The 144,179-nt window shown below is 45.6% G+C and overlaps 3 protein-coding genes and 1 long non-coding RNA gene across 8 annotated transcripts; 3 read left to right on the top strand and 1 right to left on the bottom strand.

The window, feature by feature from the left end:
• The first annotated feature begins 2,939 nt into the window (after positions 1–2,939).
• Positions 2,940–3,914, top strand: LOC137438330 (type-1 angiotensin II receptor A-like). Its single transcript, XM_068133449.2, has one exon. It carries the CDS (start codon positions 2,940–2,942, stop codon positions 3,912–3,914), a length of 975 nt encoding a protein of 324 aa, XP_067989550.2.
• Positions 3,915–16,768: 12,854 nt separating this feature from the next.
• On the bottom strand, positions 16,769–19,421 carry LOC137438449 (uncharacterized). Its single transcript, XR_010986706.2, has 2 exons — positions 19,212–19,421; positions 16,769–18,088 (listed from the first exon to the last, which is right to left on the bottom strand). It is a non-coding gene; the product is annotated as an uncharacterized LOC137438449 (long non-coding RNA).
• A 671-nt stretch (positions 19,422–20,092) lies between these two features.
• On the top strand, positions 20,093–69,936 carry TRMT10B (tRNA methyltransferase 10B). Of its 4 annotated transcripts, none has more exons than XM_068134165.2 (10): positions 20,093–20,538; positions 20,728–20,864; positions 21,048–21,287; positions 24,796–24,898; positions 27,140–27,255; positions 55,282–55,434; positions 55,572–55,650; positions 56,077–56,144; positions 56,739–56,862; positions 68,928–69,844. In XM_068134165.2, exons 3-10 carry the CDS (start codon positions 21,081–21,083, stop codon positions 68,945–68,947), a joined length of 870 nt encoding a protein of 289 aa, XP_067990266.2. In that variant the 5' UTR covers positions 20,093–20,538; positions 20,728–20,864; positions 21,048–21,080; the 3' UTR covers positions 68,948–69,844. The 4 variants fall into 4 exon arrangements, with proteins under 4 accessions (XP_067990266.2, XP_067990264.2, XP_067990263.2 ...); XM_068134163.2 differs by having other exon boundaries at positions 20,099–20,538; positions 68,900–69,936; XM_068134162.2 differs by having other exon boundaries at positions 20,104–20,538; positions 56,721–56,862; positions 68,900–69,936.
• A 29,579-nt stretch (positions 69,937–99,515) lies between these two features.
• LOC137438797 (tubulin beta-4B chain) lies at positions 99,516–112,695 on the top strand. Of its 2 annotated transcripts, XM_078767265.1 has the most exons (4): positions 99,516–99,701; positions 102,026–102,134; positions 104,479–104,589; positions 111,536–112,695. In XM_078767265.1, exons 1-4 carry the CDS (start codon positions 99,645–99,647, stop codon positions 112,594–112,596), a joined length of 1,338 nt encoding a protein of 445 aa, XP_078623391.1. In that variant the 5' UTR covers positions 99,516–99,644; the 3' UTR covers positions 112,597–112,695. The 2 variants fall into 2 exon arrangements, with proteins under 2 accessions (XP_078623391.1, XP_078623392.1); XM_078767266.1 differs by lacking the exons at positions 99,516–99,701; positions 102,026–102,134; positions 104,479–104,589 and adding an exon at positions 105,109–105,210.
• Positions 112,696–144,179: the final 31,484 nt, after the last annotated feature.

Below are 144,179 nucleotides of genomic sequence, written 5' to 3' on the forward strand. Positions count from 1 at the left end.
CAGCTGTATGAGCCTCGTACTACAGTTGTGGATGTGGGCAAGCTGAGGTGGAGACTGTTTACCAAGAAACAGCTAGAGGCACAGAAGCTGCCACCAACACGGGGAGCTTTACATGAAGCCATTGCTCGTGCACATTTCCAGGCCATGGTGTGGCATCAGGCTGATGTACCGGACCCCCAGCTTCCACAACCAACAGAACATGGATGGAGAGCAGAAGGAGATCAGCTGGTGCCCATCACAACCAAGGACCCTCCAGTCCCAGCTGCCATCACACATCTAATCAAATGTAACTGCAAGAAGACCCAATGCATGTCTCACTGCTCATGCAGGTCTCAGCATCTCAACTGTTCTGAGATGTGTATGTGTGGGGCAGATGAAGAGGTGTGTGGTAACATGGGTCAGGAGCGCCCCATGGGAATCGATAACACTGATGATGAGGAGGATGGAGATCCTTCAATGTAACAATGAACACTGCCAACTAAAAATATTGCACAAAGACATTATAAGTGTACATTTGAACACTAAAGTCCAGCCTTTATGTGATTTAGAAGTGAAAATGATGGAAAAATATATATATATGTGTTGGCATAAGTGCGTGAAAATCCAAGATGGCTGCCATAAGAACCCTTTTGATCATATGTAGGTGTATAAATGTGTGTTTATTGGATTAAGTATCCGCAAATATGTACATTTGGACACCAAAATTAACACTCTAGGTCATTTAGAAGCCAAGATAATGACAATTTCGGTTTTCAACAAACGCCATTTTGATAATCCAAAATGGCCGCTATAAAGAACTTGAAAAAAATGGAGACATATTTTTTCTACAACTTCTATCATCCCTAAAGACAACCCAACCAGTGTCCACAAATTAACATTTGAATTCAACGGGAAAACATTGGCCCCCCCACTATAGAGTTAATATGCATTGCATGCACCGTATCCAGCTCGTCTTCCGACTCATCGCTCAAAGTTATAACATGATGGGTTTGTTTCAAAAGACGTTTTGCATTTTGCTGTTTATTCAAACACACCTTAACCAAATGGCCCTCACGTCGGCAGTATCCGCAGATGGTACGAGCATGTTTGCATGCATCAGCCAGATGTTCCGTAGAGCCACATTTGTAGCAACGCTTTTCCTTTGGAGATGGTAGGGTCGTTTTTTCCGTCCGATCCTTGAAACGAGAACCACGATGCGAATAGTTTTGTTTTTTTATACTCGTAAAGTCCACAGAGCCCGACACCCCTGGCTCTCCAGTTGTAGTGTCCGTAGATTCAGTAAACAGGAACGAGAATCGAGAGGTTTTTCTTTATTCAGCATTCTCTCCCTCCTGCGCATGCGCACCCTTCCTCCATTAACCCCCCCCCCCCCCCCCACCATCACGTGGTTCCCCGAACCAACAGACACAGCAAAGAGTAATGGTTATGTAAAAATGTATCTTGTTTTTTTGGTTATAATGATAAGGGAATTCTATTCCGTCATTCCTTCAGTCCCTCATTCCCTCATTCTGTCATTCAGTCAGTCCGTCATTCCTTCATTCTGTCATTCAGTCAGGCCATCATTCCTTCAGTCTGTCATTCCTTCAGTCTGTAAATCCATCATTCTTTCAGTATGTAATTCCGTCAATCCATCATTCTGTAGTTCTGTCAGTCTGTCATTCCTTCAGTCTGTCATTCTTTCAGTATGTAATTCCATCAGTCGTTATTCCTTCAGTCTGTAAATCCGTCATTCTGTCATTCTTTCAGTCTGTAGTTCCATCAGTCCATCATTCTTTCAGTCTCTAATTCCATCATTCTGTCATTCCTTCAGTCTGTCAGTCCGTCATTCTTTCAGTGTGTAATTCCGTCTGTCCGTCAGCCGGCATTCCTTAATTCCTTCCGTCTGTTAGTCCGTCATTCTTTCAGTCTGTAGTTCCGTCATTCTTTCAGTCTGTAATTCTGTCCGTCAGTCCATCAATCCGTAAACCCTTGCAATTTCTCCGAAACAAATGATATTTCTTGTGTTGTAACTCAAGTTTGTTCATTGCATGAAAAAAAAAATCGGGGTCTACGGGGGGTGGGGGGGGGGGTCAAAGTGGATCCAGGTTTGACCCCCAAAAATAGGAATTTGCTTTTCCTCTGAAACTACACACACGATTTCGATGAAATTTGACCAAAACCTTCATCACCCGTGATGTACCAAAGTTAGTTCACGACATTTAAAAAAAATTGAGGTCTAGGGGGGGGGGCGTCGCCCCCCAAGTATGTATTTGCTCTCTCCTCTGTAGTGGGGTGTTGGTGTGGAGGGTGTGTGGGGGTGGAGGGTGGGGTGGTGAGGGAGGGGAACTCCTTCCTGATGGGGGCATCTTGCTCATCTACTGAATCTGCCGTACATCTGAATACTACCGTATTCATTTGACTACCTGAAATTAGTCGAGCATGAGAAACAAAAGTGAGAAACATTTACAAAAGTCCAGACGTCTCAAATGTAAATGAAGTACAGCCATCCGACAACAAATTGGAGCTCGTTTTGATTTCGTTCCAATGTGGAACATCTTCATACGTTCGAGGCTTCGAATATAAATGTCTCAAACTTTTTTCTTTTTCCATCTGACCAATTGATTCCTCGAATATTTCTGGCAATTTCTTTCTCAAGCATGACGTCCTGCTCGGCCCAAACAAGTTTATGCCCTGGGGTACATTTGTGTACACGCCAATATCCTATTCCTGGAGGTCCAGCCAGCGCTCCAATGGTCCAGGTGAGTTAATTAAATTCTCCAGGGTTTGGACTCCATTTGATTGTACTAAATACATTTTTCCTGAGCGTTTCACGGTTTTGCATGAGCAAGACCTTGCCCTCAGCAACCGGCCACACCAGACCCACCCCAAAGAGTCGAAACATCTGCACTTCAGATTTTGTAGATCCTGTATGTGATACTCTATAGGATTGTACAGCCATAATGAACGGTACAAACTCCTCGGTGCTGGAACCAGAGTGGCCTCCTGTGCACGTGTGGTTGATGCAAGTTCTACCTGTGCTGTACATATTAATCTTCACAATCGGAGTCCTGGCCAATTCCATGGTCATATTCATCGCCGCCCTGAAGATCAAGGAAAGCCGTTCGACCACGTTCATGTACATCCTCAACTTGTCTCTGGCCGACATGCTGGTGATCGTACCTCTCCCCATGTGGGCGATGTACGTGCGCGACCGTTACATCTGGCGACTTCATCCCTCGGGATGCTACGCCGGTTCGTTCGTCATGTGCTCGAGCGTCTTCATCAGCGTCCTCACGGTCACCTGGATCAGTCTGGACCGCTGCATGGCCGTGATGATTCCGTTCCGAACGGTTCACCTGCGCACGACTCGCGTCGCGGTCTTTGTCATCTCGGTCATATGGGTCGTGGCCCTGCTTCTCGGGGTCATCACCAATATCGGTGTAGGTACGTCGAACCACGACAACCTGATGCTTTGTGGCTACACGGTGTCCAAGAGGTTCTTTCTGGTGTGGAACATGGGCAACGAACCGCTGAACGGGCTGCTCTTCAACATGGTGGGGTTCATTGTCCCATTTGTGGTGGTGTTCACGTGCTACACCCTTATGTTCTACACGATATCCCAGCTCCACGGATCTGAGCAGAATAAGTTTCGCACGGATAAAGTTCTCCGCATCCTGCTTTGTTTAATCGGCATTTTCTTCACCATCTGGTCGCCCTACACGCTCTTCAATCTGTACAGCAACAACGTGCCCACGCAAACCTACAGTGACCTGGTCAACTTCAACACCATCGGCGAGTTGCTCATGGCTTTGGGAATGTTGAACAGCTGCGTTAACCCCGTGCTTTATTGCCTCTGGACCATGATACCTTGGGACGAGGTGCGCCGGTGCTTTGGCCAGCGCGTTGCTCCTCAAAAATCCAAAGGCACCGAGTAATGGCCGTTTGGTGGTTGTGCTGCGTCGGTCACTTCCTACAACATCACTTTGGAAAAAAATTGCCGTATTCATTTTTATTTTTTCTTGCTACGCTGTCTTCTTACCTCCGCCACCAAAGGTGCATCGAGGTTATGTTTTCACCCCTGTCTGTTTGTTACTTGCCGGAAAAAATTCCGGCAAGTATGTTGGTTGGTTTGTCTGTCTGTCTATCTGTTTGTGAGCAGTACTACGTCTACATCGTTGCACATAACATCACCATACTTTACACACATATTTGCTTTGCCCTGGAATAGACTGTGCCCAATTTTTAACTTTCTAGGCCCAAGGTCAAGCTCAAGGTCACCCAAAACGTGAAATCAGGGGGGTCGAGTTTTCATTACTCCCACCAGGGAGTAATGCATTCGATCGTGTCCGTCCGGCGTCCATGTGTGTGTTCGTGTGTTCGTGAACAAGATATCTGGAAAAGTTCTGAACGGATTTGGATGAAAGTTGGTGGGATGATTGCCCTTGGGATAAGGAAGAATTGATTAGTTTTTGGTGAAGCTCAGGATATTATTCCGGATCCAGGAATGATTTTTGGGAATTTCTTTTTCTGTTTTACTGCATTAAAGCTTTTATTCTTATTCTTAAATGATGTTTTTCTCCTCTAATTACGAGATATATCAAAATAAATTATCTGACAGTTAGGGCCTACTTTCTTTTTCATTTATTGTTTTGGGGAGAGGGGATGTTAAACAAAACGTATTATTCCAACTTGACCCACGGCGGAGTGTGCGCTCTACTGAGTGCCGTTCTAGTTTAAAATATATTTCAAACCACTATAACTCTAAAAGTCCAAGAGATATGCATACACTTACTGTTACTGACATATAGGAAGTCACATACGACATTTCATTTGGCACCATGACCTTTGACCTTGAGTGACCTTGAAAGGTCAAACTCAAGGTCAATAAAAAAAGTACATTCCGGCAAGTCCTCGGTCTCTGACCGATTTCTAGTCTGTCTGTCCGTTTGTGAACAAAATATCTCAAAAGGTTGTGGACGGATTCGGACGAAACTTGATGGACCGGGTTGGTGTCTGACAAGGATGATTCGATTCGATTTTGGTAAAGATCTGAATATGGATTCGGAAATGAGAGTTATTTAATTTTTAAGCGATTCTTCATCATTGGGCGATAGAGCCAAAAACGATACATAGCACGATATCTCAAAAAGTTGTGGACGGGTTTGGATGAGACTTGGCGGACCGGTTTGTTGTCTGACAAGGACGATTCGATTCGATTTTGGTAAAGATCTGAATATGGATTCGGAAATGAGAGTTATTTAATTTCAAGTGATTCTTCACCATTGGGAGAAGGGGCCAAAAACGATACATAGCAGGGTAACTCAAAAAGTTGTAGACGGATTTGGACGAAACTTGTAGGACAGGTTGTGTGTGTGACACGGAAGAATCGATTCAATTTTAGTGAAGATCTGGATCCGGATCCAACCAGAAGAATTTTTAAGTGATTCTTCACCATTGAGTGATATGGCCAACCAGGTGGAGGTAAGAGTCTGGCCAACGTGGATAGTTGATATGGCCAACTCTCTACTGAGTGCCGTTCTCGTTTTAAACTAGCAAAAGTACCCATCATAAGTGACAGCAAAATTAAGCAAAAATATCCATCCTTAGTCATGGGAGAAGTTGAAGTTAATCAATCAATTTAAATTATTTTATGGATTTAAAAAGGTTAATTGTGTTGCACTCAAAATATCCGGCCTTTTCAATTGAGACAAATTGGTCATTTTGTTTGCCAAAAATTGCTATATTGGTCAATTTAGCATCAATCTGCAGCCTCAAAACGGCCACACATCCCATGTTACCTCCCACACAAAGTTGTATCTGTACCGTGAGTATGGAGTATGTAACTTTAAAGATGTGGCCGTGCATAAGAAACAGACCCACAGAGAGAGAGGCAATATATATATATATATATATACAGTATACATGCCAAGCTAATTCAGCCAATCAGCTTCGTGATCTAATCAGATTAATCAGATTGAAATAATGTCAGGAGGAATAGATATCTTTAATATGAATGCTAAAAGTTCAACGGTTTTTGAAATATCGCGTGGAGAAGTCAAGTTGCTGAGATGGTTGCCATGGCAACATAATTCAGCCAATTACAGCCGTGACCTAATTAGGTTGAGTTTATTTCTTGAGGAATAGATATCTGCGATGTGAAAGGTAAATGTTTAATGTTTTTAAAATTATTATCGTGCACACAAAAGTATATGAACAGATGATCTGTCGGTACGTCTGACGGAGCTCATGTTAATGTTCCCATCTCTGATGTTGTCGGAGGAGCGGGGACAACTAGGTCTACTCTGCTAATTTAGTAAGAAACAAGCAAGAGCATATCCGTTCTCATGGGGCCGTTTTACCCGCTTTGTAGCGAGCTTCATCAGGCCAATAGACCCATTGAATTTATTTTAAAAATAATTAGTAATATGAAATGGACCGACGCACCATGTTCTCTGTATAGAGCATGGTGCATCATAATAATATTCATCATAAATATAACATACTTTTTTGGTGTCAAGGAATATTGTGAGTATCTCTTTCGTATAATCTTTGAAACATCCCTGTATACCAAAAAAAGGTAAAATCGGGCAGGGGAGAATTAAGATGTGTCTAGATGTGTGAAGAAACCATCTGCAACCTCTAGAGTTTAAAGAAATGGTTCAAATCTGCTCCTAATAGAAACTAGAGCGAAGTCGGTGGCGCGCCATTGCAAATCCACACGCTTCCCACCTAAAGCAAAGTTGAAAGATGGCATAAAGTTCCACCAGGATTGACCCAATATGAAATTTTGAGTCAAAATTATTTTCCCGTTTTGACCCCTGTGACCCATTGTCCCCACCCCAGGGGCATGAAAGTTGCATATTCCATGCATCACCAATGTTGATTGCAGATACAAAGTTTCATTAAAAATGTTTAAAATTGTGCCTGTAATTGTATTTTTTGGCATTTCACGTTTTGACCCCACCCCAGGGTTCGGGGCCAAAAATGCAAGTGCTCTTCCACCTTCATGCCATGCGGTGATCATAACTACCAAGTTTGGTGAATTTCTGCTAAACCGTTTAGGAGGATATAGCATGGCAGACGGACAGACAGTCAGTCAGTCAGACAGACAAAGAGACAGATGGAGCCGATTACAATATTCCCCCATTTTTAGGTGGTGAAGCCGCTTCAATATATTTGCTTTGTCCTTCCTTCCATCCATCCCTCAAAAAAATTAAGAAGAGGAACCTGTCTCACCCACTGTGTTTAATTCTAAATGGTTCTAAGGTGTAATTCTAGAGGGTTTGGAAGGGTAATTATAAAGGGTTCTAAAGGTTAATTCTAACGGGTAATTCTAAAGGATAGTTCTAAAGGATAGTTCTAAAGGGTAATTCTAAAAGGTTCTAAGCGGTTCTTAAGGGTAATTCTAAAGGGGTCTGAAGAGCAATTCTGATGGGTAATTCTAATGGGTTCTAAAGGGTGATTCTAAAAGATTCTGAAGGGTAATTCTAAAGGGGTTTGAAGAGTAATTCTGATGGGTAATTCTAATGGGTTCTAAAGGGTAATTCTAAAGGATTCTGAAGGGTAATTCTAAAGGGTTCTGAAAAGTAATTCTATAGGGTTCTAAAGGGTAATTCTAAAAGGTTTCGTTAGCTTTTGGCTTTGCCTATTTCATATAAAAAATGCCAAGCTGAACCGCTTCCTTCGGACACGGATGCCATTTTTTTCCCAAAAAGAATGGGGATAATTATGCAGGTTGGCCTAATTGCTAAGGTTCTCCCTCCTGCGACTTCACGTCACCATTCAGTAGCTATACACAAGCAAAAGTGGTAGTGACAGATAGTCTGTAGTATTTTTTTTTTTTTGTATACTGAATCGAGGCTCATGAAAGAGATAACATTTATTTCACAAACAAATCAACCGGACAAACAAAATATATAAAAAGAGGGAGCGGAAGACAAGATGGGGAGAGAAGGCGAAGCACACAAACACAACATTTGGGAGCAGGGAGATGTGTGGGAGGGAGAGGGCTTGGGGGGAGGAGGCGTGGCAAGGGGGGGGGGGGGGTGGGGGGTGGGAGAAGTATAAAACACAAGGACACCAAGGACTTCCAGGACAGAAGTTGGTATTTCAAAAAAGTGCATTTGGGGTGAAATTAGCGGGGGTAGAAAAGATCATTGCCATTGCCAAAGTATTGCCATTTCCCAAAAAAATCTGTATCTAATAATGCATCATCTCAATAAAATGTGTCTTTATGCAAGATCGAGGCTCATAGAAGAGGGAGGTGATAGGGGGGTTAAAAAGGCGAGTAATGGAGTTGGGCAGTCGGTCTACATTTAGATACAACAAGGCCATGAACAAACAAGAAAGGAGAGAGATGAGGGAAGAAAATAGTTTCCTGCAAATGGGTTGGTCTAGGTAAGGTTAATGGGGTAGAAAAAAATTGTGGGTACGGATGGGGTTGACGTGGTTGACGATACTTTCGGGAGGTAGAGGGTAATGGAAGAGCGAGAGATAAAAAGGCAAGGAACTAGCATGGTCGCTGAAAAATAAATGGAAATGAAAACAAAATGGAAAATGAATGGTAGAAAATGGCAAGGTAGGTATGCATGTTTGATGTTTAATGCAGGATTAGACTAGAACGGCACTCAGTAGAGAGCATACCTCCGCCAGGTGAACAGTTTACGTTTTGTATCCCAGAGTAGACTAGAAAATCACAATACAGAATGACATTTAATCCAAATCATCCGTCCAGTAGTTTTTGAGATATCCTGCTATATATCGTTTTTGGCCCTATCTCCCAATGGTGAAGAATCACTTAAAAATTCTACTAGCCGGATCCGGATCTTCACAAAAATTGAACCCATTCTTCCTTGTCACACACCCAACCGGTCCACCAAGTTTCGCCCAAATCTGTTCACAACGTTTTGAGATATCCTGCTATATGTTGGTTTTAGCCTTATCCTCCAATGGTGAAGAATCACTTAAAAAAAAAAAAAATCTCATATCCGAATCCATATCCAGATCTTCACCAAAATCGAATCGAATCGTCCTTGTCAGACACCCAACCAGTACACCGAGTTTCGTCCAAATCCGTCCTCAAGAAATGTCATCTTGATGGGATGAAGTTTTGTACTTGTCAAATTATGACGTCATAATGGAGGCACCTATGACATCATCACTAACATATTTTATTCACCATGGAGAGTTCTTACAATGAGCCATGTCTCAATTTTTTATATTCAGTGCTTTCGGAGATATAGAGGTGCAAAGCTTTTCGATTTTTCCTAGATGGCGGCCGAACCACGTGACATATGACGTCAATTATCATATAAATTTTCTACAGGTGGAGTTGCACCTATGGTGAAAATTTCCTGTCAATCGGACCAACGGTTGCCAAGAAAATGAATTTTTAACAACTCGGGTTAGGGTTGACCCTAACCCTAAGTCCCCAACCCCAACCCGAGAAAATTATCTGCAGACAAACAAACAAACAAGAAGATGTCATGCGGAGCACGATACTTGCAGAATCCGCCCCCCGACCCCCAAGAAAAAAAATTCCATTCATACAGCAAATTGTCCATTTCATCAAGATTAAAATTGACAATCTTGATCAAAGCTCGGGTCAACAGGAAGAAAAGTGACGATTTTTCAGATGAAAAATGATGATTTTGTAAGGTTGACCTTGAGTTGACCTTTGACCTTTTGACCTCAAAAATAGTTAGTTTCCCTATTTAGTCACTCGATGTGCAAATGCTTTTCAAGTCAATCGGATGAAAATTGAGTTTTAGAAATTTGGCAAAGTTGGTGACCTTTGATCTATGTTGACCTTTTGACCCCAAAAACAATAGGCATCTCAATTGGGACGACCTATACAACTTGGTGAAGTTTCGTGACGATCGGTTTAGAATTGTGACCTGTAGGCCGGTGACAGACAAACAAACAGACAAACAGACTCAAATTCAATACCCTCTCCTCTGGCGAGGGTAATAAAGTAGGGAGCATATGAAAATGCAAAGCCCGTGCGCATCCGCTTTGTATTCAGACCACAGAGTACTATAAATAAACAAGAGTGCGCAGTTCCTATACCGCTAACGTCACGATTGTGTGTGTACATGAGGGCACGTCCGCCATTACCAAAAAGGGCAAAAATGGCTCGGACACAAGACAAAACCAGACTAAACAAGACTAAACCTCGTACATAATCATCCTTCAAGAAGTGCTCACTGCAGACTCTGTGGTTGACAGTTGGTGTGAAGCTACTTCGACTAATGTTGGTCTTCCACTTCTGCAATAGGATTGGATCTTCAAGGGGGAATCTGAAAATAAAACGACAAATTATATTTACCATAAGCATAAGGAATACAAAGAGTGCGTGTCTTCACCGTCACTTTTCGGCAGCAAACAATAAAATTGTGAATATTAAAAAAAAATTAGTAAAAAAATAAATAGTGAGGCCTAACACATAATTATATATATATATATATATATATATATATATATATATATATATATATATATATATATATATATATATATATATATATATATTTTTTTTTTTTGTATACTGAATCGAGGCTCGTGAAAGAGCTAACATTTATTTCACAAACAAATCAACCAGACAAATAAAATATACAAAAAGAGGGAGCGGCAGACAAGATGGGGAGAGAAGGGGAAGCACACAACCACAACATTTGAGAGCAGGGAGAAGTGTGGCAGGGAGAGGGCTTGGGGGGAGGAGGCGTGGGAAGGGGGGGGGGGGGGAGGTATAAAACATAAGGGGACCGAAATTAGCGGGGGTAGAAAAGATCAAGGTTTTGGATGGGGGAGGATAAGAGATGGTGGTGAATAGCTGTTTTAAAGACCTGGAGGGTGGAGTGGGATTGAAGAGAGTGAGGGAGTTTGTTCCAGAGGCGGGAGAAAAGAGGAATGAAGGAGTGAAGGTGAGCAGAAAGTCTTGATTTTGGCAGTTTAACCATAAGAGGGTTACAGGCAGATCTTGTGCGACCTGTAGGAATATTTGGGGGACAGAGCCCAGAGAGAGCTGGGGGGGCAAGGCCAGAGAGGAGTCGGTAGAAGACGGAAAGACCACCAACCTGCCTGCGGTGAGTGAGTGAAAGGCCCTTGGAGTTAGCTTCATTCAAAGGCCCTTGGAGATTCCAATGATTCTGAACGCTTTGGTTTCAACAGCGTGAAGACGAGCTAGGTGTGAGGCAGGAGCACCAGACCAGAGGGGAGAGCAGTATTCCATTGAGCTGCGGATGAAAGCCTTGTATGTGGTGAGGAGCTCAGGTGTGCCAAGGAAGGACTTCGCACGACGGAGGATGCCCAGTCGGCGACTGGCTTTGGAGGCCAGATTTGAAATGTGGTTTTCCCAGGAAAGATCATGGCGAATAGTGAGACCCAAAAGCTTGAGTGACAGAACTTCTTGGAGAGGATTATTCAGAAAGTAGATGGGAGGGTTGTCCAGTCGGTCTTTTCGGAGAGACATCGTAAGAGTGTGAGATTTGTCAGGATTGAAAGACATGTTCCATTTGTTTGCCCAGTCTGTGATTTTGTCCAGGTCTTCAGAGAGTGAGGAGGCTGCAGACTGCCGATCTGAGGGATGAGGAATGGAGCGACAGAGAGTAGAGTCATCAGCAAAGAGATACAGAGGATTTTCAAGAGAGTCAGAGGCTTTTCAAGAGAGTCAGATTTATAACATCATTTTAGACATAGACTATTTGTAAATACAATATCTGATCTAGGCCTAAGGCTTAATCTTCTTCAATTAAACTTCACTTCATGCCTAGTAGGCCTAGGCCTATAGAGTTTTAGTAGTCTAGTCACAATTGAAGGCATCAAAATTCAGACATTTTGCTTAATAAGCTGTCGGTAGTGTAGTCTCGGTTCCAAGGCATACGTATCAATCTTGGCCCTAAAAACATATGATATGTCATGGTAGTAGTACTATCACTACTTATTAGTACTGGTATCATCAGGCCTAGCTAGGGGCTAGGCCCTATCGCAGTTTATTTTTTCCCACTAGATTTTCATGCTGTTGAAAAACTTCACCTAAACCTCACAATTATGCCTACACGATCCACTCGCTCTCCTTCCACTGTAGGCCTTGCTTCCGTGGTACATTTGGCACAAATGTGAGAGTCTAAGGGCTTAATCATGTAATAATAGCCTTATATTTGGTCTAGGGCTAGGCCTATAATATTTTGTAATCTCTACCAATCTACCTCCAGGCATGCTGTGATAGATAAATTAGATTTCTTGCATGCATGGACTAAAGTTGGGGATGAAGGAGCTGGGGCTCCCACGTCGATCGGAAGAATGGACGCGACAAAAAGCTGGAATTCATCCGAGTTGCTTTAATCAAACCAAACACTCAGGCACTCTGAAAAGCCCGTTTATCGGGCAGCAATACATATACATATTATCCCGGAGCGTTTGCCCAGGAAAGGCGAAAGGGGGCGTGGCCCAGCGTCCTGGCTGCGGCCTGGCAAGTTGAGGGCGAGCCTGCCCGGGCGTCCTGGACGAGCCCGGCATGGTGATCGCTCCGCGTCCTTGATAGGTGCAAGGCGATTGTGAAAACCCAGCGGTAGCCGCTACACACGTCCCCCCAGAATCGACTTGCACCGGCAGGGTCAATTTGAGGGGGGTCCTGATGACCCGGCCGAAGCGACCCCTGGCGGGTCGTGGGAGGGGGTCCGGTGTGGTGGTGGGCGGTCGAGTGGGGGGCACCGTGGACGGGGGGCGGCCTCGCCGTGGCGGAAGGGCCACCCGTGGTGGGTGGTCGACGTCCACGTGCGCCGGCTTGAGGCGGTCCACCGCAATCCGGTCCGACCTGCCGCCGATGTCGATGACGAACGACTTGTCGTCCCGTCGCAGCACCCGGAAGGGCCCGTCGTACGGCGGCCGGAGTGGCCCCCGATGTGCGTCGTGACGCACAAAAACATACTCCGCTGTGCGAAGTGCTGGGGGGACGTAGGACTGGGGGTCACCGTGGTGGGATGTTGGCACGGGGGCAAACCGTCGGGCGGCCTCCTGGAGGTCCGAGCGCTGGTGAGCTGCGGACCAGGGACTGGTAGCGTCGGGCACGAATTCGCCCGGGACGCGTAGCGCCTGGCCATAGACAAGCTCGGCGGTGGATGCCTGGAGGTCCTCCTTGGGGGCCGTGCGGAGGCCCAAAAGGACCCACGGCAGCCGGTCGGCCCAACCGCCGTCTTGAAGGCCGGCCATGAGCGCGGCCTTCATGGAGCGGTGGAATCGCTCGCACAACCCGTTTGCTTGGGGGTGGTAGGCCGTAGTACGGTGGAGCTTGACCCCCAGGTTGCGGGCGACCGCGCCCCACAGCTCGGAGGTGAACTGTGGTCCGCGGTCTGACGAGATGTCCGCCGGTGCGCCGAAGCGGGCGACCCAGGTGGCGATGAAAGCCTGCGCCACGTCAGCGGTGGTGGTGGAGACGAGGGGAAAGGCCTCCGGCCACCTGGTGGTCCTGTCCACCATGGTGAGCAGGTGTGTGAACCGCCGTGACGGGGGGAGGGGGCCCACCAGATCCACGTTGACGTGGTCGAAACGTCGTTCGGGCACGGTGAAAGGTGCCAGCGGGGCCTGGGTGTGTCGGTGGACCTTGGCCCGTTGGCAGGCCGTGCAGGTGCTGGTCCAATCGCGGACGTCCCGACGAAGGCCGTGCCAGACGAATCGCGCCGACACCAGCTTCTGGGAAGCTTTCCGGCCCGGGTGGGAAAGGCCGTGGAGGGAGGCGAAGATGCGGCGTTGCCAGGTGACGGGCACGATGGGGCGAGGCTGGCCTTGGGAGACGTCGCAGAGCAGGACAGTGTCCGCGAAGGGGATGTCGGCCAGGCGGAGGCCCGTGTCCGCCGCCCGGAGGGCTTGCACCGTGGTGTCGGTGGTTTGGTCCGCCGCCATAAGAGCAAAGTCCACGCCCAGGTGGACCGCGTTCGCGCTGGCCCGGGAAAGACAGTCGGCCACGGCGTTGTTTTTGCCGGCGACGTACCGGATGTCCGTGGTAAACTCCGACACGGCGGAGAGGTGGCGCTGTTGGCGGGCCGACCACGGCTCCGTGACCTTGGCCATGGCGTAAACCAACGGCTTGTGGTCGACGAACGCCGTGAAAGGTCGGCCCTCCAGGAGGTGGCGGAAATGGCGGACGGCCAGGTGTAGACCGAGGAGCTCCCGGTCAAACGTGCTGTATTTGAGCTCGTTCGGCCGGAGCTGCCGGCTGAAAAAAGCGAGTGGCTGCCAAACCCCGTTCACCCATTGCTCATGTACGGTGCCCACCGCGTAGTCGGAGGCATCCGTGGTGAGGGCGATGGGAGCGTTGAGCACCGGGTGAGCGAGCAGTGTTGCGTCGGCGAGGGCCCGCTTTGAGCTTTGGAAGGCCGCATCCATTGCTGCGGACCAGGCGATGTCGTGCTTGGCCGGCTTGCCCCGGAGGGCTTCGTAGAGGGGCCGCATGAGTTGAGCAGCGCGGGGCACGAAGCGGTGATAAAAATTCACCATTCCCAGGAATTCCTGCAGGGCCTTTATGGTGCGGGGACGCGGGAACGTGGTGATGGCCTCGACCTTGGTTGGCAGCGGCACGGCCCCGTTCTTGGTGATGTGGTGGCCCAAAAAATCAACGGCCGTCGTGCCGAAGTGGCATTTGGCCGGGTTGACGATGAGGCCGTGCTCGCTGAGGCGCCCGAACAGTGTTCGGAGGTGGAGGAGGTGCTCGGCCCGGGACGTGCTGGCGACGAGGATGTCGTCCAGGTAAACGAAAAGGAACGGCAGGTCACGCAGCACGCCGTCCATCAAGCGCTGGAACGCCTGAGCCGCGTTCTTGAGACCAAACGGCATCCGCAAGAATTCGAATAAGCCGAACGGCGTGATGACTGCCGTTTTAGGGACGTCGGCCGCCCTGACAGGTACCTGGTGATATCCCCGTATGAGATCAATTTTCGAAAAAATGACCCGTCCCGCCAGACGGGCGGAGAAGTCTTGGATATGCGGGATCGGGTACCTGTCGGGGGTGGTAGCGTCATTGAGACGGCGGTAGTCGCCACACGGGCGCCATCCACCCCCCGGCTTTGGCACGATGTGCAGTGGCGAGGCCCACGCGCTATCGGAGCGCCGCACGATGCCGAGGTGCTCCAACGCGTCGAATTCGGCCTTCGCCACGGCGAGCTTGGCTGGGTCGAGGTGGCAGGCCCTGGCGTAGACCGGCGGGCCCGTGGTTGGTATGTGGTGCTCGATCCCATGCCGTACTGCGACGGCCGAAAACGTCGGCCGCGTGAGGGCCGGGAACTCCGTGAGCAGGCGAGCAAACTCGTTCGCCGCCGGGACGGCGCATGCGAGCTCGGTCGGCGCGGAGCTGCTCAATGTGCATACCAGGGAGCTGAAGGTTTCGGCGTTGATTAAACGACGCCGTTGGACGTCCACCAGCAGTCCGTGTGCGCAGAGGAAGTCGGCGCCTAGCAGAGCCATGGGCACGTTTGCGGTTACAAACGTCCAAGCAAAGCGTTGGCCGCCGAAGCAGAGGGTGACGTTGCGCGGGCCGAAGGTGCGGATGGTCGATCCGTTGGCCGCAACCAAGGAGGGGCCGCAAACCGCGGATTGCCTGTCCTGGTCAGAGGCGGGTATGACGCTCAGTTGGGCGCCGGTGTCGCACAGGAAGCGCCGTCCGGACGCTTTATCCGTGATGAACAGTAAGTTGCCTGTATGGCCGGCGCTCATGGCTGGTAATGAACGCCGGCCCGGCCGTTTCCTGGCCTGCCGAAGGTGCATGGGGGTCGGCATGTCCGGGCCTTCTGTCCGAACCTGGCATGATAGTAACACCACGCTTGGTCAGGTGGAGGCCCCGGTCGTCGTGCTGGAGGTGGTCGGCTCGGTGTAGCGGCCGCCAATTGCGTCGGCAGTTCGGTCGTCGACCGTGCCGGGTGCTCGGGCGCCATGGGTGTTGCGTCGGACGGCGGTGAGTCCCATGTCGCCGCTGCGATGCGCTGTCCTGCGGCGGAGATCTTGTCGGCTTCTCTGGCAAGGGCCCGGGGATCTGTGATCATCGTGCTTGCCAGGGCGAGGCGTACCGGGTTAGGCAGCTGACGGAGGAACAGCTCCCGGAACAGGAATGCCGGAGAGTGCTCGCCGAGCAGTGAGAGCATGTAGTCCATTCGCTCGGAAGGGCGCGTGTCGCCGAGCTCGGGCAGGTCGAGCAGGCGCCGTGCGCGTTCTGCCGATGGGAGGGCGAAAGCGTCAAGGAGAAGCTTCTTAATCGCGCCGTATTTGTCAGCGGCTGGCGGGCTCTCGAGGAGGCTCAGGGCGCGGGCCGCGGTGGCCGAACCGAGCGCTGCTACCACATGGTGGAAGCGGGTGTCGTCGGCCGTGATGCCTCGCAGGGCGAACAGGGAATCCGCCTGTGCGAACCAAACCGCCGCGTGAGCCTCCCAGAAGGTAGGCAGTTTAAGGGCGACTGCCGTGTCCATGTCGGTAGGTCACCAATGAAGGAGCTGGGGCTCCCACGTCGATCGGAAGAATGGATGCGACAAAAAGCTGGAATTCATCCGAGTTGATTTAATCAAACCAAACACTCAGGCACTCTGAAAAGCCCGTTTATCGGGCAGCAATATATATACATATTGTTACAGACGCGGTTTTTAGATGTTATTTTACCGAGCGGTTGGTATTACCGCGTCCGAACAGTTACTCCCCAATTAGAACCCGATTCACCCAGAACTTTGGCCATATCGCACCGCAGCTGCCCAATCTGGGAAAAGACTAAAACGACGAATGCAAAGAGGAAAAGGAATAAAACGAGAGGACGTACAGACGAGTAATGGGATTTATTATTTACACAAGCAAAAAGGAGCAATCAAGGTTTATTTACAACACATAAGACGCAGGTGACACAGTGAAATCTTTAGCTTACCTACACAAGCTTAATTAACCCAGGACAGAACAAACAGAACAAACTCACGTACACAAGAAGGATGGAATGGCAGGAGGTGGATGGCTGGAGGGAGAGGAAGGTCCAAGGGGGGTCCTGCAGCACAACCGGCGCGTTTAGCAGCCGCCGTTCAGGCCCCACGCTGCTGTTGTGGCTGCTGTGGACGTCGCGTGCTTTGCCAGGCCTCGTCTGACGCGTCTGGTCCAAACCCTCAACTCTTTCTTGTGCGTTCGTTCACTCTTTACCACCGACTCCTCCCCGCAACCAACGCAACCAACTGACCACCACCACCGACTCCTCACCGCAACCAACGCAACCAACTGACCACCGACTCCACTGACTGACTCCTCACGACTCTCTTTCTTGACGACCAACTCACGACTCACTTGCGTGCACGCCTTTTATAGCGCCTCCGGCGATTAAGCCGCCGGCCTTTTGGACACGCCCATCGGGGTGCTCACCTCGGCCCTGGTTGGTCGCGCGACCCTCGGGCTCCGCCCTTGATGACGACGGGCGGGCACGCCCCTCTTCCCCTCTATGACGAGGTGGAGACACGCCTTTCTTCCCCGACTCGAGCACATGGTCAATGGTGGTTTTGGAGGGGATGTAATATGGGCAATCGAGGCTCGGCAATGACGAGAGGGGATGTAATATGGGCAATCGAGGCTCGGCAATGACGAGAGGGGATGTGAAGGAAATGGGGATTTTGGGGATGGGAATGAAAGGGGATCTATTCTCTTTCACTGGTGCAATGGAGTACTTCAATTAATGGGAGACACAGCCTTACCCTAAAACACAGAATAAGAGATAACTATCAACAGGGGGATTCTATTACTTGGCTGACGTGTATGCTGGTGGACTAATTATGGGATGCCCTTTCACCTTTACACAGCTCCGGAGGTAGGGGGCGCAGAATAAACAATAATAATAATAATACAGCACACAATCAAAAAAAATACAGTCCTCATCTCCGCAACAATATTATCCCGGAGCGTTTGCCCAGGAAAGGCGAGAGGGGGCGTGGCCCAGCGTCCTGGCTGTGGCCTGGCAAGTTGAGGGCGAGCCTGCCCGGGCATCCCGACCGAGGCCTGGCAAGTTGAGCGCGGGCCTGCCCGGGCGTCCTGGACGAGGCCGGCATGGTGATCGCTCCGCGTCCTTGATAGGTGCAAGGCGATTGTGAAAACCCAGCGGTAGCCGCTACAGGGACATAAATGTAAGTTTAGTTAAAGTCCGAGCTAAACTAACATGAATTCAGTTGTCATGACATGCATTCATTCATTTCTGCATGCATTCATTCATGCATTCATTCATTCAGTCAGTCAATTTTCAGAATCATTGGAATCTCCTGCGATGAAGCTAACTCCGAGGGCCTCTCACCTCTCACCTCACCGCAGGCAGGTAGGTGGTCTTTCTGTCTTCTACGGACTCCTCTCCGGACTTGCTCCCCCAGCTCTCTCTGTGCTCTGTCCCCCAAATATTCCTACAGGTCGCACAAGATCTGCCAGCAACCCTCTTCTGGTTAAACTGCCGAAATCTCGGCTCTCTGCTCACCTTCACTCTTTCATTCCCCTTTTCTTCCGCCTCTGGAACAAACTCCCGCACTCCCTTGAATCCCACTCCTCCCTCCAGGTCTTTAAAACAGCTGTTCACCACCATCTCTTATCTTCCCCCATCCAAAACCTTGATCTTTTCTACCCCCGCTAATTCACCCCATACACTTTTTTTTGGAAATTCCAACTTCTTTCCTGGAAGTCCTTGCAGTGTTCATGTGTTTTATACCTCTCTCACCTCCCCCCAAGCCCTCTCCCTCCCACAGTTCTCTCGATGTCCCTGCTCTCAAATGTTGTGTTTGTGTCCTTCCCCCTCTCTCCCCAACTCGTGTTCCGCTCCCCTTATTTGTGTTTTATGTGTCGGTGGACTTTTTGTGTGATTAATGTTAGCTCTTTCACGAGCCTCGATCTTGTATAGAATAAAAAAAACATCATTCATGCATTCAATCATATTCATTATAATCATTGCCGTTCTTCATGTTCTTGCTAACTATAAATTTATGATTCTAAGCTTGCTCAGAGTAAAGTTTGTCACTTTTCGAGGAAATAACTTGGACAAAAAGATTGTGAAAGGTTTATTTATGTCATCAAACAGTCAAACTAGCTGCCGAGTGTCGGACTGACGTGACTGAAATAGGCCTAAGCTTATGCATCATGATGTGCATTTGACTTACATTGCGCTGCCGACTATGTGCTGAAAAGTCACGAAACGGTCAATTTTCACGAAAAAAATATTCGAAATACTTGTGGCAAGAAATATTTATCCTCACTTTTCTTCTGTTGTAGCAACGCCAAACGGCACAGGAATGTGGCATTTTGGCAGCAATATTCTCGCAGCTTTATTTAGTACATCACATGCGGTAAAAGATCAACAAAACTGAACCGTCGCGGTGTTTTGAATGTCGCGGCCGGCTGACGTAAACAGCGCTGCTTTGCCCTCTTTGGTAATGGCGGCTCACTCTTCTAAACGGCACAGGGTCACGTGATAAGTGCGCACTCTTCTTTATGTATAGAACTCTGTGATTCAGACGTAATCTTCTTCTGCCGCTAGCTAAACGTGACGAAAGCAGTTTTAAAAAACCGCTAAATGAAAATTGATGATTTAATGCAGCCTTGACCTTGAACCTTTTGATCTGGAAACACGATTGCCTAGATTCCATAGAAACCGCCATGTTGTTAAGCAGTGACGAGCACTTCGTTTCGTTGGAGTGGTTGCTTGAGCTTTTCAAATCAAGAAAGCGCTTGGCGGGCGGTAAGAAAGCTGCTTGCTAACGGAACACGCTTCACATAATATTGCAAATATTTGTCCCGTCTGAACGGTTTGTAAATATAAAATAAGAACAAATATGCCTCTCCTCTCTGCAACATTTTAAAAATATCAGACGAAGACCACTTCGTTGTTTTTTATTTGTTTTAGTTCGCCGAAGCCGACAAGGGATTGTACAGTGATTAGGCGCCTAATTGGTGTTGTTGACGCGCTGTCAGGTCTAAATAAACACAAATCCCCTGAGAAAAAAATGGTTGTTTGACTAATTATAGTCACGTGATGCCGAAAGACGGGAACTTACGGTGAAAATACTTTTAAAATGACTATATCAAGGCAGTTAAAGAATCCATCAATGGACTTTACCTCACGGATAATAATAATAATAATATTATTTTATAAAGAAGAAGAAGAAGGATTAGCGGAAGAAGTACATCGAGTAATCTTGCTTTGTATAAAATCCCCGCAATAGTTGAACAAATGTGCCGAGTTGTGGAATTGATGTACGTCTGAAGGCAAAAGGGGTAAACAGCATTGAGGAACCTGAGCCCCGCCCAACGCAGCAGGCGAGACGCTGGGCGGTGTGTGCTTGGAGTCGCGTCTGCCTCGGCCCTCTGACTTTTCCATACACTCAGGTGACGATGCAATTCGATTACTTCAATTGATTAATACGATAACGATGTGATCACGTGGTATCAGAACAGTGACGCCAACCTGGTTGTTTTTTTTTGCTGATTGACGGGGGCTGCTGCATCTGAACCCGTGGGAGTGGAAGAGTGAACCTTTGAAGACCGCAAGGGATCGAGTTCGATCAACACCACACCAGTCACCAGGCAAGGGGGTTGGGGGAGGGTGGGAAGGTCTATAGTACCCGGTCATACTTCAGCCGTAATTCTAACCGTGTACTGATTGAGGACATGCGGTTGCTATCGATTACCCTCAGACCGTACTGTGGGATAAAGGGGGTACTTGTGGTCTCGGTTGGTGATGACAAAGGGTGACATAACTTCCTGGGATTGCAGCTCATGAAGTTGATCTGAGAGTTGGTGGATCATCAATATCACGTGACACTCGCGTCGCGCGAATCCCCCTGGTTCATCACTTGGCACTTGTGGACGTTTGTGGTCAAATAAACAAACTAATCACCAACACCATCCTGGTAAGTATAATTCTAGTAACAGAAACTTTATTTTACTCAAATTATTGTACTATATTGGTGATCTATAATTATTGTACTTTATTGGTGATCTACAATTCCTGTGACGAAAATATTTTGATTAAAAGTTTTATTGATTTATTTAATTCCATGTTAATTTTTGCTATTTTGTGGTGATTTGTATAGGTACGAAGACCCAGGTAACAGACCTGAGTGGTAATGCGGGTGGATCTTCAAACTTTGGGAAAGAACGTGAGAGCGGGTAGCGCTGGAAGGAGGCTTGGCGATGATCCGCACAACGAGGGAGTTTATCGTGGCGCGACCAGCTTGGAGAACAGCTTGCTGGAAGACCTTCGGGCTTTGACCCTGGCACCAACCATAGATGGATCTTCTTGGAACAACCAGATGAATGGCATCTATATGTCTGTAAGAAAATAGATTCTGTGGGTATAATTTTGAGTGCTGCCCTCAGTTTGCTGCCAAAATATAATGTATAAGAACTATGGTCACGTGCTGATGAACCATGAGAACTTTGGTGGACGTTGAAGATGCAATGGTGTCCTTCACCTAGCTTCACAAAGAGTAGGCGAGCTATTGGCTGCTCCCTGAACAAATTCTTGCCCAGACCTGGGAGCTAGGATTGCAATGGCAAACCACCCAGCTTTACCCGTGCCAAGAAACGACTGCTTTGGCAGCCCAAATGCTCTTTAAAGAGTGATACATATTGTAACTTTGTGCTTCAACAACAATAATGCCGCTGGTGGGGACAGGACGAAAATATCTCTGTCCGCCGAGTGAATTTGGCACAAATTGATGTTTTTGAACACCCGACCACGACGAATCTGCCGACAAGATTGGCCGAGAGAGCCTGCCGATGATGCGTTTCAGCACAAGCCCAATCTGCCTGTCAAATGGGTTAATTTTTCCAATTCTCCAAGCCCTATGGAGCCCACTCCCAATGACCGCACAAGGTTTCATCAACAAGAAAGGATTTATTAATGAGTGGGAAGGAGGAGGTGGAAGTGGAGGAGGAGAGGGGTGATTGGGTGGGAGAAGAAGAATACGGTTGCACAGCGGCAACTGCAAACAGTAACAAATGACTATATAAACAAATTCACCTCAGAACCACAACGACCTTGATATCGGAACCACAACGACCTTATCTACTCGCTCATGGAACATGAGACAGAACGAGGAGGCTGCTAAAGTGGTGTGACCGACTGTGGTCCTCGGCACGCCTTGTGTGTTTGCACTTGTGCCTCAGCTGGACCGCGGACCACCACAAGGCAGGCAGGAACCAAGAAGCAGCAGGGACGAGCAACTAACCACCAACGTTGTAATCCGTGGGGTGAATTGGATCATAGTGTTACGCACCCATTGGCCAATGTAGCCTGTCACGTGATGATTTATGGGCTGCTCTGATGGGCTGGTAAGCGGGGGAAATTCCCAACTATGGACAGTCGTCTGATAGGCCTGGGCCCACTAGATGTCCATATATGGTCTTGACCTCTAGCTCACTTTGCTATCACTATTGGGTCGTGCTGAGGGGATGCTTAGAATGGAAAAATACATGAAGACGTACAGTCTCGTGAAAAAGTAAGTACACCCCATGTAAAGTTTTGACTTTTTCAACATATTTCAACATACAGCTATTTGATCTTCATTTCAACAATATTGATAAAGGTGATATAATATAACAAATATCATGAAACATTTACATTTTGTAGTCCATTGTATAATTTAAATAAACATAAATGCAAATTTTGCATGTGGAAAAAGTAAGTACACCCTTGGCTCTAATAGGTGGTGTTGCCCCCTTTGGCAGAAACAACCTCAAGTAGGCGTTTCTTATAACTGTCTACCAGTCTCTGACATCGAATGGGAGAAATTTTTGCTCACTCCTCCATGCAGAATTCTTTCAGCTGTGCGATGTTTGAGGGGTTTCTTGCATGCACAGCTCGTTTCAAATCCCCCCACAACATCTCGATGGGATTTAGATCCGGGCTTTGACTTGGCCATTCCAGAACCCTCCATTTCTTTCTTTTCAGCCATTCCTTGGTGGATGTACTGGTATGTTTAGGGTCATTGTCATGAGCCTCAACCTTCGGTTGAGCTTCAACTTTCCGACAGATGGCCTCACATTATCCTCAAGCACCCTCTGGTACCATGAAGAATTCATAGTGGATTCTATGATGGTGAGCTGCTCAGGCCCTGATGCAGCAAAGCTGCCCCAAACCATAATATTTCCACCACCATGCTTTACAGTTGGTATCAGGTTCTTGTGGTCAAATGCTGTCTTTGGTTTTTGCCAAACATGTCTTCTGGTACTGTGGCCAAATAGCTCTACCTTTGACTCATCTGCCCAGAGCACATTGTTCCAGAAGTGCTGGTCTTTGCCTAGGTGTTCATTGGCAAACTTTAGTCTTGCCCTGATGTTCTTTGTGGACAGCAAAGGTTTCCTCCTGGCACACCTCCCATGTAGATCAAATTTGTGCAGCCTCTTTCCAATGGTAGACTCGTGCACTTTGACATCAACAGTGGCAAGAGCTACCTGTTGGTCCCGTGATGACATTCTGGGGTTCTTAGAGACTTCTTTCAGCATCTTGCGGTCTGCTCTCAGGCTGTGCTTGCTGGGGCGGCTTGACCTGAACAAGTTGGCAGTTGTTTTGGAATCTTCTCCACTTGTAGATGATCTTCTGGACAGTCGAATGATTGATTTCAAATTGTTTGGAGATCTTTTTACATCCCTTCCCAGACTCGTAGGCATCTATAACCTTCTTTCTGAAGGCCTCAGAGAGCTCTTTTGATCTAGGCAAGGTGACGCCACACACTTCAACAACAAAGAGCAAACCAAACGAAATGTCTGAGGTTTAAATAAGACAGGTTCCTCCAAGATCCTTTCTAACGATGTTCTAATCATTTGCACCTGAGGTGGTGCACCTGATTCTAATTTAGGTATTTGAAGTCGTGATAAATGTCGGGGTGTACTTACTTTTTCCACATGCGAAATTTGCATTTATGTTTATTTAAATTATACAATGGACTACAAAATGTAAATGTTTCATATTTGTTATATTATATCACCTTTATCTATCAATATTGTTGAAATGAAGATCAAATAGCTGTATGTTGAAATATGTTAAAGTCAAAACTTTACATGGGGTGTACTTACTTTTTCACGTGACTGTAGGAACAGTGGGGAAAGATTGTAGGGAAGGTGAAAAGGTGGGGTGTAGTTGCAAAGACTGGACGAATGGTCTAGATCTTTCTGAACATGTGCTCGACATATTTCGTTAATTACAGGAATTATATCGCACTTATTCTTACATGTACTATGAAATAACTATTCTTATGTTCCTCTATTTTACCTCCTAGACTAGATATGTAACTCTGCCCCCTCTCTCTGGAAGACTCGTCCCTGTGACTGTGGAAGAGACAGCGTCAGGCTGGCTATTTATCAATACACATCTCCCCTCGTAGTCAAACCCACAATCAGTACACATCAGATCCGTAACGATGTCACCATGAAGTGCTCAGGACACGACATCAACGAAGTCCTTTTGCCTTTTTTCTTCTTCTCCAATTTGTGGAATTTCCTTCCTGAGTATGTTTGATCGCATTCTTCGCCACAGTGCTTCAAGCAGGCGGTGCACCACCATCTCACGTCACCACCCTCCCATCCCTACCCACAGTCTTTCATACTCAAATGAACTCCAGCTAACCGAAATCTCTTCCTTACAGGTTTAATTTGTTTCCTCCCCTAATTTCTCTCTCCTTTTCCTGTTTATTTCCTTGCTTGTTGGGTCCAAAAGTGGTCCGACTGCCACACTGTCGGGGTCTCTCAATTCGTTACTTTTTTACCCCCAGCCTAAATGCGGTCTTGAGATTCATGTCTGTATCCTACCTGAGGATTGGCATTTGTGCACGTGTGCAGAGGAATGTGTTGCGGAAATGGCGTGGTTGGGAGCGGTGCCTCCGTGCCAGGAAAGAACGGCGGCGTGAGGAGCGTGCGAAGCGGAAGCAGCGCCAGGCTGCAGGTTCGTGGATGCCCCATCCATCGTCTGTGAGCCTTTTGGGGTCATTTTGAATGCAGTATCCGAAGTACTTCCTCTAGTCTGTTACTTGTTCATTGTTACATTCTAATTTGTTTGCCTGTAAATTAAATGAAAGAGTCACAAAGATCTTTGTTTTAATTATTTTTTTATTTTTCGGTCGTCTCATCTCAATTCTCCAAGAGATGCACTTATAAAATGGGTCGTGATGTCCAGATGTCTGTCTTCCTGTCTGCCTAGTCATCCGTCCGTTAGCTTTTTGCTACTCCTCCCTTGTCAACTGGCTAATTGTTTCGTAACTTAACACATGAATACAAACATGAGCCCCCACAATCACTCGGGCTTCGATTGTTACTTCTGCCACCAAAGGTGGATGAAGGTTATGTTTTCACCCCTGTCTGTTTGTGAACATGATATCTCGACAAGTTGTGGACGGATTCAGACGAAATTTGGTGGAGGTAATGTATGTGACAAGGACGAAATTATTAGATTTTGGTGAAGATCCAGATTCGGATCCGGCTACTATAATTTTTTAAGTGATTCTTCACCATTGGGAGATAGGGCCAAAACCGACATATAGCACAATATCTCAAAAAGTTATGGACGGATTAAGATGAAACCTGGTGGACAGACCTGAATATGGATTCGGATACGAGAGTTATTTAATTTTTAAGTGATTCTTAACCATTGAGAGATCGGGTGAAAAGCGATAAATAACATGATATTTAAAAAAAGTTATGGATGAGTTATGAATGCACTTGGTGGATGAGTTGGGTGACAAGAACAAGTCAATTAGATTTTGGTTCAGGTCTGAATCCAGATCTGGCCTATTGGTGGGATACAAAACGTAAACTGTTGACAAGGCGGAGGTATGCGCTCTACCGAGTACCGTTCTAGTTCAATGTCGGATCATGGAGGCTCCCAGAGGGGAAGAGGATAATGGGGGGATTACCCCCTAAACTTCGGATCCCTACTCGTCCATTGTTTACCAAACGATTGCTCTAAATCCAGATACAGCCCTTATACTCGATGGTCTGCAGGATCGCTCGGTCTTATATTTTCAATTTTGTATCTGGGGGAGCTTACTGGTAGGTCCCCCCTAAAATCAGCAGAGGTCTGAACTACAACCTCAAGAGATGACCGTCAGCCCCATCTGGGGTGTTTATTTAAGATGTCAGAAAGAGGTTTTTGTTTTTTTCTCGTGTGTAAGGCTCAGGAATAATTGGCTAAGGCACACCTTGAACAAGGATATTTGAAGGTATTGGTGTACTTTGGGGTGGCAGGATAGCTGAGTTGGTATTGTGGTTACCAATGAGCCCTCTAAACTGCATTTGATGGGATCAGACGTGACAAAAACTGCCATTCTGGTACAGTGCCCACATGTGGCGTTGTTTATTGGGGCATGCAACCCTTCCAATAGGGATGTTGACCCAACTGTCCCATATGAATTTAGATTGTGCACCTTAAATCTATGACGACTACTTTAATGGCTTCCAATTAATTATATCTTGCAGAGTCAGCCACACAAGTTTTCCCTGTCCACACCCCTCTATACTGAGCATCCTCTCTCGGGTCCCTTTCCTCTACCTCAGTTTTTGTCTGCCCCTTAACTAGATGCTGACCAGGCAGTGCCTTCTCCCTCACTCCAACTCTGGTTGGTGAGGCCCCACCACCCCTATTGGGAATGGTGCCATTAATATGACTTATTCTTTGGAAGAACTTCTGCCAATGGTTGTTGGTCTGCAAGATGTACTTTTGGGTGGCCATTGTCGACATTGTCGAACTTGAGGAGGTAATTGCCAGACACCAAGGAGTTTTGGATGTCCAGTGGGCAGATGGATTCTGTTAAGCAATGGGCTGCATTGAGAGATCTGTCAGGTTGGAGTGCAGGTCTCGCATGTTGGAGGTCCACACAGGTAAGAGCAGTGGAGGATGTAATGTTGACAAGGTGCAGGAATGTGGAGAGGGGGTGGCTCAAGGGGTAAGCTTAGAAATTGTGAGGTGGGAGGTGTGTCTCTCTGGAGCACCAGGTCAGGTGACTGTGGGGCACTGGGTTTAAGTTGTCAACTCTTCTTTTCATTTTAATTAGGGCAAAAACCTTCTCTCATTACTCTTCATCATGTGACTTATTTTATCCCCGGCTTCATTCGCACTTTTGACATGTGTTGCTTATTGGGTGTCTCAGAGAGCAGCGTGGGATGCAGCGCCATCTGTGTTTATTTGCAGGATTGATGGCTGGACCAGCTGACCGAGCACAGGGTCGTGCACGGTTGACTGCCGCACGGCTTCAGGGTCCTCGTGTTTGCATTGATCTTCAACTTGCTGAGCACATGAGTCCCAAGGTTTTCTTATTGTTCCTTATTTTTACTTGTTGAATCAAACGTTGTATAATCTATATAGCGTGTGCGGCTCCAGCTTCAGCTCCAGCTCCAGCTCCGTATTGTGCTGAGCTTTTAGTTCCCCTTACCTTTATTTATTTATTTTTTTCCACCTTTCCCATCCCCTCCCCCACCCGAGTTTGTGATGTTCTGTTTCCTCCCTTCTCCGTTTCCTTTTCGATAAAGAGTGAGCAACAGAGCTGGCCCTTTGGGTGCAGATTCACCGCTCAGACAATGCTGTGAACATAATATAAACTGGTTTCGTTTACAATGCATTTATTATCCCCGCGTTCCACCATCGGTAATCGGCTGAGCCAGTACCATTTTGGCCCTGCCTCCTGGATTGGTGTCAAAAGATCACAAACTGAAAAATGCAATTACGGGCACATCTTTAAACATTTTAAAATGAAACTGTATATGCAATCGACATTGGAGGACGCGTGAAATATATAACGGTTTTTTGGGAATTGGCCCCCGGTTAATGCCCCAGGCAAGCCTGGTTTTGGCTAAACGGTTAAGTTGGCTGGCTTAAGATCTTAGGGTATCGAGTTTGAGCCCCTGTCATGCCGTTGGTCAACACCAGGTGGTTTGACTCAGTCTGTCATCCTTAAAAGGTCGGCAAAATGAGTACCAGGTTATTGGGAAGAATGAGCCATTTGCGTATCCTGTGTCGGAGTAGTGACCCATCCAGGATTGTGCCCAATAGCCCAGTAAACTGCTTTGGCAGCCCTATGCATCTAAAGATGCAAAAAGGATTGGTCTTAATGCCCCAGGAGGTGGAGACTTGGGGTCTCAGGGGTCAAAACAGACATTATTTTAACTCAAAATTTGATATTTGGTCATTCCTGGTGGAGCTGTTTGCAATCTTTCAACTTTGCTTTAGTTGTGAAGCGTAGGTATTTACGATGGTGAGCCATCGACTTTACTTGAGTTCAGAAATGTTAACATCTCGAGCAAGATGGTCAATTTGTTCGTGGTATCGAGGATTTTTTTGTCTCGACGTTTTGTTATCATTTCATCGCAAATGGTTTGTTAAGACTTAACTTCTCACCTTCCCTATCGAACTGGACCTCACCACCTGGACCTGGACATACCGATTACCCTAGCTGAAATGGACTGGGGGCGGGGGGGGGGGGGGGGTGTCATTAAACCCATGACTTCGAAGTCATGACTTTTGCCAACATTTCATAGCTGTCGGTATTACAAAAGCATGGCACCTCCGGCTTGATTGAGGTTTGGGGTTGAAATCTGTGAAAGAGGTAGCAGACTTGACATGAATATGGTTCAAAAGGGGGATCGAAAGTTTTTTTTTTTTTTTGGAGAATTGCCATGAAGTTTCAGAAGAGCATTGGTGCCCCTTCTTTAACCCTTCTCCCCCCCACACTCCCCTAACCCTCCTCCGTTAACATGGGATTAAAGTTATTACAAAACACTGGCAGTAAAGACTTGTATCGGTCACATATTAAGTTACTGCTTGGGATTTCACCATTGAATGGAGTGACCCAGTGGAAAGGAGTGATGCCTACAAACCCCCTCCGAGCCTGTATGGGAATCGATGTATCATGAGCTAATAAGTAATAGGATCTCCAGCGGTGGTTGGCCCACTGGATGGTTCTGTTTAAATCAATTAGTTATTACTTCTGCCACCCAAAGGTGGGCGGAGTTTTCGGTTTCACCTTTCTGTTTGATGTCTGTGTGTGAACAGTATATTTCAAAAAGTCGTGGATGGATTCAGATGAAACGAGGTGGATGAGTTGGTTAGGTGACAAGAACAAGCCACTGATAGGCTGGATCCGGACCTGAACCGAGGTGTAACGGCTTGTCATTGTCACCAAACAAGGTTGTTTGTGTTAGGTGACGAGAACGAGCCGATTAGATCTCGGTTCAGATCCGGATCCAGATCCGGCATGTCGGTGGGATACAAAATAGTAAACTGTTCAGCTTGGCGGAGGTATGCGCTCAACCGAGTACCGTTCCCGTTTTTCACCTGCATCCACTTGTTGCTCATTTCGGGCATGCACTGAAGACCTGTTTCATGCTTTCATAAAATGTACAAGCTTAGTTCCCTTATTTCATTGGTTCAATTATGTCACATAAACAGAATGTTACCTTCTCGTTTTGGTCTTTTATCTTTGGGTTCACTGCTAGGCGCTAACAGGTGCGTACGCTATTGAGGTTTCTATACACAGCCAAATTTGCAAAATATTTTGTTTTTCCCAGGATATAAAAAAGCATGACGAGTTCATCAACACGTGGTGTTTTGAAGGAATTTGGAAGGTTCGTGAGAACAAATTGGTGATACTTTTGTAGTGTGTATATTTATGGATTAGTAGCAAAAATACCTGTCCCCAGTGATGGGAAAAGTTTGTTATTAATTGATCAATTTAAATTATATCATTGACTTTAAAAAGGTTAATTGTGTGGCACTCTTGGTTTCACTCAGAGCCAAAACTCAGAGCTACTTCTAGTGCCCTCTGCAATATAGTGGTGCAACTGATAAACGCCGTGCGCACTTAAAAAAAAAAATCAAAACCTGAAATATACATTTAACCAATCAGCTCGCAGCATCATAGTCACATGATGCAATACGTCAGCGCCCATGTTCTGATGGCTTTGCCTCATTGAGGACTCCAAAAACACCCCAAATAAGCAATTTACTCTTGAAAAAATGTACAGTCTTAACGATATCGAAGAGCCTGTGTTGCTCTCACCATCGGGATGTAAAAAGAAACGGCTCCCAGGCAATTCTGCTCGCAGATCTTTCTACATCAATGGGTAGCTCTGTTCGACGGAAAAAGTCAAACAGGATGCTATGTTGCTGTCTTGCTTGGATATTTAACAATGTAAACTAAGTAGGCCTAAAGTCGAAGTTGTAAACAGAGCCAAGGAGGTCACGGTGAAGTACTGTACTTCCTTCTGAAGGCAAATAAAGAAAAGATTCCTGTATGGAAGGCTTCATTCCTCGGCATATTGTGCGAGTACAGTCGGGAATGGTCTCAATTTATTTATGTATTGCCAATTGTTTGGCCAAAAAAAGAATGATTGCACTGTGGTCAAAACCTGCGACTATATATGTATGTATATGTATATATGTATGTGTATATATTGTTGCGGTTTTGTGAATAAAGAATGACCCCCCTCGTAGGTAGTTGCACCACAACATGTAGCCACGCTTTAGTTCAGTTATTTCTTCGTAAATGGAAGCATAGTCTCCTTTCCTGTGTTAATTTGCGTTGAGCAGGCCAGCGAGTTAGGTGTTCTTTGGGCTAGAATGCCATGTGCTAGGCCTGGAACGAGTCTGGCAGGTCGAAGGGAGGAGCTGCAGGGGAGTGGCCGGTAAGCGGCGAGCAGCCAATCAGAGCTCAAGGGGAGTGGCTAACAACGGCAGCGAGAGGAGGGGCTTGGAACATTCGGGTAAGGCTGGGGAGGGGCTATATAAAACCCTGCCCCGGTGACCCAAGTTAGAAGTCAGTCGGAGTCAGAGTGTGCCCGAGTCGGAGGATCAGAGAGCGTTGTGAGACAGTCGGGTGGAGTGTGCCCTATAAGTCGTGGTGGTTGAGTCAGTCAGTCGCCCAGCCCTCAGTCTACGAGTACAGAGTGCCCCAGAGAGCGTTGTGAGCCCAGTGAGAAAGAGACGTGTAGCCATGAGTGAAGTCGGTTGCTTGTTATAAGCCCTTTCTGTACACGAACTCTCCCTGTGCCCTGTGCTCTGCGGCTGTGAATAACGCGCTCGTGAGGACGATCCATTCCGGGCCACAGACGCACGGTCTCCCTGCCTGCGCTCCCAGCTCACGTGCCGCGAACATCCGAGGACCACGCCCGGCGAGCTGTCCAGGAGTGAACGGCGCCAGGGCGCGTTTGGAGCGCGTGCTTTTCCTTCCTCCTTTTCCCTGCGTGAGTGAGTGGGCCCTTGTCCGGGGATAAGTTAAGACTGATTAAGCCTGCTCCGTGTCTCTTCGCCTTGTATAGTTGAAAATAAACCTTTTCTTTCTTCCATTTGACCATTCCCGTCATTTCCATATTTTGGCCTGGCATCGCACGAATAAAACCGCTCAATTGGGTTCAATAAAAGTAACGGCACGAGTCACATGATAGGCAAACCGCTCGGGCGTATTCGATTAGCGTATCGAGTACGCCCCCCCCCCCCCCCCGCTTCCTCGCTCCACCCTCCTTCTCTTCTCTCTCCTCCCCGCTCTTCCACCTCCTCGCTCCCCCACCCCTCCTCGCTCCCCTGCCTCCTCTCCCCCTTTCCCCCCCTCCACCCACCCTTCTCTCTCTCCCCTTCCCACTCCACTCCCTTTCCTTCCCCTCCCTTCCCCTACCCTCACCCTTTAACTCCTCCCCTCCCTCTTGCCCGCCTCCCCTTCCCCTTCCCCTCTCTCCTCCTTCCCCCCCTCTTCTCCCCTTTTCCCTTCGCCTCCCCCTCTCCTCACGCCTCCCCCTCTCCTCACGCCTCCCCCTCTCCTCACGCCTCCCCCTCTCCTCATGTCTCCCTCTCTCCTCATGCCACCCCCTCCTCACGCCTCCCCCTCTCCTCATGCCTCCTCCTCTCCTCATGCCTCTCTCTCCCCCCCCCCCTCATTCATATTCCCGTCAGGAAGCGACTCATTGTTACCCAGCACCGCCAGGTACGTTTGCTAATAATATTGTTGCGGATCTCAAACGTCGGCCTTTCCCCCTTACCAAGAGGGGGTTAATCCCCTTGTCTGTTACTGACCGACGTGATCCTGAAGTTACCCCGTTCCTTCCGGTCAATTTGGTCCTGTTACCTAATTACCAACACCGACCGTGAAGCAAGGAGATAACCTCCCACCCGAGCCCCAGCGTTAGTGGATACGCCGAGCGAAGCGAGCCGCGACTCGGGCCGTTAACAATGACTAGACCCGATTATAGTGGTTCCGATCGTGCCACGTTTACCCAATGGAAGAAAAGACGTGCGATCGGATTAGGGGAAACCAAGAAAGAACAAGGCAATTTATTCACAAATATACAGAAAGAAGAGGAAACAAAAGAATGTACAGGACAGGAAGAGGAAGAAGCAGCACACAGGGCAGTCTTAAACAGTATTACTCTTAATACCCCAGACAAACGTACACACTCACACGGGGATTGTAGATGGTTGATTGAAGGTCCAGCGATGGGGTCCAGGCTCCAGTCGACTCCGGTCCAGGTTCCGGCCCAGCGGGGGAAACCCGGCAGGCAGCTCCGCGTGTATTGGAACGCGTCCGGACAGGAACGCGTTTATATAACGGGGGGAAGCTGATGTCCTGCGGCATACGTAATATGTGCACCCCCGTGCCAAACGCACCCTCTCCAATGTTCTTTTTAACAGCGCGCCATATATCTCTTCTTCAAGCCTTTTGATCAGTGCCGTGTGCACGCGAGTCCTTTAAGAGTCCTGTGTAGGCAAGCTCTCTCACGCAGTCCTTTTACAACGCGTGCGCCTCCAACCCGTCCTTGTAACGAGCGCGCCTCCAACAAGTCCTTTCTCAAGAGCGCCGCTGAATAAGTTCTCTGGTAGGGCTTTGCTTTCGCGCTTATATATCTCGACCAGCAAAACGCTCCGCGAGCCAAACTGCCATGCCTGCCAGCGATGTTCCTTCAGCCCTGGTTGGCTGGTGAGGGATTACCGGCCACGCCTTTGACGGCTGGATGACGTGGCCACACCTTCCTCTTGGCGTTCCGCCCCCTTTCTTGGGCCTCACCTCGTGGCTTATGGCGGCTGGGGCGAGCGCTAAGGCAGCGAACGCTGCTAACAAAAGCGCGTAACATATTGGGAGAGACATGAGGCACCGACTGTAGGGGCGCGTAATGGCGTCGCTTGGAGAGGGAGGTCGCAAAATGGATGGAATGGGGCCTACTCCTTATTTGATCGACACAACGCAGATTCAACTATTGGAAACCTGGCCTTATCTAAAACACATATTAATGAAATAACTGAAGTCCTATGGTGGCCTACGTGTTGCTTGTGGCCTAACTAGGGGTGCTACCTTTAGCCATTTAATAGTCATATTTGCAAGTGTGGGTTCTAAAACCGCAACACTGCACCCCCCTTTTTCCAGGCTCGGCCTGAGCTGAAACAAAAGGGCTATCTTTTAAATTAATGTGACACTTAGGTGTGGTTACCCTCTACTTTTAACCTACTACCCTGAGTGCGACAGTTTTAACACTAAATATGTCCCACCTGCTGCGTTACATCCTACCTAACTGACTCACGCCCACAATTAACCGAATTACGTAATGGTCTTCAAACTAAACATAGAGCCGGTGGGGAGCATTATTTACAGACTCTACTAATTATTTACACTGTAACCCAGGACCTGTCTTTTGTGGGAAAAGAGAAGATGTTTTTGAGAAGAGGAAAATGCCATTGCTATGCACTGCACCGATACACCATACCCATATGCACCAATATGCACCATAATAAACAAATGCACCAAAATGCATAAAAAGCACCAAAATGCACAAAAACAAACATTTTAAAATAATAAAAATGATGTCTTCTTCTTGCGCTTGCTCTGCTGGGCTGATGTTTCTGGCTGTCTTCTTGCTTGATGTTATTTCATTTAATAAAAAGGGCACACACCGCGTCAGCTTTTTTATTTGTGGCCAGCAGGGCCAACTCAGGTGGTCCACTGCTGGGCATAGATGCCACTTAAAACAGTGGTCCGCAAACCAGATACCGCCGGCAACAATGGTCGGTTCCAGCAGAGGTGCCAGGCCACAGAACGTGTGGTCCATAAGTGGTGCCAGGCCACAGAACGTGTGGTCCATATGGTGCATTAGTGCAGGCAGGAGGCAGCAAGGGTGCGGGCGCACAACTGCGGACACCTGCACACTCCCCTTGGACACAAAATAACATGGTCCATGAGTGGGGAAGGAAGACAAGCAGAGTTAGCGGGGGGCAAGGGCGCAAGGGTATACATCAAAACAAGGCAATGCACGATGAGGGGCGCGGGAGAGCGAGCCGAGAAAGCTCGTCCCTAGCGTTCGTCACCCCCCATGTCACCTACTCTACCCTTGCCCCTACCCCGTATTTACACAATTTACACCTTTACAAATTTGTCGCTAATGTCTTGTCCTTCCCATCTCTCTCTAATCCAAATTTGTCACCAATCCCTCCTAAGGAGGAAGAGATGGAATAACCAACAATGTCTCACCCACGTCAAGATGCGTCTTTCATTCCAAATGTTTGCAAAACCTGGTGTGGAGTTCTATCACCTTAGTGAGTGGATGCGGATGGTGCGAAGAGACTTTCATCCTAGCTATACTTTTAAATGACATTAACTCGTTAAACTACCCGGGGTCTTGCCCTGCCAATCCATTGGCCATCTTACACTATGTGGTTCTAAAAACCAATTCCCATTGCACATACTGTGGTGCTCACCAATTTGGGGTCTCACTCCCCCGATTTTTCTATGCTGTGCCCTCGCACAATTTCGGGGCTGGGTCGTGTGGCTCCCCTAGCAGGTCCTACTTACCTGCCCAGTGCCCATCTCCGCCACTGAACGTCGCCACCCGAGCTTGCCTAGCTCCTCACCCTAACCTACCTAACTGGGGAAGGCCCTCCTGGCGCTCTCTCCCCCTCCATGCCCACCTTGGCATCGGGCCAACTTGGCTCCACTCTACCCGGGTCCTTCCTCTGGATCCTCGGGCCCCACCGAACTCTACACAACTCTACCTGGCTCCCAGAGCCTACCTGCGGCCTCACCTGACCGACAGACTACCAGTGGCGGAGTGCTCAACCAACCATACGTACTAATTAAGCCACACGCCCAGCCATTCCACACACTAATGCACCCATCCAAGCAGTACTCTGCTACTTTCCGCACCACAGATGTCAATATCCAACTACAATTTACCTACACCCTCTACCTACTTTTAAACTACCCTCCCCGGGTACTCGTGAAGGGGTCCATCCTTCCCCCATTCACTCCTTCGCACCATGCACTCCACTCCACTCATCCCACACTCTACTCACTCCACACCATCTATTCCAGACCTATTATTATTCACACAACTCTTCTCCACTTGCACACCATGCAAGTTAATGACTCAACACACAATGACACACATCCTCAATACTCTGCGCACACACACACACACACACACACACACACACACACACACACACACACACACACACACACACACACACACACACACACACACACACACACACACACACACACACACACACATCTTTCACGAGCATTGCCTCATGCACTCAAATTTTCCCACGCTCAATTCCTCATTTCACCAGCACTACAAGGAATCTCATATGCAATGCCTCATGTAAACTAGACCACAAACACACTGAATAATCTGACTAACTACTACCCCTCTAATCCTTGTGCTTTCCCCTGTCATCCCTTGTACTACGCACATCCCCCGTCGTTATCATCCAACTACTCTGACTATGTCCCCACTACCTGTCCAATGTCACTACTTAAATCTTAAGTCACCTATGGTCATTTTCTAGATTCCTAACATTATCCAAGCCCTCCCTGGCTAGTTCATACCGCCAAACCCCATAAAACTATAGCTCCTCTGCCCCAAAATGTGAGGGATGGTAGAGTCACCATCCCTCTGCATCCGGCATCATTTCCAATCACTACCGCCAATCGTCCATTACACTGAGCCTCTTCGGTGCGTCAATGCATTTTTACTGCTCTGCTTTGCAAAGCCGAGCGATGCATACGGGTGGTCTGTCTCCTGCAGGTTGGGTCCGTCCGGCATTTGGATTCAGGGGAGGAGGTTTTGTCGGGCCAAGGCTCCAGGCACCATCTCAGCGCAACACTTTGCGCTCCCAAGCGCGATGGCCCAGCCTTCCCCGGCCGGAGCGCCGCCACCGCAAGGGGGCGCCGCTCCGAACCCTTCTCCTTCCCCTTGAACCGGGCCGATCGCTTTGCCTAACAAAGCGCGGTACCGACTGTACAGGGCGGGGCCCGGCACGAATCGTGCACGGCACTCCTTGCGAGAGCGCCGCGGCAACGATCCCCGCCGGTTCCTGCTGCACACCAAGCCCGTCACGTACCGAGGGTTCGCGTCGGCTATACGTCGACCTAAACGCTAACCCCCCGGTCTGGGTCGATGCTCGAGTCACATTCTCACATGCACACCTCGCGACCCACTCTTCTCTCGCACATCGATGCGCTCCAGTGCTTCCCATACACTCCACGCACTCTGTTACAGCACGCTCTCGTGCATTCTCTCCTCTTACACACTCAGGTGCACACCACTCAGGCGCACTCATTTCGCTCACAGACTTCGTTACGCACTTGACCACCGCACACCTCCGCGCACACACCTCGGTTACATCCTATGTAACACTCACCACGGGTGTGCACTCCTCTCGGTACACACCCACTCAGCGCACCCTTACCCATGGGTGTGCACTCTGTTACACACCCCATCACGCGCTCTGGTGTGCACTCCCGCACACTCTCTGTGTCGCATTCATCACACATACACTCCGATGTGCACTCGGTATCACACTCTCGCTCCGGCGCACACTTCTCACATGCGCGCCATTTTCTCTCTTACATCTCACTTTTACACAGCGCACAAAGGACCTTCCACGAACGCCCGGGTGCTGTCTGGATCCCAAGCGCGCGAAAAATCCTCTCGCGCCAAATCTTTTCGCGCCATATACAGCCCGACTCACCTTGGCGCTTCCTCTTCTTCGCTCCACCACCTGCAAACTTTCCACTTGGTTATGCAGAACGACATCAGGATTAGCAAGTATGGCATCATGATGCGAACACACACTTTGGACATATTCCATCTTTTCCATCTCCAATAAATGCCTCTATGCCTGCCGTCTCTCCAATTTCAATTTAGACTATAATTTCTTTGATTTATTTTTCCTTGTCAAGCTCGACGACCGCTGGGGCTAATAAAATACAATTCTCTACTTCGGCGGTCGCCGGCTTCCCCATAACCCGGGTCGCGATTTCTATACCCGTCCACATAACTATGCCTTGCTCAGCCTCGCTTAACCCTCGCTCCTCAAGCCGGGCTACCCCGTCGCATACCCTTGTACCTTTTCCGCCCGATCTGCGGTCTCTGTCCTTCCCCAATTCTTTTATCTGGCCACCTATCCTGGTTCCAAACCCCGTTAACCCGTCCTTCATGCCTTTCATTTGATTCTCTTGGGTGGCCATTCTGTTTTCCAACCCCGCTATCCCTTCGTTCATTTGGCTACTCAGGTCCTCCAATTGGGCCCCTAATTTACTTTCTAACCCCCCAATTTTGCTGTCTAATCCCCCAGTTTGACTTCCCACTTGCTCATTATTGGCCCTCATTTCTCCCATCTCCTTACTCAATCCCCCAATTGTTCAATCTAATCCCCCAATTTGGCTTGCCAATTGCTCCCTGTTCTTTTCCATGTCTTCACCCAACTTGACCATAAAGGCCCTCATTTGTACCATAAATAGGCCCCAGTCCGTTGGCACCGCGGGCTCGGCTGCCGCGGCAATGTGCGAGGCGCCGCTATTTTGTGCGCCTGCAACCCCCACTACCGCACCTTCTTCATTTTCCTCCTCCATTTCTCCCACTTTTTCCCTGGGGTCCTGGGTTAATTCGAATTCTTCTTCTACCTCCTCATTTACCCCCACCGGCATCCAATCGCCTTGGTTATCCATGGCACGATTTTAATTTAGATGTTGTATAAAATTTTGGCCGCTCGAAATTTGACCAAATTTTTCAAAAGATAAATTTGGTTCGGGTCCAAATCCCACTCCCAGACACCAATTGTTGCAGATCTCAAACGTCGGCCTTTCCCCCTTACCAAGAGGGGGTTAATCCCCTTGTCTGTTACTGACCGACGTGATCCTGAAGTTACCCCGTTCCTTCCGGTCAATTTGGTCCTGTTACCTAATTACCAACACCGACCGTGAAGCAAGGAGATAACCTCCCACCCGAGCCCCAGCGTTAGTGGATACGCCGAGCGAAGCAAGCCGCGACTCGGGCCGTTAACAATGACTAGACCCGATTATAGTGGTTCCGATCGTGCCACGTTTACCCAATGGAAGAAAAGACTGATGCGATCGGATTAGGGGAAACAAAGAAAGAACAAGGCAATTTATTCACAAATATACAGAAAGAAGAGGAAACAAAAGAATGTACAGGACAGGAAGAGGAAGAAGCAGCACACAGGGCAGTCTTAAACAGTCTTACTCTCAATACCCCAGACAAACGTACACACTCACATGGGGATTGTAGATGGTTGATGGAAGGTCCGGCGATGGGGTCCAGGCTCCAGTCGACTCCGGTCCAGGCTCCGGTCCAGCGGGCGAAACCCGGCAGGCAGCTCTGTGTATATTGGAACGCGTCCGGACAGTTTATATAACGGGGGGGAAGCTGGTGTCCTGCGGCGTACGTAATATGTGCACCCCCGTGCCAAACGCACCCTCTCCAATGTTCTCTTTAACAGCGCGCCGTATATCTCTTCTTCAAGCCCTTTGATCAGTGCTGTGTGCACGCGAGTCCTTTAAGAGTCCTGTGTAGGCGAGCTCTCTCACGCAGTCCTTTTACAACGCGTGCGCCTCCAACCCGTCCTTGCAACGAGCGCGCCCTCCAACAAGTCCTTTCTCAAGAGCGCCGCTGAATAAGTCCTCTGGTAGGGCTTTGCATTCACACTTATATATCTCGACCAGCAACTGCCACGCCTGCCAGCGATGTTCCTTCAGCCCTGGTTGGCTGGTGAGGGCTTACCGGCCACGCCTTTGACAGCTGGATGACGTGGCCACACCTTCTTCTTGGCATTCCGCCCCCTTTCTCGGGCCTCACCTCGTGGCTTATGGCGGCTGGGGCGAGCGCGAAGGCAGCGAACGCTGCTAACAAAAGCGCGTAACAAATTGGGAGAGACATGAGGCACCGACTGTGGGGGCGCGTAATAGCGTCGCTTGGAGAGGGAGGTCGCAAAATGGACGGAATGGGGCCTACTCCTTATTTGATCGACACAACGCAGATTCAACTATTGGAAACACGGCCTTATCTAAAACACATAATAATGAAATAACTGAAGTCCTATGGTGGCCTACGTGTTGCTTGTGGCCTAACTAGGGGTGCTACCTTTAACCATTTAATAATGTCATATTTACAAGTGTGGGTTCTAAAACCGCAACACTGCACCCCCCCCCCCCCCCTTTTTCCAGGCTCGGCCTGAGCCGAAACAAAAGGGCTATCTTTTAAATTAATGTGACACTTAGGTGTGGTTACCATCTACTTTTAACCTACTACCATGAGTGTGACAGGTTTAACACTAAATATGTCCCACCTGCTGCGTTGCATCCTACCTAACTGACTCACGCCCACAATTAACCGAATTACGGAATGGTCTTCAAACTAAACATAGAGCCGGTGGGGAGCATTATTTACAGACTCTACTAATTATTTACACTGTAACGCAGGACCTGTCTTTTGTGGGAAAAGAGAAGATGTTTTTGAGAAGAGGAAAATGCCATTGCTATGCACTGCACCGATACACCATACCCATATGCACCAATATGCACCATAATAAACAAATGCACCAAAATGCACAAAAACAAACATTTTAAAATAATAAAAATGATGTCTTCTTGCGCTTGCTCTGCTGGGCCGATGTTTCTGGCTGTCTTCTTGCTTGATGTTATTTCAATTAATAAAAAGGGCACACACCTCGTCCGCTTTTTTATTTGTGGCCAGCAGGGCCAACTCAGGTGGTCCACTGCTGGGCATAGATGCTACTTAAAACAGTGGTCCGCAAACCAGATACCGCTGGCAACAAGGGTCGGTCCCAGCAGAGGTGCCAGGCCACAGAACGTGTGGTCCATATGGTGCATCAGTCCACGCCTTTGACGGCTGGATGACGTGGCCACACCTTCTTCTTGGCATTCCGCCCCCTTTCTCGGGCCTAACCTCGTGGCTTATGGCGGCTGGTGCGAGCGCTAAGGCAGCGAATGTTGCTAACAAAAGCGCGTAACAAATTGGGAGAGACATGAGGCACCGACTGTAGGGGCGCGTAATGGCGTCGCTTTGAGAGGGAGGTCGCAAAATGGATGGAATGGGGCCTACTCCTTATTTGATCGACACAACGCAGATTCAACTATTGGAAACACGGCCTTATCTAAAACACATATTAATGAAATAACAAGTCCTATGGTGGCCTACGTGTTGCTTGTGGCATAACTAGGGGTGCTACCTTTAACCATTTAATAATGTCATATTTACAAGTGTGGGTTCTAAAACCGCAACAATATATATTTATATTGGGTTTTTTTGCCTCTTTTGTCCACTCAACTCCCTCATCCTTGCTGTTGAAGGTATTATACAATTCATCTCTGATGGTCTTCACGGTTTGGTTCAATATAAATTACGAGTCTGATGGACAGCTGGGTCTGGTTTCAAGCAACTAGTGCACCCATTCCGAACAGGGGTGGCAGGGCAGGAAGGGTAATGTTATTATTCTCTCTCAGGTATACAGAAGACAGTGGATCTAGGCTTTGGCCTCAAGAACTTCAGAGGTGTATTAAATTACCAAGTTTCCGCCCTCCCACTCTTTCTGTGGTAATAAACCTTTTGTTCATAAAAACCTGTACGTGGTCATTCATGGTTAGGGAGCTTAGACCATTTGGACTAACCCCAGAGCCAGTGCAAGGGTAATAAGTACCCGAGGCGAACCTTCAGCTTTGTGCCCCTACAGCCCCTCCACTCCACTTCCACCACAGTTAACTTTCAAAAATGAATATTGTGCATTTGTATGAATACAATTTCTGCATTCGTAGAGTAGAATAACAAGGGGTTAATATAGTTTGGAGGAACCAAGAGTAGGTGAGAGAATAGATAGGGCAGGTGGGGAGATAGATTAGGTGAGGACAGATTAGGGTGAAGCTGGCTGTCTTGCCTGCTTGCCAGCTCCTACCTGCATCACCTACCACCAACCATTTCGGCCTACCGGCTTGCATCACCTCCCTGCCGGTCCCTCTCAAACTTTTGTTATATTCTAAGTGATATTATTTCATGTTGCATTATGAAATACTGTGAATCCTTAATACCAAAAAAAGTTTACGATGGATTTCTCTGCTTTTGCAAAAAATCAGGTTGTGGATTTATCTTCTTTTGATGCAAAACGAATTGCAAAGTATGAAATTATAATGTTTTTCGTAAATTTTCATTTTTGATTGATTTTTGATTTGTGAAATTCTGGCCTTGTTAGTTTTCTTGCATCAATTTCGGACTACCCTTTTTGGAATTGATATGTTATACCAAGAAGACACATTTAAAAATGTTGATTGAACGAAAATTGAAAAATTTCCCCTCTCCTCTTATAAAGATTTATCTGCTTTTGCATCTGAACTCTTCGTATTGTTGCGAATATGGAATTTGGCCTCCATATCCGCTTGTAAATATTCCCCTATTTCCCCAATACTCCCCAACTATCCCCAATCCCCCATTCCCTAGTCCCATTGTCTGTAAACAACACTCTGTAGAACCGACCTTCCCCTTTTTCCCCCATTAAATGTCGTGCCCAGGTCCACCGCATCTCACGTAGACAACTTTCGGACATCTTGCTAGTTATTCTTAGTCTATGTCAGTTAAGGACTCGTTTCCATTAATTATGACTCTTCGTTGCACCAGAATGTGATTATATGGCACCAGTAGTGAGTTTAGGACCTTCCCATACCTCCTCCCATCTTCTTCCCCATAAAACAACAACAACAACAACTACGACTACAACAACAACGGTGCGCGCGGGGAGTGTGCGTCCTGACTCCGGCTCGGTTAGCCGCCATTACCCATGCGCTCCACGGGGTTACCACGAAGGGGCTGGCTGTCAGCTCCTCGTCAAGGGCGGAGCCTGGTAAACCCCCCGCACCCAATAAGAAGGGCGGACCGATTCCATCTGGGGCGGAGCTAACGAGCCGAGGGCGTGTCACTCCCCGCCGGATATACGCGGCCACGTACCGGACGTGACGTGAGATGCGCCCCCAGCTTGGAGAAAGAACGTCGCCTTCCGAGCGCTGTGACCTCCCTGCATCTCTGGACCGGACCGAGTCGATTCTGCCCTGAGCCCAGGTGCACCTGGAGCCATCGATCCTGCCTTTCCTTGCCATCAATCCCCGTGTGAGTCAGCCTTTTGTCCCGTTTATCTGTCGTCTGTTGGGGTTAATATAAGTGTGTCTAAGTGCCTGTCTTTCTATGATGTCCCTCTTGTAGTTGTAATCTAACCTTCCGCCCTAATATAACCTCCTCCGGAGGTCTTGAGAACTGAACCCCTGGTGTCGTGTCATTTTAATCCAGCCGTTGTGTCATTTTCCTTCATTGACCTAGCGTAGCGCGACTCGGCAACGTTCGAGTATAATCGGGTAACTTGTGCAGACGTGGTCATACCAAACCGCTCGGTAAACTAACATCCACCACCGCGTCTGTAACAGTATGTATGTATGTGTGTGTGTGTATATATATATATATATATATATATATATATATATATATATATATATATATATGTATGTATGTATATATATATATATATATATATATATATATATATATATATATATATATATATATATATATATACACGTATATATATATATATATTGTTACAGACGCGGTGGTGGATGTTAGTTTACCGAGCGGTTTGGTATGACCACGTCTGCACAGTTTACCCGATTATGCTCGAACGTTGACTAGTCGCGCTACGCTAGATCAATGAAGGAAAAAGACACAACGGCTGGGATTCAAAGGACACGACACCAGGGATACGGTTCTCAAGACCTCCGGAGGAGGTTATATTCGTTCGGAAGGTTAGATTACAACTACAAGAGGGACAGCATAGTAAGGTGGGCACTTAAACACACTCTTATATTAACCCCAACAGACGACAGATAAACGGGACAAAAGGCTGACTCACACGGGGATTGATGGCAAGGAAAGGCAGGATCGATGGCTCTAGGTGCACCTGGGCTCAGGGCAAAATCGACTCGGTCCGGTCCAGAGATGCAGGGAGGTCACAGCGCTCGGAAGGCGACGTTCTTTCTCCAAGCTGGGGGCGCATCTGACGTCACGTCCGGTACGTGGCCGCGTATATCCGGCGGGGAGTGACACGCCCTCGGCTCGTTAGCTCCGCCCCAGATGGAATCCGCTCGTTGCTTCTCATTGGGTGCGTGCGGGGGGGTTACCGGCTCCACCCTTGACGAGGGGCTGACAGGGAGCCCCTTCGTGGTAACCCCGTGGAGCGCATGGTCATGGCGGCTAACCGAGCCGGTGTGAGGACGCACACTCCCCCCGCGCGCCGTTGTTGTAGTTGTTGTTGTAGCTGTAGTTGTTGTTGTTGCTGTAGTTGTTGTTGTTGTTGTTGTTTGGGGAAGAAGATGGGAGGAGGTAAGGGAAGGTCCTAAACTCACTACTGGTGCCATATAATCACATTCTGGTGCAACGAAGAGTCAGAATTAATGGAAACGAGTCCTTAACTGACATAGACTAAGAATAACTAGCAAGATGTCCGAAAGTTGTCTACGTGAGATGCGGTGGACCTGGGCACGACATTTAATGGGGGAAAAAGGGGAAGGTCGGTTCTACAGAGTGTTGTTTACAGACAATGGGACTAGGGAATGGGGGATTGGGGATAGTTGGGGAGTATTGGGGAAATAGGGGAATATTTACAAGCGGATATGGAGGCCAAATTCCATATTCGCAACATTGCACCCTTCTCTACCCTCGGGGCGTCCCGACCCGATAAATTTTTACCTATTTTAGTGTGGCACTCAGATGTAGTTCCCTCTACTATTAACTCTACCCTGAGTGCGACAGTTTTACAGATATTCACAAATGAGTAAATATGTCCCCCTGCGACGTTGCACCCTTCTCCTCACAGAAACACACCCACAGGATAACCGAATCCGGAAAGAATCCTCAAACTAAACATACAGCCGGTAGGGAGCATTATTTACACAAGACTACACTGCTATTTACACTACGATCCAGGACCTGTTTTTGGAGGAACACATGCAGATGTTATGCATAGAGAGAGCACGCATGCCAGCATCGATACACCAACCCACGAGTGCTCTGTGGCCTACGGCCTTTAATAACGTGCAGAGCACCCTTTTCCAGCACGAAAAGCACCACCCCCCCATGTACAGTCAGCACCATCCGGTGCACCAATAAAGTGTCTATAAATCACCGGTGGTGTCGCAGCCGGCCGATGTTCTGCCGCTGGTCTTGCCTTCATGTGGTGCACTTGGCCTTCTTACTTCTTTAAAAAATCAAGAAAGGCGCCAACCGCGTCCATTTCTGTATTGTGGCCGTCAGGGGCCAACTAAGAGTGGTTCACCTGTTTGGCATAGGTGCCACGTTGACCCATAGGTCCTTCCACGGGTGGTGCTTGGCCGCGAAAGAACTGCGGTCCATTGTGGGTGGCCACAAACATTGCGGTCCATATGGTGTATCGATCCAAGCAGCAAGCAGCGAAAGTGCAGGCCCACAACTGCGAAGCCAGCACCTCTCTCTCCTCTCTCTCTACCCCAAAGCCAGACCCTCGGAGGTGGGAGACAAAAGAAGCAGACAAGCGAGTAAGGTGGTAAGGGCGCAAAAGTGCACGCAATACAAGGTGATGCACACTGGGGGCACATGGGAACCAGGTGAGACAGGTACGTTCCTACCGTACGCCCCCCCCCCACCAGGTAACCTACATGGCCCCTCCCTTACCCCTTACTGTATCCACAAAACACAACACTACCCATAAACATCTACTTTACAAATCAACAAACATCCCTACTGTCTTCCCCGTTCCTCCCATAAACCAAATTCGTCTTCTCTCCCTCCTAACCAATCAAATTTGCCATTTTCAACTTTCATCAAAATTTGCCATCTCCAACTGAACATCAAAATTTGCCATTACCAATTCATCATCAGTCCCTCCTAGGGAGGGAGAGATGGAATCACCCCAATGTCTCATCCACGTCGTGATGCGTCTCACAAATCCACAGCAATCTCATTTCCTGCAACAAACAAAGAAAACACAGGTGTGGAGTCATCATCATCACCACAGGTAAGTGGCTGCGTATGGTGCGACAGGTTCATCAATCCTAACTATCTCCTAAATGACTTTAACAACTTTACACTACCCGGGGTCTTTCTCCGGCCAAACCATTGGCCCTCTTACACTATGGGTTCTAAAAACCAATTCCCATTGGCCAAACTGTGGTGCTTTTCAATTTGGGGTCTCACTCCCCCGATTCATCTCTCGGTGCCCTCGCACAATTTCAGGGCTGCGACGTGTACCTCTCCCAGCGGGTCTACCCACCTGCACACCTACACCACTGCAGTTGCCTCCGAGCTTACCTGCTCCTTACCCTAACCTAACTACCTGGGGAAGGCCCTCTGGCGCTCTCCCCACTCGGTGCCCTCCCTGGCACTGGGCTACCCGATCCACACCCGGGATCCTCAGGCACCCACTCACAACTACCGGCTCCCAGAGCCCACCTGCGGCCTCACCTGGCCGACATCCTCAGTGGTGGAGTGCCCAACCAACTACACACACTAACAGGCTACACGCCCAGCCATTTCCACGACACTAATGCACCCATCCACAACACCATTCTGCAACCGCACCACAAATGCCAATATCCAACCACAATTTACCTATACCCTCTACCTAACACTTACACTACCCGCCCCGGGTACTCGTGAAAGGGGTCCACTCTTCCCCCATCCACACCTTCGCACCATGCACACCACTCCGTACCACTTACTCCAACTCTCTCCACACACCTGTACTTGCACACCTGTGCTCTCACACCTGGTGCCACCTGCACCCTTCTCTCCCCAAGCGCATTCGCGCTGATCCACAACACTCATTACTCACACACTGCTCCACACACCTGTCCAGTTGCACACCTGTGCAATCACACCTGTTCAATTCTCACACACACGGCATCATCTCAGCTAACTACTCCCTTCTGAAACTTGCGCTTCCCAGTCGTCCCTTTAAACTATTGCGCTCCCACGTCATTATCATCCACACTAATCTACCTGCGTCCCCACTACAGGTATCAGTCACTAACTAAACTTAACGTCACCTAATGTCATCTTCTAGGGCCCTATCAATATAACCTAACCCACCCGGGCTAGTTTTCACTGCCATACACCCCATAATCTATAGCTCCTTTGCCCCCACCTTCTGTGAGGGATGGTGGATTTGCCATCCCACCACATCGGGGGTCTCTCACTACCAATTTTGCACATCAAATTTCAACAAATCAAAAATTTGCCAATCACTACCCATCATCTGCCAATCACTACTGCCAATCCCTTGCCAATCATTAAATTTTGTTTTTCTCTAATTTTGGGGCCAAAACACTAACCTCATCACCCAGTCTACTCACTAATGCCTCTCGGTGCGCCAATTCCTGTCCAAAGCCAGGCTTCGTAAAGCCAAGCCATGAATGCGGGTTGTTCTGTGCCAGCGGCTGGATGCGTCCGGCACTCGGTGCAGGGACGGGGGCTTACCCGGGCCGAGATCCCACGCACCATCTCGGCGTGGAGCCATCCAATGTCCCGATCTCGACCTGCCGGACTGCCTCAACAAAAAGTGGTCGCCACGACGACCCTTTCTATCGGGCTGCCCGCTCCGCCTAGTGGAGCACGGACGCAGCCGTTCAAAGCGAGGCCCAGCACGCACCGAGGGCCCGCTTCGGCTAAAAGTCGCTCTAACCTCTAACCCGTTTAACGTCGATGCTTCACCTGCATGCTTACACCCCGCAGCCCGTTCCTTGCTCACACATCCAGCCGTTCCCATGCTCCTCGTACCTTTCCTTACACACCCAGGTACCCTCATTCCACTCACAGCCTTGGTCACACACCTGACCACCGAACACCTTGGCACACATTTGTTGCTCGCACACCTCACCAATACACCGCTTCACGCCCCCTCCTCGGTCACCTCCTCTGTGACAATCACAGGTGTGCCCTCATTCGCACACCCAACCACATGCCTCACCACCAACTCCAGCGTGCATTCCCACTCACGCTCTACCATTCCAGGTGTGCATCCTTCCATCCCAGGTGTACATCCTCGCTCACCTGTCACAACCAACTCACTCTCCTTGTCACTCTCACTACTCTCACCTCCATTCTTGACAACGCACTCACCCTTACTCCCGACAGCGCACTCTTTCCTCATGCACCTGTCCGTCACACACCTTTCTCGCGCACACTCTCCCGTTACACCCTCTGTAACACTCACCACAGGTGTGCATTCTTCCTTGCCTTTGACAGCGCACTCTTTCCCCATGCACCTGTCCGTCACACACCTTTCTCGCGCACACTCTCCCGTCACACCCTCTGTAACACTCACAACACCGCGCTTCCATGTGCCCCCTCGCACACGCGCTACGACCGACTCACTCTCGCCAGCACCCTCACTCCTTGGCACGCACTTTTTCCTCACACACCCCAGAGTCGGACTTTCTCGCACACCTCCTCTTTCGCACACCAGACCTGTCGCACACTTCACCAACGGCCTCTCACGAACACCCGGGTCCATCTCGACCCCCAAGCTTCTTAAATCCCCTGGCGCATCATACGCACGACCATATTGGTCACCACTTACACCGGGTCCTCTTCCTCTTCGCTTCTCCTCCATCACCTGCGAATCCCTCATCCGGTTAATGAGCACATCATCACGATCCGAACACAGACTTTGGACCAATTCTTTTACTTCCTCCTTTATCTCTTTCTTATCCTCTCTCCGTCGCTTCTTAATTTCGCTCACTCCTTCTTCCACTTCTTCTAATTTTTGCTTCATCTCCTTCATCCATCTCATACCTCCACCTCCCCCAACCTTCTACTTTCCTCTGCCCCCCCCCCCCCTCTTCCTCTGCCACCCTTTTTGTGTTTTGTGTGTCGGTTTGACTTTTTGTGTGATTAATGTTAGCTCTTTCACGAGCCTCGATCTTGTATACAAAAAAAAATCTCTTCGTGCGCCCCTTTAAGTTCTTCCTCTAACTCTACTTTATTTTTTTCTATGTGCTCCCGCACCTCCCGCTCTTTAACCTCCATCACCTCTACCACCTTGTCCATTTTCCTCGTCAGGTCCTCATGTACCGTCTGACACTCTTTTTTAATTACCCCTACGTCCTTTTTCATCTCCTTCTGTGTTGATTTTAAACCCTCTATTACCGCTGTGTTCTTCTTTACCTGGTCCTCCAACTCCTTTTGTCCCACTGTCAGTTGTTCTACTCCCAGCGTCAACTCCTCTATACCCCCTTGCAATTTTACAGTCCCCTTTCTCACCTCCTTCTCCATGCGCTCCTTACAGTGCCTCACCTCCTCGCGCACTCCTCCGACCTCCTCACTCACTCCTCTTCTGATCTCCTCTCCCATCACTTGCATCTCCTGCCCAGATGCCACCCTCATCTGCTCCATTTCCTCCCTGTGAGCATCCAGTTTAGTTTCTACCCCCATTCTGACCCCCTCTATCTGCTGCCCCATTTGGTTAACTTCCCTTTCCGCTTGGTCCCTCATGTCCCTCAATTTGCCTTCCATCCTGTTTTCTAACCCCTCTAACCCATTTTTCACTCCCTCTATCTGATTCTCCTGGGCAGACATTCTATTTTCTACCCCCTCTAACCCCTTTTGCATCCCTTCCATTTGATTCTCTTGAGCGGCCATTCTGTTTTCTACCCCCATTAACCCATTTTTTACCTCTTTTATCCCGTTGTCTAACCCCTCAAAATTATTGTCGAACTTCCCAAATTTCTTGTCTAACTCCTCACCGGTACCCCTCGCTTCGTCCCTCATTACCCCCATTTGGTTTCCCATTACCCCCAATTGCTCACTCTGAGCATCCATCCGGTTCCCCATTACCCCCATTTGGCCCTCCAATCGCTCACTATTCTGGGCCATAAGGGCCTTTATTTGTATAAAAAAAAGGTTCAAATCCACCAGGGGCGCTGCCACGGTCGCGGGCGTGGACGCCGTGGCCATCTGCGAGGCGCCATTTTGCGCGCCCGCTGCTTCGTGCGTGACGGCGCTACTTTGCGAACCTGCTACCCTCACTGCTTCGCTCTCCTCGCGTCCCTCAATTTGGTCCTGGACCGACCCTGCCTCACTCTCCACTACCGGACCCCAGCTGTCTTGGTCTGCCATAGCACGACTTTCAAAATTCGGGTTTTTATTTTCGTATAACAAAATCAAATTTCGCCGTTATAATTTCGCGCGGGAAACGCGCTCCGAATCGATTCTACTACAAATTTGGGCCTAATAAATTTAGTCCCGGGTCCGAATCCCACTCCTGACACCAATTGTTACAGACGCGGTGGTGGATGTTAGTTTACCGAGCGGTTTGGTATGACCACGTCTGCACAGTTTACCCGATTATGCTCGAACGTTGACTAGTCGCGCTACGCTAGATCAATGAAGGAAAAAGACACAACGGCTGGGATTCAAAGGACACGACACCAGGGATACGGTTCTCAAGACCTCCGGAGGAGGTTATATTCGTTCGGAAGGTTAGATTACAACTACAAGAGGGACAGCATAGTAAGGTGGGCACTTAAACACACTCTTATATTAACCCCAACAGACGACAGATAAACGGGACAAAAGGCTGACTCACACGGGGATTGATGGCAAGGAAAGGCAGGATCGATGGCTCCAGGTGCACCTGGGCTCAGGGCAGAATCGACTCGGTCCGGTCCAGAGATGCAGGGAGGTCACAGCGCTCGGAAGGCGACGTTCTTTCTCCAAGCTGGGGGCGCATCTGACGTCACGTCCGGTACGTGGCCGCGTATATCCGGCGGGGAGTGACACGCCCTCGGCTCGTTAGCTCCGCCCCAGATGGAATCGGCTCGTTGCTTCTCATTGGGTGCGTGCGGTTACCGGCTCCACCCTTGACGAGGGGCTGACAGGGAGCCCCTTCGTGGTAACCCCGTGGAGCGCATGGTCATGGCGGCTAACCGAGCCGGTGTGAGGACGCACACTCCCCCCGCGCGCCGTTGTTGTAGTTGTTGTTGTAGCTGTAGTTGTTGTTGTTGCTGTAGTTGTTGTTGTTGTTGTTGTTTGGGGAAGAAGATGGGAGGAGGTAAGGGAAGGTCCTAAACTCACTACTGGTGCCATATAATCACATTCTGGTGCAACGAAGAGTCAGAATTAATGGAAACGAGTCCTTAACTGACATAGACTAAGAATAACTAGCAAGATGTCCGAAAGTTGTCTACGTGAGATGCGGTGGACCTGGGCACGACATTTAATGGGGGAAAAAGGGGAAGGTCGGTTCTACAGAGTGTTGTTTACAGACAATGGGACTAGGGAATGGGGGATTGGGGATAGTTGGGGAGTATTGGGGAAATAGGGGAATATTTACAAGCGGATATGGAGGCCAAATTCCATATTCGCAACAATATATATACGTATATATATATATATATATATATATATATATATATATATATATATATATATATATATATATACTGTATATATATATATATATACTGTATATATATATATATATACTGTATATATATATATATATACTGTATATATATATATATATACTGTATATATATATATATATACTGTATATATATATATATATACTGTATATATATATATATATACTGTATATATATATATATATATATACTGTATATATATATATATATACTGTATATATATATATATATATACTGTATATATATATATATATATATATATATATATATGCGGAAATGAGGATTGTGTTTTTTTGATTGTGTTGTATTGTATTGTAAGTTGTTATGAATTATTGTTTAGTCTGAGCCCTCCTTGCTCCAGTGTGTATAAAGGTCAAAGGGCGTTCCGGTAGTTCATTCCATAAAGCATACATTGAAGGACACTATAATATCCCTGTTCAGTAGTTTATTTCCTTATTCTGTGTATAGGTTAAGGCTTTGTCTTCCATTAAAATGACACTCCATTGCACCAAGTGAAATAGATAGATTCCTTTCATTCCCCATTCCCACTCCCAAAACTTCCATTACCAAGCCTCAATTTCCAGCTACATCCCCTCCAAGTCTCCATTGCCAACTGCACTGGGCAGTTTGCCAGTTTGTTACAGCTGTGGGTTGTTTTCGCTCCAAAACCACCATTGAACATGTGCTCGGGTCGGGGAAGAAAGGCGTGCCCGCCCGTCGTCATCAAGGGCGGAGCCAGAGGGTCGCGCGACCAACCAGGGCCGAGGTGAGCACCCCGTTGGGCGTGTCCTGAAGGCCGGCGGCTTAATCGCCGGAGGCGCTATAAAGGCGCGCGCGCAAGAAGTTGGGAAGAGCTGAGTTCTGTGGTTTTGGTCAGAGCGGGGGTTGGTCGTCAGTGGTGGTCAGTGGTTGCGTTGAGTTGTCGGTGGTGAGGAGTGATTGGACCAAGCAAGAGAGAAAGAGTCCTGGAGTTAGTGAGAGAGGGAGAGAGAACCCGTCACGCCAGACCCCCCACCAGCAGCGTTGGCTTGGCTCCACCAAGCAGCTCCGACCCGTTACCCCGCGCACACGACAGGATCGGTGGCATCGGCGGCCGTCGAGGTCCAGCCCGACGTCCCGTGCGGGATCAAGCTCCAGCCAGCTCTGGACCTTCCTCTCCTTCCAGCCATCCACCTCCCGCCAGTCCTGCCTTTCCATCCTTTTGGTGTACGTGAGTTTGTTCTGTCTGTTTTGTCCCTGGGTAATTAATTAAGACTGAATAGATAAGCTAGCGATTTTCACTGTGTCCTTCTGGTCCGTCCCTCTGTCTATATTATTTTCTTATCTTTCCTTCTCCTTGGTTTCTTTGAGCCTGTAAATAGTAATAAATAGTAATCGTATTTCAAACCTTTTTGCCTTCGTCTTCCTCTTCTTCACATCCGTGTCTTTGTCTTTTCCCTCATTGAATAGCTGTGGCGCGATCTGGCCAACGTTCAGGGGATCGGGTGAGTCGGGGAAAAACTGTTCGGCCGCGGTGCCTCCGCTCGGCAAACAACATCTTATCCGCGGACCGTAACAATATATATACAGTGGAACCTTGACTTACGAGTTTAATTCGTTCTGTGACCGAGCTCGTAACTCAATTTGCTCGTTTCTCAAATCAAATTTCCCCATTAAAATGCATTGAAATGCTATTAATCCGTTCCAGCCCGCCAAAAACCACACCAATTTTTTTTTTAATATACAGTATATATAAAAATATCTCGCGCTTTATATTTCACCTGTATGCAGCATACAAGTTGGCAGGATGGCCTGGACTGGAGGTACGCACACTTGACTCTAAACTGTCCAGCCTGGGTTTGAATCCCGACCCAGCTATAACCTGTCATGGGTGAATCACAGGCAGGGTGATTCATCAATGTGTGTACCGCTAAACTGGGCGCCCCGTTTGCGTCCCATTAGTTGTTGGATGTTAAGGATCTCACCGTGTTTTCCACAAAGAGAAGGCGAGCTATCGCCGGCACTCTGAACAAGTTGTGGCCTGGCATGCTCTTCTCCTCTGCCGTTGTATACGTCCTCCTCGGCATCTTTTTCCAGAAGAGCCCTGTCTCGTCACAGTTGAAGATTTGCTGGGGGATGTATCGTTCGGCTTCTATCAGTTCGGCAAAAGTTATAATAAAATCTTCAGCTGCCTTCACATCCGCCTCACCAAGTCGACAACACGCACACCTCGCTCATGTTTTTCGACGATTGCGTGTTTTATATCCAAGCACATCATCCTCTTCTTCTTCTCAGTTATAATAAAATCTTCAGCTGCCTTCACATCCGCCTCACCAAGTCGACAACACGCACACCTCGCTCATGTTTTTCGACGATTGCGTGTTTTATATCCAAGCACATCATCCTCTCTTCCCTTGGCACTGAATTTCTTAGGACCCATGGTTAAAACTAAGAAATTTTCCAAAATAACCAAAATGCGAAAACAAAGCAGCAGCGATATACGGCAGAGATACTTGCACGGCAAGATAACCACGTGACCAGAACCCACTTGGTGGCGGGTGGCGTAAGCTCGTAACTCAGATCTCGGCTCGCATCTCAAAGCAATAAACCGCCCGAGCGACGGCTCGTATCTCGGAAAACTCGTAAGTTGGTGCACTCGTAAGTCAAGGTTCCACTGTATATATATATTTATATATATATATATATATATATATATATATATATATATATATATATATATTATATATATATATATATCACATATATATATATATATCACATATATATATATATATATCACATATATATATATATATATCACATATATATATATATATATATATATCACATATATATATATATATATATATATATATATATATATATATATATATATATATATATATCACATATATATATATATATATATATATCACATATATATATATATATATATATACACAAAGAATTAAGTTAAGCACCCCCCCCGTTTTTTTACAACCTCGCACATTACAAGTTTGTTGTCGTCAAAACAGTGTAATATACCCATGATATTGCTATATTTTCTGGTGAAGTGATATTATGGTCACATAAAAACATAACAATCATGCCGTTTTCATTATTTTATTCTGAATAATTTAAGGTGAAATTTTTTGGGAATTTTAGGCATATTTTCACCTCGATTTAAGTATGGAGCTATAGGTCCATCACGGACAGTGTGGATGACGTATATGTTTTCTAACGTACAGTCATTGTTCTGAGAAGACCTCTAGCGATCTTTGCGTCAATAACGTGTGTAGGACTCACGTGATCGGATCACTACTCAACCCAACTCAACCCTACGAGTGCACTCATCTGCATTTCATCAATGGATAATTGCTAATGTCATACCAATCATTATTTGATCTCACATACCTTAGAATATATGCCAATGTATACATATACACAAAGAATATATATTAGGGGGTGCTTACCTTAATTCGTTGTGTAGGGGTGCTTAACTTAATTATTTGTGTATATATATATATCACATATATATATATATATATATATATATATATATATCACATATATATATATATATATATATATCACATATATATATATATATATATCACATATATATATATATATATCACATATATATATATATATATATATATATATATATATATATATATATATATATATATATATATATATATATATATATATATATACATATCACATATATATATATATATCACATATATATATATATATATATATATATATATATATATATATATATATATATATATATATACATATCACATATATATATATATATATATATATATATATATATATATATATATACATATCACATATATATATATATATATACATATCACATATATATATATATATATATATATATATATAGATATCACATATATATATATATATATATTATATATATATATATATCACATATATATAAACAAGAAAGAGCAATCGGAGATTGCAGACCCTCACCAGGACATGTTTTTAGTGATTTTAAGGCTTTTGTGTTAAAACAAACATGGTGGCCGAACCACGTGACTGATGACGTCATCAATTTTTTTTTCTCCATCAATTTTCCAATAGGTGACGCTCAAGAAATTTCATCTTGATCCGATGATGTTTTGTACTTGTCGAATTATGATGTCATAATGGAAGAATCTATGACATCATCATTAACATACGTTATTCCCCATGGAGAGTTATTTATAATGAGCCATGTCTCAATTTTTTTTATATGCAGTGCTTTCAGGTATATAGAGGTGCAGTTTTTTTTCCAGTTTTCCAAGATGGCGCCCCGTACCACGTGATGCATGACGTCATAATTGTCATTAAAAATTCTGCAGGATGAGGTGCACCTTTGAAAATTACCTGTCAATCGGACCAACGGTTGCAGAGAAAATCATATTTATTCTGTGCGGACAAACAAACGGCCTCAAATGCAATACCCTCTCCTCTGGCGAGGGTAATAACAGGGGCAGGACAATCCCCATGTAATAACAGGACAATCCCCATTTGGCAGGAGTTGGGCCGCTTGGCTGGACAGCTGCGGCGGCTATATGGCTCAAACTTACGAGCTGCGCGGCCTTTTCACATCATGTTGAGTGGTCTGACCAGCAGCAGCCCTGCCTACTGTGAATGTCAACGGCAGAACGATGGCCTCCAGCACTACTTGGTAAGTCAACCAAAATACAGCACAACATATCCTGTATATTAGAAGCCAGTGGAAAGCCATGTGTGCTCGTTTGTCTGCACATTGTTCCCATTGTTTAGCATTATAATTCCCCACCCTTCTCACTTTGACTATTCCAGTTGGAGGTGAGAGAGGAAGAGTACACAGAGATCTTTCCCCCAAACAGTCTTGTTTACCTTACTCCAGACTCTCCACATGGTCAGTATTTGTCGGTGGTATTGTCAGTGTCTTGTTGGTTAGTTTCTGAAAAGTTGAAAGAAAAGCTTTCTCTGTCAATCTCTCTCTCGCTCTCTATCCCCTTCCCTCTTTCTGGCGGTTTGTCTGTTGTCCATATCTCTCTCCCTCTCTCTGTCTATTTCTCTCTTTGTTTGCCTTTCTGTTTATTTTATTTTTATTTTTTTTGTTGGACAAGGTAGGAAAATATTTATAGCAAAGAGTTAGAGAGTGAAGTTTTGTTGGGCAGAGCATGTCTTTGGAGAATATGAAACGTCGAGAGTTGTATGTAAGCAATTGACCATAGGAACACAGAAAAAAAATGGATATAAGTTGAACCACAAGTTGGGATTGGGGTTGAGTTTCAGAGGTCAAGCTACAGAGATAATTCTGCTGCTTATGTGCTGGCAGTGCTGCAGAGTGTCGAGGCTGACAAGGTGTATGTTCTTGGAGGCCTGGTGGATGAATCTGTACGCAAGGTGAGCTCTGCTAGTAAATCGGATACAGCAGGATCATTGTTGTGAGGTTATCCTGGAAATTATTTTTTCCCCAAGCTGCTTGTGTATATGTATATGTATGTGGTGATGCTGCCTTGAGTTAGAAATTTGGTGGGTTTGCTTTAAATTTTCGAGCAATCCTAATAGCTTGGCATAATAAATTATTTATGTGAGACCCATAAGATTTGTTTCTGCAATGACAGCAAGTTGTCATGGGGGTTTCTTCTTTTCCATTGTGAAATGGAAAAAAAAATCATTGGGGGGGGAAAAAAAACCCAATAACACTCATCGCACATGTCATGTGAATGTGCTAATTGATGAAGTAATCAATTATATATTTTTCTCCAAAAATCAAAACTTGACAAAATTCGTTTCCTGTTTGGCTGACGCATTTTATTTCCATCCTGAAATCGCAATGCACAAATATGGTCATCTTGATTACAAAGAGTATACTTTTGAAATGAAATTTGTGGGTGCTGTAGTTTTTACTGAGCAGTCTTGTTGGCAAAACGTTATTATATTGAGACATCTCGGTCGTGCTTTTCATAACGCCATCAGTTGGATGTTTCTGTGCAGGTGACCTATCAAAAGGCCAGAGAGCAAAACGTGAGCACAGCAAGGCTGCCGATCTTGGAATACATGGTGAAAAACCCTCAGGCAACCAATAACCACCATTCCACAATACTCTCAATCAATCAGGGTGAGTCATATCGGCCTTTCACTGCTTTGTTTAAACCCTGGTGTTAAATTGTCCTCCTCGTGATTTACCATCTTTGCCACGTTATTTGCTGTGCTACTCTGTGAAATGCACTGAAGGTCACCATTTGACATCTCCAAAATGTGTTTTGTAAAATTCTTTAATGTGTTATATGGACACCTTTCATGGCAAACTTTTCATATCCAAGGTTTTACCACTAGACTTCTCATAGCTTTCAAATTGCGGTTCTGGTGGTGGGGAGCAGGAAGGGAGAGGGGTGGAGACTCTGAATTCAAGATCCAAAACCAATAAACACGCATTTTATTTTGGAGGCAAGACAGGAAAATAACAACCTGCATTTGCCCACCTCATCCAAAGCATTCCTCATCCAAAAAAAGCAGCTTCTGCACATTTGTGACTCTGAAAACCTTTTAGTTATATGCGAGATATTATGTGACCCCAAACAGTGAGTGGTGAACGTGCCGTGTATATATATATATATATATATATATATATATATATATATATATATATATATATATATATATATATATATATATATATATATATATATATATATATATATATAACAACAAACACGTACAACAACAAACAACAACAGGCGTTTTAAGGCCATTTACCCTGCTAGAGCGGGGGTCAGCCTTGCGGACCCCATGACAATCTTCTCCATTTTGCCCTATTTTCATACACACATATATGTATATACAGTCATCCCTCGCTATATCGCGGTTCACTTTTCGCGGCTTCGGTACATCGCGGGTTTTTCTCCCTAGTATATGTAAAATTATATCGCGGATTTTTCGCTATATCGCGGGATTTTGCGGTATAAATGTATTTTTATATACTATTATTTTAAATATTTTTGTGGTAAAATAAGCATTTTCTAGCCTAAAAAATTAAAAAACGTAAAGAAATAAGAAAAATACAGTAATTAAAACATATTACAAGAAATAAAATACTGTACATAGTGTACAGTAGAAGGGTAGACAAAGAGACAAAGAGTCGTGCGTATGGAAAACGCAGATGCGGCAGCTTCCACTTGCGCTAGTTACCCACGTAATGGGTAACTGTAATGCTCTTTCTGGCTGTGCAGTACATTCATCATCGTCATCACCTTCATCGTCATCGTCATCAGTACTGCACAGCTAATTCATCATCATCTTCATCACGCAAGTTGCAGTATTGAAGAGCCGGGGCTCTTGCTTGATACGGACGAAATGACGGGCAAGACACAAACTCGTCCGAGAAGATATTTATTCTCAAAACCAACTCGGGAACACTGAAAAGCCCGTTTATCGGGCTGCATTATAAAGCACAACCAGAAACCGAAAGCCACGCCACTCAAGCGTGGCGTGCTTCGGTGGTCACGTGATCAACAGGTGTAGCTGATTATACCCGCAAAGCGCGGCACGCTTTAGCGGTCACGTGACCAGCCACTCTCGCGCCGGGGATCCCCGCCGGTGATGTCACCGGCTGGAGCAAGGAGATTCTGATGCTGGTCTTGCTTGGGGGACCCATGGGTAGCTACAGTATCTTCAATGGTGAGTACCCATTAGAATTTTATATGTTGTTAAAATTACGTATGTTTAAGAGTGTAAAAAGTGTTTAAGAGTATAGGAAGTGTTTATAAGAGTATGGGAAAGGTTAATAAGAGTGTGGGGAGGGTCATAAAGCTTTAAAATATATATAAATAATAAAATTAAAATATGGTCGCTACTTCGCGGATTTTCGTCTATCGCGGGGGGTTCTGGAACGTAACCCCCGCGATAAACGAGGGATCACTGTATACATATATATGAAAATTGCATGCTCAGTCAGTGTCACCTCAGATAGCTCAGATGGCAGAGCACTGGTACGGTTCACCAGAGGACCTGGGTTCGATTCCTGGTCTTGGCGTGTAATTTTCCCACACATCAATTAAATATATATATATACTGTATATATATATATATATATATATATAATTATATATACAGACTTTGCATTTAATATGGAATTTTTTTTTTTTTCTTGACTTGGGCTTACTTTCTTAACTCAGTATATCAATCTGGTGAGTTTCTTTTACACTTTGGTGATTTATTTGTTAAAAGAACCATGTCACTGATTGTCTGTCGCAGCAAGAAGTCAACAACAGGATTATATCACAGGTGGCGTGGCAAAATGTACGGACAGGTGCATTTGATGATTGGCTTCACAGTCGGGTATACAAGGGTTGTTGCGTTCTGTATTAGTGGAAAACAACTGCTGCACGTCTCCAAAAGTTATTGCCGCTTCCTCTGGAGATGGTCCGTCAACTCGACAATGCTGTTTGTCATGGAGTAGTGGCTTTACGAAATTACGGCATGAAACAGCGTGCTATTGCTCGGCGGTATGGCATCACTCAAGGTCAGGTGTCAAAGATCCTGAAACGAAATGCTCAGAGGGATGTCCCTACTCCAATACCGAGGCCAGGACATCCCCGCAGAACCACAAGGAGGGATGATCGCCAGCTGCACCGGTTAGTCTGCAATGGCCGTACCAAGTCAGCTAATCGGCTGAGGGCTGAGTGGCAGCAACTGACAAATGTGCCTGTATCCAGAAGGCTAGTCAACCAACGACTGGTTCAAGCAGGCTATAGTGCCAGGTGTCCCCTGAGAAAGCCATGCCTGACCAGACAACACCGCCAGCGCCGATTGCAGTGGGCCAGAGAGCACTGTCAATGGCAGCCAGGACACTGGAATCACGTGATCTTCAGTGACGAGTCGAGATTTCTGGTCTATCGTCAAGATGGCCGCGTCCGAGGGCGCAGACAAGTGCATGAAGCCTACGACAAAGATTGTATAGTGCCAAGAGTCCAAGCTGGAGGTGGTGGGGTGACCGTTTGGGCTGCTTTTCATGCAGGGGGCAAAACTGACCTGGTTGTTCTGAATGGAAACCTGAACCAGTTCAAGTACAGGGCCATTCTGGAAGAAACATTGCTTCCATTTGCTCGTGCAGCCTTTCGAGGAAACTTTGTCTTCCAAGATGACAATGCATGGCCTCATCGTGCTCGCATGATCCAACACTTTCTTGCTGACCGTGGTGGAGAGCATATGGAGTGGCCTGCCATGTCCCCGGATATGAATCCGATAGAGAACTTGTGGGCAGAATTAACGCGTCAAATCGACCACTTGGACCAGCAGCCGACCTCTGTGCGTGAATTGCAGCAGGCTATTGTCGCTGCATGGCAAGCGATTCCTGTCCAAACCTTGGCAAATCTCGTGAACAGCATGTCTCAACGTGTACGTGCTCCTGAATGCTCGTGGGGGTTACACGAAGTACTGAACTGTAATTTTACTGTCCGTAATCCCAGTCGTAATTTAACTTTTGTTTTTGTTAAAAAAATTTTTGGCTAATGTGCAAAATAAAGAGATACTTCTGGAAAACGTACAGAAGTTTAACACAGTACTGTCCATGAATTGAGTTCGATATCAGTTTACATCACTTTCAAGGATCAATTAATTTGTTTCGAAATGTCAAATGTGGTTTTTGTTTCTTTTAAAGGTCACATTAACAAAATCTAGAATAATTTCAACATGATTCCAATGAACTTTTGGTTCTAAGACATCTTGAAAAGTAAGTTCACCCCCACAAAAATAATATTCCATATTAAATGCCAAGTCTGTATAGAGTCGTGGCCAAAAATATTGGCACCCTTGCACTTTTTTCAAACAACTAAATTTTCTCCAAAAACAAGTTGAAATTGACAAAAGTATTTGGTCTCCACAATTCTTTATTTCACTGTTGATATTACAGAACCTTTGTTTTTGATTCAGAACTTAATATCTCCTTTTAAATCAGAAAATAAAAAGAAATGGTATTGACAAAATTATTGACACCCTGGACTTAATATTTGGTAGCACGTCCTTTGGACAAAATAACTGCAGTCAAGCGCTTCCTATAGCCGTGAATGAGCTTCCTACACCTCTCTACTGGCAGTTTGGCCCACTCTTCTTGTGCAAACTGTTCCAGTTCTCCCAGATTTGAAGGGTGCCTTCTCCCAACTGCTGTTTTCAGATCTCCCTACAAGTGTTCAATGGGATTTAGATCTGGACTCATTACTGGCCACTTCAGAACAGTCCAGAGTTTTGTCTTGAACCATTCCTTGTAATTTTTAAGGTGTGTTTGTGGCCATTGTCCTGCTGCAAGACCCATGACCTTCGACAGAGACCCAGCTTTCTGAAACAAGGTTGAACATTGTGCTCCAAGATGCCTTGGTAATCTTCTGATTTAATGATGCCATGCACACATTCAAGGCAGCCAGTGCCAGAGGCAGCACAGCAACCCCAAAACATCACTGAACCTCCTCCATGTTTGACTGCAGGGAAGGTGTTCTTTTCTTTGAAGGCTTCATTTTGTTTTCTGTAAACATGGAGATGATGTGCTTCAGCAAAAAGCTCTAATTTGGTCTCATCTGTCCACAGGACATTCTCCCAGAAAGATTTTGTCTTGTTCAGGTGTGTTTTGGCAAACTCAAGTCGGGCTTTCTCAGCAGTTGGGTCCACCAAGGTCTCCTACCATAGAACCTCTTTTCATTGAGTTGGTGATGGATGGTGCAAGGTGAAACTGTCGTACCTTGTGTCTAAAGCTCAGCTTGAATCTGTTTGGCAGTTGATCGAGGTGCTTTCTCCACCATTTGAACAATCCTTCACTTCAATCTTCAATCAAGTTTTCTCTTGCGGCCATGTCCAGGGAGGTTGGCTACAGTGCCATGGGCCTTAAACTTCCTGATAACATTGTGCAGTGTGGACACAGGAACATCAAGGCCTCTGGAGATGGACTTGTAGCCAAGTCCATGCTTGGCTATAATCTTGTGTTTGACCTCAGACAATTCTCTGGTTTTCTTTCTTTTCCCCATACACATTGTGGTACACACAGTGACACAAAACACCAGAATGACTCCTTTTCTCCATTCGACCTGGTTGAATGAGTGAATTTTATATTACAGGCACCTGCATCTCACCACAGGTGTGTTCGATTCCAGAGTAAAGGAGAATCAACTGCTTGAAATCTAATTATTTCTAACATCTTCTGAAAGGTGCCAATAATATTGTCCGGGCCATTTTAGGATTTCTGTGTGGAATCAGCTGAGATTTAGTAAAAAAAAATTCAGCTTTTTTTGTTTTGTTCCACTGCAAAACAAAGAAATATATATTTGGGGGGTGGAGGGGAGTTGTTCTCGTTGTACGCCTGCACGCAACTGCAGTGCGGTTATCTTCATTCCGATAAAACAGCACTTACAAGGAAGGAAGGAAGGAAGGGTTGTCCTTTAATGCCGAAAGTCCTTTCCATCAAATGTTTATTTATTAATTTATTTATTTATTATTATTTTTTGAATGCTAATAAACGCCGTACTGTGGTTAACGGACATTATTAAAAAGTTATACAGTACATGTATGTTATACATTATTAAACAGTTATACAGTTCAAATAAAAAACTAAACAAGAAAACAAGCATGAAACAGAAATTAAATAAGTATATACTGTATTCACCATTTGTGCAGTGATTGATAGTGGTGACTCGGTATTCTGAGTCGGAGGTAAGAGGGTAGGGGTAATTCGTCTGACAGACAGTGCTCTGACTTGGTTGTCCAAATTAGACTTGGATACCTGAGCTGTAATTTGTCATTTGCAACAATATACTAGAACTAGTGGGGGCATCCATGGGAATCCCACAGGCATGGACATCTGTGACATTTGGACATCTTCATTTACATGCTGCCCCTGCACCTGCACATTCACTTTTACAAAATTGCAACATTTCGTCGTGACGACTGTCATAAAATGGTAAAATTTCCTTGGGGAAAATAGTCTTATGGCGGTGTATACACCCTCTATGGCGGTGTGTGGCTGGACGGCCAAAACCAAGATGTCTATTTTCGTTACTAGTATGGTAGATAGGTGCAGGAATTGTGCCTTTGATGATACAAGCATGGCATTTGGCACAGTCAGAGTATGTCCTAAGAAAGATATTTGGCTATAGGGCCATCGCAGATTTGTCCTTGTTTGAAAAATGGCTGCTATTGTTGTCACAGGACAAATCTGCGATGGCCCGATAGCCAAATATCTTCCTTCGGGCATACTCTAACTGTGTGCCAACTCTTGTGCTTGTATCATCAAAGTCACAATTCTCCCAAATATTTCACCTATCTGCCATACTATACAGCATACATGATACAAAATGACATTTTTAAAATGAAAGATTTCAAATAAACATATTTCAAGTGTGCGTGAACTTCAATTATTTAAGAGCAGGTTGGACAAACATTGGTCCTTCTCTCATCTAATGTTACCCTGATTCCCAACAAACATGCACACCTCACAATAAATTATGTTCAATTTGTGTCAAGTCGTGGGACCTGTACAAACCCCATCGATGGAATGAATGGAAGTTTAAACAGGATTACCTTTATATTACTTCCGTAGAATAATGATGAATGATAACATAAAATAAGAACGAAGAAACATATCTTTCGGCAATTTCTGGTCTGTGTTATTTGGGCGGTGTATGATATACAGTGCCATGAATTTTGAATATATCTTGGCAATTTCCTGTCTGTAAACGAAACTTAGCCCGTCCCCACATTGTTGACCTTTTATTGTGACCATGTCTAAATTGAACATTTCATCGTGACGACTGTCATCAAATGGAAAAGTCCGCTGTGAATTTTTACTATATCTCGGCAATTTCGCCTCTGTTATTTGGGCGGTGTATGATATGCAGTGCTGATCTCGGCAATTTCCTGTCTGTGCGTTAACTTTCATCAAATTTTCTTTGTTTTTTTTTGCAACCGAGTCTAAAACCATGTTAGTGACTGTAAAAAATGAAATGAGATATCGAATTGGAGTCGAGATAACGCCGTGAGAGAGCAAGACACCGCGGCTCGAACAAAAGAGGCCTCAAAGCTATGTGAGGAAAGAAAATGGTGGTGATTTGTTTTTGAAGGCCCTTCCAGAATGGGTGGAGCTACTCCCTCAACGGAGGAGGCCACACCCATGGACAGACTCACAGAAAGAATCACCTACGGAGAATATTATATAGACTAGTGGGGTCACCCATGGGAATCCCACGGGTATGGACGTGTGTGACATTTGGACATCTTGATTTACATGCTGCACATTAAATTTTACAAAATGGTTAAAATGGTGTAATGAACACAATTTATTTATTTCACATAATATGTGACCCCTCACTCCTCTCCACCCTCACGCCTCTCCAATGCCACTCCTCCTCACACTCCTCTCCAATACCTCCTCACACTCCTCTCCAATACCTCCTCACACTCCTCTCCAATACCTCCTCACACTCCTCTCCAATACCTCCTCACACTCCTCTCCAATACCTCCTCACACTCCTCTCCAATACCTCCTCACACTCCTCTCCAATACCTCCTCACACTCCTCTCCAATACCTCCTCACACCCCTCTCCAATACCTCCTCACACTCCTCTCCAATACCTCCTCACACTCCTCTCCAATACCTCCTCACACTCCTCTCCAATACCTCCTCACACTCCTCTCCAATACCTCCTCACACTCCTCTCCAATACCTCCTCACACTCCTCTCCAGTACCTCCTCACACTCCTCTCCAGTACCTCCTCACACTCCTCTCCAATACCTCCTCACACTCCTCTCCAACCCCTCACACTCCTCTCCAACCCCTCACACTCCTCTCCAACCCCTCACACTCCTCTCCAACCCCTCACACTCCTCTCCAACCCCTCACACTCCTCTCCAACCCCTCACACTCCTCTCCAACCCCTCACACTCCTCTCCAACCCCTCACACTCCTCGCCAACTCCTCACACTCCTCGCCAACCCCTCACACTCCTCTCCAACCCCTCACACTCCTCGCCAACTCCTCACACTCCTCGCCAACCCCTCACACTCCTCTCCAACCCCTCACACTCCTCTCCAACCATTCACACTCCTCTCCAACCCCTCACACTCCTCGCCAACTCCTCACACTCCTCGCCAACCCCTCACACTCCTCTCCAACCCCTCACACTCCTCTCCAACCATTCACACTCCTCACCAACCCCTCACACTCCTCTCCAATCCCTCACACTCCTCTCCAATCCCTCACACTCCTCTCCAATCCCTCACACTCCTCTCCAATCCCTCACACTCCTCTCCAGTCCTTCACACTCCTCTCCAATCCCTCACACTCCTCTCAAATCCCTCTCACACCTCTTCAATTCCTCATACTCCCCTCCAATCGTGCCTCACTTGCCTCTCCAATCGCACCTCACACTCCTCTCCAACCCCTCACACTCCTCTCCAATACCTCCTCACACTCCTCTCCAATACCTCCTCACATTCCTCTCCAATACCTCCTCACATTCCTCTCCAATACCGCCTCACACTCCTCTCCAATCGGCCCTCACTCTCCGCTCCAACCGGTCCTCACTCTCCACTCCAATTGGCCCTTCCTCTCCAACTCCTTGCTCCTCACTCTCCAACCCCTATCACCTCGCTCTTCAACCCCTCGCTCCTCGCTCTCCAACCCCTCGCCTCTCACTCTCCAACCCCTCGCACCTCGCTCTCCAACCCCTCGCACCTCGCTCTCCAACCCCTCGCTCCTCTCCAACCCTCCTCATCGTTGTTGCAGCAGCATTCTGTGCGGTTCTCCCGTCTCGTGCGGTCTCTGTGCGGTTCTTGCTACATCCTGTTCAAATCTGCATTGACGTTCGTCGACGGGCTCGTTCGCCCGTCTCATTCGTTTTCTTGCTACATCCTGTTCAAGTCTGCGTTCTTCATCGACCGTCGCATTCAATTTGGAAATGGAAGTTTCCACGCAACGCATGTATTGTCACGATCCTCAAGAGGAAGTGTCTCGTAATCATCAAATGACAAATGGCAAGTAAATTACATTGTGAAAATTAAAGATTTCAAATAAACCTATTTAAAGTGTATGCGCACATAACTAATAAAAAAAAAACGAAGAAATATCTCTCGGTAATTTCCTGAAACATATTTTACTTCCGGATAATAATGTTGAATGAAATAAGAAAGAACGAAGATATATATGTCGTTTTTGTGCCGACTCATAAAAGGTAAAAGTAATATATCTTAACGGAAAAGAAAAAGCGAATTTTTAATATATGTCGACATTTTCCCCGAATGTTATTTTAGGTGCTGTATTTTCGTGTATCATTGTGGCGCGATTTTTAGCCGTGTCGCAGACGCTGCTCATAGAGTGCACGCTGCTGTTGTTGTTGTTACCACCTCTTCTTCTTCTTCTTCTTCTTCTTGTTCTTGCGGAGAAGACAAAACCTCAAAGCTCCACCCATTCTGGGAACCATAGCTCCACCCATTCTGGGAGAGCCTTCATATAAACAAATATCCACCATTTTATTAACTCGCATAGCTTTGAGGCCTGTTTTGTAGGCCCGTGGTGTCTTCCTCTCACACAGTTTTCTTTCAAATCAAATTCGATATATCATTTCATTTTTCACAGTCGCCAACATAGTTTTAGACTCGGTTGAAAAAAAACGGGAAGAAAATCCGATGAAAGTTGCCCTTTATAGAACGAAATGAATTCTCAAAGGCCTGTAACTTCAAGTCCATTGACATTTTTTTTTTTTAAATCGCGGCATGCTCAGTCATACACCGCCCGAAATAAGAGACGGGAAAATGCCGAGATATATATATTTTGTTTAAATCGCGGCATGCTCAGTCATACACCGCCCGAAATAACAGACGGGAAAATGCCGAGATATATTAAAAATTCGTCCATTTGATGACAATCGTCACGATGAAATATTTAATTTATACGTCGTCACAATAATGTGGAGAGAGAAGCATAGCTTCGTTCACGTGTCGCCACATACGGGAAATTGCCGAGATATATATTTTTTTACATCGCGGCATGGTCAGTCATACACCGCCTGAAATAACAGACGGGAAAATGCCGAGATATATTAAAAATTCGTCGCCACACACGGGAAATTGCCGAGATATATTTTCACTTTGCACAAAAATAACATCAAGTAATCGAAATCGAATCAATAGGAATGTCCTGTGCTTATAACATCGACGTTATCGGCACAGCTGCATCTAGGCATTGTGTAACATCGACGCGGCTTTTGTTTTAATTAAAACTTTTTGTACTTGTTATAAATATATCTCGGCAATTTCCCGTGTGTGCGTGAATGTTCTCAATTATTTCTGACACCGAGTCTAAAACCATCGCTAAAAATTAAATCAGATGGTGAATTCGAGATAAAATCGTGAGGGTGACTCTCAATGAATGGGCTTTATTTTACAGGCCTTTGAGAAATCATTTCGTTCTATAAACGGAAACTTTCTTGGGATTCTCTTCCCGTTTTTTTTCAACCGAGTCTAACACTATGTTAGCGACTGTTAAAAATAAAATGATATATCGAATTAGAATTGAAATAAACCTGTGTGAGAGAGAGAAAGACAGCATGGGCCTAACCAAACAGGCCTCAAAGCCATTCGAGGTAATAAAATGGTGGATATTTGTTTACATGAAGCCTCTCCAAGAATGGGTGGAGCTACTCTGCAAACAGACAAAGCCACACCCCCGGACAGACGGACAGAATCACCTTCGCCTATTATAATATAGATTGTCAATTGCAGTTTCTGGGCACATGCACATGTGGGAATCTTGTCTGGTGGCTTGATCTGCTGGGATTTGGACACATCCTTTTTTTTTTTTTCTTCTTTTTTTTTCTTGATTTTTATGCCTCCGCGACAGTCGCCTGAGGCATTATGTTTTCAGGTTGTCCGTACGTCCGTACGGGCTAAACCTCGTTTTTCTCAGCAACCATATGTCCAATTGAGATGAAACTTTCAGGGTAGGAGTGACACCCATGCAGAATGTTTTTATGACAATTGTGATGTCATGGGTCACGTGGTATGGCAGCCATATTAGATTAAAAGCAAATAATTAAAAATTTATTTCTCTGAAACCGCTGAATGGAAAAATTTGAAACTTGGCACATTGTCAAGTACTCCCAATGGGGAACAAAAGCATGATAATGATGACATAGGTGAAGTGGTATATCAGCCAAAAATGTTTTAATCGAATTCCTTATCCTAAAAATCTGAAATTGCATGCACATGATCTATGACCCATTTGTATTGAAATATTAAATTTATGACATCATAGGTCACATGGTTTGGCAGCCATATTGGATTGAAGGAAAATATTAAGTAATTATAGCTCTGAAACTGCTCACCCTACCAATGCAAAATTTTGCAAATATCTAACAGCACTGTTGCATATAGTTTGAAAATGATGTCGTCGGTCACGTGGTTTGGCAGCCATCTTGGATAGAAAAACGAACCTTATCCGATCAACACGAAACAGATCCTTATCCGATCAACACGAAACTTCACAAACCTGATCCCCTACCCATACATATGCAGAGTGATGGCATCTACCCGTTGTGAGACTATGCGGAGGCATATTGGCGACAGTCGCATTGTTCTAGTTTTTTTTTTGCATTACCAACTGACTGTTACTGACACATGTAGGGTGAGTAAATAGTTAAAAATCGATAAAACACGAGTATTTAAATTGGTGAGAGTTCACTGTGTTAGATATTTTTGCGCTGTGTTTCCAAGTTGCAGTTGTATGAAATGTGCCTGCTGGTCCCACCACCTTTTGTGTTACACATCCTCCACAAGCCTTAGATACTGTCATCTTGTGTTCAAAGTTTGTCTCCCCATTGTTTGCAACCCCATTTTTTTTTCTGCAATCAACATTTGGCTAAGATTGAGTCTTTGGAACTTTTAAACCTGACTGTAAATCACAATTGTCTTGGGAGGACATCTTCATCTTCATGCATTTTGTCATTGATATTGGAACATAAACTTTTTTTTTTTCAAGGATGACACCTTTTTGTATGTTTTTTTTTCTTATTGTGGGTGTGGGGAAGAGGGAGGCCTGTGGCACCGTGTTTGGAATGCGGGCAACAACAGTTAAAAGCAATGATGGTTTGCCCACCCCATGCATGTCTTTTTTGGCAGTGTTCGATATCCTCCTGACCTACCGCAGCACAGCGGATTGGCGATTAGCTTTGCAGTCTGGGGTCCCTCCCCGGAAGGGTTATGTGCTCCCGGACTCTCCTGGAACGAAACCACGCAATGATCCGGCGTGGGCTGGTGGTCGGGGGAAGGCAAGCATGGCATGCGTGATGGGCGAGACCGAGGGCAAGGGTATGGTCATGGTTAGGAGGAGGAGGAGGAGAAGTGATGGGCAGCTGCAAGAAGGGTGGGAAAGATTTGCAGGTAGTCATAGAGGGGTCAGGGATGAAGGGGATGGGGCATCAGACTAAAGGATTGACATGCAATTTGTTGGCTCAGGAGGAAGTGAAGGTGCTCAGGTGGAAGTGAAGAACCCAAATTTTGACTGGTCACAAGGGGGATGGGTGAATGAGGGAGTGGGAAATTGTGAATCGGATTGCTATTAACGGGTTGGAATGGGGGGGGGGGGGCAATTATGATATGATTGTGATTATAAAACTGCATGAGTCATGTTGGTGTGAAAACTAGTGCAATCTTGCCATTGTTTCCACTTTTGATTAGGTCCAGCAGGCCATTTGGTAATTTTGTGGACTGTTTTGCAGGTCTCATATTGGGTAAGTTGGGTTTTTATTTTTTGGCTGATAATGTTCTTGGGGGTTTTGTTTATATTGAGATTTTGGCTCCACCTTCACTTCTTTCGTGGTAACACTCAGATAATATCATCCCAGCAATAATGCTGCCCTATCGTGGACACTACATGGACAAGCTGCTGCAAACCTAGGCTACACTGCTTCATAATTCCACGATCGTTTTTCAAATGTTTCTGCGGAGCACCGCTTTACACGATTAGGCACAGAAGGTGCAGAAACGGGCATTTAACACTTACCTGAAATGGTGTCTTTATTTATCCCTCCCTTTTTTATTTTGTAATAAATTGTTTGAGCCATTCGAAGTGGTTATTTAGAAAATACTTCCATCGGTTATATTGGAAAAAACATTGTTGTCTTTCAACATAGAAGAATAAAAATCAAGAACATTGATTGGATGGAAGAAAAAAGAAAAAAAGAAAAAAAACCAGGATGGGAAGGTGTGTTGTAGTTTTTTTGCCAACATTTTAGTACTTGAGTGGAGAACGTGAGCCATGCAAAATGACAAGGTTCAAGTTATCTTCCCCCCCCCCCCCCCCCCCCCAATTAAAATTTGACAGTCTCGTTAAAATTGGAAAAGGTTAACAGGAGTGAAGATTACCGAATGATATGAGCAAACGTCCCCAGAGTTGCTCCAATGTAAACCTGCTGCTCAGCCACCTGTCAGCAGAGGGAGATGTATGTACAGGTGTGAGCTTGGAAGGCAACCGGAATGTTTGGGGCCGCAAGACATTCCCTGCCATTAAAAGCATTATTTATTTTAAAAAACGAACAATAAATATTTTCAATTGTTTTGAAAACCCCAACGCAGGGAACCTGTTGAAAGGAAAACCATAAATATTGAGAACAGTCATGTTGTAAACACTATAATTTTTAAGCTAATGAGATGAATAAAGTGTGGGTATAATAATATTTTGCCAAAAGAAATGAAGCAGGTGGGTCCCGTCACGGCAGGTAAACAAAGAATTTTGTTTTGGGCCTTCCACATTATCCAATGTGTGCGTTTTCATCGTTTCAAACAGTTGTGCCGCACGCAGTGTTTACTCTTATTTAACGAGATACTTTCGTCGTATGAATCGCGTGTCTTGAGGACTGTTTGACTCCTTCGATTGAAATGTATGGGAAACATTGTATTCAACTCTTAAAAATGACTAGTTTTGCTTAAAGTCTTTATTTTTAAACAATTGAGCTTCTGAAGCCCGAGCAAAATACATTGTTCGTTGCGAGACCACAATTGTGATTACCTGATTGTAAAGACTAGTGGGGTCACCCTTGGGAATCCCACGGGCATGGAGGTGTTTCGTTGCGATCGGTGCAGCCTTTTTTGCGGTACCCGGGACAATAACGTTAGGCGGGAGTCCAAACCTGAAATTGGAAAAACAATATAGCCTATTTTACTCCAGGAGGTCCTGGGATTACCCACCCAAAATTTCATTGTGATCGGTTCAGCTGTTTTTTGCGGAACCTGGGGACGGACGGACGGATGGACGGACAGACAGACAGACGGACGGACATTTGGTGAATTGTAGTAAGATGATGCTTTGCAAACGAGTACGAAACAAGATCCCAATTTGCTTCGTGAACGAGTATCGATCTGAAATTGTGGTGTTTGCTTCGTGTTGTGGAAATTACCGCTGGTAGGAGTGCAGACGCTGCAATCATTCGTAAACTCAAGTGGGGATGAATTTTATCACGGCACAATTAAATGTCATTCCCGCGAATGAATGGATTTTTGCGTTCGCTTCCTTCTAACATTATAGCAAAGTGTTCTTATTTCTATTTTGTACAACACGTGATGCTGATTGGTTCAAAAATTGCTGAAACAGCATACTTTTTGAAAGTTACCTCGCTTCTTTTGATTTTGATTCCTTTCTTACCCATCGCTAGATTGGCGAAGAGGGCTGTGAAATCTCAATCCAATTTTTTTTTTTTTTTTTAAATAAAGAAAATATTTTTCTGATAAGTAACTATCTTTTCATCACCATTTCCGCCAAAAAATGTTACCTTGTGAAAACGTCGATCCAACGTACAATTATTTTTCCGTGCTTATGTGATAAAGCTGCGGTTGTGGTTTGTTTGTTTCCATGATGAAAATTAAAGCTCATGACGATGGTGCTGCCACTTGCTGATGTCATTAATGTTTCTTTCATTTATTTATTTATTTTTAAATCGGTGTGCTATGTTGCTTAAATAGCTTCATTGGTATAAAACCACCGTTTAGAGGCCATTTTTCCCCGCAAAGCGGGGCTTCATTGGTATGCTTCATTGGTATGGTGGAATATAATATGAGTTCCATTGCAAGAAACTTCAATGCAGTAGGTCATTCGGCCCATCAATCCTGCACATTGGTTGCCAACCGTTTCTGTGCTCAATTTTTGTGTCAGGCAAGGAAGCAGCATGTGCTATTTTTAGTGTTTGGTGTGACTTAACTGGGTTTGGGTTCGAACCATGAACATTCGAGGCTCAGAGTAGACGCTCAAACCATTACGCCACTGAGGGGCGATTCAAAATGAAACCACAAACACATTTAGACAAAACAAATCATGTTTAAAGCACAATTATCAGACATTCAAAGGTGAAAATCTGCCCTCAAAAAAGCTCCAAGGTCCATCAATAGGAAAAAAATGAGTGGTCTTAACACCTGAAAATTACATTTTTGAATGAAAATGTCTCTTCTTCATTTGGACTTGGAGGTAATGCTGTCGACATTTCTACTCACATGAGGTATGCATGCACTCAGGAACTCCTCACACCTGCAAGGCCATCTCCTACCTTTTTTTTTAAATCTAAGAGAACAAGGTAAATTGCACTTTTCGGTAAACCATGTTGCGAGCAAATTGCTGACAATCACAGGGCAAATGGCGTTTATAATAGCACACCCAACAGCATAACATCTAATTTAAAAACGCAATTTGAAGAAAGTTTGAGTAGAAAAATACCTCAAATTTTCCCTGAAATTTTGCTTTCAATATCACAAGAAGTATCCACTTCCCACAGGAGTGACCAAAGGGAAGTGGGGAGGGGGGAGGCATGTAATTACTATTATTATTATTATTATTATTTTTTTTGTATACTGAATCGAGGCTCATGAAAATATTTTGTTCATATTATTATGTTGTAATAATGATAATATTGTTACGGACGCGACTAGGATGTTGTTTGCCGAGCGGATGGCCGCCGATGCCACCGATCCTGTCGTGTGCACGGGGTAACGGGTCGGAGCTGCTTGGTGGAGCCAACGCTGCTGGTGGGGGGTCTGGCGTGACAGGTTCTCTCTCCCTCTCTCACAAACTCCCAGGACTCTCTTTAGGCTTGTCTGTGATCTGATCCCCTCCCTCCTCGACTCTTCTGGGGACGTCTTCCTCGGGTTATATAAGCCCCACCCTTGACCCTTTTGCGAACTTCCCCCAAACGTTCTCTCTCCGCCCTCTAAAGCCAACCCCTCGTTCTGGGTTGGTCGGCAAGGGCGGGTTCACTCCTCCCCTCTATGACGAGGTGGAGACACGCCCTTCTTCCCCGACCTTACCTCGTGGCCAATGGTGGTTTTGGGGCGATTCGAGCTAGCCCCAGCCAAAGGGCAGCAATGGCGAATGAAGAAAACCGCCCAAATGCAGTTGGCAATTGCAGCAAACCTGGCAAACCTGGCACTTTGAAGATGCCATGTCGGAGGGATCTACTTTATTTAATGCAGTGCAATGGAGTGTCAAATTAATGGAAGACAAATCCTTAGCCTAATACACAGAATAAGGAAATAACTGTCAACAAGGGGGAAATCTATGATTGGCTAACGTGAGTGCTTATGAACTAATTACGGTACGACCTTTGACCTTTATACACAGACTGGAGGCAGGAGGGTCCAGAATAAAGCAATAATAAAAAAAAACACAATAAAAAAACACAATCCTCATATCCACAACACTGCACCCTCCTCCTCTTAGGCATGTCCCGGGCCTCTTACCTTAACTTTTAGTGTGGCACGTAGGTGTAGTTCCCTCTACATTTAACCTGACCCTGAGTGTGACAGTTTTAAAACATAAATAAATATGTCCCGCTGCTCCATTGCACCCTACCTAACAGACTCACGCCCACAGCTAACCGAATTGCGGAATAGTCTTCAAACTAAAACACTTACGGTGAGGCGCATTATTTACAATGACTACTTTATTTACAAAACGCAACCCAGGACCTGTGATCGTTCTTTTGGGGGGGGGGGGGGGGGGGGAGACAGTCTGCCCTGCATCGATGCACCATGAAAGCACCCACAATGCACCAATACACCCTCAAGCACCAATCGGTGCACAGTCACCACAGTTCAATAAAAAATAAAACCAACAAACCCTGCTGGTGGTCTCTTGCTCTTCGGCTCCCTCTGCTGGCTATTGCTATTTTCCTGTGGTTGTCATCTTCTTTGCTGGCGGCCTATTTGCAATAATAAAATGCACGCAACGTGTCCATTTTTATTTATTTATGGCCCACAGGGCCGACTAGTGTGGTTCACCTGTGGGGCATCGGTGCCCTGTGATCAAGGTCCGCCAGCAAGATTTCGGGCCTTCATGGCCGGTTCCAGCAGAGGGGCCATGCCCCAACCCATGGGGTCCATACGTGGTGCTCAGCCACAGATATGTGGTCCATAAGGTGGTGCATTGATGCAGACAGCTGTGGTTGCGAGAGGTTCGGGCGCCCAATGGCGGACTCTCGCACGCTCCCCTCAGCGCCCAGTGGTGCACGGTCCTCATGTGGGAGACAAGGGGGGAAAAGACAGATGAGCGAGGGGTAAGGTCTCAAGGGTACACATCAATACAGGCAATGCAAGGCGAGGTGCGTATGGAGACGGAGCGGAGAAAAGCTCGTCCCTACCGTACGTCACCCCCCCTGTCACCTACACTACCCTTGCCCTTACCCCATATGTACAAAATCTACACATTTACAAATTCGTCACTACTGTCACGTCTTCCCCATTTTTCTGCTATCCCAAATTCGTCACCACAATCCCTCTAACCAAAATTTGCCATCACCCAATTCATCATCAATCCTCATAAGGAGGAAGAGATGGAACATCAACACAATGTCACACCCACGTCATGATGCATCTCACATTCCAAACATTTGCATCAATAAAAATAATAAAAACAACCTGGCATGGTGTGGAGTACCATCGTTACCTCAGGTGAGTGGATGTAGATGGTGCAAGGAGATTTTCATCCTAACTACTTTCTAAATGACATTAACACACTTTACACTACCCGGGGTCTTTCCCTGCCAATCCATTGGCCAACTTACACTATGGGTTCTAAAAAACAATTCCCATTGACCAAACTGTGGTGCTTCTCAATTTGGGGTCTCACTCCCCCGATTCATCTCCCGGTGCCCTTGCACAATTTCCGGGCTGAGTCGTGCAGCTCTCCCAGCAGGTCTACCCACCTGCACACCTCCACCACTGTAGTTGCCACCCGAGCTTACCTAGCTCCTCACCCTAACCTATCTAACTGGGGAAGGCCCCTCCTGGCTCTGTCACCCCTCGGTGCCCTCTGGCACTGGGCTGCCCGGGTCCGTCCTCCGGATCCTCGGGCCCCATCCACAACAACTCTACCGGCTCCTAGAGCCCACCTGCGGCCTCACCTGGCCGACATCCTCACAGTGGTGGAGTGCCCACCAACTACACACACTAACAGGCTACACGCCCAGCCATTTCCACGTCGCTAATGCACCCATCCATTACACTCCTGTGCAACTACCCGCACCACAGATGCCAATATCCAACCACAATTTACCTGTACCCTCTACTTAACACTTACACTACCCTCCCCGGGTATTCGTGATGGGGTCCATCCTCCTTTCCCCCATCCACACCTTCGCACCATCCACTCCACTCCACAGTTTCCACCATACTCACTCCACGACCATCCATTCCAATACTCAATATACTCCAGACCATTTATTCCATACACCTGTTCTCCATTCACCTGTTGTTGCACACCTGTGCAATCACACCTGGTGCCACCTGCACCCTCCTTCCTCCCTGGACCATTTGGTCAGCACAATACACATCACCATCACTCACTCATACACTGCTCCATACACCTGTCCAGTTGCACACCTGTGCAATCTCACCTTTTAACCACACACACGGCATCATCTAATCTACCTGTTGCCCTGCTAACTTAGTGCTCCCCGTCTTCCCTTTAAACTAAGCACATACCACGTCATTATCATCCAAACTAATCTACCTGCATCCCCACTACCGGTATCATTGTCACTACCTAATCTTAACGTTACCTAAGGTCATCTTCTCTAGATCCCTATCATTATCCTAACCCTCCCGGGCTAGTTTTCACTGCCAACCCCATAAGTCTATTGCTCCTTTGCCCCCGCTGTGAGAGATGGCGGAGTTGCCATCCCATCACATCGAGTATCTCTCACTATAAATTTTGCTCGTCCAAATTCAACAAATCAAAAATTTGCCAATCACTCTACCATTACCAATCATCACTCTGCCAATCCTTTGCCAATCATCAAATTTTGTTTTTCTAATTTCGGGGCCAAAACACTATCCTCATCACAGTCTACTCACTAGTGCCTCTCGGTGCGCCAATTCATCTCTAAAGCTCGGCTTCGTAAAGCCGAGCAATGAATGCGGGTGGTTCGTTGCCAGCGGATGGGTCCGTCCGGCATTCGGTGCAGGGAAGGCGGTCTACTCGGCCCGAGATTCCACGCACCATCGGGGCACGGGACTGTCCGATGCCCCAATCTCGGCCGGCCGGAGCGCGGCAACCACAAGGGGTCGCTGTGTCGGCCCTTCCAACCGGACCGCCCGTTCCGCCTGGCGGAGCTCGGACGCGACCGTTCCGAGCGAGGCCCAGCGTGGATCGCGTACGGCGGTTCTTTCGAAACCGCCGTGGTTCGGATCCCCGCTGGTCCTCGCGGCACGCAAGCCCGGCACGTACCGAGGGCCCGATTCGGCTAAACGTCGTTCTAACCGCTAACCCGGTTCGCGTCGATGCTCCATTCGCATGCTTACACCCCGCAGCCCGTTCCTTGCTCATACATCCAGCCGTCTCCATGCTCTTTGTCATTGCACCTTCCCTGACACACCCAGGTACACTCAATTCCGCTTACAGACTTTGTCACACACCTGACCACCGCACACCTTTGCACACACTTGTCGTTCGCACACCTCACCAACACACCTCTTTGCGCCCCCTCCTCGGTCACCTCCTCTGTGACAACCACAGGTGTGCTCTCACTTGCACACCCAACCACGTGCCTCACTACCAACTCCAGCGTGCATTCCCATACGTGCTCTACCATTCCAGGTGTGCATCCTTCCATTCCAGGTGTACATCCTGTCTCACCTGCCACAACCAACTCACGCTCCGTGTCACTCTTACTACTCTCACCTCCACACTCGGTCGCGCACTCACCGTCACTCTCGCCAGCACACTCTTTCCTCATGCACCCGTCCGTTACACACCTTTCTCGCGCATCCTCTTGCGCACACTCCCGTTACACCCTCCGTAACACTCACCACAGGCGTGCATGCTTTCGTTACATCGCTTGTAACACTCCCCACGCCGCGCTTCCATGTGCCCCCCCGCACACGCGCTATGACCAACTCACTCTCGACAGCACACTCACTCCTCGGCGCGCTCTTTTTCCTCACACACCCCAGAGTCGGACATTCTCGCACACCTCCTCCTTTGCACTCCGTACCTGTCGCACACTTCACCAACGGGCTCTCACGAACACCCGGATCCAAAGCAACCCCCAAGCCGACTGAAGCTCCCCTCACATCATATACATTTCCACGTATATCGCCACTCACCTCGGCACCTCGTCTCCGCACCTCCTTCGCCACCTGCAAACTCTTTATTTGGTTAGCGAGCACACCATCACGGTTTGAGCACCGACCTTGTACATATTCCATCACCTCCTCCTTTATCTCCCTCTTAGTTTCCCTCCGTCTCTTCTTAATTTCACTCACCCCCTCTTCCACTTTCTCTGACTTTTGCTTCACCTCTTTTATTTCCCGGTGCGTCTCCTCAATTTCATCCTCTAAGGCTACCTTGACCGTTTCTATGTGCGTCCTCACCTCCCGGTCCTTTGTCTCCATTATTTCTGTCACCTCGTCCAACCTCGTTGTCAGTCCCTCACGTACCATCTGACATTCCCTCTTCGTCGCTATCAAGTCGTTTTTTAGTTCTTTTTGTGTCGCCTTTAACCCTCCTAGTACCGCAGTATTGCTTTGTACCTGCTCCACTAACTCCGTCTGTCCTACCGTCAGCTGTTCCACCTCCTGCGTCAGGTCCTCTATTCCCCCTTGTAACCTAGCCGTTCCATTTCTCACCTCTTTCTCCATACGCTTCTCACCTCGCTTTACCTCCTCGCGTACCCCCGAGACATCCTCGCTTACACCTCATCGTATTTCCTCCCCCATCTCCTCCATCTCTTTTGTAGATGCCGCCCTCATCTGTCCTAATTCATCCCTTTGGGCATCCAATTTGGTTTCTAACCCGATTTTCACCTCCTCTATCTGGTTCCCCATCCGTTTGATTTCCCGGGCGGATTGCTCCCCTATTTCCCGCAATTTGTCGTCCATTGTGTTTTCTAACCCCCTTAACCCATTTTTCACCTCTTTTATCCCGTTGTCTAACCCTTCAAATTTATTGTCCAACCCTTCAAATTTCTTGTCTAAACCCTCAAATGTATTTCCCATTTGGCCCCTCAATCGCTCACTATCAGCCCTCGCTTCGTCCCTTATTCGCTCACCCATTTTGTCCATAAGGGCCCCCATTTGTAGCAAAAAAAGGTTCGAATCCACCGGTGCTGCTACGGTCACGGGCGCCACTAAATTTGGTGCCGCTGCATTCACGTGCGCGAGGGCGCCATTTTGTGCACCTGACACCTCCTCAACCAGATCTTCATTGCTCTCCTCCATTTCCTCCCTGTGGTCCTGGGTTACCCCTAACCCCTCTTCTAATGCCCCCACCTGCATCCGATCGCCTTGATTGTCCATGGCACGATTTTCAAATTTAAGTTTTTATAAAACAAATTTCGGCCCACTCGTAATTTGAGCGCACTAAGCGCTTCAGGTCCGTTCTCGCTCCTGGCACCAATTGTTACGGCCAATTGTACAATTGTGTCCAAAATTTGGGCTAAATAAATTTAGTCCCAGGTTCGAATCCCAACTCCTGACTACCAATTGTTACGGACGCGGCTAGGATGTTGTTTGCCGAGCGGATGGCCGCCGATGCCACCAATCCTGTCGTGTGCGCGGGGTAACGGGTCGGAGCTGCTTGGTGGAGCCAACACTGCTGGTGGGGGGTCTGACGTGACGGGTTCTCTCTCCCTCTCTCACAAACTCCAGGACTCCCTTCAGGCTTGTCTGTGTTCTGATCTCCTCCCTCCTCCACTCTCTCTGGGGGCGTCTTCCTCGGGTTATATAAGCCCCACCCTTGACCCTTTTGCGAACCTCCCCCAAACGTTCTCTCTCCGCCCTCTAAAGCCAACCCCTCGTTCTGGGTTGGTCGGCAAGGGCGGGTTCACTCCTCCCCTCTATGACGAGGTGGAGACACGCCCTTCTTCCCCGACCTTACCTCGTGGCCAATGGTGGTTTTGGGGCGATTCGAGCTAGCCCCAGCCAAAGGGCAGCAATGGCGAATGAAGAAAACCGCCCAAATGCAGTTGGCAATTGCAGCAAACCTGGCAAACCTGGAACTTTGAAGATGCCATGTCAGAGGGATCTACTTTATTTAATGCAGTGCAATGGAGTGTCAAATTAATGGAAGACAAATCCTTAGCCTAATACACAGAATAAGGAAATAACTGTCAACAAGGGGGAAAATCTATGATTGGCTAACGTGAGTGCTTATGAACTAATTACGGTACGACCGTTGACCTTTATACACAGACTGGAGGCAGGAGGGTCCAGAATAAAGCAATAATAAAAAAAACACTAAAAAACACAATCCTCATATCCACAACAATATTATTATGCTATTGTCATTATTGGTATTACTTTTGTTTTGGAAGAGGCTTAGGAATGCCATGATAATGTGGAACGAGGCTCAAGCTGCTATCAATACACCTGAACATCCAAGGTGGAAAAGCTAATAAAATGTGGGAATTCCTCTGGATTTTGTTTGTCGAGTGTAATTATTATTACGACTAGCAGGGTTGCTGGGGGGAGGGGGGGATGTTTGTTCTCCTTCGATCCCTTCCCTCCGTTCAAATGGCCACACAGCTGACACTGCACGTGACAAGGCTGAATGCCTCAACTCTGTGTTTGCTTCAAAATCTTGTGTCCCAAACCCACCGCTCTCTGTACCCACCTTACCCAGTCGTACCCAGCTGCTCCTGGACCCTGTCCTCTCCTGACAAGATGGAGAGGTCTCTGTCGGCATCAGCCCACGGGTACTAAAATCCTGCTCTGCTGCTGTATCTCTCTTCTCTCAGTTCTCTTCACCCTCTCTTTTGCTCAAGGTCATCTGCCATCTGCTTAGAAATCTGCCAACATCACCGCTTTGCACAAAAAAGGTGCAAAAACAGATCCCAGCAACTACAGACCAATCAGTATTCTCCCAATTATCAGCAAAGTCATGGAATCCATCATTGCTTCAGATATGAAATCTTTCCTCTTCTCCAATGGCTTGATCTCGGATCATCAATTTGGATTCAGACCTGGTCACTCTACTCTGGACATGCTGCTTCTGCTGTCTCAACAATGGATGGAGGTCCTCAACGCCAAACAGGAAATCAGAGCTGTCTCCCTTGGCATATCACGTGCCTTCGATACGGTCTGGCACCCCGCTCTGCTCACCAAACTCTCCTCCTATGGTATCCATGGAAACCTCCACGCTTGGGGATTTCCTCTCCTGTCGTAGTCAACGTGTGGCTCTAAATGGAATCCTCTCATCTCATCTTCTTGTTCAGGCTGGAGTTCCTCAAGGCAGTATTCTGGGCCTTGTGCTTCTAATCTTCATCAATGATCTCACCGACTCTCTGGAAAATCCTCTATCTTTCTGCTGATGGCTCCATATCTCAACCCAAAGATTGGCAGGCAGCAGCCTCTCACTCTCTGCAGACATGGACAATATCAGAAACTAGTGGAACATGTCTTTCAATCCTGACAAATCTCACACTCACTTTGTCTCTCCAAAAGACTGTCTGGAAAAACCATCCTATTTACTTTCTCAACAATCCTCTCAAAGAAGTTCTGTCACTCAAGCTTTTGAGTCTCACTATCTGCCATGATCTTTCCTGGGAAAGCCACATTTCCAAGCTGGCCTCCAAAGCCAGTCGCTGACTGGGCATCCTGTGTCGTGTGAAGTCCTTCCTTGGCACACCTGAGCTCCTCACCACATACAAAGCTTTCTTCCACAGCTTGATGGAATACTGCTCTCCCCTCTGGACTGGTGCTCCTGACTCACACCTGGCTCGGCTTCATACTGTAGAAACCAAGGCTTTTAGAATCATTGGAATCTCCCGGGATGAAGCTGATTCTGAGGGCCTTTCTCTCTCCCACCGCAGGCAGATTTGTGGTCTTTGTCTTCTACCAACTCCTCTCCGGCCTGGCTACCTCCCTATTCTGTCTGTGCTCTGTCCCCAAGTGGTCCTGCCAGACACTCAGGATCTGCCAGCAACTCTCTGCTGGGGAAACTGCCAAAATCAAGACTCGCTGCTCACCTTCACTCTTTCATTCCTCTTTTAATCCCACCTCTGGAACAAAATTCCTCTCCAAGTACAAGTGTTTTGTTGTTTCAATCATACATTGCTTGATCAGATTTTCACCGATTGTGAGGTTTCTTGCATTTAGCAGTACGGAGAGCAATGCAATATGAAGCCTGTAGAACAGCTTCATTCTGTCGAGCCAAGTTCCCCATTGAATCAACCTGAGCCTATTTCAGAATTCACTCTTTCCTTTCGAAGAATTCAATATATTTTCCTACAAACCCTGCGTGGCCTCACTCAATGTGATACGTCAATTTGCTGGGCTTCCTGGTTTCAGGACCTTACAGAACATATTGAGGCTTTTCAACAGATTTGTCGATAATACTGGTAAAGCCTCCTCATGCAAACGTTTCTTGCCAGAAGCCATGGTTCACGGATCTGTTCCTACACACCAGTGGGGGAGAAAACAAAATCATATTAGGATTAGTCAATATATCAGACAAGCGTGGCACCTGTGCTACTCATGGGAGGGATGCCAAGATCTCAGAAAAATATCGTTTGCACCAATAAATTCCACACCTTTAGTCAAACGTCAGGCATGGACAGCCGGTTCGTGAAGGACTTGGGCAAAACACTTGCTGCAGCTGAATGTTTCTGCACGCAGTCAATGACGAATGCACGAATGTCACGGGTGAAAGCCCTGACGTAATTTCCTCATTCTCGTTGAAACTAAATCTTTCTATATTGCTATTCAAAACAGCATCTTTCCAATCACAAATTAATACTATGCCATTAATATAACAAAATTCAATGTTTCAAACGCTCGTGATGTAAACGACGGTGGCGGCGAGAAAGGGCAGATATGAAGCACTCCGCACGGATTGAAAATCATAATGGTATTGAGAAATTTATGAAACTTCCCACCCACCAACTTCTATCTTCAACTTCTATCAACAACTTCAAACAACTTCTACAGACTCCTCTCTGGCCTTGCTCCTCCAGCTCTCTCTGGGCTCTGTCCCCCAAATATTCCTACAGGTCGCACAAGATCTGCCTGGAACCCTCTTATGGTTAAACTGCCAAAATCAAGACTCTCTGCTCACCTTCACTCCTTCATTCCTCTTTTCTCCCGCCTCTGGAACAAACTCCCTCACTCTCTTCAATCCCACTCCTCCCTCCAGGTATTTAAAACAGCTGTTCACCACCATCTCTTATCTTTCCCCATCCAAAACCTTGATCTTTTCTACCCCCGCTAATTTCACCCCAAATCCACTTTTTTGAAATACCAACTTCTTTCCTGGAAGTCCTTGGTGTCCTTGTGTTTATTCTTCTCCCCCCCCCCCCCCCCTTCCCACGCCGCCTCCCCCCAAGCCCTCTCCCTCTCACACATTCCCGATGTCCCTGCTCTCAAATGTGGCGTTTATGTGCTTCCCCTTCTCTCCCCATCTTGTCTACCGCTCCCCTTTTTTTGTTTGTTTGATTTGTTTGTGTGATAAATGTTAGCTCTTTCACGAGCCTCGATTATGTATCCAAAAAAACCCCAAAAAAACCTCAGGATGGATAAAAGCGGCGTCGTTCGGGTGGAAACTCAAAATCACGATTCCATTGAGATATTATCAAACCAGTGAATGTTTGTGATTGTGTTTAGTTCCGGATTGGGAGCAGTTTCATTAGATTCGAAATCATAATTTTATTGAGGAATTTATCAAACCTCCCATCTACCTTTGGACACCTGCTGGGACCCCAGCACGTTCCACAGTAGGTTGGGCGGGGCTAACCCCAAAACTGACGGAGTAGTTTGGGGATGGACTGACGGACAGACAGCTAGAAGCTGTGGTTTGGACTAACAGTAACAGACTCGAATGAAAAACATGACAATATAACACTGGTCTTGGAGTTGATAGCGCCTCGCTTTGTTGACAACCAGTAACGATCATGTGGAATCTGTTTCTAAATATGAATATTTCATGAATACAGTAAACTTTGATATGTTCATTGTATTTCTTAAGAGTATCAGCCCACGGGTCCTAAAATCCTGTTCTTCCGCTCTTTCACTCCCTCTCTCTGTTCTCTTCACCCTCTCTTTTGCTCAAGGTCATCTTCCATCTGCTTGGAAATCTGCCAACATCACCGCTTTGCACAAAAAAGGTGCAAAAACAGATCCCAGCAACTACAGACCAATCCGCCTTCTCCCAATTATCAGCAAAGTCATGGAATCCATCATTGCTTCAGATATGAAATCTTTCCTCTTCTCCAATGGCCTCATCTCTGATCATCAATTTGGTTTCAGACCTGGTCACTCTACTCTGGACATGCTGCTTCTGCTTTCTCAACAATGGATGGAGGTCCTCAATGCCAAACAGGAAATTAGAGCAGTCTCCCTTGACATATCACGTGCCTTCGATACGGTCTGGCACCCCGCTCTGCTCACCAAACTCTCCTCTTTTGGTATCCATGGAAATCTCCACGCATGGCTGGTGGACTTCCTCTCTAGTCGTAGTCAACGTGTGGCCCTGAATGGGTTTCTCTCATCTCCTCTTCCTGTTCAGGCTGGAGTTCCCCAAGGCAGTGTTCTGGGCCATGTGCTTTTTCTGGTCTTCATCAATGATCTCTCTGACTCTCTTGAAAATCCTCTCTATCTCTTTGCTGATGACTCTACTCTCTGTCGCTCCATTCTTCATCCCTCAGATCGGCAGTCTGCAGCCTCCTCACTCTCTGCAGACCTGGACAAAATCACAGACTGGGCAAACAAGTGGAACATGTCTTTCAATCCTGACAAATCTCACACTCTTATGATGTCTCTCCGAAAAGACCGACTGGACAACCCTCCCATCCACTTTCTGAATAATCCTCTCCAAGAAGTTCTGTTACTCAAGCTTTTGGGTCTCACTATCTGCCATGATCTTTCCTGGGAAAACCACATTTCAAATCTGGCATCCAAAGCCAGTCGCCGACTGGGCATCCTCCGTCGTGCAAAGTCCTTCCTTGGCACACGTGAGCTCACCACATACAAGGCTTTCATCCGCAGCTCAATGGAATACTGCTCTCCCCTTTGGGCCGGTGCTCCTGCCTCACACCTAGCTCGTCTTCACGCTGTTGAAACCAAAGCATTCAGAATCATTGGAATCTCCCACGATGAAGCTAACTCCAAGGGCCTCTCACTCACCGCAGGCAGGTTGGTGGTCTTTCCGTCTTCTACCGACTCCTCTCTGGCCTTGCCCCCCCCAGCTCTCTCTGGGCTCTGTCCCGCAAATATTCCTACTGGTCGCACAAGATCTGCCTGCAACCCTCTTATGGTTAAACTGCCAAAATCAAGACTCTCTGCTCACCTTCATTCCTCTTTTCTCCCGCCTCTGGAACAAACTCCCTCACTCTCTTCAATCCCACTCCACCCTCCAGGTCTTTAAAACAGCTGTTCACCAACATCTCTTATCTTCCCCCATCCAAAACCTTGATCTTTTCTACCCCTGCTAATTTCACCCCAATTCCACTTTTTTGGAATACCAACTTCTGTCCTGGAAGTCCTTGGTGTCCTTGTGTTTTATACTTCAACCCCCCCCCCCCCCCGTCCCCCCCCTTCCCATGCCTCCTCCCCCCAAGCCCTCTCCCTTCCACACATCTCCCTGCTCTCAAATGTTGTGTTTGTGTGCTTCCCCTTCTCTCCCCATCTTGTCTTCCGCTCCCTCTTTTTATATATTTTGTTTGTCTGGTTGATTTGTTTGTGAAGTAAATGTTCTCTTTCATGAGCCTCGATTCAATATCCAAAAAAAAAAAAAAAAAATCAGCCTATTTTACCAACCTGAATTTACTGAAATACAGCGACCTGAAAACGTGGGAAGAACTCAAGGCCATTGTGTTGTCCCGCCCACAATGAGTGGATGTGTTACTGTGCCACGCCCTCTAAGAGCAGTAGCCATATGCCCGAAGAACCCTGGCCTGAACATGCCCTGCAGGTCTTTCCCGGTAATTGCACATTTGAGTGAGGAATCTTTTTTAATTGTTTTTCCAGAACACCAATGAAATGGGTACCCAAAATGTTGAACATTTTCCCCCAGCCTGTTACCCCCCTGACCCACCCCCCCCCCCCCCAACAACATGTAAAGGGGCACCAATTTGATTCATACAGCTGCATGAAGAAGTAAATGTATTTTATTTGCCAGAGGTCGGATGCCCATTTATATAAACTTTTGTAGAGCATTACTTGGTTCCTCCGAAGAACACAAGGGTAGTCCAGCATGCAGACGAGATTTTTTTGAATGCCCCTTAATTTGTATTGTTTGGCATTTTCTACAAGTTATGGAATGTTCCTTCTTTTCTATACCTTGCCACATGGCACATACCCTCATATAAAGGGGCCTTTTCTATGCCCCTGGCATTTTAACCAATAATGTTATTTTTATGCTCTTAATTTATTGTAAAATAGTTGCTGCTATTGTCTTGTTGTAAAGCCATCTTTACATTCAGTAACCGAGTACAGCATATATGGCTGAATGTGAAGTCGTTGATAAAGATAAATCGATTACTTTTTATCTGTGAATAGCTCCATGAAAATGGACTTTTGGACACACACACACACACACACACACACACACACACACACACACACACACACACACACACACACACACACACACAGAACGACATACATACATACATACACACACACACCGAAACACATACACCAACACACACATACATGCATACACACCGACATACACATATACACACCGACACACACATATACACACACATACACACACATACACATACTGACACACATATAAACCATATACATATACATATACAAAGAACGACATACATACACACACACATATAAACACACACCAACACACACATATACCAACACACATATATATATATATATACACATACACACCGTCACACACATACACATCGACACACACATATACACACACACTCCGACACATATATATATACACACACACTCAGACACACACACACATAACACACCCACACACATATACACACCTACACACATATACACACATATACACACCCACACACATATACACCGACACACATACACACATATACACCGACACATACACACCGACATACATACACACACACACCCACACACATATACACACCGACACACATACACACCAACACACACATACACCGACACACATACACCGACACACATACACCGACACACATACACCGACACACATACACCGACATACATACACACATACACACACCCACACACATATACACACTAACACACATACACACACATACACCGACACACATATACACACCCACACACATATACACACCGACACATATACACCGACACATATACACCGACACACACATATGCACCGACACATATACATTGACACATACACCGACACACACACACATATACACTGACACATACACCAACACACATACACACACACACACACACCGGCACACCCAGGTTTTTCTCCATCGTTATCCTCAACGGGTTACGTTCAGGTTTTCCATATCTGAACATTTTCCCTGTAACGCGGCCGATCCGAGGTTTGAATCCCATTTTTTACTTCCCTGGGCTTACAAACGAACACGGACCTCGTTCCCTGTTAATAAAGCTCCGTGGTGTGTTAACGCATTGCTCCCAGATTCCCAGCGAAATGAAAAAGCTTCCTTACTGACGAACACGATGTAAGTTCGGCAGATTAAGGGGCGAATAAATTACCCGAGGTCGCGTGGGGAAACAGCCTCAGGTACCATGATGTCACCTGTGTAGCTTTGAAGTGAGAACGTGTTCGTACTTATGCTTCAGTCACATTTGGCTCGGCGGCCGTAGGGTCTAGAAAATCTACGGCCACTAGCAATTCTAGGGCGGCCGCAGTATTTCCACGGTCGCACAATGTAGCAGTCACATATGTTTTTATTTTTCGGGTAGCCGCACGGGGTATTTATAAATTGTGGAGACCGAAAACGTGGGGGTGCCGTACGTCTTTGATTTGATGTCGCACGGTGACCTTAGGGCGTCCTGCGGCGGCCATAGAATTTTCAAGGCAGACGCAAGGTAGCCTCAAGGTGCCCGCAAGGCGACCGCAGGGGGGCCCTAAGGCGAACGTGCGGCCAGATGGACGGTAACGAGTGGGTATATATACCAGTTCCTTTTCATATGTATAACAGCACTTACAGTTGTCATGGCTACGGCTTGTCGAATTGCTACGGCCGACCGAGAAATGCAAAAGTTATAACTCAGCGCTATAATTCAACGGCGACCCCTATGGCCTGTAAAAGATAGCCATACGCCCTAGGGCCACCCTGAGGCCACCTCAGAAACTCTGCGGCCGCCGCACGTTTCTGTCAATTTAGGGGGGGGGGGGGTACGGCCGCCGTATCCTAGCCGTAGAGCAAATGTGACTGAGGAGTTATCCATCGTTATTCTGTAATGTTTGTAATGTGTGTGTTTGTTAGCCTAAGACTCGTGAACACAAACAAGTCACCATTAGAGGACATGATTAACAGTCACCTGTATTGGATCACCTTTGCTATGGTCAGGGCCCTTAGGGATATTTTGGGGCCGTTTGGTTCAAATTCTTCCAAAAGCACCAAATTTGGCCCAGATGTTGGCCATGCCATACTCTTTCGATTTTTGACGGGCGCCAAGACGGGCGCCCCCCCTCCCACCCCCGGGGGGCCCCATATTGGCGAAATACTAAATGGCCGCCACCCGGATTAGAGGAAAATCAGTTAAATAACCAAAAGGGTTGGAATCATGTATGATACCACTTTTCAGAGGTTTTCGAGGTCGAGGAATCCAATTATGATGTTATTTTGACGATTCGAGGTCAAGGTCAACCCTCAAGGTCATCTTAAAGGTCATTTTTGAGTCAAACATGTCGGTTTTTGAGTTTTTTGTCAAGATTTATGCGAGGTTCACCATTTTGTGTTTCTGGGTTGGGTAATCGAACTCTGACCTTATTTTTGACAATTAGAGGAAATATTTACATGTCTATTTCCTAATTTTCAGGCATATGCCGTTCATCAGTCTGATTACAAAGGTACGGATTTTGATGTTTTATGAACGGTATGCCATATCCTTGTGTTTAATTTTTGTGCGATCATGATCCGGGTTCATGTATACATGATTGTATACATGTCATAAATATGACGTCATAGGTCATGTGACCTAGCGGCCATATTGGATTTTATGAAAACCTTAAAAATGGATCCCTGCCTTCATTTTTCGATCGATTCATTTTGAACTTTGACCACTTATAGTACGCCATGTGATTGGATGCATATCCTAATTATGACGTCATAGGTCAGGTGACATGGCGGGATGGACCGGTATGGGCCCAGGATCATACCGCCCTTGGCGCCCGTCAAAAATCCAGAGTATGGCATGGGCAACATCTGCGCCAAATTTGATGCTTTTGGAAGAATTTGAACCAAAATATCCCTAAGGGCCCTGACTACTAGGATACGGTGAACACACTCCAAATCACCATGTTGAAACCTCGACTGGGGCAAGGTGACGACATGAGCCGCCATTTTGACACGATTTACAAAATGGACTCGCATCAAGGTTATTTGCGTCGGATATTGCATACGGTATTACCTTTGCATCATACCTGTGTTTTTTTTAAAATAGAGTCGAGGCTCATGGAAGAGCAAGTAGACCGAATGGATCTGGACGTAAAAGGAGAAAACGAACAGGAGAGAGAGAGAGAGAATAAGAGAAAGTAAAGCGAGAGAATAAGAGAGAGAATAAGAGAGAGAATGAGAGAGAGAATAAGAGAGAGAATGAGAGAGAGAATAAGAGAGAGAATAAGAGAGAGAATAAGAGAGAGAATGAGAGAGAGAATAAGATAAAGAATAAGAGAGAGAATAAGAGAAAGAATAAGAGAAAGAATAAGAGAGAGAATAATAGAGAAAGAATAAGAGAGAGAATAATAGAGAAAGAATAAGAGAAAGAATAAGAGAGAGAATAAGGGAGAGAATAAGAATGAATATCAGCAGGGGAGTTGATGGACAAGATAGAGGGGAGGAATGGGGACAGGAGAGGACGAGGACAGGTAAATTGAAAATGAAAAGTTTCGTGTCTTTTTTTGACTTCACTGGGAATATCTTGTTCGTTCGTTGAATTTGAATTCGCTCCATGTTTGTGTTGGTGACACTCACACGTAACATCACGTGTGGTCTTCTGTTCTGAAACGACTCTGCAAACTCTTGAGATTAACGATACGGTGGACAAGTCGGAGCACGTTCTCACTTCAAAGGTACACCTCCCACAGGTGACATCCAGTACATGTGTATACAGTGGTATATGTGATGAAGAACACGACACCAGGGTACCTGAAGCTCTTTCCCCACGCGAGCTAAGGGAATGCATTCATCCCTTAATCTGCCAACCTTACATCAAGGTGTTCATCAGTTAGGATCAAGCTTTTCCATTTCACGAGGAGTCGGGGACCAATGAGCTTTGTTAACACCTTATCAGGTGCATGTTGGTCTGTGGTTGCTTAGTAACCCGTCGCGTTTATCCCCAGAACTCCCCTCGTGACCCCTGCCATCCTCAAACCCCGTGGAAAATGAGGTGCGGAGACAGAGCTACGACTCAAAAATGTCAACCACACCTCACTTCCCATGGTGGTTAAAGTCCCAAGTGAATAAAAAATACCTATTGGTCCCTTCTAGACAGGTGATCAGATTCCCTGTGTACTTTGGCTGGAGTCCTCTCCCATTCCCTACCTCAAGTGCCTGGTGTCCCTCAAGGTAGTATTATGGGAATAATTCTGTTATTAATCGACATCACTGACCTCGTCTTCATTCGAAAGTCCATTGTATCACTTTGCAGACGACAGGTGGTCGTCTACCTCAAATATGTCTTTTAATGCAAGAAAGACCAATATGCTCATGTCCATTGGACCAGGTGGCAAATCCCCTAATTTATTTGTGGTCAGCCCGTGCGAGAGGTATGGTTTCTGTAGCTCCTGTATATATATATATGTATGTATGTATACGTATATATACCTTGCCTGTCTTGAGCAGATCATTTATCGAAGCTAAACCTCAAATTCAAAAGCCAGCCGCTACCTTGGATTATCTCCCCAACAGCCAAGTTCTTCCTCTGCTGTGCTTCGCTGAGAACAGTGTACACAAGACCGGCAGGGGAAAGGTGGGTGGGGGAGGGTAGGAGGGGAAAGGTGGGTGGGGGAGGGTAGGAGGGGAAAGGTGGGTGGGGGAGGGTAGGAGGGGGAAAGGTGGGTGGGGGGAGGGTCGGAGGGGAAAGGTGGGTGGGGGGAGGGTAGGAGGGGAAAGGTGGGTGGGGGGAGGGTAGGAGGGAAAGGTGGGTGGGGGGAGGGTAAGAGGGGAATGTGGGTGGGGAGGGTAGAAGGGGAAAGGTGGGTGGGGGGAGGATAGGAGGGGAAAGGTGGGTGGGGGGAGGGTATGAGGGGAAAGGTGGGTGTGGGTGGGGAGGGTATGAGGGGAAAGGTGGGTGGGGGAGGAGAAAGGAGGGTAGGAGGGGAAAGGTGGGTGGGGGGAGGAGAAAGGAGGGTAGGAGGGGAAAGGTGGGGAGGGGAAAGGTGAGGGTGGTATGAGGGGAAAGGTGGGTGGGGGGAGGGGAAAGGTGGGGAGGGTAGGAGGGGAAAGGTGGGTAGGAGGAGAAAGGAGGGTAGGAGGGGAAAGGTGGGGGAGGGGGGAGGGGAAAGGTGGGGGTGGGTATGAGGGGAAAGGTGGGGGAGGGTAGGAGGGGAAAGGTGGGGGAGGGTAGGAGGGGAAAGGTGGGTATGAGGGGAAAGGGGGGTGGGTATGAGGGGAAAGGTGGGTGGGGGGAGGGGAAAGGAGGGTAGGAGGGAAAGGTGGGGGTGGGTATGAGGGAAAGGGGGGTGGGTATGAGGGGAAAGGTGGGGGAGGGTAGGAGGGGAAAGGTGGGTGGGAGGGTCGGAGAGGAAAGGGCGTTGCTAGGAGAGAAGGCCTGTACGAAGAGCATGAGGAACATTTAAGCATTGCACCATGTCATTTGACATCAAAAGTGAAAAAAAAATCAATCAAAGTGAATGGAATTTCACACATTGTTTTCACCGAGTCTTTCTTTATCTTAGCGACTACCGTCAATTAAAACAACAATCGAATCGGAGTTAAAATGAGGGTGTGAGGCCTTCCGGAAGAAAAACGACATTTTCACCAAAGGAAATTCTCCACAGTCATAAAATGCAATTTCTACAAAGCGATGTATACAAGCTATTCGTAGGTGTGACGATGAGATATTCGATGATACGAGTGAGGAAAGTGAAAAAAAATAAACGTTGAGCATTTAATCGCGCAGAAACCGTTGTGGCCTTCTTCTTGTTTTGAGTTGTAATGGCGTTTTCAGAGCCGCGAGGCTCTATACACACCACGCGCCTGAACATCACTGTGTTGAAAAAAAAATATTGAAAAGGAAGCCTATGGGACATCCATAGAACTATATAGGTCTCCCACACGCTTTCACAAAGTTTAGGACCACCTTGCACAACCGAGGATGCTTCTGGTTTAAATGACCAAAAATGACGGTCAGGTCAGACCCACCGACCCCCTCCTCTCACGATTTTAAATAGGAGTAACCTAGGTCCGTCATATCGGCGGCATACAATAAATAAGTGAGATAAATCAAGTGGGCAAGTCCTGGAAGGGTGACACCCTGTCACGTGAAGATACGAATTAGGGCGACAGTGCCCAAGTCTTAGCCTGGAGAGAGTCACCTGGTCTCTGCGGGACAACTGAGGGAGCCAAAAGTGGGGGGGGGGGGGGGGGGGGGGAGGGAGGGAAGGTCACGTCTGGATTTACTCTGTAACAGAACCTACCCTTCGTGGTGGTGTCCCACTGGGATTGCCATTTTTTGACGATCATGTCCCTGACCACATTCACAATTTCAGACGGTCCTAAAAGGATTTGGGTGACACATTCGGATGTGAGCGCACACGTGGCTGCAAGATCGCAGACCTCGCTCCCTCCGAGGCCCACATGAGCGGGGATCCAGCACAGATTGACCACAGATCCTCTCCAACTAGCAATGTTGATCAGGTGCAGTACTTCAAGCACCAGGTCAAATCTGCATCCCTCCTGTAGAGACTCTAGTGCCTGAAGTGCAGAGAGGGAATCAGAAAAGATCACGGCACCGAGAGGGTTGAACTCGATTGTCCATTCCAGTGCCAATACGATAGCAAAGAGTTCTGCTGCGAAGATGGAGAGATGATCAGATAACCTCTTAGCCTTTGTCACCTTAACATCAGGGATACATATTGCCGCCGCAGTTCTCCCTAGGGAAGGGACTTTAGAACCATCCGTGGAAACGTGGAGAGATTGACTCAAACCGAATGGATGAACTCGATCGCCTGGATGCAGAATGCACAAGGGTTATCCTTGTCAACTCTCCCCCATAGATCCAGGTGGATTTGGGGCATAGTATGAGTCCAGGGAGGCCAGATTGGAACTTTATTGACAGACTCAATGGGCAAGAAGTCCAGGACCCATTTCACCCGCCACCCACCTACAGGCCACCCCAAAGGGAGCGGAATTTAGATTTTTACCCCATACCTCATACTCCCAACAGTCTGCAAAAACAGCTCGGACTGGGTGATTGGTCCCAGAGGATATAGATTTGGCCCAGAATTTTAGCCGGGACACCTCCCAGCGGAGGGATAGAGGCATCTCCCCGCCCTCCACCAAAAGGGCAGAGATAGGTGAACTCACAAAAGCGCCCAAACTGACATGCAGGGCGTTAGCCTGAATGGCTTCAAGTTTACTGCGGTTGGTTTTTGACATGTCTGAAAAAACCTGGCTACCATAGTCCAAATGAGGTGGATAAGGGCTTTGTACAAGAGAAAAAGACTTCCCTGATGGGCTCCCCAGGAAGTGCCAGTGAGGCATCGAATTAGATTTAGGCCCTTGGGCCTTGGCGCATTTAACTGCGACCTTCTTAACGTGGGAGCTCCATGTAAGCCCCTTGTCGAAAACAACACCCAGGAACGACACTTCAGAAGATGCTCTGAGGATGGTTCCACCAACTGATATTGATGTGTCCTGGACCATCCTCCTGCGGAAAAAATTACGAACTTGGATTTGAGCCAGAAAACTGGAACCCCACTTTTGGGCCCATAGATCCATCAAGCCGATATCAGCCTGAAGTTTCCTTAACGCAAAAGCTAAGTTTTTACTCTTGACACACAAAGCTATGTCGTCTGCAAACAGCAGCATCTTGCAGTGGATCCCTGAGAGGGAGGCTATATCATTGATCATAATGTTGAAAAGTGTAGGGCTTAAGCAGCTGCCATGGGGGACTCCTTCCTTCAGATGAAAGTTTGAAGAGATGGTTTGCCCTATTCTCACTTTAAATGATCTGGTGGACAGAAAATCCTGGATCCACCAAAACATTTTGCCACTGACGCTTAGATGGTGCAGCTTGGAAAGCAGGCCTTCCTGCCAGACTGTATCGTAGGCTTTGTGAATGGCCAGGAAAACACAAAGAAGCGACCCCTTATTATTGAGGGATTTTCTCACCTCGTTAGCCAATAAAACAATGTTGTAGATAGCTGAACGGCCCCTTCGGAATCCGCTCTGGGATTCATTCAACAGGTTGTTTCGTTCAGGAAGAAAACTAGGCGACTGTTCACCATCTTCTCCATTAACTTGCTTACCACCGAGATAAGGGAGATAGGGCGGTATGACGATGGGTTTGGGGATTTTTCCATGCTTTAAGGATCGGAACGACTATAGAGTGTTTCCACTCTTGGGGAAGTTCTCCTAAAGACCAAACTCTATTAAATAGGTCGAGAAACATGCCCAACACCTTGTCTTCCATATTCTTGAACATATGAAAGGTCAATAGGTCGGGGCCAGGGGCACTGTTCCTAGATTTATGAACCGCTTGCCTAAGTTCCCAAAGGTAGAAGTCCAGGTTTAGAGGGGAATTTTCAGGACACCAGTCACTGAGGATTTCTCTGTGCTGGGTCTGGAACTGGAACCTGGGGACCTTGGACTCCCTGTTGGTGTTGTTTTCTCTAATCAAGTCAGAGAAATGTTTGCGCAACGTTCCGGCCTTGTCCTTATTCGTGGAGCAGGTTCCATCAGGGGAAATGAGTACAGGGATGACCCTTCCCCCATCTTTAATACCGGTCATGGATTTCACGTTCCTCCAAATGGATTGAAGAGAGGAGTCCGGGCTAATGGCTGAACAGAAGCACCGCCAAGAAGCAGTCTTGGCCCGTTTTGTGACCTGCTGGGCCTGGGCTCTTTTCCTCTTGTACTCTATTACGTCATCCATCCTTTAGGATTTTCTCACTTTCTTCAGAGCCTCCCTCCTTTCCCGGATGCTTTCCCACACTCGACATTCCACCAAGGCACTTTGGTTTTCCTGCCCGATGAGCTTCTGCAGGTAGGGATTGTTCCCTGGGCGATGGCCTTCACGGTCTGAACTAAAGGGCTGTTGAAGTCTGCAGTGTTCCCACTTGAGAGATCTTCCCGCACTCCCTTGGAGCACTGACGAGAAAAGGCATCTCAGTCCGCCTTGGAGAAATTCCAGGAGGGAGGGCCACCAGCAGCCTCGATGTCCCTTTCAAATAAAAGATTTGTAAACACAGGAAAGTGGTCGCTCCCCAGATTATCCTCGTGCACCCACCACTTGCATCTTGCTGCTGCAGACGAAGAGATGAAGGTGAGATCAAGGGGGGAGGTTTTCCCCAAGGATGGATTTAAGCAGGTCCCACTTCCATCATTTAACGGCACCAAGTCAAACTCCTCAATGATGCTTTCGATGCACTCACCATTTTTATCCATGATATTGGAGCCCCAAAGAGATTTATGGCTATTGAAGTCTTCACACCAGATTACAACCCCTTCACACTTCCTGAGCACCTCCTGGAGCAATCCGAGATTCAATGATTTGCAGGGATTGTATAGGTTTATGATCGATAGACCTTCCCTCGAGCCGGGAACCCTGATTACAATCGATTCCAGTTTGGCATCACAATCCATTTCCTCGAAGGAAATCCGGAGCTTAACAAAAACCCCGCAACCTCCTTCATTCCCCCTCACTCTATCCTTGCGGACGAAGGTATAACCAGGGATCCTGAATTGCTTGGGACTTTTGAGCCAGGTTTCTTGAATATATATGATGTCAGGTCGGGGTGTTAGGTCAATAACAAACTTTTTTAAGTCGTCACCATGGCCGCTAAACTTCTTGCGTTCCACTGAATTATTCTCACTAGCAACGGTACCAGCCCTACGGGCGGGCTTCTTTGGGAGGCCCAAATGAAAAAGCAAAATATCAGAAATTGAAGGCTTTTTTATTTTAAACGATTCATATAAACATCCGTTAAATCATATCACATGGAAATCATCAAAATCTAAACAGTACATGGCGCCCATTTTGAAAAAAGATTGAATTCTGCAAAACGGAAGCGGCCGCTACACGTCTTTCTCAGTCGCACGTTTATGTGTGAAGAGTGCACGCCGAATCTGTAACACGGAAGTGGCTGCTACACCTGTTTCTCAGTCGCTTTGCACTCACTGCCGTGTTCCCTCGGAGCCGCACGTTTATATAGGAAGAGTTCGTCAGGAGTCGATCTACTCTCTCCTGGTACGTAGAATAAACAGTATTTGTAGAATTTCAACAAAAGCCACATCACTGTTCATATCGGTAAATATTATTTCATTGTGTTTGGAAAAACTGGAGATTGGAAAAATTGGAAAATTGAAAAAACATCATAGCCTATTTTACTCCGAGTGTTCCCAGGATTACCCACCCAAAATATCGTTGCGATCGGTTGAGCCGTTTTTGCGGTACCTTCGAACGGACGGACGGACATTTGGTGAATTATAGTAAGATTACTCCATGGATGAATCCTGCGACTGCCGAGAGTTGCTCATAACACCGGACTTAAATAACTTATTGATCTCCTTGGAGGAAATCCCCTCCCAACCCAGATGCTTCTGGGCTGCGGCAGAGATTATAGCTATTTTCTCTGTCCTTCTTTTGGCTTGGGCTGCACAATTAACAACTTCCGTGATGAAGCCAATAAACGCCAGTCTTGAAAAGTTCATGCCCATACTGGTTCTTGACCCCTCGGTTTGGCATTCTTGATCACTCGTCTGGGTCTGGACTCCCACCAATCTTGTTAGAGTTGGGTCCTGGACTGCAATTCTGGGGGCCAGGATGATGCCTTTTGCAGGGGCCTGGCCTTGGGGACCTTGCGGACGGCCTCTGCATAGGATAGCTTCCCTGATGTTTTTATTTGTTGGATCTGGATGGCCCTGAGGAATTCCCGCCACAGTTGGCGCAGAACATCTTGGACGTAGTACAATCCCCTACCACTACAAGACAGAGCAGTGTGGCCAAACTTCTTACACGTGTAGCATCTTAGTGGACGGGAAACATATTCCTGGACAGAAAATGTTTGATACCCCAGGAACACTTTGGGGGGAAGAGCCAGGCTGGCGAAGGATAAAACCACCGATGATGTTTCCACCTTCACCCCTTCCCTTATTGTAGTGAACCGGCGGGCATCCACAACTCCCATATCAGCTAAGTGGGTCTTTATGTCATCTATCTCGACGGATGGGGCAATACCATAAATCACACCAGCGATCTAGGGATGAGGCAGGAGACTCGACTGCCACCAAAAAGAGAGGCTCTCAAGGCCTTGTCACACTGGGAAGTGCATTTACAAAGAATTAGCATGTCCCTAGAGCTGAGGTTTTTTTTAGCACTGATAACGTCGCCCAATTCACTCTTGATCAGGGAAGCCATTTGGATTGGATTCTCGGAGCACAGGGGTTTCGACCCCTCTGAAGTCGAAATTATAATGGGAAATCCCCCATTCGGATCATCCTGGCTAACTACGGCCTTGCCCGCAGCAGGAGCATTATCACTCCCACCTTGGACGCCCGTAATCACGTATCACTCCCGCCCGTAATTATCCTCACACCTCCCGAGGGGAGTTCAACCCACTGAACCACTGACTAGACGATCGGTCTCCACTCAACGTGTAACCTTCCACTAACTCGCCATGTCCGCTTTGACTGTTGTGGCCTGTTCCAAGGCAAGGCATATTAAGCAGGCTGAAAACGCAGAAGACCCCCTGTGAGGGAGAGCAGGCTGACCAAGGATAAGCCTGTTTTTGTTTTAATTGCATAAGCTGGTTAATGATCTTCAAAAGGGGTGTTTAAACACACCCAAACATCCAGTTTTCATTCATGCACTCCCTTGGAGGTCGATAAGTATGCATGCAAAGATTGGGGCTGCTAGGTTTCATGGTTTTGGAGTTATTGAGGAGAAACACACACAAACATGCTGATGGACACACATTGCCTTTTATTACTATACATATCCGTTATCTGCTCAGCCACCTCCTGTAATACTTTCAGGTGCATACTATCTGGCCCTGGACATTTATCTACTCTTTGCTCTCTGAGCTGTTCTTTTACTTCCAACACTCCAACCTGGAACTTCTTTGACCTCAAAAATAGTTGCATTCCTACTTCAGTGATGCATTATGCAATTGCTGTTTAATTCACAAGTTAATAGGATGAAAATTGATGATTTTTCAGACAAAAATTGACGATTTTACATGTTTGACCTTGATTTGACATTTTGACTTCAAATAGTTACTTACCTTCCCAATTTAGTGATGCATTATGCAATTGCTGTTTAATTACCAAGTTAAAACGATGAAAATTGATGATTTTTCAGATTAAATTTAATGATTTTAGAAATTTGACCTTGAGTTGACCTTTTGACCACAAAATAGTTACTTTCCAAACTGAGTGATGCACCATGTAATTGCTGCTTAATCGCCAAGTTGATAGGATGAAAATTGATGATTTTTCAGATTAAATTTAATGATTTTAGAAATTTGACCTTGAGTTAACCTTTTGACCACAAAATAGTTACTTTCCAAACTGAGTGATGCACCATGTAATTGCTGCTTAATCACCAAGTTAATAGGATGAAAAGTGATGATTTTTCAGATGAAAATTGATGATTTTATAAGTTTGACCTTGAGTTGACCTTTGACCTTAAATAATTGCTTTCCCAATTTAGTGATGCATTATGCAATTGCTGTTTAATTACCAAGTTAAAACGATGAAAATTGATGATTTTATAAGTTTGACCTTGAGTTGACCTTTGACCTTAAATAATTGCTTTCCCAATTTAGTGATGCATTATGCAATTGCTGTTTAATTACCAAGTTAAAACGATGAAAATTGAAGATTTTGCAGATGAAAATTGATGATTTTAGAAGTTTGACCTTGATTTGACCTTTGACCTCAAAATAGTTGGTTTTTCCAATTCATTGACAGAATAACGCACGAGACCAACCAATATTATCGAAAAATCTTCGATTTTTGCAAGTAACAAACAGACAGCAAAACAGACTGGGGTGAAAACAAAACCTTGTAAACATTGTAACATGATGAAAACATTGTAACAAAGCATATATTAACGAGGACAGCACTCAGTAAAGAGCATACCTCCGCCAGGACGCCAGGTGAACACTTTACGTTTTGTATCCCAGAGTAGACCACAAAATCACAATACAGAATCACATTTAATCAAAATCATTCGTCCACAAGTTTTTGAGATATCCGGTTTTGTATCGTTTTTGGCCCTATCTCCCAATGGTGAAGAATCACTTTTAAAATGATAGTAGCCAGATCCGGATCCGGATCTTCACCAAAATTGAATCGATTCTTCCTTGTCACACACCCAACCGGTCCACCAGGTTTTGTCCAAATCTGTCCATAACTTTTTGAGATATCCTGCTCTATGTTGGTTTTAGCCCTATCCCCCAATGGTGAAGAATAACTTAAAAAATTAAATAATTCTCATATCCGAATCCATATTCAGATCTTCACCAAAATCGAATCGTCCTTGTCAGACACACAACATCTCCACCAGGTTTCGTCCCAATCCCTCCACAACTTTTTGAGATATTTTGTTCACCAACAAACGGAGAGACGGGGGTGAAAACAACCTCCATCCACCTTTGGTGGCGGAGGTAATTAATGCTATAAATAATATTAACGACAATAATAATATTAGTATCATTTGGCAATAATAATAATAATAATAACGAAGTCTTCGAGACAACGATTGTGTTAAGCATGTTTAAACATGTACAAGAGAAAGTAGATGATAGAAAAGAAAGGTGAGAGGAAACCTGCGCATGCGTACTGAGTATTTCTAGATTTCCATCCCATAATTATGACGCCTCAACTTTATACTGTCACACCATTGGCTGAGCGGTGCGGTTGTCGGGGCAACGGGTGGGATGGTCTCCAGCACACCTCGACCGAGCCAATAAAGTCCCGTGACCGGCGCGTAGTTCGTGCGCGGGTGTTTTTATATTTTACGGTTTTCTAATTTTGTTTTTATTTTTGTGGAGATCTTGTCAATCATGAGGGAAATCGTGCATCTGCAGGCCGGTCAGTGCGGGAACCAGATCGGCGCCAAGGTGAATATATATACTGTATATATATATATATATATAATTATAAGCGTGTCGGTGATCGATCGGTGATTGTGAATGTTTTCGATGTTAAATATATTTTTTACGCGGGAAATGGTCTTAGGTTAACATGTTAATTATTTGGTCGATTACTGCGTTTGCGCCTTTATCGGTCTTTGTCATATCTTGAGTTAAAATCTGAGGTGAGTTTTGAAGCGGTGGGCCGAAAGCGTCGCAGCGACATCCTAGGATCCCAAGCCGGCATCCTAACCGCTAAGCCAACACCAGGCTTACCATATATATTACCATCCTGTGGTAAAGGTGAAGTACCCTTTTGGTAAACTCCTTGGTGTTGCTGAGCTCCGTTGGAGTCCTCACCAGGGTTTTGTTTATTGTAGCAACCGCTACCTCGTTGCTGTGCAACGTTTTATTAGCTCTGGGAATAAAGCCATTTCTGTTTGATCAATTGGCTTTTGCTGCCCTTGCTGCCCTTGCTGCCCTTTTGCTGCCCTTGCTGCCCTTGCTGCCCTTGCTGCCATTGCTGCTCTTTTGCTGCCCTTGCTGCCATTGCTGCCCTTGCTACCCTTGCCGCCCTTTTGCTGCCCTTGCTGCCATTGCTGCTCTTTTGCTGCCTTTGCTACCCTTGCCGCCCTTTTGCTGCCCTTGCTACCCTTGCTGCCCTATTGCTGCCCTTGCTGCCCTTGCTGCCCTTGCTGCCCTTGCTACCCTTGCCGCCCTTTTGCTGCCCTTGTTGCCATTTTGCTGCCCTTTTGCTGCCCTTTTGCTGCCCTTGCTACCCTTGCCACCCTTTTGCTGCCCTTGCTGCCATTTTGCTGCCATTGCTGCCCTTTTGCTGCCCTTGCTACCCTTGCTGCCCTTTTGCTGCCCTTGCTGCCCTTGCTGCCCTTTTGCTGCCCTTGTGTGAATAAATTACTGCTTTTTGAAAGGGAATAAAATAAAATTTAAACTCGAACGGCACTCGGTAGAGTCCTTCTGGGAATTGTCTATCTTACCACTTTTGCGTCTTGACTGTTCACACCTGGCTCGAGACCGTCAGATCAAACCAGCGGAGTTACCACTTGGATGAGAGGTCTCTACCTACGCAAGGCCTACTATTTTAGGCCATGAGTTAGGGGTTGGGATGGCTTGTTGCAAGGAGCTTGGCCATTTGGCCCATCAGGCCTGTGCTGTCCACACCACACCACATCAGTTCAATTTATTAGTTGACTTGACTTTATTTCATGCACCTATGGTAGGACATGCCCCAAAGGACCTCCTCCTGTATAATTTTTAATGATTATGACGTCATAGGCAACTGTCACATGGTATGGGTGCCATCTTGTAAAAAACCGAAAGAAGTTGCACCTCTATATCTCCGAAAGCGCTGCATAGAAAAAAATTGAGACATGGCTCATTGTAAAGAACTCTCCATGGGGAATAACATGTTAATGATGATGTCATAGGTGCCTCCATTATGACGTCATAATTCGACAAGTACAAAACTTCATCCGATCAAGATGAAATTTATTGAGCGTCATTAAAGCATAAATTGGTAGAGGAAAAAAACAAAACGCCATCGGTCACATGTTTCGGCCGCCATATTTGTTTTAAAACAAAAGCCTTAAACACAAATGCATCCTGGCATGGGTCTGCAATCTCCGATTGATCTTGTTTTTGTACTGCATTTGGCTTGATACGCAATTGATAATTATATAAAACTATGATAGGAGATTGTTTTTGACAATATGTATCAAGTTGTCACTTTAAGCTCATTTAATAACATTTTATTGGGTCGAGCAGGTTGGTGCAGAGGAAGCACACTTGACTCTTGACCTATTTGGTTGTTTTGACTCAAAGCCTTATTATAAAATGACGATGCTCTGATTGGTGCTTCCAGGCAGGTTGAGTGATATGCCGCCTGTCCCTCAGATGTTAAAGTCTGACATCCCATCTGCGAGCATTACTTTTTGGCTGTAAAAGATGTCAGGGTGGTAGGCATGTTGATGCCGATGGCATATTGGACAAACTACAAATTCCTGCTCGAATCTCCTTTACTTGAAAGTCGAGCCTGGCCAATTGGTTTGTCAGCCTTCGGCCAATCTACCTGCTGTGGGCCGACCCCACGAGATGGTTCAAGTAATTGGGCCTGTCAGTGGTTTTATAGCATGTGGAGTTGATTGGGCAAGTTGAAATTAAATTATTATTTTTTTGGTTTCAAATGATGTTTATCAATTTTGTGATTTACGGCTTCTTTGCAATGAGTTGTAAAATATTTTATACATAGGTATTTTTTTTTCTTGTTTAATAAGCTATTGCTGTTCTTGGCACAGTTCTGGGAGGTTATCAGCGATGAGCATGGCATTGACCCCACTGGATCGTTCAATGGCGACAGTGATCTGCAACTGGAAAGGATCAACGTCTACTACAACGAGGCTGCTGGTGTGTACGCCATCCTCTACCATCCTCTACCATCCTCTACCATCCCCTCGTAACCTCAAGTGGCTTGTTTGATGATGTAATATCAAGTGGTCACCTGTGGTCGTTGGGAATTCAAGTGCAAAACGTAAATGTTTCAATGCCCCTGATTTTTTGACCTTTGGACCTGTGGGTGTTTTGAGATGGTAGGTATACTCGTTCCATGTTGTAGTTGAGTGTCTGTTTCACAGAAAGCAGGTTCATGTGATCTGACTCTATTTTAAATGAAATGGTCCTTGGATGACAATCTCTAACACCTCCATAAATGCGCTGGTAAATACTTGGAACCTTATAAATGTGGGTGGTTCTCGCAGTTTCAATGAATTGCGGCACCATATTGGGCTTGGGTGGTGAGTAAGGTTTGATCCGGAATCGTTGACATCGTTCGTCACAGGTGGACAAATTTGCTTGTAATTCCTGTGAAGGTAGAGCTGCATTAAAAATAAATTCATGAAAATTCCCATCTAATAACACTGCAAATTCCCTTATTTATTTTTGTCCCCCGTCGCTCAGCGGAGCGAAAGGGGGACTATGGTTTTCCCGTGCGTGCGTGCGTAAGCGAAGGACCGCATTCGAATTTGGTGTCTGGTTGCAACCCACGTCAAAATCCAAGATGGCCGCCGCCATGTATGTCTGATGCCATGTATGTCTGAACCTTGTAACCTGCATATCTTGAAAAATAAGCGAAGTACCAACTTCTAATCTGGTGTGTGGGTGTATCTATTGGGTCGCTACGTCAAAATCCAAGATGGCCACCACGATGTATGTCCAAACCTTGTGAGATGAATATCTTGAAAAATAAGCGAAGTACCAACTTCTAATCTGGTGTGTGGGTGTATATAGGCATAAGGAAGAACGCTATTGAAAATTGGGTCGCCACGTCAAAATCCAAGATGGCCGCCGCCATGTATGTCTGAACATTGTGAGATGAATATCTTGAAAAATAAGCGAAGTACCAACGTCTAATCTGGTGTGTGGGTGTATCTCGGCATAAGGAAGAACGCTATTGTAAAGTGGGTCGCCACGTCAAAATCCAGGACGGCCGCCACCATATATATGTCTGAACCTTGTGAGCGAAATATCTTGAAAAATAAGCGAAGTACCTTCTGGTGTGTGGGTGTATCTAGGCACAAGGAAGAACGCTATTGAAAATTGGGTTGCCACGTCAAAATCCAAGATGGCCACCTCCATGTATGTCTGACCCTTGTGAGCGAAATATCGTATCATAGCATGTTTTCTGCGTGTTCCACTTTGTCAACTCACATCACTTCCCCGACGGGGGACCTCGGCGTCATGCTTGTTTAATACAGAGTCGAGGCTCGTGTAAGAGCAAACGCATCGAACACAAAAATACAAAGGGACACACAAAACATATAATAAAGGGAATGGGAGATGAGGGGCAAAGAGGGAGGCACACAAGCAACAGTAGAGAACAGAGACAGCGGTATATCTGTGGAAGAGAGAGGGCAGGAGTGGGGTACACGGTATAAAGCAAATGAATACTACTCGGAATTTCAGGAGTGAAGTCAGAGATTGGAAGAGGTGGATTTGAGGTGTTTTAACGGGGGTAGAAAAGATCAAGGTTTTGGATGGGGGAAGATAAGAGATGGTGGTGAACAGCTGTTGTAAAGACCTGGAGGGAGGAGTGGGATTGAAGAGAGTAAGGAAGTTTGTTCCAGAGGCGGGAGAAAAGAGGAATGAAGGAGTGAAGGTGAGCAGAGAGCCTAGATTTTGGCAGTTTCACCATAAGAGGGTTGCTGGCAGATCTTGTGCGACCTGCAGGAATATTTGGAGGACAGCTGGGGGAGCTAGGCCGGAGTGGAGGGCTTCCCTTCCTCGGAACTTCAATCCACAATGAGGTCTTTCATCACATCATGCCCGTGCAACTGTCTCCATCTTGTGGTTTGTCCGTGCTCTATCGTTTTAAATGACGAAGGTCGAGCAAGGAAGCAGCACATGCCATTTTAAATCTTGCGTGTGACTTGGTTGATGTTCGAACATCTGACATCCCAGATTTGTAGTGGACGCTCTAACCATTAAGCCAATCTTGTGAAAGACCAACAATAAAAGGTAAATAATATGGGATAACCACATCTACCACTTTTACGTGGGGGTTGCGTTCCTGGAAACCTCATAAAATAATACCAATCGGGTGTTAACCCATAGTTGGAGTAAGAAGTTTCAAACCTAAAAGTCTTTGTACAAATCGAATTTAGCATTTAATGTGGAACATCGCTTTGCTGTTTGCTTGAAAATTGGGTGCGAGATATTTAATTTGCTTGTTTCACACCTTTGTTGAACCTTGTAGCAGGGAAATACGTTCCACGTGCGGTGCTGGTGGACCTTGAGCCGGGCACCATGGACTCTGTGCGCTCTGGTCCTTTTAGTCAGATCTTCAGGCCCGACAACTTTATATTCGGTGAGTAGTTTGTAAGAAGACCATCCTTTTCGAGCGATTCTGTTCAAGTTTGCTCGAGCGAGCAGCTATTTGGTGGAGGAGGCGGTACAAATGCCGAAGTTGCTTTAATAAATGCATGTTTGTGTACGTTGTTTTTAATCCAGAAATCTAGTCTCATTGAGGAGGTCGGAGCATATCGCTGCCATAAGTGATTATATGGTGGGGATACGTTCCTGGTAATTTGTAGGTTCAGGGATTTCATTTGTGCAGACTTTATGCATCTTTCAGACGATGAGATGGTGCAGGTGGAGGTGTGCAACCTTTAAACGAAGCGACGTTATTCTAGCGTGCCTTTACTTGTTTTGTCTGCTTTGTAGTGCTTGTGTGAGTCTGTACTGCATCGCCTTTTGAAGTGTTGTTGATATTCCACTTCTGTTACATGTTTCATTGAAGTGCATTGACATGGTAAATTAATTATTTATGGTAATATTGAGTGCTAAAACTTTGGTATTTGGAATTTTGCTGTTGACTACAGAGCTCACAGAGAGCATGGAGCTTATGCATACATGTGTTTGAGCTGTCTACCTGGAGTCGGCATGATGGCCTAGCTTTAAACTGTCACCCTGGTGTTTCGTATGTACGGTGAGGCTTGGTGTGTATTGTCTTGTGTCCCATCTGCTAACATTGGTTGCAAGCTAAATATACCACTGTGTCCTTCACCAAGAGATGAGCGATCGCTGACACTTGTCCTGTTTGGTCGAACATCAGGCATCACCAGCCGGTCCGTGAAATACTTGCTCTGTAAGCATTTCCTAGCTGACCCCAAAAGGTGGGAATAATTTGGGGCATTAAGGATGTGGTAGTGCTAATAGTTCAGATGGCATGCAATTACAGACAACTTTCTGTTTGAATGGGTATGACTGCCTGATTGATGTACATTTTGATTTGTTTAAGAGCCTTTGTGCTGTTTTATGTCCATATGTACATGCAGTATATTTACTTTCACAATAACTTTACTACATTGTTTTTAATTATCCTTAATGACTATTTACATTGTTTTTACTTATTAATATGATTAATATAATATTAATATGTATGTATATGTATATATACAGGGTGAGCCAGAAATATGGTCATTTTTGAAATTCGTGTGAAGGAAATAAAAAATTGTATTTCAAAATAAATTCCTTCATGATATTGAAGTACATAGCATGCATTTTTATTATTTTTCTTTTTTACTGATTTAGTTTTGCAGAAGTGAGCCCAATGACGTGGCTTCAGCAATATGGTGCAACCTCCCACACCACCAGAGTGTCCATGAATAATGTAAGGGCGCTCTTTCCAAAGCATGTCATTTCCAGAAACGGCGATATTCCATGGCCAGCGAGGTCACCCGATTTGACTACATGTGATTATTTATATCTAAAGGATAAAGTGTATGTTAACCGTCCACAAACTCTTCATGAACTTAAGGAAAACGTCAGACGCGAAATCAATGATATTGATGTGGCCATGTTGCAGAACGTCATGAATAATTGGCGTCCAAGATTGGACGAATGTGTCAGACGAAATGGTGCGCATCTCCTAGATGTTCTTTTCCACAAATAAATGGCATGTTATGTACTTCACTTTCTTGTAATAATTTGTTTTGAAATACAATTTTAAAATTTCCTTCACACGAATTTCAAAAATGACCATATTTCTAGCTCACCGTGTGTGTGTGTGTGTGTGTGTGTGTGTGTTTGTGTGTGTGTGTGTGTCGGAGTGTGTCGGAGTGTGTCGGAGTGTGTGTGTGTGTATATACAGTCACGTGAAAAAGTAAGTACACCCCATGTAAAGTTTTGACTTTTTCAACATATTTCAACATACAGCTATTTGATCTTCATTTCAACAATATTGATAGATAAAGGTGATATAATATGACAAATATCGTGAAACATTTACATTTTGTAGTCCATTGTATAATTTAAATAAACATAAATGCAAATTTCACATGTGGAAAAAGTAAGTACACCCCTACATTTATCACTACTTCAAATACCTAAAATTAGAATCAGGTGCACCAGTTCAGGTGCAAATGATTAGAACATCATGAGAGAGGATCTTGGAGGAACCTGTCTTATTTAAACCTCAGACATTTAGTTTGGTTTGCTCTTTCTTGTTGAAGTATGCGGCGTCACCATGCCTAGATCAAAAGAGCTCTCTGAGGCCTTCAGAAAGAAGGTTATAGATGCCTATGAGTCTGGGAAGGGATTTAAAAAGATCTCCAAACAATTTAAAATCAATCATTCGACTGTCCGGAAGAGCATCTACAAGTGGAGAAGATTCCAAACAACTGCCAACTTGTTCAGGCCAGGCCGCCCCAGCAAGTTCAGCCCGAGAATAGACTGCAAGATACTGAAAGAAGTCTCTAAGAACCCCAGAATGTCATCACGGGACCTACAGGTAGCTCTTGCCACTGTTGATGTCAAAGTGCACGAGTCTACCATAAGAAAGAGGCTGCACAAATTTGATCTACATGGGAGGCGTGCCAGGAGGAAACCTTTGCTGTCCAGAAGGAACATCAGGGCAAGACTAAAGTTTGCCAATGAACACCTTGGCAAAGACCAGCACTTCTGGAACAATGTGCTCTGGACAGATGAGTCAAAGGTAGAGCTATTTGGCCACAGTACCAGAAGACATGTTTGGCGAAAACCAAAGACAGCAATTGACCACAAGAACCTGATACCAACTGTAAAGCATGGTGGTGGAAATATTATGATTTGGGGCAGCTTTGCTGCATCAGGGCCTGGGCAGCTCACCATCATAGAATCCACTATGAATTCTTCATTGTACCAGAGGGTGCTTGAGGTTAATGTGAGGCCATCTGTCGGAGAGTTGAAGCTCAACCGAAGGTGGACCTTGCAACATGACAATGTCCCTAAACATACCAGTAAATCCACCAAGGAATGGCTGAAAAGAAAGAAATGGAGGGTTCTGGAATGGCCAAGTCAAAGGCCGGATCTAAATCCCATCGAGATGTTGTGGGGGGATTTGAAACGAGCTGTGCATGCAAGAAACCCCTCAAACATGGCACAGCTGAAAGAATTCTGCATGGAGGAGTGGGCAAACATTTCTCCCAGTCGATGTCAGAGACTGGTCGACAGTTATAAGAAACGCCTACTCGAGGTTGTTTCTGCCAAATGGGGGCAATACCACCTATGAGAACCAAGGGTGTACTTACTTTTTCCACGTGCGAAATTTGCATTTATGTTTATTTAAATTATACAATGGACTACAAAATGTAAATGTTTCATGATATTTGTTATATTATATAACCTTTATCTATCAATATTGTTAAAATGAAGATCAAATAGCTGTATGTTGAAATATGTTGAAAAGTCAAAACTTTGCATGGGGTGTACTTACTTTTTCACGTGACTGTACATATATATAATTGTTTTTTGTTTTTCTTTAACTAAAGAAGCACACTGACCTTATGACATGACACTGACGTCATGTACATCAATTGTACCGACACTTGTTGTTAACAGGTTGTGCAGCAATTGCTGGGGTGAGACTCAATCTGTGCCTTGCTTCCTAGTCAAGTTAGGGGGTTCAACCTGTGTATATTAACGGCTTCGGTTGGTCACAAATAAACAATTTGCAGTATGTTGTCCTGATGAGAGAAAAATAAGCCCTCGTCGTGACGGCATGGTGTTGAAGTTGTGGGGACTCACTCCTTTGGAGGAGGGGTCCAATTGTATGACCATGCATTCTGGCCCTTTGGGGTCAGGATGCATGTTTTGATTGACCATGTGTTCAGCCTTTGGGTTGAGGTGCATGTGTATGCCAATGGGACAGTCTTGATAGACGGTGTGCCTTGGCCGTGGGGTCAAGGTGCATGTCCAAGGCTGTTTAAATGTTTGATATTTTACCTTTTTTATTAGAAAAAAGGCAGGCCTCATAAGGCCCATAATGAGGGCAAAACCCAGATTGACATCTCTGCCTTTGTCTATTTGTGACCAAAGAGCTTTAATCTCAGTCCGCAAAGACTTGAGTTCCACACGGATGCCTCCTAGTTGGGAGGTGATGTGTTGGTATAATTTATGTACATGACGTCAGTGTCATGTCATAAGGTTAGCGTGCTTCTTCAGTTAAATTTAATATTCCTGACTGCAAACCTCCTAATTGTTGATGAGCAGGGCAGAGACAACGTGTCAGCGTGGCAGGCGACACTTGTTAACAAGTTGTGCAGCAATTGCTGGGGTGAGACTCGATCTGTGCCTTGATTCCGAGTCAAGTTAGGGGGGGTGTGTGTCTGTGTGTCAGTGGGTGTGTGTTCGTTCATTCCGCTTTGAGAAATAGGGTCCAGGACTAACTCGTTCTCAAACCAGGGACTGTCTATTACCCCGTGCAAGTGAAGCGAAACGTAGGGTTAAATTAATTGGTTGACTTTGTCTGTCTACAAATTTCAGTTTATGATCAGGGAACGACTTGACTTCAATTTGGTTATGGCTCCACCAAAACGCCACCACCTCCACCCAACAAAACCAGAAACTCTACCAGAAAAGTTAATGTAAAGGGGGTGCCAATTTTGATTCAAACAGCTGCTTGAAGTAAATGTATTTTATTTGCCAGATATAGGGTGCCCATTTATATGAACTTTTCTAGAGCATTACTTGGGTCCTCTTAAGCCCCAGTCACACCGGGCCTGCGACCAGGTTACGACCTGGGCTTTTTTTTTTTTTTTTTTTTTTGTGTACTGAATCGAGGCACGTGAAAGAGCTAACATTTACTTCACAAACAAATCAACCAGACAAACAAAATATATAAAAAGAGGGAGCGGAAGACAAGATGGGGAGAGAAGGGGAAGCACACAAACACAACAACATTTGAGTGCAGGGAGATGGGGGAAGATAAGAGATGGTGGTGAACAGCTGTTTTAAAGACAAGGAGGGAGGAGTGGGATTGAAGGGAGTGGGGGAGTTTATTCCAGAGGCGGGGAAAAAGGGGAATGAAAGAGTGAAGGTGAGCAGAGAGCCTAGATTTTGGCAGTTTAACCATAAGAGGGTTGCAGGCAGATCTTGTGCGACCTGTAGGAATATTTGCGGGACAGAGCCCAGAGAGAGCTGGGGGGGCAAGGCCAGAGAGGAGTCGGTAGAAGACGGAAAGACCACCTACCTGCCTGCGGTGAGTGAGTGAGAGGCCCTTGGAGTTGGCTTCATCGCGGGAGATTCCAATGATTCTGAACGCTTTGGTTTCAACAGCGTGAAGACGAGCTAGGTGTGAGGCAGGAGCACCAGCCCAGAGGGGAGAGCAGTATTCCATTGAGCTGCGGATGAAAGCCTTGTATATGGTGAGGAGCTCAGGTGTGCCAAGGAAGGACTTCACACGACGGAGGATGCCCAGTCGGCGACTGGCTTTGGAGGCCAGATTTGAAATGTGGGTTTCCCAGGAAAGATCATGGCAGATAGTGAGACCCAAAAGCTTGAGTGACAGAACTTCTTGGAGAGGATTATTCATAAAGTGGATGGGAGGGTTGTCCAGTCGGTCTTTTCGGAGAGACATCGTAAGAGTGTGAGATTTGTCAGGATTGAAAGACATGTTCCACTTGTTTGCCCAGTCTGTGATTTTGTCCAGGTCTGCAGAGAGTGAGGAGGCTGCAGACTGCCGATCTGAGGGATGAGGAATGGAGCGGCAGAGAGTGGAGTCATCAGCAAAGAGATGGAGAGGATTTTCAAGAGAGTCAGAGAGATCATTGATGAAGACCAGAAAAAGCACAGGGCCCAGAACACTGCCTTGGGGAACTCCAGCCTGAACAGGAAGGGGGGATGAGAGAAACCCATTCAGGGCCACATGTTGACCACAGGGCCACTAGAGAGGAAGTCCGCCAGCCATGCGTGGACCAGCCAGCTGCGACCGAAAATTTTGTGAATCGCGGGCAAATCGTAGAAAGAGCGCGCGACTGGTCGCAGAGGTCGCAGAGGTCGTGGGTGATCGCCAGAGCAAAATCAGTCGCAGCAAGGTCGATGGTCATGTTCAAAACTTCTGACCTGCGATTCCAAATCGTAAGAGGTCGCAGACAGGTCTTACATGGTCGTACCACCAGTCGTGCATGGACGCACCACCAGTCGTGCATCGCAGGTCAAGTAGTCGCACGATTGGTCGTGCTACTGGTCCTGCCACCTGACGATTGGCGGTGCCACCTGGCGTTCAACCTCACGATCGAGCCTGCGAGCGTTCGCAGGTCACCCCGATTGATTGTCCGAGCGGTCGCAAGTCGCCACGATTGACCGTACAATTGGTCGCTGATCGCCACCACTATTCGCACGATTACCTACGATTGATCTTGCAATCGATCTTCTCCAATCGTTGGTGATCGCACAACCACGCGTCCCACCAATCGTACGATGACCCCTAAGACCAATCGCTGTTTGCGATCGCAAATGGAGAGCGTAGCAAACATTGACGATTGGTCGTACCTCGGCCAGATTGCCATCAATCGCACGATCCAGAAATCGTACGATCCGGTGTGACTGAGGCCTTAAGAACACAAGGGTAGTCCAGCATGCCTGCGAGATTTTTTTTTGAATGTCCCTTATTTTCTATTGTTTGGCAATTTCTACAAGCTATGCTACATACCCTTATATAAAGGGGCCTTTTCTATGCCCCTGGAATTTTTCCCAACAATGAACACTCTCGTGTGGGTGTACTTTGAAGATGTAATGTTTGATGAAATGGCATATTTGCACGTGTTGTTATTACAAATTAGGTTGGCTGACAGTGAGCAACTGAGCTAACAATTAATTTGTGGTATGAAGCTTGTAAGTAACCACCACTCAAATATTGATTGTTTCAATGTCAATTTGACACTTGTGTGAGCTGTCAGAATTCCCCCTTTCAAAGTGAGGTATTTATTGAAATTCGCCAAGAAAGTGCAGTGCCATGACACTTGTCTTTAATTTCTTTTTCTTTGCTTGTTCAGGTCAGAGTGGTGCAGGAAATAACTGGGCCAAGGGTCACTACACTGAGGGTGCGGAGCTGGTGGACTCTGTGCTGGATGTGGTGCGGAAGGAGGCCGAAAGCTGCGACTGCCTGCAGGGCTTTCAGCTGACTCACTCTCTGGGGGGTGGTACGGGGTCTGGCATGGGTACGCTCCTCATCAGCAAGATCCGTGAAGAGTACCCCGACCGTATCATGAACACCTTCAGTGTGGTGCCCTCACCTAAAGTCAGTGACACTGTGGTGGAGCCTTACAATGCTACACTGTCGGTACACCAACTGGTAGAAAACACCGACGAAACATACTGCATCGACAATGAAGCTCTGTATGATATCTGCTTCCGTACCCTCAAGCTGACAACCCCCACTTACGGGGACCTCAACCACCTAGTGTCTGCTACCATGAGTGGAGTGACCACATGTTTGCGTTTCCCTGGACAGCTCAATGCTGACCTGCGGAAGTTGGCCGTCAACATGGTTCCCTTCCCACGGCTCCACTTCTTCATGCCCGGCTTTGCCCCACTTACGGCTCGTGGTAGTCAGCAGTACCGGGCACTCACTGTTCCTGAGCTCACACAGCAGATGTTTGACTCTAAAAACATGATGGCTGCTTGTGACCCACGTCACGGCCGCTACCTCACTGTGGCAGCCATTTTCCGTGGCCGAATGTCGATGAAGGAAGTGGATGAGCAGATGTTGAATGTCCAGAACAAGAACAGCAGCTACTTTGTGGAGTGGATCCCAAACAATGTAAAGACCGCAGTGTGTGACATCCCACCTCGTGGTCTCAAGATGTCCTCCACTTTCATTGGGAACAGCACGGCCATCCAGGAACTGTTTAAACGCATTTCGGAGCAGTTCACCGCCATGTTCCGGCGCAAGGCCTTCCTTCACTGGTACACGGGCGAGGGCATGGATGAGATGGAGTTCACCGAGGCAGAGAGCAACATGAACGACCTCGTTTCCGAGTACCAGCAGTACCAGGATGCCACAGCGGAAGATGAAGGAGATTTTGAAGATGAAGGCGATGAGGAGTTGGCTTGATGCATTTTGTCTCCTTCTTCCTCCTTCTCTTGTTAATTATGTTTATCTTTTTCCTTCTTCAAAGATCACTCGCGCATTCAAATAAAAATGTTAAGCAAGTATGCTGGTTTTGCCGTTGAATTATTTGCATCTGGTGGTAAATCTTTCACAGGCATTTTTACATTGCATTTCTAACGAGAACGGCATTCGGTAGAGAGCATACCTACACCAGGCTGAACAGTTTACGTTTTGTATCCGATTAATAGGTCGGATCTGGATTTGGACCTGAAGAAAAAGCTAATATCCTTGTTCTTGTCGCCTAACAAGCTCATCCACCTAGTTTTGTTATAAGTCACAGACAACTTTTTTTTTGAAATATAATGCTTTGCCCTATAACTCAATGCTATAATGCTACACTGTCGGTACACCAACTGGTAGAAAACACCGACGAAACATACTGCATCGACAATGAAGCTCTGTATGATACCTGCTTCCGTACCTTCCATGTGGTCACAATGCTATAACTCAATGCTATTATATAATGCTCAATGATTTCCATGTTTTAAACGTTTCCCAGTGTGTACCCTGGATAAGAATAGGTACGCCGTATCCCTGCGTGTCGTAGGAGGCGACTAAGAGGGTTGGCGTCAGGAAGGGCATCCAGCCATAAAAAACATTGCCTCAAAAAGAGAACCATGACAATTACAACTACATGTGGGCAGGGTACAGCCCGAAGTGGAGATCGGTTTCTGAGGTTTGGGACATGGAATGTAGGGACAATGACAGGGAGATCAGGAGAAGTGGTGGAAGTATTGGTCAGAAGAAGAGTGGACATATGTTGTGTGCAAGAGGCGAGATGGAAGGGAAGTGGTGTGAGAATGGTGAAGGGTAGGCAGGGACAGAAATACAAGTTTGTGTGGCAAGGGTGCCTGGAGGGCGTGAATGGTGTTGGTGTCCTGTTTTCTGAGGAGTTTGTAGACAGTGTGGTGAGTGTGGCTAGAGTGAGTGATAGGTTGATGATGGTGAAAATGATGATTGGAAAGCTCTTGGTGAACGTCATCTCGGGATATGCTCCGCAGGTTGGTCGGAGCGATGAAGAGAAGGACAAGTTCTGGTGTGCGATAGAGCAGCTGATGGAAAACGTGAAAGATGAGGAAGTTGTTGTGGTAGGAGGAGACCTAAATGGACATGTGGGAAGGAGTATGGATGGTTTTGACGGAGTTCATGGGGGTTACGGATATGGTGTGAGAAATGGAGAAGGTGAAAGGATTTTGGAGTTTGCTGATGGAGCTGATTTGTTGATTTGTAATACTCAGTTCCAGAAAGAGGATAATAAGCTTGTTACATACACGTCAGGTGGGTCGACGACAACCGTTGACTACCTGATGGTGCGAAGGCGAGATAGGGGGCACCTCCGAGACACAAAGGTAATCCCGGGGGAGGAGGCTGTTTCACAGCACCACTTGGTTGTCTGCGACGTAAGGGTGAAAGGTGCGAGGAGAGCTCGGCGGGTGAAGTACCAACCGAGAATGAAGGTGTGGAGGTTGAAAGAGGTGACAGTAAGGGAGGCATTAAAAGAGAGGCTGAGTAGGGTCGAGGATGATGTGGTTGAGCTTGAAAGTGGTTGGATGTCAATGAAAGCTAGTCTGTTGGGAGCCGTTGGTGAGGTATGTGGATGGACAAAAGGACCACCGAGGCACTCGGAAACATGGTGGTGGGATGATGAAGTTGGAAAGAGGATTGACGAGAAGAGGAAGAAGTTCAAGGAGTGGCAGAAGGCGAAGGGTACGGGCGCAGAAACAGCAGAGCATGAAAGTTATAAGGCAGCCAGGAAGACTGCAAAGAAAGAGGTAGCAAAGGCGCAGGAGGCATGTAGGAAAATGTTCGGAGAACGCTTGGATTCGGAAGAGGGTCAGAGAGCGGTATTCAGGATTGCAAAGCAGATAGCGAAAGAGAGGTGTGATGTGATGGGGGTGAGCTGCTTGAAGGATGAAGTGGGACAAATCGTTGTCGACCCAGATGGAATTAAAGGAAGATGGAAAAGATATATGGAAATGCTGTTGAATACTGAGAATGAATGGGATGGCAACATAGAGAGTAATCCAGTTTTAGGACCGGCAGAGAAGATAACTGAGAAGGAAGTTGAGGAAGCGATAAAAGCAATGAAGGGTAAAAAAGCGGGAGGGCCGACGGGAGTTGTGGGAGATATGTTGAAGGCAGCAGGAAGTTGGGGTGTGAAGAGAATGACAGAGATCTGTAATCTGGTGGTGAAAGAAGGCCGCATTGCAGTGGATTGGGAACTGAGTACCCTCGTCCCTCTATACAAGGGGAAAGGTGACCCTCTGGAGTGTGGCTCGTACCGAGCGATAAAGTTATTGGAGCATGGAATGAAGGTATTGGAAAGGGTGTTGGAGAGGAGGATAAGGAAGAAAGTGAAGATCGACGAAATGCAGTTTGGATTTATGCCAGGAAGAGGAACGACAGACGCGCTTTTCATTGTGAGGCAGTTGCAGGAGAAGTACATGGAGAAGAGGAAGAAGTTGTTTCTTGGGTTTGTTGATCTGGAGAAAGCATTCGATCGGGTTCCACGCAAAGTATTGACATGGGCATTGAGGAAGTTAGGAGTGGAGGAATGGTTGATCAGAGTAGTGATGGCAATGTACAAAAGAGCGCGCACAGCTGTAAGGACGAAGGACGGGAACAGTGGTGAGTTTGAGGTGAAGGTGGGAGTGCATCAGGGGTCGGTACTAAGTCCACTACTATTTGTAGCTGTGATGGAGGTGCTGGCTCAGAACGTAAAGGAGGGTTTACCGTGGGAGTTGTTGTATCCAGATGATCTGGTGTTGATTGCGGAAAGTATGGATGGAATGAAGGAAAAGATGAACACGTGGAAGGAATGTATGGAGACAAAAGGTCTGAAGGTGAATATCGGAAAGACGAAGGTGATGGCAAGTGGTAAAGCATGTGGTGAGGTGGAAAGAACTGGGAAGTGGCCCTGTGCTGTGTGTAGGAAGGGTGTCGGAGTGAACTCCATTCAGTGTACAATGTGCGCTGAGTGGGTTCATCAAAAATGTAGTGGTCTGAGAGGGTCATTAACCAGTGTAGCAGCTACATTCAAATGTAAGGTGTGCACAGAGGGAGCTGCAGATGGAGGAAATGTTGAGTTGGATCTTGGAGACGGTGTGAAGCTGGAAGGTGTGAAAACATTTTGCTACCTCGGAGACATGCTGAATGGAGAAGGTGGATCAGACTCGGCAACGGTTGCTCGAGTGAGATGTGCATGGAAGAAGTTTCGGGAATTGAGTGGCGTGCTGATGATGAGGGGAGTGTCGTTGAAGCTGAAGGGAAAGGTGTATGCTGCATGTGTGAGAAGTGTTATGATTTATGGGAGCGAGACATGGGTAATGAACGTAGAGCAGCAACGAAGGTTGGAAAGGGTGGAAATGCGAATGGTTCGACGGATGTGCGGAGTATCGTTGAGAGAGAGGAAGACAAATGATGAATTGCGAAAGATGATGGGAATAGAGCCTGTGATTGATGCTGTGAAGAGGAACAGGTTGAGATGGTTTGGTCATGTGTTGAGGAAGGATGAAAGTGACTGGTTGAGAAGAGTGATGGAAATGAATGTAGAAGGAAGTAGAAGACGGGGAAGACCGAGAAAGACTTGGCTAAAGATGGTGGAAGAAGAAATGCGGGCAAGGGGGTTAACAAGGAGAGATGCAGAAAATAGGGCAAAATGGAGAAGATTGTCATGGGGACCGCAAGGCTAACCCCCGCTCTAGCAGGGAAAATGGCCTTTAAAATGCATGTTGTTTTTGTTGTTTGCCCTATAACTCAATGGTGAAGAATCTCCTTTTTTTCCTTTAAAAAAAAAATCTCGTATCCGGATTCTGATCTTCACCAAAATCGAATTGTTTTGTCTTTGTCACACACCCGACCTCTCCACCAAGTTTTGTCCGTATTGTAGAAGAAATTTATCAGTTCTTCAGGTTCAACAACAAACAACAACATGCATTTTAAGGCCATTTTCCCTGCAAGACCGGGGGTTAGCCTTGCGGTCCCCATGACGATCTTCTCCATTTTGCCCTATTTTCTGCATCTCTCCTTGTTAATCCCCTTGCCCGCATTTCTTCTTCCACCGTCTTTAGCCAAGTCTTTCTCGGTCTTCCCCGTCCTCTACTTCCTTCTACATTCATTTTCATCACTCTTCTCAACCAGTCCTTTCATCCTTCCTCAACACATGACCAAACCATCTCAACCTGTACCTCTTCACAGATTCTTCAGGTTCATGAGCTTAAATCATTTAATCAAACATGCACATGGAAGAAATTATACAGTACAGTACACAACAGGCAGTCCAGCAAATCTCTTGCCCAAGGGTACAGTTCGTGCCCTCTTATACATTTTGGTTGAGAGGAGGGAGGGATTTTGATGGTGGGAGAGCAGCCTTGGAAAATATTTAGGTCATGGGAATAGAGAATTGATGTCAGTGTGTCTCGATTCTTAGCCAACTAGATGGTATTCATAGAATACTTACCCTGAGCAGCCAACTTGGTGTGAGCCAACTCTTCTGTTTTTGAACGTTTCTTTTTTTTCTTTTTTTTTTGATCCAACATGGCTGCCAGACCACGTGAGCGATGACATCATAAATTTATATTCTCTAATATAATTGCATAGATCATGCTCAATAAATTTCAAACTTATCAGAATAAGCGTTGTCCCTGTCGAATTATGACATCATAATTATGGCACCAATGACGTCATCATTAACAACACCTATTCCCCATATGGAATGGAGTTCTTTACAATGAGCCACGGTTCAATTTTTTCCATAGAGCGGTTTTGGAGAGATAGAGGTGCAACGTTTTTCGGTTTTTCCAAGATGGCGCCTGTAACACATGACCTATGGCGTCATAATTATCATTAAAATATTCTGAAGGAGGAGATGCTCCGATGGTGAAAATTTCGTGTCCATCAGACCAACAGTTGCTGAAAAAAATAAAATAATGATCGGATGGATAAGTGTTGTATTTGTCGAATTATGATGTCGTAACGAAGGCACCGATGACATCATTAACATATCTTATTCCCCATGGGGAGTAGTTGACAATGAGGCAGGTCTCAATTTTTTCCATGCAGTGGTTTCAGAGATATCGGTGCGAAGTTTTTCCAAGATGGCGTCTGTACCACGTGACCTATGACTTCATAATAATCATTAAAATATTCTACCGTAGGAGACCCTCCTATGGTGAAAATTTCATGTCAATCGGACCAACGGTTGCCGAGAAAATGATTTTTTTTAAATGCAGACACAGCACAGGGCACACGTACGCAACTGAATGCTTAACTTCGCTTTTCGCTTCGCGAGCCCAGGGTAATGAGTCCTCAACTAGTTACATTTCTGAATAACCAGCCAGTTCCCAGATTATAGTATGCAAGCAAGTCCAAGAGGCTGAGAGTAGTCCTTGGAGAACAAAGAGGCCTGTTTGCCATTATAAGGAAAGCAAAGAGAACATACAAACTTCGGAGACAAGTCAGCTAGTTTTTCTTCTTGCTCGGGTAAAGGGTATTATTTAATTTATTATCAAAGCCAGCTCACTATGTGGCATTGAAGCTAGCCCGATGAGGGCATATATTTGTTATAATTGCTTTGTTATGATTTGATAGTTATTGAAATGCACAATTGATAAGTATTGTCGCGTCAACCCTGTAGTGAAGACCTCAGGGTGATGAATGGCCAAAACGAGATTTAACTCCGAGGCGTATGAGCCAAATCGATGGCAATTCCTCTGTATGGCGCTCGAGGGAAACTGAGGTCTCATGGTCTTGGTTGAACGGACGGACGCGATGAGGGTTTATCTGAAACCACGAACAAATAAATGTACAAGACAGGCACGACAAAGAAATGCAATAAATAATGAGTTTAATGAAAATAATGCAGGCAATAAAAATGAATGCATGGTAAACTAAAATTCCCAAATGAGGGACCCTCCATGTGGACTCATATACAGACACAGGGAGAAATAAAATAAAAGAGAATGGTGTGGTGAGGTGGCCGATACTCAGCCTGCTCCAACGAGGACAAGCGCGGTTGGTCCTTGAGTCTCCGCGAGGGAGCGCACAAGATGGCGTGAATCGCCACACGGCACCCTGAGCTGTGAAGAGGCGGCAACCTGTTCTTCCTCCGGTGGTTCCATGCTCCACAAAGCTCCTCTCGTGATACCAACTCTATCCCGAACCGCTCTTGTCTAGCCTTTTCTTTCATGCGCACACACGAGCCAGGAAAATGCAACTGCCAGAGGGAGAGCAATATGCGACCGTCCACCACACAGCCAGCACCAGAGAGAGAGAAAATAGCGGGGCGTTCGCGTTTTCTTCCTCCGTTCTCGAAGGTTCCCTCTGACGTCACGCTCGCTCCAATCACCACGCGCGATTCAATCACTCCTCAAGCAATCCTCATTTGGGGCGTGACCTAATCGGCGATTATGGTGGTTGTAATTATGTGCCGATTGAATGGCTGGCCGAGTGAGTGTTATAAGAACAAAGGGAAAAATCACAAGGGCAATTACATACTGGGGATTATTCTAAAGCCCTACCTAATTAGCATAAAGTTTTAAAATAAAATTCAATTCTACAGTATCAGTCCACAACTTTTTGAGATATCCTGTTCACAGACGGGCAGGGGCCTAAACATAACCTCAATCCACCTTCAATGGCGGAGGTAATTATGTAAAATGGCTCTGAAGATTTAGAATGAAAGGTGATTTGAGATCATTTTAATTGTGAATTTGAAGCGACAGCTTCACACAATCATCCAAGTGAGTGACAGTAATCCATGAGTTGACCTGCTTGTAGAAAAAGTTTTTTGGCCACATTGGACAAATTAAGTGGGTTTTGGATTGGAAGAGGTGCAATGGAACTGTTTTGTTGAATAACACTTGTTATTCCTGTACTGAATAACACAATACCTGTACACAGGTAACACAATTCCTGAATAACACAATACCTGTACACACAGGAAGTGTACAGGTATTGGGTTTTGATGCATGAAACCCATTTTGGATGCTCAATTTTACAGCGTTATTTTCGAAGTTGTGATCAATGTATCTGCATAGAGGGGACGGTCCTGTCGGTCCTTTTTTTTTAGTTCTCTTTCCCCATGTCCTTTTAAAACCCTATTGACACTTTACATCTTTCAGACTCGATAAACTCCTTAAAACAGTATAGACCTTTAGACTAGACTTTATAAACCAGATACACCCTCTACATATACTATTGGAATGTACCATTTGGGCCTTCAGACACTATGGACCCTTTAAAATATTAGACCCCTTCAATGCTTTAGAGTTTAGACCCTTTAAATCCCTTTGACCCCAACTACAATTGGGACATACCCTTTAGACATTATTGACCTTCAGACCTTTAATTAAAGACAATTTCAATACTTTTCCCCTTCATATTTTAGACCCAATAAATTCTAACTACTATTGGAATGTATCTTTTTAATCCCTTCTGACCTTTTAAACCATTTTTGTCCTTTTATGACCTTTTCAACGCTTTAGACACTTTACTCCCCTTTATTCAGGGTCAATGTCTTTTGATCAATTCAGGGCCTGCTCATGCTACATAGTTTTCACTACGCAACTACAATTGTCCAGAGGCCTATAATTTTCCTTCGGATCAAATTGAAAATCAACTTTATCACCTCATGCACCCCAACTTCTCTGAACAGTTGCTTCAACTATATAAAGGATGAATTCGTCCTTGTATAGAGTACTGCTCTCACCTCTGGGGAGGTTCCAATTCCACATACTCGGCAGAATTGAATCCAAAGTAATCCGACTTATCAACTCTCCCAATCTGATCTCAAAACTAAGCCACGATGTTGGCTCTGTCTCTGTCTGTCTGTCTCTGTCTCTGTCTGTCTGTCTCTGTTTCTCTCTTTGTCTCTGTCTGTCTGTCTCTGTCTATCTGTCTCTCTCTGTCTGTCTGTGTCTCTCTGTGTCGGTCTCTCTCTGTCGGTCTCTCTCTGTCGGTCTCTCTCTGTCGGTCTCTCTGTGTCGGTCTCTCTCTGTCTGTCTGTCTCTGTCTGTCTGTTTCTCTCTCTGTCTGTCTGTCTGTCTGTCTCTCTGTCTGTCTTTGTCTGTCTCTCTCTGTCGGTCTCTCTCTGTCGGTCTCTGTCTGTCTCTCTCTCTGTCTGTCTGTCTCTCTCTGTCTGTCTGTCTCTCTTTGTCTGTCTGTCTCTCTCTCTCTCTGTCTGTCTGTCTCTCTCTCTCTCTGTCTGTCTCTCTCTCTCTGTCTCTCTCTGTCTCTCTCTCTCTGTCTCTCTCTCTGTGTCTGTCTCTGTCTCTCTGTCTCTTATAGATATTACTTTGGTTTTTGCTCCCAATAACTTGCTGCTTAATTGTGTATCTCCGCCATTAGCAACACCACGGAATACTCGACAAGCCACGACATCTCATGATTATTGTGGCCATTGGCAACTCAAGGGTGGGTTGTTACGACGTTTGCTTCTTCCTCTCCACTGCCAAACTCTGGAACTCTTTACATTAAGTCTTTCCAAACATTTGCAACCTTCCCTTTTTCAAAAAGCAGATTTTGTTTTTTTTTACTCCCTCAGAATCTCTTAGACTATTCTCTCTTTCTTCACTTTTCCATAAATGCAGCTCTTTTAAGGCATGGCCTCGATGAGGACTATATAGTCGGTGCCTGGAGCCTTCAACATTAAAAAAAAAAAAAAATACCACTGCTCCATTGAGAGACAAGTGTCTGTCCCACTTGGGATTATTCATTATTTTTGTAGGAATGGCTAAGGTGACCATATTTATCCAGACGAAGTACAGGTCAATACCATTTCCTGCACAATGTAGGTAATACAGGAAATAGGGATTCTTCTTCTTTTGACAGTTTCCGGTCATCTTTAGCTCATGGACAACGAAGCTGAGAAAATTGTTGAAGCCATAACCATGTCCTTCAGTCAGTTCTTCCTTCCGGCAACTGCTCGATTAACATACCGGTATATATTTTTGTTTTCCCTAATCTGGTGTGGCTCAATGGATCGTTTTGAAACTCTACATGATGATTCGTTAAGTTTGATGCGCAAAACTAATGGAGCCCTTATTTTAAATTTCCATGCACATTGTGAGATAATTAGCTAATTACCCTCGCCAGAGGAGAGGGCGTGGCATTTGAGTGCGTTTGTTTGTCTGTCTGTTTGTTTGTTTTTCCGCACAGAATAAATATGATTTTCTCTGCAACCGTTGGTGCGATTGACAGGAAATTTTTACGATAGGTGCAACTCCACCTATTTAATTTTTTATGATAATTATGACGTCATCGGTCACGTGGTTCGGCCGCCATCTTTGACAAACCGAAAAAAATTGCACTTCTATATCTCCGAAAGCGCTGCATAGAAAAAATGGAGACATGGCTCATTGAAATGAAATCTCCATGTGGAATAACATATGTTGATGATGTCATAGGTGCCTCCATTATGACGTCATAATTCGAGAAGCACGAAACTTCTTCCGATCAAGATGCAATTTATTGAGCATCATCTAGGGATAAATTGGTGAAGAGAAAAAATAACGATGATGTTATCGGTCATGTGGTTCGGCCGCCTTGTTTGTTTTAACACAAAAGCCTTAAAAAGAACACTGAAAACACGTCCTGGCACGGGTCTGCAGTCTTTGACTGCTCTTTCTTGTTTAGGCTTGCTTTGGTTATCTCTTCAATAATAATTTTTTGATATTTACCACATTCGTTATGTTTCCATTTTAATACCAAGGCTGTGATTTTCTGCACTCTTTGGTTTAGTTATTGCTTGGTTCTATCATTTATATCACATTTATATCACAATCCCTGGTGTTGGGCTAGCGGCTAGGGTGCCGGCTTTGGATCCTCGGATCCTGGGTTCGATTCTCGGTCGATCGCTGAATTAACGCCAGGGGGGTTGACTCAGCCTGTCATTCCTTCCGAGGTCGGCTAATTGAGTACCAGTTCACTGGTAATTCCCTGTTTGTCGTTGAAGGCGGCAGAAAGGGTTGGCGTCAGGAAGGGCATCCGGCCGTAAAACATTGCTTCAAAAAGGGGACCCAAAAAACAACAACTACCACGGTCCCCGAAAAGGCCAACCCCCGCTTTGCGGGGAAAAATGGCCTCTAAACGGTGTTTTTTTATCATTTATATCACAGTAAAACCCCATCAACCCATTTTTTTTATTAATCCTTATTAAAACTTATCCTTTAAATATCTATATATTGTAACGAATTTGGAAAGTGTAAAGAATGTGAGAACTGGTTTGTCGTGTCTTAACTGACCCTCGTAGAGTAAATAAGGTCGAAGGACGTCCCTCTAGTTAATTCCATGAAACTTACACACAGGCCACGATATATCTTTTTAAATAGCTTATTTCCTTATTCTATGTAGGCTAAATATGTGTTTCCCACTAGATTGACTCTGCATTGCATCGAACGAAATAAGCGTAGGCCCCTTTCAATTTCCCCAATCATCTCCGCTCTCCAAAGTTTCTTTCAAAAGCGGTGTGAGTGGTGTTCAATCCCACAAGCCGCCATTGCCCATGTGCTAATCTCGGAGAAGAGGGGGGTAGGAGCCGCCAACTCACGGGCGTGGCACGTCGTCATGATCAAAGGGGGAATCGGACAGCCCTAACAGCCAACCAGCACCGCGGTGAGCGACCCGGTAGGCGTGCCCTCGCAGCCGGCGGCTTGATTCCGACCCGAGTAATAAAAGTGACTGGAAGGGACTGCTTCAGCAGATGAGATGAGAGATGAGATGAGAGATGAGATGAGAGATGAGCTGTGAGATGAGAGGTGAGATGAGAGATGAGAGACGCTCCAAAAAGGAGAGGTACTTGGAGATGAAACAAGCTTTGGAGAGACGCGCTGAGAGGAGGGAGACGGCTCCACCAGAAGGAGAGGAGCAGGTGTGACCGAGCCAGCGCGTGACGTCCACAGCATCAGCAGCGTCGACGCGACCGAGGGTTTTCCCGCCAAAAACGCGAAGAGTGGGAGCTGCTACCTCCAGCCCTGCCGGTTGCAGGGACCTGACCCTGCCTCCCTCTCCAGCAACCCACCTCCGCCATTCCTGCCTGCAATTTCCCCAGTGTATGTGTGAACGTCGTCTGTCCTAATCGTTGTCCTGGGGTTAAGTAAACTGCATAGATAAGCTAACGATTCACTGTGTGACTGCTTCTTCCATCCATTGCTTGTAAATAACTTTGATCGCTCCTTCTTTTTGCTTGTGTGTATAATAAATCCTGTTATTCCTCCGAACTCTGTCTTCTTCTCTCTTCCTTCTCTTTCGGTCGCTTTAGAGGTTTCCATATTGAATATCTGTGGCGCGATTTGGTCAACGTTGGGGGAGTCGGGCTAATCGGGGATCCTGTAACGGTCGCGGTTGACCATCCGCTCGGCCCAAAGTAACATCTTGTCCGCGACCCGTAACAATATCCATAACTGTCAATTCCATTTTCGAAAATAAACCTCATCTTCAAAAGCCCCAAATGCCCTCTTATTTACCTCCTCTATATATAATTGATGTTTATAACTTTGTATTGTATTCATTTTCTATACTCTTCTTTCTTAAAGGTTAAACAGCTGGAATAATGTTCAAAGTTTATTGTTTCTTTGATTACATTTTTCTTAACCCCTTTAAATTTTTATCACTCTTTTTGTCCCCCGTCGCACAGCGGAGCGAAAGGGGGACTATGGTTTTCCCCTCCGTCCGTGTGTCCGTCCGTCCGTCCGTCTGTGCGGGCGTGCGTGTTTCCGTGCGTGTTTCCGTGCGTGCGTGCGTGCGTAAGCCAAGGACAGCATTCGAATTTGGTGTGTGGCTGTCACAAGGCTGTCAATTCCATTTTCGAAAATAAACCTCATCATCAAAAGCCCCAAATGCCTTCTTATTTACCTCCTCTATATATAATTGATGTTTATAACTTTGTATTGTATTCATTTTCTATACTCTTCTTTCTTAAAGGTTAAACAGCTGGAATAATGTTCAAAGTTTATTGTTTCTTTGATTACATTTTTCTTTACCCCCTTTAAATTTTTATCACTCTTTTTGTCCCCCGTCGCACAGCGGAGCGAAAGGGGAACTATGGTTTTCCCCTCCGTCCGTGTGTCCGACCGTCCGTCCGTGCGGGCGTGCTTCCGTGCGTGTTTCCGTGCGTGCATGCGTGCGTGCGTGCGTAAGCCAGGACAGCATTCGAATTTGGTGTGTGGGTGCAACCCACGTCAAAATCCAAGATGGCCGCCGCCATGTATGTCTGATGCCATGTATGTCTGAACCTTGTGAGATGAATATCTTGAAAAATAAGCGAAGTACCAACTTCTAATCTGGTGTGTGCGTGTATCTAGGCACAAGGAAGGACGCTGTTTAAAATTGGGTCGCCACTTCAAAATCCAAGATGGCCGCCGCCATGTATGTCTGAACCTTGTGAGATGAATATCTTGAAAAATAAGTGAAGTACCAACTTCTAATCTGGTGTGTGGGTGTATCTCAGCACAAGCAAGAAGGCTGTTTAAAATTGGGTCGCCACGTCAAAATCCAAGATGGCCGCCGCCATGTATGTCTGAACCTTGTGAGATGAATATCTTGAAAAATAAGCGAAGTACCAACTTCTAATTTGGTGTGTGGGTGTATCTCGGCATAAGGAAGAACGCCATTGAAAATTGGGTCGCCACGTCAAAATCCAAGATGGCCGCCACCATATATATGTCTGAACTTTGTGAGTGAAATATCTTGAAAAATAAGCAAAGTACCAACTTCTAATCTGGTGTTTGGGTGTATCTAGACACAAGGAAGAAGGCTATTGAAAATTGGGTCGCCACGTCAAAATCCAAGATGGCCGCCGCCATGTATGTCTGAACCTTGTGAGCGGAATATCTTGAAAAATAAGCGAACTACCAACTTCTAATCTGGTGTGTGTGTGTATCTAGGCATAAGGAAGAACGCCATTGAAAATTGGGTCGCCACGTCAAAATCCAAGATGGCCGCCTCCATGTATGTCTGAACCTTGTGAGCGCAATATCATATCACAGCATGTTTTCTGCGTCTTCCACTTTGTCAACTCACATCAGTTCACCGACGGGGGACCTAGGCGTAACGCTTGTCAATATTATTATCGATATATTTATAAGCATAAGGCTTTGCTCTCAATCCCACAAATTCACTCATTTATCTTTCCACCCAATTCATCTTTAAACTTTGCAATAACCTTTTTATTCTTTGTGGAGAATAGTTTGATATCTGATTTATAATTGCTTGTATCATAAATATCAACATCCTCAGACATATTCTAATAAATATCTTCCACATTGATTTTGAAAATAAAACTGTCTGTATCCAGATAAAGTAGATTAACTCCATCCATATATTTCTTCTTTAAGTTGTTGTAAAAGTAGTCATACATTAACAACTCAAGAATTGATGTTCCCATATTAAAAGTACGTATATCTATTTCAATACTCTCTTTATTCACATGAACAGCACAAAGGTTCTCTGAAAACACCTCCACTCTTTGAAAACTTTGTTTATTAATTAATTTAGATGCTTGTTTGATGTTTCCAAGATGTAGCAAGTCTTATGTTTGTCTATTCGTAACATTACCCATAGTTTTTTTCTTCTCCAAATACAGCATCATTCATCAATTTAAAAAAGTCCTTCTCAAAATCTGTTTTTGCTTCCGTTCTCCTTTTTGTATTAAAATCAATATAGGTCTTTAACCAATGACTTTGTTTAAACTTTAAAATTCTATGAATTTTTTTACTCTCAACCCAGCAGATAAATATTGTCTTAAATTCCTTTGATGGAAAACATAATTCCTTTTATCATAAAATGCAGTAAGTAATTTTTCTGCTGGTTTCCTGCTCATCTTACTATTTCACCAAATGTCCGTCCGTCTGTCTGTTCTAAGGTACCGTAAAAACTGCTGAACCTATCTCAACGATATTTTGGGTGGATAATCCTGGTATCTCCAGGAGTAAAATAGGCTATTTAGTTTTCCCATTTTCAGCTTTGGCCTCCAGCATTCTCAGGTTTGGACTCACGCATAACATTCGCGTAAGCATGAGTTCATTGTTCTCATTATGACGATGTTGCTTTCCCGGGTGCCGCACAAACACAAACGGCTGCACCGATCAGACTCGGTGACCTCGGACAAAAACCTTTTATAAGGACACGGGTTGAATCCCTGCTTGAGAGAATTCCAAATCGCTCCCCGCCATCACGGCCATCTCTCCAACTCACAATCCCACGAGATATGCGGAAAGGACGACCCAAAACCAATTATCTTCTTTTTGATTCGTATATAAACATCATTAAAAGTAAATAATGACCACTGCCAAAGTTTAAACGCCGTTTAATCTCTACATGAGAGAATTCCACATGGCTATTTGGGCGGTGAATACGCTAACAGATTGCTGTTTCCATCGATCTTACCAAGGCCGTAACAGCTATCGGCTCAAAATCCTTTTAACTATTGATTTGGAAGTTTTTCCAATGAAGGAAACATTAACAATGTTGTTAAAAGTTTATTTTGTGATTAATTTGTGATTGGAGATATGTTGTTTGGAATTTAAAAAGAGATATCGAGGTCAAGTGAATGACGACATGCCGTGATGGTTTCTATTTTCTGAACGTGAACTTCACGGATTGCCATATGCAGATTCGCCACGGTCCCACGATCGATGTTTCTCTCCGTGAACGTACCCGTTTGTTTGCGAACGGGTACGTTTTTCATGGAAGTCCTTCACGAACTTGCTGTCCATGTCTGACGTGCGACTGAAGGTGCTACAGGAATGTGGAATTCATTGGTTTCATGCTTTAGCATTCGCCGTATCTGCATTGCCTGTTTGCTTCTGGCCTCCCACCCGTGTGCAGCACGGGTATCTCCCTAGTAGTAATAAATGATTGTTGATAACCGCAAAGCCATTCCTTTCTCAGACCTTATCAGGTGCATATGGCAGGTCTTTATGTTTGTTGTGTTCTTCTGGATATTTCAAACAACCTCAAAATAATACCCAATTTCTGCTTTATCCAATTATTTTTGAGAAGAGATTATGATGTTTAAAGAACTTTTTCAGAATCTTTCTCTTTTACCCATTTGAGTTTTCCATACAGTAAAGATTGAGACATAGCCATCCATACAAATTGTTAGCATCATAATACATCAAGTAAGAACTATCTTTTTAAGCGTCATAGTTAGGAAGATATTTGTTGTTTGCTTTGGCATATCTCTTAGAACAAACTTGTGATATTCCGTCTCTTTTAGCGTTCTCTATCATCATAAGCATATCTATATCACTGATTAATTCCAATGGTTATTTTGTCATTTTTCCTTTATGACGTCCTTAAAAACAGGAATGTTCCTGTTTGGAATGATTTTCAATTGTTTTTCACTGCCAGACAGGCAGACAGAGTAATAAAACGGACTCCTCTCTGCGCATGCACAATCGGGATTAATTGAAAGCCAAAGACCTGCTAAACTACAGGTTTGTTTTCCAATTCATGTTCTGATTCATGTTCAAAATATGACATTCAATTGAAATCAAGTTGTTCTTGAATCATAAACTGACGTTTGTAGACAGAAGGACAGACAGACAGACAGAAGTGAACCAATTGATTAACCCTGCTTTTTGCTTCACGTGCACGGGGTAACAATATTGAAACAACGATAAAGAAAATATGTTATTATAAATTCCCTGATTTATTTGATGCTTTTCGAGCAGAGACAGCAGGGAGTAATATAACAATAAAAGAGAAGCAATATATAGTGCAGACTATTGTAAAAACGAACAACTCAAGAATGCGGCCCAGGCTTTCCAGCGCCTGACAGCGTGTTACAGGACTTGCCGTTTCTGTTTGTCTATCTGGATGATATTCTCATCGCCAGCGCTTCCAGGACGGAGCACATGCTTCATCTCCGAGCGCCTCAGGCAGCACGGCCTTATCATTAACCCGGCCAAGTGCTTGTTCGGGGTGGCCTCAATTGACTTTCTTGGCCACCTCATCACGAGGGAGGGGGCTGTTCCACTGCCGTCGAAAGTAGAGGCTGTGAAGGGTTTTCCGCACGCCCTCACCGTCAAGGCCCTGCAGGAGTTTTTGGGCATGGTGAACTTTTACCATCGTTTCTTGCCCCGTGCGGCCCAGCTGATGCGGCCCCTTTATGAGGCCCTCAAGGGCAAGCCTACCAAATGCGCCATTGACTGGACCGAGGAGATGGCCAAGGCTTTCACGGATACTAAACTGGCCCTCGCCAGCGCAACCATGCTGGCGCATCCATCGCCCGATGCACCGATTGCTCTTACCACGGACGCTTTGGACTACGCTGTTGGCACCGTGCACGATCAGTAGGTCAACGGGGCCTGGCAGCTGCTCGCCTTTTTTAGCCAGGAGCTCCGCCCTAACGAACGAAAGTACAGTACCTTTGATTGTGAGCTTCTAGGCCTCTACCTAGCTGTCCAACACTTCCGTTACCTGTTGGAAGCCCGTCTGTTCACGACGTTTGTGGACCACAAGCCCCTGGTTTTTGCCATGGCCAAGGTCTCGGAGCTGTGGTCTGCCCATCAACAACGCCATCTCTCCTTCGTTTCCGAGTTCACGACAAACATCCAACATGTTGCTGGGAAGGATAACACGGTCGCCGATTGTCTCTCCCGGTCCATAGCTGGCGCGGTGCACCTTGGCATAGACTATGCCCGCATGGCAGCCGATCAGATCTCCGACCCGGATGTCCAGGCCTGAAGGGCGGCGGTCACGGGGCTTCGACTGTCTGATGTGCCGTTCAGGGACACGGGCACCACGCTACTCTGCGACGTTTCTTTGGGACAGCCTCGCCCCATCGCACCCACCGGCTGGAGATGGCTGGTGTTCATTGCAGTCCACGGTATTTCTCACCCGGGCAGGAAGGAATCGCAAAAGTTGGTGGCGGCGAAGTTCATTTTGGCACGGGCTCAGGAAGGATATGCGCGATTGGGCCAACACCTGCGTCGAGTGCCAACGCTCAAAGGTGCATCGCCATACCCAGGCCCCGTTGGCGACATTCCCAGTGCCCGAGCGACGGTTTGACCATGTTAACGTGGACCTGGTGGGGCCCCTTCCCCTCTCGCGGGGATTCACCCACCTCCTCACGATGGTCGATAGGACCACCAGGTGGCCAGAGGCCGTCCCGCTTACATCTACGACGTCTGCCGATGTGGCCCGGGCGTTCATCGGCATTTGGGTTGCCCATTTTGGCGCCCCCTCGGACATCTCTTCAGACAGGGGGCCCCAGTTCACTTCAGAGCTCTGGGGTGCTGTTGCCCAGGGGTTGGGGGTAAAGCTCCATCGCACGACTGCATATCATCCCCAGGCTAATTGATTGTGTGAGAGATTCCATCGCTCCATGAAAGCTGCTCTCAAGGCCAGCCTAGGGGGTGACAGTTGGGCCGACAGACTCCCGTGGGTCATGTTGGGCCTCAGGAGAGCCCCTAAGGAAGACATCCAGTCCTCATCCACCGAGCTCGTCTGTGGCCAGCCGCTGCGGGTTCCCGGGGATTTCATTCCTGACGCCACAAGCCCCTGGTCTGCCGCCTGTCAGCGGTCCGTTCTCCGGGAGAGTGCCAAGATGTTTGCACCAGTGTCCACATCTCAACATAGTTTGCCTCAGGCCCACGTCCCGCCGGATCTACATACAGCGGAGTACGTCTTTGTTCGCCATGATGCACACCGTGGGGCGCTTCAGCCGCCTTATGACGGGCCTTTCTGTGTTCTGGAGACCGGGGACAAGTCCTTCGTGGTCGACATCGGTGGCAAACTTTCGGTGGACCGCCTCAAGCCGGCTCACTTGGACCGAGATCAGCCCCCTCGGTTGGCCCAACCCCAACGGCGGGGCTGTGCCCCGTCAGGTAAGCCCCCGGTTGGCCCGCCTACTACCAAGCCTCTAACAGTCCCTGCTCGGGTCATCAGGGGTTGTTTCGACCAGGTGGTTAAGGCCCCCCAACAACTGACATTGCCAGTGCGAGTGAATTCTGTGGGGGCGCATGTGGGGGATACCCCATAGAGGTGTTCGTAATTCACTAGCACGGGACCAGTGGGACTATTGACGGTATGGGCGTGGTGGGCGCTCGGGTGTTGGAGCCACACCACTTTAAGATGGGGGATATAACGGCGGAAGTGATGGGGGATATAAAAAGAGAGGAGTTCCGGTCGGGATATAAGTCTTTGGAAATAAAGGAGCGTTGAACAAGTCAAGAAGTTTTTAACCTCTTGTTGCCCGCAACTCCTACAAGATAGTCTTTCAGGATTCCATTTTGGAGGATGTATGTGAGCAAGAGCAGACCATAGAAAGCATTTTTTATCAATGCTTTGAATATTAACAACCGCCTTTTTAAGCTTTATTTATATTGGTAAATCTTTGTAGGAAGAAGAATAAAGAGTCTGATTTTAAGATGTATATATCTAAAATAATGATTTTTTTCAATAACAAATCCACTACCTACCACACTATCATCAACATTTAGTTATTGTCGATGGAGTTCATCACAGGCATCACAAACTAAGAAGTCTTGGAATGTTGTGATAAAGTGAGGGTTTGTTCTCATATAGGGTGTTTCTTCATCACCTTCTCTTGTCATATTCATTTTTCCTCTCAAAAAAACTTAAAAGTATTCATTTCACTTAATGTGTTTTTAATTAGTTTCAATAGCCAGTTTAACCATATCAATTGCCTCAATGATTCATATTGGTGCTGGTTCTTTGAAGTGAAACAATCTTATTTTTGTTTGTCCCTTAAATGCTTCATCAGCGTTTTCAATCTCCCCATTAAAGGGGTAATTGGAGTGTATCCCACATCTCCTTCTTGATTGGATTTGCGGATGTGTTTCTTATATAACTCTCTTTTAAGACATCTCAATGTTTTATTTCTCGTTCTGATGGAGATATTAGTTGAAGCAAATTCAATGTGTGTTTGTGGGTTTAAGGTGTTTGTTATAACATTTATATTCACGATTCGAAACGTCGCAATACGTTGTGTTCACCATATTTATATAGCATAACTTCACTTCAAATAAAATTTCTTGAGGAAAATCTCGTGTTAGTTTAGAGATAATTTTCCATTTAAAATATAATTTAGTTGATGAAAATTTTGTGGTAATTTATTGATACTTTTCCACTTAAAACATAATGTTCTTGATGACCTCCATAAGTTTTATTACTAAATAAATAGAGAAAATGGATCAAGCTATTAAAACTTTTGAACAAACAAAAGATGAATTTCATTCCATCTCTTCAGAAGAGAATAGCTTGATGGAAGATATCATTATCTTTAGAAGATATCAACCAAGAATAATTGAAGAAAGACAATTATAATAATTATTGGATAAAAACGATAATGAATAATAATTTTAACACAACAATTTCCTTATGTGCGAAATCCTCTTTGTTTTCTCCAAAACCATCATTTTATTATTTTCCTTCATTATAAATAATCTTAACAAAAGTCCTTCCAGCAATATATCCAAAACTGGAGAAGGCAATGAAACAAATTGAAATGACAAGATCAAAAACTCTTATTTATGAAGCATTGGAAAGAGAAGATAGAACTGTTGGGAATAATCGAGATGGAATTTGTATTTATATTGATAATTAATCTAAAAGATGTGGCATAATGGGTTCGTAATCTTGAAGGAAATTTGTATAAATGTAATCTTCATGAAATTGAGATAGGATAATTGAATGACGTTAATATATCAGGAGAAATGGGTTTTCATTCAATCGTCGTCAAAACTCATTTTAAAATAACCTTTACTGTTAAAAAATAAAAATAGTTGAGTCTGTTAACACAAATAAATAAATACATACAGATGGTGTTTCAAGAAATTATGATGCAGTATCTTTGATTAGAGTCGTTCAAGATTTTTTCCTAAGTAATTATAATATCTCCATTGAAACAGAAGGTATTTATAATATTGAGAGTTTGTGTTCAAATGATAGTTATGAAAGTAGTTTTATAGATTATGATGATTATGAAAGCACTGATTATAGTGAAGATGAATTTTATTTGAAGTAAAGATATACAATATAAATATGATAAATCTAAACGATATACCAGATGTTGAACCTCTTGAATTCCCTGATACCCCTTACGACAAATTTGAGAATTGTCCTGGATGTGACAGAGTGGGATTAAACACAGAGACAAAAGCCTGTAAAATGTATATTGTGATTATCTTCTAATTAATGATGATAAAAAATATACAAAGGAACATAACTGTTTCAAAATGACACCAAAAAGGGATGACTTTTCAAGATTAATAAGAGGAATGAATATCAAGAATGTCAATGTGAAATTAAACCTGACATTCAGATGAAACATAGCGTTTCTAAAAAAGCCTGTAAAAAATTAGATGACTTCTTTTCTAAATATATAAATGAATTATTTTTTTACCCATTTGGGAAAATAAGATAAAATTTACCAACCATAACAATCTTCCCAATTCATTAAGATGTCTAATCGCGTTGGTTCAAGCGGATGTGGGAAAACCTCTTTGCTTTTAAAGATGCTCCTTACTCCCAACTTTTTAGATTATGATAATTTAATAATTTTCATAAAATCTAGTTTTCAACCCGATTATCAACGACTCTCACAAGGTTTTAATGCGGGTCTTCAAAAAGAAGATATAATCGGTTTATTTAAACTTCAAAACAAACGAAATGATTACAACATTTAAGATATAATACAACTATTTTGTGATACACAGAAATATAAAAATAAATCAAAACCCATAGCTTGTATTCTCAGTGATAATACGGATGATATACCTTCACCCCAAGATTTAGATAAATCAAAAAAGAACCTCGTTATCTTTGATGATCGTGTTAATGAGAGAAACCAAACGGTTATGGATGGCGACTACACAAGAGGGAGACATTCTTCTTGTAATTGTATTAATCTCAGTCAATCATCGGTCGGTCAATCGGTCAATAAGAAACAATGCCAACACTTTTATGTCATTAAGCCTCCGTGGACAAAGTCGCCAAAGGTATTATGTTTTCAGGTTGTCCGTCCGTCCGTCCGTGATAGGTTTTCGTTACCGCGATAAGTTGAGAACGGCTGAAGGGATCTTAGACAAACTTGGTGCAGGTATGTATAATGAGGTAAAGATGAATTGATTATATTTTGGGATCTCAAGGTCAAAGGTCAGAGGTCATGTCAGGTAAAAATGTGATAACTTGTGAACAGCTGAAGGGATTTAAATTAAAACTTGGTGCAGGTATGTATAATGAGGTAAAGATGAAGTGATTATATTTTGGGATCAAGAGGTCAAAGGTCAAAGTCCTCAATAGGTCTGTAACATGAGAACGGCTGAATTGATTTGATTCAAACTTGGTACAGGTATGTATAATGATGTAAAAATCAACTGATTATAATTTGAGGCGAACAGGTCAAAGTCTGTTATAAGTCTATAACTTGAGAACGGCTGAAGTGATCTAATTCAAACTTTGTACAGGTATATATAATGATGTAAAGATTAAATGATTATATTTTGGGATCTCAAGGTCAAAGGTCAGATGTCATGTCAGGTAAAAATGTGATAACTTGTGAACAGCTGAAGGGATTTAAATTAAAACTTGGTACAGGTATGTATAATGATATAAAGATTAAATGATTCGATTTTGGTGTCCGAAGGTCAAAAGCCAAAGGTCAGAGGTCATATCAGGTAAAAATGTGATAACTTGTGAACAGCTGAAGGGATTTAAATTAAAACTTGGTACAGGTATGTATGTATAATGATGTAAACATAAACAGTTTAATTTCGGGGTCAAGAGGTCAAAGGTCAGGTCATGTCAGGTAGAAATGTGATAACTTCAGAATAGCTGAATGGATTTAAATCAAACTTGGTACAAGTATATTAAATATATAATAATGTGGGTGGAGGCATATCAGTCGACGTTGTGACGTCAAAGAGTGCCGTTCTAGTTCAAGTTAAATTCAAGAAGTATGAATAATTTTTGGAGAGATAATTGTTTGACATGATGTAGAAAAAGGAATATGAGGATTGTATGAACACATGACCAGAAAATATAAATATATTGTTGTGAAACAAGATGAGACACTTGATGATATATATTTTTATTTAATAAATAAATTAGCTGAATGCACCCGGCGTTGCCCGGGTTCTTTTTGAATGAATTTAATCTTCTGTGCATCGGTCTGACGTGAGCCCAGTGTCAGTTAGTGCTCAACGATTACTTGTTCTTTCTTCTGTCGGGCCCCACGAGAGAGAATTTTGAAAGCATGTGTTGCAATGAGTCGGATATTCCGATTAAGTGCATAAGTTGTACTTCAAGAGAATTTTGAAAGAAGAAGAAGATTTATTGGGAAATGGGCCCAGCCCAGAAGTGGCGGCCTCAACCGGCCTCGTCACCTAGCCTATAACCTTCTGGGGCCCGTCCCGACATTTTTTGTTTCAGAGGTTTCCTCCTATCTTTCACCGTTCAGGAGATTAGTGCGTACAGACAAACAAACAAACAAAAACTTTCTTTAATATACAGACTTGGCATTTAATATGGAATATTTTTTTTGTGGGGGTGAACTTACATTTCAAGATGACTTAGAACCAAAAGTTCATTGGAATGATGTTGAAATTATTCTAGATTTTGTTAATGTGACCTTTAAAAGAAACAAAAACCACATTTTACATTTCGGAGCAAATAAATTGATCCTTGAAAGTGATGTAAACTGATATCGAACTCAATTCACGGACAGTACTGTGTTAAACTTCTGTACGTTTTCCAGAAGTATCTCTTTATTTTGCACATTAGCCAAATTTTTTTTCAACAAAAACAAAAGCTAAATTATGATTGGGATTACGGACAGTAAAATTACAGTTCAGTACTTCGTGTAACCCCCACGAGCATTCAGGAGAGCACGTACACGTCGAGGCATGCTGTTCACGAGATTTGCCAAGGTTTGGACAGGAATTGCTTGCCATGCAGTGACAATAGCCTGCTGCAATTCACGCACAGAGGTCGGCTGCTGGTCCAAGTTGTCGATTTGACGCGTTAATTCTGCCCACAAGTTCTCTATCGGATTCATATCCGGGGACATGGCAGGCCACTCCATATGCTCTACACCATGGTCAGCAAGAAAGTGTTGGATCATGCGAGCATGATGAGGCCGTGCATTGTCATCTTGGAAGACAAAGTTTCCTCGAAAGGCTGCACGAGCAAATGGAAGCAATGTTTCTTCCAGAATGACCCTGTACTTGAACTGGTTCAGGTTTCCATTCAGAACAACAAGGTCAGTTTTGCCCCCTGCATGAAAAGCAGCCCAAACGGTCACCCCAACACCTCCAGCTTGGACTCTTGGCACTATACAACCTTCGTTGTGGGTTTCATGCACTTGTCTGCGCACTCGGACGCGGCCAAATTGACCATAGACCAGAAATCTAGACTCGTCACTGAAGGTCACGTGATTCCAGTTTCCTGGCTGCCATTGACGGTGCTCTCTGGCCCACTGCATTCGGCGCTGGCTGTGTTGTCTGGTCAGGCGTGGCTTTCTCAGGGGACGCCTGGCATGATAGCCTGCTTGAATCAGTCGTTGGTTGACTGGCCTTCTGGATACAGGCACATTTGTCAGTTGCTGCCACTCTGCCCTAAGCCGATTAGCTGACTTGGTACGGCCATTGCAGACTAACCGGTGCAGCTGGCGATCATCTCTCCTTGTGGTTCTGCGTGGACGTCCTGGCCTCGGTATTGGAGTAGGGACACCCCTCTGAGCATTTCGTTTCAGGATCTTTGACACCTGACCTTGAGTGATGCCATACTGCCGAGCAATAGCACGCTGTTTCATGCCAGAATTTCGTAAAGCCACCACTCCATGGCAAACAGCATTGTCAAGTTGACGGACCATCTCCAGAGGAAGCGGCAATAACTTTTGTAGACGTGCAGCAGTTGTTTTCCACTAATACAGAACGCAACAACCCTTGTATACCCGATTGTGAAGCCAATCGTCAAATGTACCTGTCCTTACATTTTGTCACGCCACCTGTGATATAATCCTGTTATTGACTTCTTGCTGCGAAAGACAATCAGTGACATGGTTCTTTCAACAAAGACATCACCGAAGGGTAAAATAAACTCACCAGATTGATATACTGAGTTCAGAAAGTAAACCTAAGTCAAGGAAAAAAAAAAATTCCATATTAAATGCCAAGTCTGTATATAGACTAGCCGAAAGCACCCGGCGTTGCCCGGGTTCTTTTTGAATGAATTTACTACTATAATTGAGCTTTTACTTGCGGCCGTAGAAGATTGACTTCTATAATTCAGCTCAGTTTTTAATTGCAAAATGGGCCCAGCCCGGCTGAAGCGGCCTCGACCGGCCTCGCCAACTAGCCTATAACCTTCCTGGGTCCCGTCCCGACATTTTGTGTTTCAGAGGTTTCCTCCTGTCTTTCGCCCTTCAGGAGATTAGCGCGTGCAGACAAACAAACAAACAAAAACTTTCTTTTATATATACAGAAGATAAGAAGAAGAAGATTACATACATAAAGGACAACTATTATTATTAATCTTGTGGGTAAATCTGCTTCAGGAAAAAACTTTCATAAATCTAGGCTCTTGAATAGTAAAAATGGAAAGATTGTAAGATTTTTTTTTTTAACACCCTATGATTCGTATTGTATCTTCAACAACCAGAGCAATGCGACCAGGAGAAGTTGAAGGGTGAGGATTATTACGACATTTCAATGGAGGAACATCTGCGATTGAGGAACGCAGGTCAAATATTTTAGGAGGTCTCTCTTGGCACGACAAAATATTCACATTGTAAGAGTGAGTTAAAGAAACTAAAATCTGGTGGTCTTGGGATTTTGGAGACTAATCCAGAAGGAATGAGACAAATTATGAAACATCTGAGTGATAATGGAGTTAAGGTTTTATCATCCGGTTTTTATGTTGATGAAGAAACTCAACGCCAACGTATGAAAAGCAGAGATACGAGTATTAGTGAAGAATAAATTACAACTCGTATTAATGCCAATAATGCCAATACATTTAATGAAATATTTCAAGAAAAGGATTTATTTGAACACATTTGCTTTAATGATGAAAAAAGGAAAATTTCCCTGTTGACCTTTACAATTCAGTAAATGATGTTTTCTATGAATAAATACAGAAAATAAATGTACAAGAAAGAGCATCAGGAGTTGGAAGGGAGGAGGGAGGAAGAGGGAAGGGCACGTACACTTTAAACATGTATATACATGTGGGATGTGTGTGTGTGTGTGTGTGTGTGTGTGTGTGTGTGTGTGTGTGTGTGTGTGTGTGTGTGTGTGTGTGCATATTTGTGTGTGTGTATGTATGTATATATGTGTGTGTGTGTGTGTGTGTGTGTGCATATATGTGTGTGTATGTATGTATATATGTGTGTGTGTGTGTATATACATGTGTGTGTGTATGTGGATATGTGTGTGTGTGTGTGTGTATGTGTATATGTGTGTGTATGCATGTGTGTGTGTAGGTGTATATATGTGTGTGCATGTGTATGTATACATGTGTGTGGGTGTACGTGTGGGTGTGTGTAGGTATGTGTGTGGGCATACGTGTGTGTATGTGTGTGTATGTGTGCATGTGTGTGTATATACATGTGTGTGTGTGTGTATGTATGTGTGTGTATGTGTGTGCGTGTGTGTGTGTGTGTTCGTGTGGGTGTGGGTGTATGTGTGTGCGTGCGTGTGTGTGTGGGTGTATGTGTATGTGTGTGCGTGTGTGTGTGTGTGTACGTGTGTGTGTGTACGTAGGTGTGTGTACGTAGGTGTACATGTATGTGTGTGTGTGTGTGTGTACATATATGTGTGTGTATATATGTGTGTGTGTGTGTGTGTGTGTGTGTGTGTGTGTGTGTGTGTGTATATACATGTGTTTGTGTGTGTGTGGGTGTGCACGCACATGCATTCACATGTTATCAGAAGTAAATACATCCGGTCTTCTGCTGTCGTTGGAGGACAACACTGTGCTGATGATACGACAGCCCGATATCATGGCGGCCTTCCCTTCCAGATGGTCTTCTGTTGTCGTTGGAGGACAACACTGTACTGATGTTGTTACTGCAGCCCGACATCATGGCGGCCTTCCCTTCCAGATGGTCTTCTGCTGTCGTTGGAGGACAACACTGTACTGATGTTGTTACTACAGCCCGACATCATGGCGGCCTTCCCTTCCAGATGGTCTTCTGTTGTCGTTGGAGGACAACACTGCACTGATGTTGTTACTGCAGCCCGACATCATGGCGGCCTTCCCTTCCAGATGGTCTTCTGTTGTCGTTGACGGACAACACTGCACTGATGTTGTTACTACAGCCCGACATCATGGCGGCCTTTCCTTCCAGCTGGTCTTCTGTTGTCGTTGGAGGACAACACTGTACTGATGTTGTTACTGCAGCCCGACATCATGGCGGCCTTCCCTTCCAGATGGTCTTCTGTTGTCGTTGGAGGACAACACTGTACTGATGTTGTTACTGCAGCCCGACATCATGGCGGCCTTCCCTTCCAGATGGTCTTCTGTTGTCGTTGGAGGACAACACTGTACTGATGTTGTTACTACAGCCTGACATCATGGCGGCCTTCCCTTCCAGCTGGTCTTCTGTTGTCGTTGGAGGACAACACTGCACTGATGTTGTTACTGCAGCCCGACATCATGGCGGCCTTCCCTTCCAGATGGTCTTCTGTTGTCGTTGGCGGACAACACTGTACTGATGTTGTTACTACAGCCCGACATCATGGCGGCCTTCCCTTCCAGATGGTCTTCTGTTGTCGTTGGAGGACAACACTGTACTGATGTTGTTACTACAGCCCGACATCAAGGCGGCCTTCCCTTCCAGATGGTCTTCTGTTGTTGTTGGAACATTCTGAATTGATGAGTTGAAGTGAAATGTTTTCGGCGGAATATTGTCTTTCCTTTATTGTCTGTCACACGGGGAGAGTGGATGACTGGAGGTGTGGAGGAAAGGTCAACATCGACGGAGATGATTCAGCAGGACTACTTTGTCCCCTCTGATGGTATATCGACCATTTGGGTCACTTGCCCTCTTTCCATGAAGGTCCTTCAGCAGCATGTCCAGCTTTTCTCTTTCAAGAAAGGTGTAATCTGGAGTTATAAAAATACTATTTGAGCGCAGTGAAGGATCATTCAAATTCCGTATTTTCCAGTTATTTGTAAGAATGAGATTTCTATCGGACTCACATTTGAAAACAACTTTCATGGGTCGGAATCTATTACCAAGATCCTTTCCCATGCGGAAGGTACATTCAGGCACGATGTTCAAGTTCATAGCACTGATCAACTTCGCCACAAGCTCCATGTCATTTTCACCTTCCCTTATTCCTCGGAACATGAGGTTCTTTTTACGCCTTGTAATCTCCGCTGGTTCATCTCTGAGATGAACGTCCTGCTGATGCTGCTGCACCCCGTCATCACCATGAGGCTTCTTCTGTCGTTGGGGAACATCCTGGTGCTTCTCTTGTGGTTGCTGCACCCCGTCTTCACCGTGAGGCTTCTTCTGTCGTTGGGGAATATCCTGGTGCTTCTTTTGTGGCTGCTGCACACCGTTATCACCTTGAGGCTTCTTCTGTCGTTCGGGAACATCCTGGTGCTTCTCTTGTGGCTGCTGCACCCTGTCATCATCGTGAGGCCTCTGCTGTCGTTGGGGAACATCCTGGTGCTTCTCTTGTGGTTGCTGCACCCCATCATCACCGTGACGCTTCTTCTGTCGTTGTGGAACATCCTGGTGCTTCTCTTGTGGTTGCTGCACCCCATCATCACCGTGACGCTTCTTCTGTCGTTGCGGAACATCCTGGTGCTTTTCTTGTGGCTGCTGCACACCGTTATCTGTTTCTGCAAACCCTCTTGTTGGATTCGTTGATGACCCCAACAACATCTCTTGCTCCCTTATCTGCACGTTGTGCTTCCTTTGTCTCATCTCTTGTTCTTTTCTCAATAAAATCAACTCTTTCATTTTCCATACCATTTCACATCCCTCTCGTTCTTCCTGTTGCTTTCCCTCTCTTCGATTGTTCTCTTCCTCCAATTTCTGCAGATTGCGCTCTGTATTTTCAAGCTCTTCGCATTTTTTGTGGATATGAAGCTGTCTTTCCCTTACGTTATCATCTTTTTGTTTCATCAATGCTTCAAAGCCCTCCTGTCGCTTCAGCTCCTGTTCCATACTTCTTTGCACATCTTGCTCCGATTGCTGCACTTTTTGCTTCTTGTTTTTAACATTTAATTCTTTTTGTTCCACAGCAAGCATTTTCTGCTTATGTTTTTTCTTGCTCCGTATTTCCCAGGACACTACTCGGAATCGTTCTCCCTGAAAATTATTTTTCTCTTTTGCCTGTCTGAGCTCTTCCTCATTTCTTATCCTGAGCTCTTCCTCATTTCTTATCCTGAGCTCTTCCTCATTGATCTTCCGCCGCTGCTCTGCTTCATTTTTCTCTCCCTGCTCTTCTTTCTCACGTTTCTTCCGTTCATCTTCCTCCTTTAGCCATAATGCTTTTTGCAATTTGAGTTGTGCGTCCTTTTCCTTCAAATCCTGTACTTTTTCCTCAACCAGCTGCTCTCTGCGTATCAGATTTCCTTCCTTTTGGACCAACCTATCCTCTCTTTCCTGCAGGTTTGCTTGCTCTGCCAACACTTTTTCTTCTTGTTCTTCATCTTCTTGTTCTTTATGAACAGAGTCTTGTTTTTTTGTGAAATCAATTTTGTCCTTCATCTCCAGAACCTCCTCTTCCTTGTGCTCTATGTTCTGAATCTCAAGGTGTTCATTTTCCTGAACCTCCTTTACCAATGGTGGCTCATCCTTCAATTCTTCTTTCCGTTTTCCTTTCCGGCCACATCGTAAACTACAAGATAAAAACAAGGATTCTCAGTTCAGGCTAAAATGAAGTATTACATGACAAGTAAAGTATTGAATGCATGCTTTTGTAAAACATAAACAACAACAACAGCACTCGGTAGAGCGCACACCGACGCCAGCCTGAACAGTTTGTTTTGTATCCCACTGATAGGCCGGATCTGGATTCAGACCTGAACCAAAATCTAATCGGCTTGTTCTTGTCACCGAACCAACTCGTCCACCAAGTTTAGTCATAAGTCATCCATAACCTTTTTAAATATCATGTTATATATTCGTTTTTCGCCCGATCTCCCAATGTGAAGAATCACTTAAAAATCAAATAGCTCCTGTGTCCGAATCCACATTTAGATATTCACCAAAATCGAATCGATTCGTCGTTGTTACACACCCAACTGGTTCACCAAGTTTCGTCCAAATCCGTCCATAACTTTTTGAGATATCCTGCTACGTATCGGTTTTAGCCCTGTCACTCAATGTTGAAGAATCACTTGGAAATTAAATAATGATCATATCCGAACATATATTCAGGCCTTCTCCAAAATCGAATCGATTGGTCCTTGTCACACACACAACCTGTCCACCAGGTTTTGTCCAAATCTGGCCATAACTTTTTGAGATATCTTGTTCACAGACAGACACATAGACAGACAGGGGTGAAAACATAACCTCCATCCACCTTTGGTGGCAGAGGTAAAAATGTTCCACAAGTGTTGCAATTCTATAGGATACGGAATCTCGAGTGTGCAGATGTAATTTAAACAAGGTTCGAGGATGGTTGTGGAACGATGAACAATGAACCCAAAACATAAAACAAGAAAGAGCAATCAGAGATTGCAAACCCTCGCCAGGATGTATTTTCAGTGGTTTTTAAGGCTTTAGTGTTATCTCAAATACGGCGGCCGAACCATATGATCGGTGACCTATGACGTCATAATTATCATTAAGAAATTATACAGGTGGAGTTGCACCTATGGTGAGAATTTGCTGCCAATCGGACCAACGTTTGCAGAGAAAATTATATTTATTCTGTGCAGACAAACAGACAGACAGACAGACAGACAAACAGACAGACAGACAAACGGACTAAAATGCAATACCATCTCCGCTGGTGAGGGTAACAAGCAAATACTTCATCATTGTCATCATCAGATTTATTTAACCACATTCCACCAATTTCATGTGGTTGTCGATTGATGGAATATCTCCATTTGCATCTTCTTTCTGCAAACTTACAATCTTCTCAATCGCTACGATGAAAAGTGCCGCCAATTCGGTGCCAGGCATGAGGGAAGTACCAGCACATCGCTCGACCATCTCAGACGTTCCACCCAAGTACGGTTGAGCGACATTTCGGCCCTCTACCCTGCTCGGAGCATCTGAACCGGTGGACCGATGTGACCACTTTAATAGTGGTTTGCCAGGATTCGGACAGGAAACTGGCCTGGTTTGGAATGACTGTAACATTATTACATGTTTCCAAGACAGGTTTGACAGGTGACTGAATGTCATCTTCCAAGGAGAGTACGCTCCATGTTCTCATACCCATGTAGTCACTGGATCAGACATTAGATTTGGAAAGATTTCATTATTCCGAAGAATTTAATGTGAACTCGTTTCAAATTTCTGAGCTATCTTGTCCCATTGGATGAAATAATTGTAAATATTGACGAAAAGTCACTTGTGTTCTTTACCTGTGACTGCAGGGCTTTTTTCTGTTACTCTTTTTCTTGAACCAACGTGATGGTTCAAATATAATTACTCCTATAAACAAGAGTAAGATGATCGTGACGAGCGCGACATCACGAACCATGGACATCCCTCCGTCCTCCACAGCATGATTCTGGAAAATATATGGTAATAGACAAGGGCAGGGGTAGGAGAAATGGTTATTTAATTTGACATTAAACTAAACAATATTTTTACAATTATTTTACAAAACCCAAAAGTTCATGACAAGTTAAGAAGACAAAGTTCAATCAAAGACTGCAGACCCTCGCCAGGATGTTTTCAGTGTTTTTAAAGGCTTTTGTGTTTAAACAAATAAGGTGGCCGAACCACGTGATCGATGACGTCATTATTATTTTTCATCCACCAGTTTATACCTGCATGATGCTGAAAAAATTTCATCTTGATCAGATGAAGTTTTGTACTTGTCGAATTATGACGTCATAATGGAGGCACCTATGACATCAATAATATATGTTATTCCACATGGAGTTTTTTTTAATGAGCCCTGTCTCCATTTTTTTCTGTGCAGCGCTTTTCAAAATATAAAGGTGCAATTTTTTGGGTTTTTCCAAGATGGCGGCCGAACCACGTGACCGATGACGTCATTATTATTATTTCTCCACCAATTTATGCCTACATGACACTCAAGAAATTTCATCTTGATCGGATGAAGTTTTGTACTTGTCGAATTATGACCTCATAATCGAGGCACCTATGACATCATCATTAACATATTTTATTCCCCATTGAGAGTTCTTTACAATGAACCATGTCTCAATTTTTTCTATTCCGCGCTTTCGGAGATATAGACGTGCAACGTTTTTCAGTTTTTCCAAGATGGCGGCCGAACCACGTGACCCATGACGTCATAATTATCATTAAAAAAATTATACAGGTGGAGTTGCACCGATGGTGAAAATTTCCTGTCAATTAGACCAACGGTTGCAGAGAAAATCATATT

Source organism: Myxine glutinosa, chromosome 13 (assembly GCF_964187855.1).
Source record: "Myxine glutinosa chromosome 13, kmMyxGlut1.1, whole genome shotgun sequence".
In the NCBI taxonomy this organism is placed as follows: Eukaryota; Metazoa; Chordata; class Myxini; order Myxiniformes; family Myxinidae; genus Myxine; species Myxine glutinosa.

Excerpts from the sequence above, each read along its gene's own strand:
- LOC137438330 (XM_068133449.2), top strand. The coding sequence starts at position 2,940 with ATGAACGGTACAAACTCCTCGGTGCTGGAACCAGAGTGGCCTCCTGTG.
- TRMT10B (XM_068134162.2), top strand. The coding sequence starts at position 21,081 with ATGCGGGTGGATCTTCAAACTTTGGGAAAGAACGTGAGAGCGGGTAGC. Across the intron at positions 21,288-24,795 it reads TGAATGGCATCTATATGTCT|AGGAATGTGTTGCGGAAATG; the intron begins GTAAGAAAATAG and ends GCACGTGTGCAG. Across the intron at positions 55,435-55,571 it reads ATGGCCTCCAGCACTACTTG|TTGGAGGTGAGAGAGGAAGA; the intron begins GTAAGTCAACCA and ends TGACTATTCCAG.
- LOC137438797 (XM_078767265.1), top strand. The coding sequence starts at position 99,645 with ATGAGGGAAATCGTGCATCTGCAGGCCGGTCAGTGCGGGAACCAGATC. Across the intron at positions 99,702-102,025 it reads GGAACCAGATCGGCGCCAAG|TTCTGGGAGGTTATCAGCGA; the intron begins GTGAATATATAT and ends TTCTTGGCACAG. Across the intron at positions 104,590-111,535 it reads GCCCGACAACTTTATATTCG|GTCAGAGTGGTGCAGGAAAT; the intron begins GTGAGTAGTTTG and ends TTGCTTGTTCAG.